Source organism: Apodemus sylvaticus, chromosome 2 (genome assembly GCF_947179515.1).
Source record: "Apodemus sylvaticus chromosome 2, mApoSyl1.1, whole genome shotgun sequence".
NCBI lineage: Eukaryota > Metazoa > Chordata > Mammalia > Rodentia > Muridae > Apodemus > Apodemus sylvaticus.
This window is the reverse complement of record NC_067473.1, coordinates 156,399,648-156,543,826: the sequence shown is the minus strand read 5'-3', so window position 1 is coordinate 156,543,826 and position 144,179 is coordinate 156,399,648. Positions and strand designations below refer to the sequence as shown.

At 38.2% G+C, this 144,179-nt stretch overlaps 1 protein-coding gene across 1 annotated transcript; it reads left to right on the top strand.

Annotated features, from left to right (window-relative positions):
- The first annotated feature begins 70,758 nt into the window (after nt 1-70,758).
- Nucleotides 70,759-129,720, top strand: LOC127677638 (vomeronasal type-2 receptor 26-like). The gene is made up of 6 exons (XM_052172677.1): nt 70,759-70,973; nt 72,140-72,437; nt 81,382-82,191; nt 90,546-90,770; nt 94,583-94,706; nt 128,828-129,720. The coding sequence occupies exons 1-6, from the start codon at nt 70,759-70,761 to the stop codon at nt 129,718-129,720; spliced, it is 2,565 nt and encodes an 854-aa protein (XP_052028637.1).
- The last annotated feature ends 14,459 nt before the right edge of the window (nt 129,721-144,179 follow it).

Sequence of the window (144,179 nt, the reverse complement as noted above, 5' to 3'; positions counted from 1 at the left end):
ACACACACACACACAAACACAAACAAACACATACCCACACACAATACAACACACTATCACCACAAACATCAAAATAAGTATTAACTATCATCCACCAAATGCACATACTATTGTGTATGTCAAGAAGTGCTTGCTGACAGGAGCCTGATATAGCTGTCTCCTGAGAGGCTCTGCCAGAGCCTGACATGGACAGAGGTGGAACCTTACAGTGAACTGCTGAATGGATCACAAGGTCTCCAATGGAGGAGTTAGCTAAAGGACTGAAGGAACTGAAGAGGATTGCAACCCCGTAGGAAGGACAATGATAAAAATCCAACCAGACCCCAAAGCTCACAGGGACAAAAACATCAAGGAAAGAATAAACATGGAGGGACTCCTTGCTCAAGCTGTACATGTAGCAGAGGACAACATTGTCTGACATCAACGGGAGAAAAGGCACTTGGTCCTGTGAAGGCATGATTCCCCAGTGTAGGGGAAAGACATGTCAGAGAGGCTGGAGTGGGTGGGTGGGTGGGGTAGCACACTCACAGAAGTGTGGGATGAGGAAATAGGTTAGGGCAGATCTGGAGAGAAATCTGGGAAAGGGGATAACATTTCAAATGTAAATACTTAAAATATAGAATAAAATGCACGCAAGATGATATTTGACCCAATATAGTGATCAGAAATAATGTTTTCTAGTGTAAGGCTTTTTCTTTTCCTTACAGAAATACTCTAACATGATGCTGATGTTAAATAATTGAGAGTCCAGCCCTTCCCCTCACAAGTCCTTTGATGCTTCCTTCACATGTTTCTTCATGATTTAATTATGTTTCCACTGGATAATCTCTCTTTACCTTGGGACCTTGAGTCTAAGCTCACAGAGTGAACACACCCCATAGAGGTGTGTTTATTTTAGAGGACTTCTTAATTGTGTGTTTTACTGCTGAGAATCAGGATTCCCAGGTGCCAAGTGAGAGGTTCCTAAGCCCTTGGAGAATCGCAGTGACTCTGTGAATGGGACATAATCTAGGGCTAAGTAGATGCAAAGCAGATTATACTCCAGGGAACTGAGGGAGTGTTTGGATACTGGTGGGCCTGAACCAGGACAAAACAATGCTTTATAACCTTGATCCACATGGACCAGCCCAACATATTTTACCAGTTTCTTGATGTATTCCCAAGGATGATTAGTTCAAGATTAACAGATATCTGGGTTTTATCAATTATTTATCAATGTTAGTATGAATTTACTCATTACTTTCTCTCTCCTGATTTTTTTTATTGTATTCCAGGAACAAATTTCTTGTTTTTCCTCAAGTATACCTGCTTCTCCTGGCTACGATCAAGATGGGGATTTTGTTATTGGAGGACTCTTTTCCCTCAGACTGACTACTAGAGTCAGTAGAATTATAGTTGGCTTTAAGAAAAAAAATGTATATACCAGACATTGTTTATGTGTAAGTGTTTGGCTTCTCTCTTTAAAGAAATTATTGTTTCAGGATTTCATACATGTAAACAACATATTTTGATCTTACCCTACTCTATTGTTTCCCTTACAATGTCTCCTGCCTTCAACTCCATGGGATCTGTCTGTCTGTATGTCTTTCTCTCTCTCAGTCTCTCTCAAATTTTAATGTATTGAGTTCATTTAGGCATGCCAGTACTGCAGGAAGATAGGGCATTATCTAGAGTCTAGGCAAGCTACTAGGGCAAACCTCCTAATGAAACTGACTGTCCCTTCCCCAGTAGCCACCAAATGCCAATAGCTTCTCAGCCATGACTCTGTGAGTCCCTCCCCTACTCATGCTGAATTCTCATAAATATGAAAGTATTTTACAGATGAAAATAATTTTTCTTTTTAGTTATTTAGTGTCTTATATTGAGAACATTTTACTTTTCCTGTTTAAATTTACTTGACACATCTTTTTTTTTTTTTTCAATTGCTATGGGTGATCAAGCACTGTGTATTTTCCTGAGGTTTATCCTATTTTTGAAGGCTGCATGAAATGCTAAGTTTTAATGTTTACTATTTCCCACATGCTTTACTCCTCCATTTAATTTCTCAGACACATTAAAAACTGAAAATTGTACATTTGATAATATGTGGTGGTGCAAAACTTTAATCCCAAATCTTGAGTAGCAGAGGCAGATGGATCTTTGTGAGCCTGAGTTTAACCTAGTTATATAATGAGTTTAAATTCAACCTGGGTTAAATAAGCAGGACTCTGTTTCAAAAAAATTCGAAACCAAAATTGTGATTTGATAACAAGTTGTAATATGAATCTTCTTTTTTATATCAAATTTCTCCACATTTTTAATATTGAATATCCTGCTTGTTTCTTGGAATAGCGTGTATTATTTTTATATGACTTACGTTGTTATAAATAAAATTTCAGAACATGAGAGGTAGCATGGGATGAGCTACACAGAGAAAACAGAGCAAGGTAAGGATGTAATTATATTTTAATTAAAAATTAATATAAAAAGAACACAGAAAATCATCTTTTCTATTTTTCCTCCTGGAGATCTCACCAAAAATTATCAGCACACCTTGGCAGTGGTTTTTGCTGTAGAAAAAATCAACAAGGACACAAATATTCTGCTCAATATGTCCCTTGGATTCAATATTTTCAATGTTGACTTTATTGAGACAAAGGCCATGGAAAGTTCTATGGCTTTGCTTTCAGGAGAGAGCCCTCCAATTCCTAACTACAGCTGCAGACCTGAGAAGACTGATAAGCTGTTTTCAGTGATAGGAGGCATTTCAACAGGAATATCAGCTCAGATCTCCCGAGTTCTAAGTCTCTACAATGTCCCACAGGTACACAAAGTATCCTGGTTCCTAGGTTAAAGATAGCAAGATAGTAATAAATGCTAATTAATCCAGTTATTATTTATTGATGAGGTATGGAACTGCTTAAAAATTTACTTCTTTTTATCATTTTAACTCTGAAGAATAATTCATTCTTAAGATCAAATAATGTTTGTAAAATAAATTTAATTTCAAAACCTTTAAAGTTGAAAAAATAAAAGTAATGACAGCTTTTACTTTTACCACTCCAAGAAAATTTCTTTTTCTGTTTACCGTTTTTAATACTCACTTTCTTTTGTATCCAATTTTTGAGTATCACAAAGCATAAGGACTGCAAAGATTCTACTCACATATGTACACAGTAACTAATATGGACATATTCCTGATTATTTTACTGTGATATCAGCTCATATTGCCACATAAGATTCATTTTTACTACAAACTATTGGTCAGAATTACTCTGGCAGGACATTTGGGCTGTTTAAAATTTTCCTGTGTTGGCAGAAAATTTTTACTTTTGTTATTTGCTTAAAAATCTTTTTGTTGATCAGTAATGATTTCTTATAAACAGTACTAAAGAGGTAGCATTTATAAATCAATTATATCTTAATTAGTAATGAACTTTGAAAGGGCCGCTTAGAAATATATTAGTTTGCAAATAAAAGTGATCCAGTGCTTAATGTTTCCTACTACCCTCAGTGAAGTAACTTAAATTTTAGTAAAATGAATTAGACTGCCATGGTGATTCATTTTTGCTATTACTTTTTACCTATTTGTTTATTTTTGAGACATATTCTCACTATGCAAACTTGCCCAGACTTGAACTTCCTATGGAGTCCAATATAGCTTTAGAGAAAACCTGATGCCCTTGCTTGCATAGGACTGAGATTAAAGTCATGCACCATCATGCCAGACTAGATTTCATTTTGATGAGTTAATATTTTAAAAATTGGTTATTTTATTTATTTACATTTAAAATGTTATTTTCTCTGCTCCTTCCCGAACTCTCCATTCCATCCTTCCTCCCCTTTGACTCTAAGAGGGCTCTTCACTACCCATCTACCCACTCTGACCTCACCCCTCTAGCAATCTCCTTTGTTTTGTCAACGAGCCTCCAACAGGATCAGGTACCTCTTCTCACTTTGGTGCCAGATAAGGCGATCCCTTGCTACATATGTAGCAGGAACTATGGAACCACCTATGTATACATTTTGGTTGGTGGTTTAGTCCATGGGAACAGTGGGTCCAGCTTATTGATATTGTTCTTCTTATGGGGTTGGAATCTCCTTCAGCACCTTCAGTCCTTCCCCTCACTCTTCCAATGGGGTTGCTAGGTTTAGTCCAGTGGTTGGCTGTATCTACATCTGTCTTTGTCAGGTGCTGGCAGAGCCTCTCAGAAGACAGACAAATTGGCTCTTATCTGCAAGCACTTTGCATCAAGAATAGTGTTGGTATTTGTTGTCTACAGATGTGATGAATCCCAAAGTGGGACAACCTCTGGATGGTTTTTCCTTCAGTCCCTGCTCCATTTTTTTTGCCCCAAGTTTCGTTTAGAGAAGAACAATTCTGTGTTAAAAATGTTGAGATGAGCAAGTGGCCCCATCCCTCAACTGGTAGTCATGCCTATGTTTTTTGGTGGTCATCTCTTCAGGTTATATCCTCTGTTGGGTATTGCAGCTAATGTCATCCCAAATAGGTTTTAGAAGCCTTTCACATCCCTGGCATTTGGGACTTTCCTGTGGTTCCTCCCACCTACTTGTTCCCTACCATGGTGTATTATGAGTTTGAGGGTTAATGTTCACTTATCAGTGAGTGTATACTGTGTACATCCTTTTTGGTTTGTGTTATCTCAGTCACGATGATATTTTCTAGTTCCATTCATTTGCCTGCAGAATTTGTGAAGTTATCATTTTTAAGAGCTGAGTAGTATTCTATTGTGTAAATGTACCACATTCTCTGTATCCATTCTTTCTTTGAGAGACATCAGCATTCTTTCCAGCTTCTGCCTATTATGAATAAGGCTGCTATGAACAGAGTAGAGCACATGTCCTTGTTATATGTTGGAGCATCTTTTGGATATATGCCCAGTAATAATATAGCTGCATCCTCAGGAATTTTATTTCTTCTTTTAAATATGTTTTTTGACATATGCTTATTATAATATTTATAATGAATATAATTGTTTACAAGAAATGTGTATATAATTGTACTTGGCTCATTTTGGTCCCAGATTTATTTACATTACAAAGATTGTTTCATGATCTCCTTTTCAGAGTTCTTAACCCTATCCCACCTACACTTTGCCTCTGAGAGTCTGCTTCTCCCACCACCCACTTCCACTCCCCATTATCCCCCTTTCCTGGGGCAACCAGTCTCTACATGATTAGGTTCAACACCTCCCATGAAGAAAAGACAAGGCAGTTCTTTGCTACATATGGTCTATGGGTCCAGAGACCAACCCATGTATGTTCTTGGGTTGGTGGCTCAGTCCCTGGGAGCTCCCAGGGATCTGGGATAATTTATATTGTTGTTCTTCCTATGGGGCTTCCATGCCCTTCAGCTTTTTCAGTACTATCCCTAACTCTTCCATAGAGTTCCTGACCTCAGTCCAATGAGTGGATGTAAGTATCTGCATCTGTTTCAGTCAGCGGCTGGTAAAGCTTTTCAGTGGACAGCCATGTCAGACTCCTGTCTGTAAGTACAAGATGGCATCACTAATAGTGCTCTGGTTTGGTGGCCAACCATGGGATGGATCCCAATTGATACAGACTCTAGATGGACTTTCCTTTACTCTCTGCTCCAGTTTTGTCCCTGAATTTCTTTTAGGAAAGAACAATTCCAGTAAAAAAAATTTAAGGGTAGTATAATGACCCCTTCTCTCCACTGGGGGCCCTTTTGGCTAATTCTAATTAAAAGTAATTTTGTACTTTATGGCTTATCAGTGAGTACATACCTTTTGAGAATATTTCTTGTTGCTGAGTTACCTCACTCAGAGTGATATTTTCTAACTCCATCCATTTGCCCACAAAATTAATGATGTATTCCTTTTTAATACCTGAAATTCAATTTTTTCTCTTCAACCTGTAGCCAGTGGGTTGTATGTGTTCACCGATATACATTGCCATCACATCAAGGTCAACCTACTCATAACCTCCTAAGACATTTTTGTCATTTCTTTTAGTAATCCCCTTGCACACTTAAGCATAAACTGTGGAGCTGGCAGTTTATGCTGTACAGTACTGTAGACCATATTCTATACATACAACCTTTTATAAGAAATATGTATCTAATTGTACTTTGCTCATTTTGGTCACAGGTCAAAGGTTGCCTGCTTACTCGTGTCCTTCTCTGAGTTCTTAGCCCAATCCTGCCTACCACTTGCCTTTGAGTGCTGCTTCCCACCTACCCCTCTTCACAACAGGACCCTATTATCCCCCTTCTCTGGGGCAATCAGTCTCTATAGGATTAGGCACATTCTCTCTGCTACATATTGGTTGTGGGTCCACAGTTCAACCCATATATTCTCTTGGGTTGGTGGCTTAGTCTCTGGGAGTTTCCAGGGATCTGGGTTAATTTATATTGCTCTTACTATGGAGCTGCCATCCCCTTCAGTTCTTTCAGTCCTATCCCTAACTCTTCTGTAAGGTTCCTGGACTTCAGTCCAATGAGTGTCTGCAAATATCTGCATCTGTTGCAGTTAGCTGCTGATAGAGCCTCTCAGTGGACAGCCATGTTAGGCTCCTGTCTACAAGTATAAAATGGCATCACTAATAGTGTTATGGTTTGGTGGCTAACCATGGGATGGATCCCAAGTTGTCTAATCATTGAATGGCCTTCACTCTATACTCTATTTTGTTCCTGTGTTCCTTTTAGAAAAGAACAATTTTCAGTCAAAAATTTTGAGGGTAGTATAATGATCCCATTAGGGACCCTGTGTTTTTGGCTAAATCTAATTAAAAACAATTTTGTACTTTTTGGCTAATATCCACTTATCAGGGAGTACATACCTTTTGAGTATGTCCACTTGGGTATTGGTAACCTTACTTAGGGTCATATTCTCTAATTCCATCCACTTGTCCACAAAATTCATGATTTCCTCCTTTTTTAATAGTTGAAATTCATTTTTCTCTTCAACCTGTGGCCAGTGGTTGCCTGTAGCCACCGAAAATTATACACATGACCTAACACAACAACTTTAAGGTACTCATAATATACTGAGATATTTTTATCATTTTTTTAGTAATTCTCTTGTACATTTCTTAAGCATGAACTATGGAGCTGGCAGAGGTGTATTGCAGACCATATTCTGTACAAGTTTCTTTTTTTTTTTTTATCATGTTGACATTTCCTTTGAATTTTTCTGTGTAGAATAAGTAAATGAACTCTAGTGTATATAAATGAATTCCTAATATACACAACTTATTCCAACTTTACCTATGACAGGTAATCCTTTCTTTACATTTCTTTTCTTTGCCAGCCTGAGTGTATCTCAGTTGAGTTTGTTCTCAACCAGTTTTGTGTATCAGGTCCTTTGTTGCTAAGTCCCACATCTTTCATTCTTGCTTCATTTTCATATTGTCCAGAGTGCATCCTTGTGTTGAAGAAAATTTGCATAGATTATTCAGTCATGACTTTTTTTTTGACTGGCATGAATTTTAATTTTCAGCATGTTGCTTGGTTGTCTTTTTTTTTGTTTCAGATTGTGCTCTTCTACAATTTCATTTTTTTTCCACCAAATGCCTGTTTGCTAAGTTCTATTTAGATTCAGAATTGATTCACTTATTTTATCTACCTGATTATATGACCTCTGCTTGTGATTGTGTTTAGTGGTCACTCTACACAACAGAGCAACTGTGGCATCTCCTCTCATGTCATTTTTTATTCTTTTTGATTTCTAGCACAGAGGAATTATGACCTTATGTAGGGGACATAGTTATTTGTTCATTTTCTCCGAGTCTTTCTCTCTCTCAATCTCTCTCCTCTTTGTCTCTCTGTCTCTGTCCCTCTATCTCTCTCTTTCAGTGTATGTGCATGTGTGTATGTGTGTCTATCTCCTAAATCCTCTCTCAACAAGCTGCCTAAACCAAGCCTCCTCCTACCTATACAGTTTCTTGCCATTGTGGACTTCCATTTTTGACCTCTTCCTAATGAGGCAGCCTTATCCAAGTCTGTTCACCAGTCTGAAGACTCTGTGAGGAGCTTTTACTTCCTAGTCTCAGACCTCCACAGTAGTTCAGTGTTAGATGATTAGTTCTCTCCCCCACTGCCCTCTGAGTCATAGGGAGTGACAAACTATAACTCTTCAGTTTTTTCAGTCCATCTCCCTTGAGGAACATAATCTTCCTGAGAGCAACACCTAGCTAGATTGGTCATCTAAAAGAATCCTGGGCTTGTCCTATCTGCAGGACAACAGGGCTCTTCATCACAAACTTATCTTTTGGATGCAATTTGTGACACTGTAAACATATTTTTTTAATGTATAGTTTAAAAGTAGCTCAAGCAGATTTTTAGATATATGTCAAATTAAAAATTTATGTTCATTATTAAACCATAATTTTAATTACGTTTTTTTCTTTTTTTTCTTTTTTTAACTTTTTTTAATTTGATATATTTTTTAATTACATTTCAAATGATTTCCCCTTTTCTAGCCCCCCACTCCCCGAAAGTCCCATAAGCCCCCTCTCTCCCCCTGTCCTCCCACCCACCCCTTCCCACTTCCCCGTTCTGGTTTTGCCGAATACTGCTTCACTGAGTCTTTCCAGAACAACGGGCCACTCCTCCTTTCTTCTTGTACCTCATTTGATGTGTGGATTATGTTCTGGGTATTCCAGTTTTCTAGGTTAGAATCCACTTATTAGTACTCACTAATAAGTGAGCATACCATGATTCACGTTTTGAGTCTGGGTTACCTCACTTAGTATGATGTTCTCTATCTCCATCCATTTGCCTAAGAATTTCATGAATTCATTGTTTCTACTGGCTGAATAGTACTCCATTGTGTAGATATACCACAATTTTTGCATCCACTCTTAGTTTCATGAGATTTGTGAACCCATTTTCAGAGTTTTTAGTATAAAAATTATTTTTATATGTCATCTCTTTAAATTGCTTACTTTTCTGCATTTCATAAATATTGAATATTTCTTTATGCTACTGTTTCCTTCCTCAAAGTATTCATGTTTACTTCATTTTGTCATTCCTTCTTTACTATCCCTTTTCATTTTCCCTAAACACTGTTCTCTCTCAATCAATTAACATGTCTTAAGTGTCTATATTCAATCATTATGATTTTGGATCCATTGAATTAAATATTCCCTAAACATTTAAATTCAGATGCCTTGGGAAAAGTCTGTGCATTGAGCCAGGGTATGAGCTGTGAATTAGGGCATGACCAAGAATGCATCTAATTTTTGGAAATTATTATTTAAGGAATTTGTGTTGAAAGGGGATCAAATCACAATTTGAGACATGGGACACAAGGATATTCTGATACCACCAATGTACAGTGAGATAAAACATTCAGTAAGGCAGATTGACAATGTTGGCCAAACCTTGAAAATGGTAACAAATTGGTATTTCTTAACAAAGTTATTCACTGTTTAATTTCTCCTAGAATAAATAAACAGAAAAAGTAAACCAAAGACTCCTGGAACTCATTAAAGAGCACATCCTAAGGAAAAGGTTTGTTTCATGCTAATATTAGATTAAGTGAAGTGAATTTGATAATTGGTCATTTGACATAGCAGTTTAGGTAATTAATGATCTAGTCCACCTTCCACCCCAGAAGTGATGCCCTAAAGAGTATAGAAATGACAGTGTAGACAACTTAATTTAACCTGGTAAGAATGATAGCAATGCAATGGGGGTGTTCAGAGGGTCCTGTTAAAAGAGAGACTTTACAATAAGCATTGAGGTAGATAGTCAGCCTTCTATCATAGGCAAGCTTATTTTAGGATTATTGACTATGGATTAAGAATTATAGAAAGACAAAAGACACAGGAACTTCACTAGTGGATTTTCCAATACTTTATAGATTCCTCTTTATTAGTATATTAGTTATGGATTTGTGACTTTAGGTAAATGGGCCTTTAGTCTTAATGTTTCTCCACTTTCATTATCAGGAAGTTGAAAATTTTGGTATGGGAAGTGACAGATTTGCAAATGCTTGTGTTTGATTGGTATTATCTGAACTGAGATCAGGAGATAGACACTCTGTAGCCCTGTTTGGTATGGTCTATAAAACTGCACACTAAAAGATACATTTCATGTACACAGTATGAAGTAAGTGACATTGGTTACAAATTGGTATTTCTTAGCAAAGTTATTTCACTGTTTAATTTCTCCTGGAAAAAATAAACAGAAAATGTAAGTCAAATCATTTGAGAGCAATCCTAATTGTCTTGTCTTAAGTGCCTTAAGTGTCTTTCTGTTAAGATCAGCTATGCTCCTTTTGACCCGAGTCTTGGGACCAAAGACCAGCTACAGTCTGCTTACCAGTTTCCTGTGCACACTGCAGCTCTGTACCAGGGAATTATTCAACTGCTGCTATACTTCACTTCAGTCTGGGTTGGCCTGGTGGTTACAGATGATAGGAGGGGAGAACTTTTCATTAAAGAAATCACAGAGGAGATGATCAACCATGGAATTTGTGTTGCATTTGCAGAAAAGAGTCCAGTATTTCCTTCTGAGGACACCATAAACTGAAAACTTTTCAAAGAAAGGATCAGATTGACACATGTTATCATTGCATTTGGTGACACACATGTTTTTCTGATGATTGTCTATTTCATAATTTACTATATTCCTTTTGGTAATGTCTGGATCACAACTTCTGATTGGGATATCACCACATTTCCCTTTGAAGAAAATCTGGTTTACACATTCTTTGGAGGAGGATTATCATTTTCAGTTCACATGCATGAAATTCTGGGATTCAAGAATTTTCTCAGAAGTCTTCAACCTAGAAAATACCCTCATGATATCTTTATCCAGGGTGTGTGGTCAGTCTTATTTGAATGCCCACATTTCTTTCAGCATGGAGTCAAGAAAGTACGTCAATGTGAGCAAAATGGCAGCCTAAGCACACGATCTCTGAATGTTTGGGATATGAACACCTCACCCTACAGCTACAAAGTTGATGCAGCAGTGTATGCCATTGCCCAGGTACTCCATGAGGAATTGTCATGCAGAGTGGAAGGAGGCTCACTTGATAAATGTGTACTCCAGGCTTCTCTCCCATGGAAGGTATCAATATCTGTTCTTATGTTTTCCTGGACTATTGGGCTCTGGCTTGTACATTCTGCATTTTGATTCATGATCTGTCATAGTGTTGTAAAAATATTTCTTATGCTAGCATATTTCTTTTCGCTACTTCCTTCACCCTCAAAGTATTCATGATTATTTCAGTAGCATAATGTAGCATAAAATAATAGAGATTGATAAAAGTGAAAAAAACACATTGTAGGGCTTAAAGTTGAGGTAATATTTTTATCAGAAAAAAATATGTGCATAATGTTGAAAAATGGTTTCCCTAATTTAAGTACATTCAAAAATATTTATCTGATGTAATCATTACATCTATTTTATTACTGCTTTTAATGTTTTGTGAAGTAAATATAGTACATAACACATAAGACTTGTACACATATAAATATGGCATATTTTAAATCGTTTTTAGGGATATTTGTTGCCAATAGCCTGTTTTGTTTTGATACACAGATCCTAGAAGAACACATAGTTTCTATAAGGCTAGACAGTATCATCCATGAATATTCTTCAGCCTATGGGAGGCTGAAGCAGAAGGATCATGAGTTTGAAGCCAGTCTGGGCTCCCCTCAGTTGCAAGATGAAATCTCTCTGATGAAAACTGAACTAGGCAATACTCTATAACTATAACAGAATATCCTTAGGAATCAGTTCTTTGACTTGCTGCTGTTGTTGTGGTCTATTGTACTTCATTCTGCCTTAGGTCTCTGAGCCACCCAGCTTCAGGTTCCTGGATATCCATGCAGTGTCTTTCATGGGTCTCCTGGAATGGCTTGAACCTCAAGTTAAATCCATCATTGCTTGGTCACTCCCATAAATTCTGAGCCACTCTTGCCCCAGCACATCTTGCAGCCAGGACAGATTGTAGGTTCAATGTTTTATGAGTGGTTTGGTGTTCCAGATGCACCACTGGGAACTTTGCCTGGTTACAGAACTGGTTATGACCAGTTCAGGTTCCATATCCTCCATTAATATGTCCTCACTAGATCACCCTCATAGGTTGCAGGAATTTCCATTCCACTAAGTTTTGACATCATTCTAAATGCCCCACTATTCCATCTCTCTCTGTGTCTGTCTGTCCATACTCTCTCCCTCTGTAGCTCCAGCCCCAAAGGTTTTACATCTCTGCACACCCTCTAGTTTACCCACAACATCTGTTCTCTCTTCCATTCCCAGGATTATTCATGTGACCTGTCCACCTCCCCACCCGTAGAACCTTCCTTGTTACTTAGCCTCTATGGAGTAGTACTCCACTATGTAAATGTCCCACATTTTCTTTATCCATTCTTCCACTGAGAAACAACTACTTTGCTTCCAGTTTCTAGCCACTTTAAATAAAGTCCCTATGAACTAACTGAGCAAGTGTCCTTGTGGTAAGATGTAGTGTCCTTTGACATATACTCAAGAGTAGTATAGGTGGGTCTTGAGGTATCTTGATTCACAATTTAATGAGGACCCATCAAAATTATTTCTATAGTGGCTGTGCAAGTTTGCACTCCTCCCATCAATGCAAGTATTTTCACTTTGTTCCATTTCCTCACCATCACGAACTGTCACTTGTGCCATTGTTCTTAGCCATTCTGACAAGTGTAAGATGGAAACTCAAAGTAGTTTTGATTTGAATTTCCTAATGATTAAGGATACTGAATATCATTTTCTCATTCCTTTTATTCCTCTATTGAGAATTCTTTGTTTAACTCTACTTTATTTTAAAAATTAGATTGGTGGTTTGTTGATGCCTTGTGCCTTCAGTTCTTCATATATTTTGTGTATTAGCTCACTGTTAGATTGAGAGTTGGTAAAGAAAATCCTTTTACATTCTGTTCATTGCAATTTTGTCCTATTGACATTGTCGTTTGCCTCACAGAAGATGTTTGGTGTCATGAGGTCCAATTTCATTGAACTGTCGGTGTTCTGTTTAGGAATTTTTCTCCTGTTCTAGTATGTGTAGAATTAAATAATTAAATAAATTTTGGCAGCACATTCCACACTACCTTCTTTCCCAAAGCTCTGGGTTTTCAAATGAAAGACAGATATTCAGCCTTTAAAATTTAATATGCCTTAAACTGCCCAATGGTTGAGTCACATCCCAACCTCTATTTGCCTAATCCACCTCCCTCTGATAATAAATACTGAGATATAATTTATTATATTATGTAATTTTTCTTGGGTACTCTGGATCCAGTTAAGGAGCACTCCTGGACTGTAGTCTCTTGGCTTCTGCATGGCAGTTTTGTCTCCCTGTCCTGAAACTTCTCAGACATAGCATCACTCCTTCTCTACTGCTCCTGGAATTAAGGATCTTTTGCTCCTTCTCCTTCCTCCCTGTTCCTAGTCAGGGAATCCTAAAATTCTCAACTCTGTCTTTCCTTCTCAGCCATTCGCTGTCAGCATCTTTATTTACCAATCAGAACTGCCTGGGTGGCAGGTTCCCAGAAGCTATTTGTGTGTAGATATTCTCTTGTAAACTGTTTCTTGTGGGAATATAAATAGCATTCATAATATAGGCAGTTATATATATTTTCAAGGCTATTTTCTATTTTTGTGAACATGAAGACATCCAGTTATACAAGCACCATTTTTTGAAAATACTTTTTTCTAGTGTGTATTTATGGCTCCTTTATAAAAAACTACGGTATCTATCCATGTGTGGATTTATGTCTGGGTTTTCAATTTGATTCCATTGCTTAACATGTTTGTTTATATGAGAATACTTTATGGTTTTTATTACTATAGCATTGTGGTACACTTTAAAATTAGGAATGGTGTTACCTCTGGAAGTTCTTTTACTGTTTACTATGTTAATTCTACTGATCCACGAGCATGGATGATCTTTCTAACTTTTGATAAGTTCCGTTATTTTCTTCAAGACGTAAACTTTTTTTAATACTAGTATTTTGTTTTCTCAATTTGGCTACCCCAAAATATTTTATATTTTCTGTGGTTATTGGAAAGAGTGTTGTGTTGTGGATAGCCCTGGGTTTGTATTTTGATGCTAATTCCACTCCTGGGAGGGGCTACAAATGAGATCTTAATCATCTATACAAGTGCCTTGGGAACCTTTTCCCCACCTTAACTTTCAAATAAAGGCTAAAGCCAATGAGTGGGCAGGAGGAAGGAGGAGGAGATAAGAGTTTGGGGGAGAAAAGGATCGATGGGGGGGGGTATGGAGGATTGACAGGAAGGGGAGGAGTTATAGAGGATCTTTGGAGAAGCTGGAGAGAAGCTCGTGTCCTGGAGAAACTGCAAGTTATATGGGATAATATAGATGGGAATAGAGTAGTGTAGTGGGTGATCCTCCCAATCTAGGCTTATAACTTGTATTGTTACTGATTGAGTTGAGATTTCTTTTGGGTTGGAAAAATATAGCAACAAAATGGCACCCAACTTATTACTTAGGACCTAAAAAACATAAGATAAATAGTTCAATGCCTCACAGTCCCCAAATACTGCTTGGGCAGCAGTGTGTATTGGAAGCATGCTAAGTCTGAGAGGCCTACAAGGAACGGCAGAGAGGCACCCTCCCTGTGAATAAATCTGGAGACACAGGTTCAAGGGGTTCTGGACGAGGTAATCCATTGATATAAGAGAGATATATAACATCTTGATACTTAAAGATGAGGAAAACAATAAATGATTTTTTGGCTTAATGTGATGATATTTTGAATCATTTCACAGGAATGGATATAGAGGAAAACGTCATATTATCATTTACAGTTATTGCAATATTTATTTTCTTGATTTACTATGTCTTCTCAAAAGGCAGGGCCCTAGACCAAAAAAAATATAATAATAATAATAATAAAATAAAATAAAATAAAATAAAATCCTTGCCTTAGAAAAGAGATTACAAGTATCACTAGAACTAAAGCCTCAGAATTTCATATGTCAAAATAAGCAACAGAAAGTGGAGAATGAAGATTGGAGACAGGACCTGGAACAGATGCTAGAAAAAGAATTTGACAATTTATAAACAGTGAGAAGATAGAGATAAAGTTTGGAAGCAAAGTCTAGAGGATAATTTTTTAAAGCTAGCAAATCAAAATGAGGCAGATACCGCACTATTAGAATTACAACATAAAGGGAAACTAAGATTATGGAAGCAGGGCTGAGAACAGAAGATATAGGAAATTATAGAGCAGCATGAACATAAGATAGAGAAATTTAAGACATGGCAATGTGGCCTAAAGGAAACACTAGAATTGAAGACCCAGGAAATTATAGAACAGAATAAGAGACAGATAAAAGAGAATGAAGGTGGTAAACAGGAGTTAGAAAATATGCTAGAACAAAGGATGCAGCAGCTCACAGATCAGACTGAGCAGCAGAGAGGAAATAATGAGGATTGCAAGCTAGACTTGGAGAATAACCACTTAAAGTTAATTCATCAAAATAAAATGGACAGCAAACTAACAGATTTGCAATATAAAGAAAAGATCACCTTGAACAGAAAATACAGGAACTCAAGCAACAGGAAAAGCAACAAAAGGAGAGATATAACTTTAAGGAAAGAATTCAAAATGTCAATTAAGGATAATACTCAGATAGAGACACAAGATAAAAGTAGAGAAAGCCAACCAAAGCTTATTAGAACACATACATTAGTCTATCTGGTCAATATATAACAAAGATCACCAGATGATGATGATCTACAGGGTCATCAAGAGTTTGAATAGCAAACTGTGGATGTGTTAAATCTGAGAAAATTTAAGAAAAGAAAGTGTCAATAATTTTGGAATGCATTTGCCATTTGTAAAGCAAATCCTGACTTCTTGGGCTATTAAAAATAGAATAATCACCCAAGACTGGAAGGATATGGCAAAACCAATACTAGAACATGCTGCTAATTTACAACGGGTCGCATAGTGGTGACATAATTTGAGGGAGATAGCATGATGAAATAGAGCCAGGGGTAGAGAGATTTATACAGGCCAACTGCTTGGTGAGGGTCACTTTGCTGAGATAGAGGTGCAGTCTATATATGACAAAGAAACTCTAGCCTTGTGTTGACTGTCAGATTTAAAGGCCTGGGACAAAGTTATAGAATCAGGGATAAGACATGAATCATTTACTCAAGTCATACATGGTCCACAAGAAAATTTCCCTTACTTTTTACAAAGAGAAACCTCAGCTGTGGAAAGGAATATATATCAGATTCTGTGGCAAGGAAGGCAATAATTGAGTCTTTAGCTTTTGAGAATGCAAATACTGAATGCAAGGAAGTAATCAGACCACTATACGCAAGGTCAGCATCAATAGATGAGTGGATTAGATATACAACTGATGTTGTATCTCACTCACCTGATATGACTATAATAGGAGAAGCTGCCACTAGACACCTAGAAATGACTCGAAATTTCAAATGTTTTAATTGTGGTGAGTGGGGTCATCTCAGAAATGACTGTAGAAAAAAAAAAGTAATACCAAAAGGGTTCCTATGCCTTTTGGAATATATCAAAGATGTTGCAAAAGCCAACATTTGACTAGGTAATGTAGAGCAGCGACAGACAAATGGGGCAACATCCTGCCAAAAAAATTCCCAAGGGGGCCTCTCACAGGACCCAATGCCAGGAAGGGAGAGTTCTCTTGCTCAAGAAATTAAGTGTTACTGCTTCAAAAACAGATGTTCTGAGAAAGGACAATGCTGAAGCAAGTTCTATAGACAATTCAGAAAGCCTCAAAGGGACCCAAAAGCAAATATTTTGGCAAACTTCTATAGAGGATCAAAGGTCAAAACTAAGAATATTAGTAAACAAGTATGAAATTGAAGGAATTGTTGACACTGGAGCAGATGTCACCATTATCTCTCCAAAATATTGGCCTATAGTTTGGCCACTTCAAGAAGTAGACAACCAATTTCAAGGAGTTGGGACCTCATCCCAAATAAAGCAAAGTTCCAGATGGCTTAAATGTATAGGACCAGAAGGTCAGGTAGGAAAATTGAGGCCATACCTGACTGATATAATAGTTAACTTATGGGAAAAAAGATCTATTACAGCAGTGGAAAACCCAAATTAATATCCCATCAGTCTTAGTATCTAGCCATGAAACTAGATAGGCTCCTAATAAAAATCTTAAATTAGTTAGAGAATGTTATCAAAGGCAGTTACAGATTGTCCAAGCTGTCCATAAACAAGATACAGCAGAGGCTGACAATTTAGCTTTACCCCATGGAGCCACTGCTGCCAAAACACCAACAGCCTTACCACTAAGGTGGTTGATTGACCAACCCATTTGGACTGATCAATGATTTATGACAAAAGAAAAACTACAGGAATTACAACAGCTGGTCCAAGAGCAGCTGGAGACTCAGCATACAAAGGAGTCTACCAACCCTTGGAATTCTCCAGTATTTGTCACTAAAAAATAAAATCTGACAAATGGAGGATATTGACAGATCTCAGAGTGATTAATAGATTATTCAGCTAATGGGTTCCTTGCAGCCTGGGATACCATTGCCTTCCTTGTTGCCTAAGGAATAGCCTATCATAGTGATTGATCTGAAATTTTTTTCGCCAATCCTGTACATGAATGTGATAAGGAAAGGTTTGCTTTCTCAGTACCTACCTTCAATAGAGGTCACCCAATAAAAAGATATCATTGGAAAGTCTTGCCACAAGGAATGTTAAATAGCCCCAGCTTGTGTCAATATTTTATACAACAACCATTGGATATGATTTGCAAACAATTTCTCCAATCCGTTATTTATAAGGACGGCATCCTATTGGCTGATCCAGATATAAATATTGTGGAAAGAATGATGAAGTAAAAAAGCCTTGCTTTCCTGGGGATTGCAAATAACCCCAGAAAAAATACAAAGAGGAGGGTTCTATTAATTATCTAGGATATAAAATAAGTCTGCAAAGGGTTAGGCCACAAATAGGGCAAATCAGAAGAAGCCAATTAAGAACACTTAATGATTTTCAGAAGCTACTGGGAGATAGCAACTGGCTGTGGTCTACAAATGGCTTGGCCACACAAGAGCTAAGCAATTTATTTCAAACCTAACATGGTGATAAGAATTTAAATAGTCCAAGGAAACTATCAGCTGAGTCTGAGAAAGAGTTAACTTTGGTAGAAAGGAAATTACAGGATACACATCTAGATGGTATTGATCCAAAGTTGGCCTGCATCTTAGTTATCTTACCTTCTACTCATTCCCGTACAGGAATTTTTATGCAGAGGGAAGATTATATCTTAGAATGGATATTTTTAGAACATAAACATAGTAAGAAATTAAAAACCTACATTGAGAAAGTCTCTGAATTGATATGTAAAGGAAAAATGAGATTTCGACAATTACTCAGAATGGATCTGGAGGCTAAAATTGTGGTAACATTTATTAATGCAGAAACTGTCTCACTATGGTCACAAGATGAACATTGGCAAAGAGCATGCAGAAACTTCTTGGGAAATATTAATAACAAATACCCTAAAAGCAAGAAGCTTCAGTTCATAAAAATAACTTATTGGAACTCCAATATCTGGAACTCCTAAATTTTACACTGATGCCAGTAAATCTGGAAAGGCCAGGAAAGGCAGAATAGACACCAGAAGACTGAAGTAAGATGGCTGAGAGTCCATATAAGTACATTCAAAAATCTGAATTATATGCAATAGTCATGGTGCTGTCAGAATTTCAAGAGTCTCTTAATATAGTAACTGATTCTTAATATACAGAAGGGTTTGTTTTACACATAGAGACAAAATGATTCCTAACTGACTGTCATTATTTATTCAGCTACAACAAATAATCAGAAATAGGGGTTATCCACTACATATAACAGACATAAAATCCCATACAGGTAGATCTGCCAGGCCCTCTGGCACAAAGTAATAATGAAATTGACCATCTACTCATAGGACATGTGCTAGAGGCTTCAGAATTCCATAAATTTCACCATGTTAACATCAAAGATTTAAAGAAAGAATTCTTATCACTTGGCAACAAGCCAAGGAAATTGTGAAATAATGTCCTACTTGCTTGTTTGTGTAACCATACTCCGCTGCCTATGGGATCTAACCCTAAGTATACCCAAAGAAATGACATTTGGCAAATAGATGTCTCTGACTTTACAGAGTTTGGCAAACTGAAATATGTGTACCATACTATAGACACAAATTCAGGATTTCAATGGGCAACGGCATTAACATCAGAAAAGGCTGATTTTGTAATTACACACTTGTTAGAAGTTATGACCATTGTAGAAATAACAGCACAAATTAAAACATACAATGGGGTGGCATATATCTCTAATAAGATGGAGCAGTTTTTTAAATATTACAATATAAAGCATGTTAAAGGAATACCACACAATCCTGCAGGACAAGCAATTGTGGAGAGAGCCAATCGAACTCTAAAGGAGATGCTTAATTAGAAAAAAGGATCAACAAGAACCCCCAAAGATAGATTACATAGTGATTTATTAACCTTAATTGTTTTAAATGCTAATGAGCAAAACACCACAGCTGCTAAAAGATATTGGATTGTGGAATAAACTATTGAACTAAACCAGCCTGTTTATGTTAAGGATATTCTAATATCAGAAAGGAGAATGGGAAATATGTTACACTGGAGGAGGGGCTATGCCTATATTACCACAGGAAAAGAAAAGCTGTGGGTTCCTTCCAAGATGATAAAAATCAGACATGACAAAGAGAGACCTCATGAAGACCTTGATGACAGAGAAGAAAAGGGAGACTAAGACAATCAACAAAATAGGTGATGTATGTGTGGTGATGTTTATGTCTCTGTATATGGAGGTAGCTCTAGAACGGAATGAGACTAAAATGTCTATACACTGGCAATAACACTTATCAAGTACATATTTATAATGACTTGTTATTACAGGCCATCCTTTACGAAGACATGTATGCAAAGTTACAATAAAGTTTGACTAGGTGATCAAGCTAACATGAGGAAAGTCAGTTATCTTTCTTTATTGATCTTCATTGACAAACCTGTGCACCCTAGATGCTCAATGTCAATATCTTTACAGAACTACATGTTGCTTTTAAGTTTTCTATACTACAGGATGAAAGTAGAGAAAGACAGCCCTGAAAAGATTCACACTCCGGGATGCTGAAATTCTGGGACCTTCCATTCCAGCTTTGCGCTTGACTCTACTTCAACTACATCAAAGCTGATCTTTTAAAGGCTTGCTTCCAGAACTTTTTTTGTCTATCCAGCCTTTCAGAATGTCATGGTCAAGATGTCAGCTGAGCAATGAAATTTTTTAACACATATTGACTGGAAGGCAAATAATGCCGACATGCTCTCTTTTGACAAGCCAATTCTTCTACTTCCTTTTGGGCCCCCAGATGGGAATCCATTGCCTCAATTCAGCTGGAAGCAGACAAAAGACTATCATCATCCCAGTTCCTTATGTGGGGTGGGTGGTTCTGATTATTTTAGGAATTATAGATATGTTGTCATTTTAGGGATACTTTACAAATATAGCTTTGGACAGAAAGGGAACTAAAGAACTTAAACTCAGGGATTTCTACCATTCCTTTCCTTTCCTCTTCTCTTCTCTGTCCTTTCTTCTTATGTAAAGAGGAAGGGGGTGGAAAAGAAAAAAAGATGGGAATATAGAAGCATCATAGAAATTATAGAACTAGACAAATAGGGACATGTTAGCCAATGTAATTTTAAGCAAAACAATACATAGCCAGATCTTACATTGGTAGAAGTCTTTATAACTGATAAGAAGTTGAGGTTATAATTTCTTATATTGGTTCAGAATTTACTTGATATACATTTAAATTTTTCATTCTGACACCCTCTTCTCCCAACTGTGGGAAGTGGACAAGGAATAGGCAAAATATACAAACATACATACATACATACATACATACATACATACATACATACATAATACATACACACATACATACATACACACACACACACACACACACACACACACACACACACACAATCAGCAAGAAAAAAAAATGATCACAGCATGGTGGTGTACATCTTTTACCCTAGCACTTGGGAAGAAGAGATACATCAATCTCTATGGAATCCATGGCCAGCCTGGTCTACATAGTGAGTTCTAGGACAGCCTAAGCTGCACATGAGACAGTGTGTGATATTTGGGCATCACCCACTTTTTTTTTATAGCTTTTTCTCATTTTATTTCCTGCTACATAGAAGACAATGCCATTGTAGAGATTACCTGCCTGAAAGCTCACCAATATACTTTTAAAAAGTAGCAAAAATTTTTTTGAGACAAAGTATTGCCATAGTGAGTATCTTAGGATAGCCTGGAACTCACTATGTAGACCAAGCTGGCCTTAACTTCACATAGGCCTGCCTGCCTGTGCCTCCCAAGTGCTGGGCTTGATGGCATTTATTATGAAGGAAGAAAATACCTAGAATCGTAGCAACTGTAAAAGAATATACCAAATTATGTCTGTTGATAAATTATGTAAAAATTCATCTGGAAAATCCAATGTAAACTGTGATAAGACAGTCGGCAATGGGATACAAATTGTAAAAGAAGTCTAAGGATTTCTATTTGCAGATGATATGATAGTATAAAATAGGATCTCCAAATATCCTCTGAGAGAACAGATACAGCTGATAAACAGCTCCAGCAAAGTGTCTGGAAACAAAGCTAATTCTAAGAAATTGGTAGCATTATATATATATACATATACAAATGATAAACAGGTTGAGAAATAAAGTAAGAAAACAACACCCTTTATAACAGACAAAAATAACATATCTTCTGTAACTCTAGCCAAGAACTTGAAAGATCTGTATGACAAGAACTTCTTGTCCCTGAAGAAAGAAATTAAAGAAGATATCAGAAGTTGGAAAGATCTCCTGTGTACCTGGAGAGGTACGATAACATAGTGAAAATGACCATCTTACCAAAAGCAATCTAATGATTCAACACAATCCCCATTAAAATTCTAAAACAATTTTTATAGACCTTTAAAGAGGAATTCTCAATTTCTTATGCAAAAACAAAACAAAGAACGAGAGAAACAAAGAAATGAACAAAAAAAAAAAAAAAAAAAAAAACCTCAGGAAATCTGAAACAATCCTAAACAATAAAAGAATTTCAGGAGAAATTACTATCTGTGATTTCAAGTTGTACTACAGAGCAATAGTGACAAAAACTCCATGGTATTGAAGTAGAAAAAAGACACCCTGATCAATAGAATTGAATCAAAGACAAAGAAATAAATCCGCACATATGTAGAAAGGTGAGTTTTGATAAAGAAGCCAAAACCACACAATGGGAAAAAAAAGCATCTTCAAATAATAACATTGCTCTAACTTGATGTTTACATGTTGAGGAATGAAAATAGATTCACATTTATCACCCTTCAAAAAACTTAAGTTCAAGTGAATGAAGGATATCCAAATAAAACTGAATACATCAAATCCCATAGAAGAAAGTGTGATATACCCTTAAAGTACTGGTACAGGAAACAATTTTCTGAGTAGAAATCTAATGGCTCCAGCTCTAAGAAACAAAATGACTTTTATAAATAAAACTACTATAAACATAGTGGAGCATGTGTTCTTATTAAAGTTGGAGAATCTTCTGGGTATAGTCCCAGGAGTGGTATAGCTGGGTCCTCTAGTAGTACTATGTCCAATTTCCTGAGGAACTGCCAAACTGATTTCCAGAGTGATTTTACCAGCTTGTAATCCCACCAGCAGTGGAGATTTTCTCTTTCTCCACATCCTTGCCAGCACTTGTTATCACCTGAGATTTTGATTTTAGCCATTCTGACTGGTGTGAGGTGGAATCTCAGGGTTGTTTTGATTTGCATTTCGCAGATGACTAAGGATGTTAAATATTTCTATTGGTGCTTCTCAGTCATTTCTTATTCCTTAGTTGAGAATTCTTTGTTTAGATCCGTACCCCATCTTTTAAAAAAGTTATTTGGTTGTCTGGAGTCTAACTTCTTGAGTGTGGAAAGCCGTGGCAGTATTCGCCATTACAAGATGGCGCTGGCTTCCACTGTGCCAGCTCCGCTTTCTTAGTAAACAAGCTATCTGCGCATGTGCAAGAGTATTTTCGCACCAAATCTCTGCCCATCCCGGGGCATTCTAATGAGATGATGAGTGAACAGTCAATTAAGTGTGTACATGCCACACCAAGGGGTATATAAGCAGCGCCCATTTTGGGCTCGGGGTCTTCCTCCACGAAAAGCTTCAATAAAAGCTTGGCTGCAGAAGGAACCTTGGCGTCCTGCGTGTGTTCTTGCTGGTGAGATGATAGCACGGGACAAATGATGCCAAAACCCGGGATAAGCCTTATCATCGCTGGCACTGAGGAGACCCTCGGTTATGGGGAAGGGTTCAAAACTGCAGTGATATATGGTAAGGCTCTAAGAGGCATGTTTGGCCTTGATCTCTCCCAACTCTCTCCTCAATTAGCTGGAGCAAATGAAGCCTTCCAGATTGTTTTCGTGACACTCATCCTTTTTCTTTTGGTTTCATATTGCTTCCACCGGCAGTGGTGTTAAATCATCATCATTAGGCACAGTCAGATGGACATAGATAAGCTGCAGTGCCAGCCCGATACATAAGCCTCTCCTGTAGATAAAGGAGCAGTATGGGGGCTTCACAGTCGGTGGTCATGGCGCTGCAGTCCCTTCTGAGACAGTGCAATCTGAAGGTCTCAACAAAAACTCTAAATTGTTTTGTCAGAGAGGTGGATCGCTTGGCACCCTGGTATGCTTGCTCCAGATTGCTAACGCTTGCTTCATGGGAGAAACTGGAGAGAGACCTAATTAGAGAACAACAGGCTGGGAAACTGAAATGGGGACGTTGCCTCTGTGGAAGCTTGTGAAATCATGTCTTGAAGATGAGAAATGCCGTTCATCCATAAAAGCAGGGCAGGAGGTTTTGGAAGAGATTCAGGACAGCATGTCAGAAGTAGAGCGGTGTAAAAGGACCGGTGTGGTCAAAAAGAAAATAGGTGCACCTAAGAAAAAAGGCCCTTCCAAGGACTCTGGATCCGCGGAAATGAGAGATCGGAGAAAGTAAGCCCCGGGGGAGAGAAGTGAAGGAGAAATAAAGGAAAGCAGGCAAGAAAGCCTGTATCCATTCAAAGAGCTGGAGGCTCTAAACTTAGACAGTTCAGACTTAGATGATCCTGACACAGATGAGCTAGGTCCCTCTGAAGAGGAGGAATTGGAGGATATTTTATATCCATTAAAAGCAGTTGGAGGATGAAGTGCAAGTCACCCGGAGAGGATACTTTGTATCCCTTTAAAGAATATAAATAGCCTTAGATCTGGCTAGCAGTGACTCTGAGCAGGAGTTGTCAGAGTCAGGAGGAGGAAGAGTTAAAAGAGGAAGCAGCTAAATATGAAGAAGATATGGGCCTGGGTGGGAAGCCACCGTCCCCCGCCCTATACAGACAAAGGAGAGTGTGGCTAGTCTCGCCCTGCAGATTAAGGCAGAGCGGGGAGGGGTGGGAGTTCATGGTGGAACAAAAGGAAAGAGGATTTACATAATAATAAACTAAAAACAAACTTCACAGTTAAGTGAGAACTACAAGAAAGTTCACAACCCTACTTTTAAAGAAGCTTTTTGCTAGCCTGCGTGATTATTTGGGAGAGCAAGAGCTTGCTTTAAGTATAGCCCTCTTAAAGGAGCTCCACAGAGAGCTGGCTCATACCTGAGGAATTTATGCAGCCTACCTGAGCTAAATTCTCTAGAGAAAAATTTATTCTTTAAAAGTCACAGACAGTTAAAATGGCCGGACTAAGAATTTCCTGGGCTCTCCTCCCCTCCTACCTCTACAAGGTCACTGTGTCTTTCCTCTGTTCTCTGGCAGAACTACCAGAAGAAAAAGAAGATAAGAAGTTAACTCTTAAACAAGAGAAAAAAAGCAGGTTTCTGAAAAGCAGTTTTTCCATGTACAGGACATTGTATTAAAAAGTATAATAATAATAATAATAATAATAATAATAATAATAATAATAATAATGGTTAAAAGCTAATTTCAAAACTCTCCAGGAAACAGAAGAAAATGGGAGATGTCCTATTTCTCTCTGAATCCTAATGGACATATTCTTAGTTCTGGTTAAGGTATTTGGATCTTTTTGGGACATTAAGTTCCATTTCTGTCTGTTGTCTATCTTTGGTGCACCAAACTTGTCTATATGTGTGTCAATTCATGTTGTCTATTGTTTGAGTGGCTGAATGATTGTTGTGTTTATGTTATGTGTTAAAAAGAAAACATAAAATGGTAAAAAAGGGCGTTATTTACTGGCACTCCTGCCAGTCTGCAAATTACACAGAAGATGATTAAAGGTGCTTCACATTCTTAACTATGAGTTAAACACAGCTGGAGAAAAAAGCTACTTTTTAAGAGGCTAGCAGTCTCAAACTTAATGGTTAATTCTCCTGAAAAAAATTCTACCATGGTGATGGTTGGGTTCAAAGTGTTTTATTCCCCTGAAATTACAGCTAGAAAAATATATATATTTGGTTTAAATTAATGAGATTTGTGTAATCACTTCATCTTTATTTCTAATTGGTCTTAAAGGTACAAATGTTTTACATGCCTTGATTATAGAGTATTGACTCATAAGCCATTGGACATGATTTAAAAGAAAATATAATAATGGTAACAAAAGGTAAAGGTAAAACTGATAATTTAGGGTTAAAGCTATCTTAAGCAACACGTGGCATGACAGAAGCCAAGAAATACAGGTTTCTAAGATATTTCTAAATTGATATAATGTTTTATGTGATTCTTATCCTAGAACTCAGACTTATAAAAAATAAGACTTAAAGTAATGTCTCTTCAATAAGTTACACTGTCATACAATCAAACACACAAGCTGATAGACAAACTTTACAATATAAAAATAATGTTTGCTATTATTTTAAAGAGAAAAAAATGTTTAAAACTGGGTTTTGCTTTTAAAAATTGCAGTTATGCTTTAATATTACAAGTTCCTTTTGTTATTTGACCTTTATACAATGGGGTCTGGTTACAGGCTATTCCTTGCAAGATTGATGGGTGTAGGTCTGGCCTTATCTTACAGGCTTCACATAGAGAGTTCTGGCCAAAAGAACATTTTTAACAGATTCATACAGATGTGGTTCAAAATAAAGTTTCAAACTTAGATCTATAAAACATTAATAAGGCTATATAGAAATTATAAAGGCATTAAAATTCGGCCTTAGATTCACACCAAATATTAACACAGGAGGTTAGAGTAGCCCTCAAAAGAATATAACAAGGCTTACAAGACACAGTATTGTTTTGCTGCAAAGAAAGAGAGAAAATTGTTTTATACATTTTGTCTACCTTTTTGCAGCCTACAGGCCTGCTTTGGCAGGAAAGTCCCCTGTTGTGGATACATCCTAGAGCCTCACCAGTAAAATCTATTGATCAGTACACTACTGTGGTTGCTAAATTGACCCTTCTAGAGATACAACAATGCCTAGAGTTTTTTGAGAAGAATCTTACATCACTGAATGTTCCCTATACTGCCTCTCAGGTGCAGATTTTGTGCGGAACAATTAATGATTGGGTCATATTGCGCTGCTGTTTTGATGGATTAATAGATAATCATTATCCCAGACATCCTTTGCTTTCATTTTTTAAAGAACATCCTGTGGTGTTTCCAAAAGTAACTGCACAAGCACCCTTGCCAGGTGCCTCCAATATATTTACAGATGGATCAAAAACAGGCTGTGGAGCTTATATGATCGAGCGCAATGAGCCCATTTTGTGCCAATATCAGCCTGGCTCCTGACAGGTGGTTAAATTACAAATTATGTTAAAAGTTTTCAAATAATGCTCCTTTCAATTTAATTTACTTTCAGATTCATCTTATGTGGTGAATGCTATTAGGTATGGTAAGTTATCTTATGAAAAAATTACAGAAAATTATCAGGTCCAGGGATTTAAAATTTTTTACACAATATATCAGAGCCCGTTCTGGTCTGCCAGGCCCGCTGAGAAAGGGCAATGACCTTGTTGATCGATGCAATAGAATGGAATGTGCCTTTCTGGCCTCATCTCTGGAAGCTGCACAAAAATTTCATCAGCAATTTCATGTTTCAGCTAGGACATTATAACAAAAATTCCATCTTTCCCGTGCAGATGCACGACAGATCATGCTGGAGTGCCAACAATGTATAGTTTTTCACCATCCCCTGGATCTAGGAGTTAATCCAAAGGGCCTATTGCACCTAAAATTATGGCAGATAGATGTGACTCATATATCTGAGTTTAGAACCTTAAAGTATGTTCATGTCTCTGTGGATACATGCTCTGGCATTATTCATGCAACTGCCATGAGTGGAGAGAAGGCTCACAATGTGATTGGACATTGCCTTAAAGCATGCGCTGCCTCGGGGCAGCCTTGTCAGTTAAAAACAGATAATGGTCCAGCTTATACTGCTCAGTCGTTCCAGTCTTTTTGCAAACAAATAAATGTATATTTAAATCATGGCCTTCCCTATAACCCCCAAGGTCAGGGCATTGTAGAATGTGCCCTACAATTGGCTATGGTCGCACCCCTAAGGAAGGCATAGCATTTGAGACAAATTTGCCTAAAGACAGCTCTCTTCTGGTGTGTCTAAAGACAGCTACAATATACTTATCTATAGTTTAATTTTTAAAAAGGTGCCTGGACAGAACCCTTTGGGACAAGACACATAAAGTGTGTATCCCAAAGAGGGTATATAGAAACATTCATATATACAAGCACATTTATTATTCATATCATCAAAAAGGAAATTGCTTAAAAAACAATTTTACATTTTTATATACATCAAATTATAAAGATTTGTTCTTGATGTACCACATAATGATGTTGATTCTAAAGGATTTAATTAACTTTTATAGATAATTGATACTCATATTTCTAATTTAAAAAATCAAAATATGTGCATATAATTCACAAATATGTGCATATGATTCATTTTGGGCATTATTTTCATAAATGGCTCTTTTGAAGGAAGAGCTAGATATCTTGCTTATAATCAACAGGTGGCTATAAAAATATATGGGCTCAGCTCAGTTAGCAGAGCTGACAATGATCAACTTATAAATTATACTTTTAATTCTTTTACAATTTGCCAAAGGGCTCATGCCCTGAGTAATCTGTCATCTAGCATTGCTCATGCAATTGATGTGCAAGTGAGCCTTTATTGTCAACTGAAAGGAGGCTTAATGTTTATAAACCAAAAAATTGATTTAGTACAAGAACAAATTGAGACCTTGAGGCAGCTAGCCCAAGTGGGATGTCAGTGGAAGTATTCTAGTTTATGCATTAGCAGCATTCAGTATGAAAATTTTACAAGAGCTGCGAATTTGTCTAAACAAATGTCTAAGTATCTTTTAGGAAATTGGACGGGTGAATTTGACGCCCTGATGGAACAACTGCGTGTGGCCATTGTGACCATGAATTCAACACAAGTTGATGCTTCTCTCGCAGAAGGACTCTCTTCCTGGATTGCTTCAGCCTTTTCTTACTTTAAGGAGTGGGTGGGAGTGAGTTTATTTGGCGCAGCCTTATGCTGTGGATGCGTGTTCATGCTTTGGTTGGTCTGCAAACTCAGATCTCAACAAAAACATGACAAGGTTGTGATTGATCAAGCACTTGCGGCTATTGAACAAGGTGCCTCACCAGAGATCTGGTTATCCATGTTAAGATAATCTTGCAAGCACTGGACTGCTCAGCTCTTGCACCCCTAGAGCCTAGACTCATTGCACAGGGACGAGTGAGTAAGTCTTTCACTCTGATGGATTGTCTGGCTAAGCACCGCATAAGGGTAGTTCAGAGTTTTGGACACTCTTAGAAGACAAGTCAAATTGCATGAGGGTTGCATGTCCAAGTGTCCCTCCCCTAGAAAAAACGTCACGAGTGCAGGTCAGGACGACCCTGGGAAAAGGAACCTAAGGATCTTGTTCTGTACATGGCGCTATTATGCATCTTACTAGGGATTCGACCTCTATCTTCATCCATTACAGAGTGACTTGCATTTTTTAATAAAACAATAAGGAAGAAATGTGGAAAGCTGTGGCAGTATTCGTCATTACAAGATGGCGCTGGCTTCCACTGTGCCAGCTCTGCTTTCTTAGTAAACAAGCTATCTGTGCATGTGCAAGACTATTTTCGCACCAAATCTCTGCCCATCCCGGGGCATTCTAATGAGGTGGTGATGAGTGAACAGCCAATGAAGTGTGTACACGCCACACCAAGGGGTACATAAACAGCACCCATTTTGGGCTCGAGGTCTCCCTCCACAGAAAGCTTCAATAAAAGCTTGGCTGCAGAAGGATCCTGGTGTCCTGCGTGCGTTCTTGCTAGCGAAACAATAGCGCAGGACACTTGAGTTCTTTGTATATATTGGATATTAGCCCTCTATATGTTGTAGGGTTGGTAAAGATATTTTCCCAATTTATTGGTTGCTGATTTGTCCTATTGACAGTGTCCTTTGCTTTTCTATTAAAAATAAAGATCACTAATTGATAAATGGGATCTCTCGAAACTTCAAATCTTCTGTAAGGCAAAGCACACTGTTAATAGAACAAAGCAGTCGTCTACAGACGGGGAAAGGATCTTCAATAAACTTATATCTGACAAAGAGCTGATGTTCAAAATTTACAAAAAATCTCGAGAAGTTAGATAACCAAAACCCAAATAACCCAATTTAAGAAATGGGGCACAGAGAGGGAAGTGTCAACAGAGGAAACTCAAATGGTCAAGAAGCACTTAAAGAAATGCTCAAATTCCTTAGTTATCAGGAAAAAGCACATTAAAACCAACTCTAAGGTTTAATATTACAGCCATCAGAATGGCTGAGATTAAGAACTCAGGAGAAACCACATGATTGTGAGGATGTGGAGCAAGGGGAACACTTCTTCATTTTTGGTGGAAGTGCAAAGTTGAATAACCACTTTACAAATCATTTGGTGGTTTCTCAGAAAAATGAGAAAAGTTCTACCTCATGACCCAACTATATCACTCCTGGCCATATACCCAAAAGGTATTTTACCATCATACAAAGATACTGGCTTAACTATGTTTATAGCAGCTTTATTTGTAATAGCCAGAAACTGGAAACAATTTAGATGTCCCTTAATTGAACACTGAATAAAGTAAATGTGGTACGTAAGCACAATGGAATACTATCCGGCAATTATACATGACGCCATCATGAATTTTGGAAGGAAATATATGAAACTTGAGGATATCATCCTATTGGTGTAATCCAGGGTAGCAGTGGAGGAGGGAGGGAATAGGATAGGGAAGGACTAAGCTCAACTCCAAATGGATCAAGGACCTCCACGTAAAACCTGACACACTGAAACTAATAGAAAAGAAACTGGGAAGACCCTTGAGGACATGGGCACAGGGGAAAAGTTCCTGAATAGAACAGCAATAGCTTACACTCTAAGATCAAGAATTGACAAATGGGACCTCATAAAACTACAGTTTCTGTAAGGCAAAGAACACTGTCAAAAGGACAAAACGTCAACCAACAGATTTGGAAAGGATCTTCACCAGCCCTAAATCCGACAGAGGCTTAATATCTAATATATACAAATAACTCAAGAAGGTAGAACCCAGAGAATCAAATAACCCCATTAAAAAGTGGGGTATGGAGCTAAACAAAGAATTTTCACATGAAGAACTTCAGAGGGCTGAGAAACACCTTAAGAAATGTTCAACATCATTAATCATTAGGGAAATGCAAATCAAAACAACCCTGAGATTTCACCTCACACCAGTCAGAATGGCTAAGGTCAAAAAATCAGGAGACAGCAGGTGTTGGCAAGAATGTGGAGAAAGAGGAACACTCCTCCACTGCTGCTGGGATTGCAAGATGGTGAAAATACTTTGGAAATCAGTCTGGTGGTTCCTCAGAAAACTGGGCATGACACTTTCTGAGGACCTTGTTATACCACTCCTGGACATATACCCAGAGGATTCTTCAGCATGCAATAAGGACATATGCTCCACTATGTTCATAGCAGCCCTATTTGTAGTAGCCAGAAGCTGGAAAGAACCCAGGTGTCCTTCAATGGAGGAATGGATACAAAAAATTTGGTACATTTACACAATGGAATACTATTCAGCCCTTAGAAACAATGAATTCATGAAATTCTTAGAGAAATGGATGAAGCTGGAGAACATCATACTAAGTGAGGTAACCCAGTCTCAAAAGACCAATCATGGTATGCACTCACTGATAAGTGGATATTAACCTAGAAACTTTGAATACCCAAGGCATAATCCACATATTAAATGATGTCCAAAAAGAATGGAGGAGTGGCCCCTGGTTCTGGAAATACTCAGTGCAAGATTATAGGGGAATTCTAGAACAGGGAAGCAGGAAGAGTTAGATGGAGGTACAGGGGGAGGAAAGAGGGCTTATGGGATTTTTGGGGAGTGGGGACCCAGAAAAGGGGAAATCATTTGAAATGTACATAAAAAATATATCAATAAAAAAGGAGAGTGAAGGAGGGAAAAAGAAACCAATAGAATTTTCTTAGACACTCATGACCCAAAATCGTGTGCAAAAGGAAATGCATAGTATATATTCACTTATAAGAGAATATTCACCATAAAATACAGGTACCCTGCTTCACTTGTCTGCATCAGAAGCTGTTTAAAGTTAGCTTCAAAGTGCAGAGATGAGGTTATCCCTAGGTTACAAAGACCCTCCTGTGTCTGTTGCCATGGAACCACCACACAGCCCCTGGGCACTCCTCACCTACAACTCTTGTGCATGGTCGTGTGCTTCATTACCTAGCATCTATGTCACAGCCCAGATAAAAGATAGAGAACGGATCCCTTGCTCTCTTTTTTGTCATCCTTGCTTCTTCCTCCTTTTAATAAAGAATGTCTTCTCCTGGGAAACTGTGCTGGACTGGTGTTCCAAATAAAAATATTTCACAGACCCAAAGATGCTCAAAAGGAAGGAAGGAACAAGAGAGGATGCTTGAGTCTCATTTAGAAAGGCAAATAAAGTAGTCATAAGGTACAGATCAGAAAGGCCTGTGGAAAGGAACAGGGTTTGATGGATAATGGTGAATTCCGGAACAGGTATGGGAAATGACTGGAGAGAAGGTTAGAGAGCCACAAAACCGAATGAAAATCTGCCACTGACAGGGATGAGAGGGTGGGGAGCATATCTAGCTGGAGACAGAAAACTGGTATAAGAAAGGTGCCCAAGAGCCGGGTGGTGGTGGCACAGGCCTTTAATCCCAGAACTTGGGAGGCAGAGGCAGGGAGATTTCTGAGTTCGAGGCCAGCCTGGTCTACAGAGTGAGTTCCAGGATAGCCAGGGCTACACAGAGAAACCCTGTCTCAAACAAAACAAAACAAACAAAACAAAACAAAAAAGACAGGTGCCCAAGCCCAAGAATCAACAGTAGTAAAGTTGGCTGTGACTAACAACACTGGGGATATGGAAACTGAAGAGGCCACCTCTGATAGCCAGGCAGGAACTCTCGTGCAATGATAGAGACACCAAGCCACCCACTAAACTTTCAATCCCTAATTTAACCTGTCTACATAAAATGCAGGCAAGGGGTATTAAGCAGAGACTGACGGAATGGCCTAACAGTAACCAGCCCAACTTGAGATCCATCCCATTGGCAAAACCTAGTCCCTAGCATTGTTGTTGATACACTTTTCTGTTTGCAGGCAAGAGTCTAGCAAGGCTATCCTCTGAGAGACATGACTTCCTATATGTGGATCATCAGTGTTTAAAAAATTCTGTCTGTTTTTCTATCCCTCCCTCCCTCCTCCCTTCCTCGGTCCCTCCTTGCATCCATCCTTCCCTCTCTCCTCCACTACTACCCTTCCCCTCTTTTGTGTATAGTGCTAGTATACACAAAAAAAAACTGTCAGAATTCATGTAGAAGAATGAAAATTAACCCACTTGTATCACCTTGTACAAAGCTCAAGTCCAAGTGGATCAAGGACCTCCACATAAAACCAGATATACTATATCTAATAGAGGAGAAAATGGGGAAGATCCTCAAACACACAGCCATGAGGGAAAATTTCCTGAACAGAACACCAATGACCCAGACTCTAAGCTCAACAATTGACAAAGGGGACCTCATGAATCTGAAACACATCTGTAAGTCAAAGGACACTGTCAATACGACAAAAAGGCAAACTAAAGATTTGGTAAAGATCTTTAGTAACACTACATCTGACAGAGAGCTTATATAAATAATATAAAAAGAACTCAGGGTGTTAGACTTCAGAAAACCAAACAACCCAATTAACAATGGGGTATAGGGCTAAACATGGAATTCTCAGCTGAGGAATCGTGAATGCCTGAGAAGTACCTAAATAAATGTTGAACATCCTTTAGTCATCAGGGAAATTCAAACCAAAACAAGTCTGAGATTACACTTTACATCAGAATTGCTATGATGAAAAATTTAGCTGACAACAGATGCTAGTGAGTATATGGAGCAAGAGGAACACTCCTTTGCTGGTGGGTTTGAAAACTGGTAGAACAATTTTGTAAATCAATCTGGCAGGTCCTCAAAAAGAAGGAAATAGTTCTACTTGAAGACCCGGGTATATACCCAAAAGATGTTTCAACATATGACAAGGACACATGCTCCTCTATGTTCAGAGCAGCAATATTTATAATAGTCAGAAGCTTAACACAACCCAGATGTTCCTTCAAAGAAGATTGGATACAGAAAATGTGGTGTATTTTCATAATGAAATACAACTCAGCTATTAAAAATGAGGCTATCAGAAATGTTTCAGACCAATATATGGAATTATAAAAAGTAGTCCTGAGTGAGGTAACCCATAACTAAAAGGACATACATGGTATATTCTAACTGAAGTGTGTGTGTGTGTTGGCCAAAATATACAGAATACCCATGATACAACTCAAAGCACATATGAAGCTTAACAGGAAGGAAGGCCCAAGTGTGGATGCTTAATGCCATTTACAAGCAGAAACAAAATAATCATAGCAGGCAGAAGTAGGGTAGGAACTTAGAGAGAGAGGGGGGAGAAAATAATAGGACAGGGCAGGTCAGGAATGGGGCAGACAGGAGAGAAGCCCAGAGGGCCAATTAATTGAACAGAAATATGCAGGACTGTGGACTGGTGAATGAGAGAAACTACTAGAATGTTCAAGATACCAGGGATGTGGGAGGCTCCCAGGAGACAACAGAGATTTCATTAACCAAAATGTCCAAAAGCAGGGAGGTAGAACCTGTTGAGATTACCTCAAGGCCACCACTTGTGGGATTGGGCTACCCACCCATCTTCAAGACTTTTAATCCAGAATTGTTGTTTTCAAAAGGAAATTCAGGGGGAAAAATGGAGGGCTTAAGGAAAGGCCAACCAGACAACATCCTACCCTGGGAACCATCCCAGGCACAGCCACCAAACCCAGGCACTATTGCTTATGCAAAAAATGTGCTTGCAGACTGAGCCTGGGATAGTTATCCTGTGAGGGACTCTAACAACAGCTGACTGAGACACAAGCAGATACTTACAGCCAACCATTAGACTGAGCCTGAGTATGCCAATGAAAGAGCTAGTAAAAGGACTGAAGGGGCTGTGTGGGATTGCAACTGTGTGGAAGAACAACAGTATCAACTAATTGGACCCCTGAGAGCTGGCAGGGACTAAACCACCAACCAAGGAGTATACCTAGTCAGGTCCATGGTCCTAGCTACATGTCTAACAAAGGACTGACTTGTTAGACATCAGTGGGAGGAGATGCACTTAATCCTGTGTATGCTTGATGCTCCTGAGAAGTTCAATGCTAGAGGAATGAGGTGGAATTAGATATGTGGAGGAGCACACTCTTAGAAACAAAAGGGACAAGGAAAAATTTGGAATCTGAGGAAAGGGGGCCTGAAAGGGGGACATTTCCTATGTAAAAACATAAAATAAGTAATAAAAATTAATCTTTATTTGTGTACACATCAGAGCTCTTTTCCCCAAGGAACGATTCATAAGGCCAACCTTGAGCCATTTTCTATTCCCTTTATATTGGGCAAAACCACAAGGTGGGAGATTCTTTCATGCAAGTCTGCTTGTAGAAACAAGACCAAGCAGTTAGGATTTTGCAAAGCAGTTAAGTAGTAGCTCTGGAGTGTTTGTTACAGAACTTTTCATGTTTAAGTGTAGGGTGCAGCTCAAATTTCCAAATAACCTTGGTTATTGTCCAGATAGTAGATCACTCTCCACAAACTTTGAAAGCAAGGCACCAGTACTGAAGACCACACTCACACAACTCATTGAACATGAAGAAGATAAGCAGGTGCCTACATGAAGCAGGATGATTTTTGACATATTCTCAAAAGGGAAAAAAATTGACACAAACCCATTAGCTTTACAGTGGTGTCTTTCCTGTATGATGTGTTAGGACAATACTGGCACAAAACTTGTTGGAGTAACTAACTAATAATGATTTGATTTAAGGTCTACTCCCCAAGATGGAACCTATGCCTAATATTGCTTGACTGAACAAGATCCTGAGACTACATGGACCAGGGGCCTAAAGGAAAAAAAATATTGGTTTAAACAAACTAGTCTTACTAATGAATGACTCCTAACAATATTCTGTTATACTTATATATCACTGCCTTGTTCAGCCATCGTCAGAGACACTTCCTCAGGAGCATATAGGAACAAACACAGAGAACCACAGTCATACATTACAAAGAATTACAGCCCTTGGTGTACTAAGCCCTAAATGAAATATCTCCATCAAATCTCTCCTTCAGAGCTCTGGAAACTGCCATGGACCACTCCAGTCTGGTATGGGGATCCATGGGATGAGTTTTCTTGATGTCCAGGTGGGTAAGGATTTGGCAATGACAATCAGAAACAGACAAAGAAGCAATTTGAATCTGAGTATATTTTGCAGCTCTCAAGCAGGGGAATTTATACATTAAACCAAACATGACACATCTCTTAGAAACCATATCCAGCAAAACAAGAATCACTTGGCACAGAAAATACAAAAATTATCTAAGCATTACAAACTTGAACTACATGTTGAGTGAACCACAAGCAGAACAGGTAAAATCATCATCAGAAATATAACAATTCTAAAAGAAAAGATTCAATAGGGCAGTCATTAAAGGCTAGGGGCATATTCCCCAAAACAGGTTACTAAATCTTTATGGTCATTGTTCTTAACTGCTGAACTAACTTTACAGCCTCTATGATTAATTATTGGTTAACATCTAATGCCTGATTTTTTATAAATCTTCAAAGCATAAATTTAAACTATTTTAATTCTTTCTAATTAAGTATTTCTTTACCATATACCAAAATCCATTTCCACTGACACATGTGTAGCCATATGAAATTTTATTGTTGGGAAAGATTTTGTCATAATAATTTTGTAAACAATTTGAAAAGTAAAGCATCGGTTTCCCTGGAGATAAGGTCATGTTAGTGACCCATCTCAAGGGTGGTTTCATACCCATTATTCTGGCTTAAGATCATTGTCTAGGCTACCAGGATTCTGTAGGTAAAAAACAGAATGAAAGAGAGCAAAAAAGAGAAATTGCCATGAGAATTACGGCTCAATTGTTTTCTCTTGCTGAGAGATCCACAACCATTTCTAGGAGACATCACTCCTTTGAAGTCTAATGCCTCAATCTGTGGAACTTGTTACACAGACTCTACTGGGGTTGATGTGGCAGGAACCTCTTCAGAAGAGGAGGTAGAAAGAATGTAAGAGTCAGAGGCGATAAAAAACACCAAAGAAACCCCAGCCCTCTAAATCAACTGATAAAAGCTGATATAAACTCAGAGATACTGATGCAGCATGCACAAGGCTTTATTGGGCTAAGTACGCATCTTCTGTTTATGTATCATGGCTTCTAGTTTAGTATTTTTATGGGATTCATGAGTATGCAAACTTGGTGTCTGATTCTTCTGCTGACGCTTGGGGTGTTTTCTTCTGCTACTTTGTCTTGTCAAATTTCATATATATTATATTTTATTAAAAATTAAAGCAAAAAAGTGATGTATACAAGAATAAGGATTAAAAATGAAAAATATAAGCCAAGCATAACCAAAGAGACAAACAAGCATTATACTACCTGTCAGCATATTTTTCATAGTGGGATGGTTTTAGAGTCCCAATCACATTGTGATGTCTTATGGAACAAGCTGTTCTGATGGGAACATGTAGTTTGTGGCTCCAGTTTCAATCTGGAAAATACAAGTCATAATTGTGCAGTGTCACAGAGAATGTAATCAAAGGGTTTGTGGTGATTTGTTGCTCAATTACCAGCAGGTGTCAGTCCTTCCTCCAGTTTGCCTGAACCTCTCATGGAATGCTTCTTTTGAAAATTTCTACCCATTCTTATTTTGAGTGTGCTGGAATTCATGAGTCTACCTCTGCCTGGGTTTCTAAGACTGAAGACAGTTATGACCACATCTATGTCCTTGCCCATGTCTATGCCTGTGACCATGCCAATGCTTAGGGTTTGCTTATTTTACTTTCTTCTGGGAAGTTTCTCTTGCTAGGACTCTGCCTACCTCTGTAGGAGTCCATTTCAACAGTTTCCACAAGTTCTTAGGCATCAGTCCTATTTATTAAGTATTGGTCCCTTTGGAGCACTCAATCCTAAATGGGTTACCTTTGTTAAACCTGTTCTCTTGAACCTCTGCAATTATGCAGGGAAGAAGCAGAATGACTGTGATAGCCAAGGTGAGGAATGATTCTGAGAAAAAAGCAATGCTTTCCAGATACAAGGGACTGGTGCCCTTACACATGAACTTACAGAGACTGTGGTAATATACACTAAAACAATACAAGTTAAAGCCAGAGAGGACACTAGCACTGAGAGGCAGAAGTAAACATTCATTCTTATCCCTTAATTGAGAAACTGATACCTAAAGGCAAAGGGAAAATAAGTTTTATTCAATGGAGCATCTAAATCCATAGATCTCCTTTTGTTTAGAGGTAGTACTTGGCTGCTATGTGACCATCTGATACACAGCACATCTATATGTGAGGCTGAATGTGGCTCTAGTTGATTCTGCTCGGTTTGGGTCCTAGTGTCCCAGGCCATGAAGTGGGGTGTGCTGACTGACAGCTCTGACTGTACAGCCTTCCTAGAAATCCTGCTGAAGGGCAGGCCTGCTGAATAAAGGATGTCCAGATTTGTTTCTTCTACTATTCTGAGACAGAAGGAGAAATCAGATTGAAAGCACTTCACTTTTTTTTCTGATACTTTACTTATCATATTCCACTACATAGCCTATAGATCTTAGAGACTGCCTATGGTAAGAACAGTTAATAACACCAAACAGCTGTAGAATATGGACAACTGTCTGACTTCCCACCTAACAAAGCTTTAAGAGAGCCTGCAAAGGTGGTGGGATAGGAAGGTGACTCTGTGTTTGCATGGCTTGTACAGGCCCTGGATCCAATCTTCAGTGCTGAAAACACAAAATGAAACAAAAAGAATTCACTGTTTAAAAAGTTATTCAGCTTCTTTTTTAGCCTACCTAGATTAGTCTCTACTATAATGAACAAAAATTGGCTCTTGTTAGGTGATAAAAGAAAATAAACACCCAAGTATGTGGTAAGAACACAGATGTGCAGGAACAGAGATGGAACAGAGATGGAGGGAATAGCCAACCAATGACTGTCCCAAACTGAGACCCATCCCATGGGCAAGAACCAATCCCTGACACTGTTAGAGATAGTCAATTATGATTGCAGGCAGGAACCTAACATAACTGTCCTCTGAGAAGCTCCAGCCAGCAACCATTTGAAAGAGATTAAGAAACCCATAGCAAAACATAAGATGGATCTTGGGGGATCTTATGGAAAAGTTGGGAGAAAGATTGAGGGATCCAAACAGAATAGGGTTTCCATAGGAAGAACATCAAAGTCAACTAACCCAGAGCATTGGAGATCTCACAGACTGAATCGCTAAGCAGAGAGAGCACTGGCTGGACCTAGGCTCCCTGCACATATGCAGCATATGAGCAGCTTCGTCTTCAACAACTAGAGCAGGGGCTGTCCCAGAGTATGCTGCCTTCCTGCCTGCCTGGTGCCCCTACTTTATGGCTTATTCTGGCCTCAGTGGAAAAGTATCTACATAGTCACATAGAAAAAGTCAGGAGAATTTGGGGGGTGTTAGCACACCAAGTATGGCATCCCCTTACTAAAAGAGAAGAAGGAAGAATGGGGAAAGGACATGAATCTAGGGCAACTGAGAGGAGAGGAGGGGCTGATATTTTGATGTAAAGTGAATAAATAAATAAATTTAATAAAAACATTTTAACTAGTTATGAACTATATACCTGATTTACTATACTTATATATACCTACATATTTATGTACTATTTGATATTAATATTAAAATTAATAGCTGCCATTTATACAAAAATGCGTAGAATTGATTAACCAACTCACAGAGATGTTATATTCTTGCTCTTGTTAACTTTCAGTGTGTGAACTCACTGAAGAGATGATGGATCTCCATCAGTGGGTGGCACACTGCCCACAAATCATCATCCAACACTCAAACTCAAGCTAGGTCTGAACCTGTGCATGTGCACATTAGACCTGCATTAAACAGGACCCCAAATAACATAAGAGCTTATATTTCACATTAATTTATTCTGAGAAAACATTCCATCTCTCAATAACAATGCTATCTATGTTAACATTTGTTAATGAATAAAAAATATTCAGAATTTATCTTCTCACAATTTCCATATAAATTTCAAGTAGACATTGAAAGGATAGAAAATAAAACAGCCTAACTCTAATGACCCCAAGAAGTCAGAAGTTTAAAATGCTATCTCGCTTTGTTAGAAACTAGGTAAAAGATCACATTCCAGAGCCCGCCCTTTGTTTAGACCTAACAGAAAGGAATAGGTGATTCTGGCCCCACAAGGTAACTGGAAATGGGCTAAGCTTATCTTGCCTCTGTAAACTGCTTACAACATTACCCCTATGCAAGAGTTCATACAGCTATAGACATTCAAGAAAATTGGAAACTAATTTGTCCACTGAGCATGGGCTCCGATAATTTAAATGGATTGGCCTAAAAACTATGGAGTGGTACAAATCAATTGGCTCGCATTTCACAGGCTCTCCATGCTAAGAAATGATTGGTTTATGATTCCTGGGCTTTGCTTAAACTTATAAAAGCTGTAAGGCTGAGTAAGAGATTAGGGAAATGACACCCTTCACAATAGCCACAAACAGTATAAAGTACCTTGGGGTGACTCTTAGCAAATATGTGAAGGATCTGTATGACGAGAACTTCAAGACTCTGAAGAAGGAAATAGAAGAAGACCTCAAAAAATGGAAAAACCTCCCATGCTCATGGATCGGCAGGATTAATATAGTTAAAATGGCCATTTTGCCAAAAGCTATATACAGATTCAACATAATACCCATTAAAATCCCAACTCAATTCTTCATAGTTAGAAAAAGCAATGCTCAAATTCATCTGGAATAACAAAAAACCCAGGATAGCTAAAACTGTTCTCAACAACAAAAGAAATTCTGGGGGAATCAGTATCCCTGCCCTCAAGCAATACTACAGAGCAATAGTGTTAAAAACTACATGGTATTGGTACAGTGGCAGGCAGGCAGATCAATGGAAAAGGATTAAAGATCCAAAAATGAACCTATACACCTATAGCCACTTGATACTTGACAAAGGGGCTGAAAACATCCAATGGAAAAAAGATAGCCTTTTCATCAAATGGTGCTGGTTCAAGTGGAGGTCAGCATGCAGAAGAATGTGAATTGATCCATTCTTGTCTCCTTGTACTAAGCTCAATTCCAAATGGATCAAGGACCTCCACATAAAGCCAGACACTCTGAAGCGAATAGAAAAGAAACTCGGGAAGACCCTTGAGGACATCGGTACAGGGAGAAAGTTCCTGAACAGAACACCAATAGCGTATGCTATAGGATCAATAATTGACAATGGGACCTCATAAAATTACAAAGTTTCTGTAAAGCAAAGGACACCATCAAAAGGACAAATCGGCAACAAACAAATTGGGAAAAGATCTTCCCAAACCCTACTTCAGATAGAGGGCTAATGTCCAATATATACAAAGAACTCAAGAAGTTAGACCCCAGAAAACCAAATAACCCTATTAAAAATGGGGTACAGAGTTAAACAAAGAATTCTCACCTGAAGAACTTTGGATGGCAGAGAAACATCTTAAAAATGCTCAACTTCATTAGTCATCAGGGAAATGCAAATCAAAACAACCCTGAGATTTCACCTTACACCAGTCAGAATGGCTAAGTCTAAAAACTCAGGAGACAACAGGTGTGGGCAAGGATGTGGAGAAAGAGGAACTCTCCTCCACTGCTGGTGGGGTTGCAAATTGGTACAACCACTCTGGAAATCAGTCTGGCAGTTCCTCAGAAAACTGGGCAAGTCACTTCCAAAAGATCCTGCTATACCACTCCTGGGCATATACCCAGAAGATTCCCCAGCATAATAATAAGGATATATACTCCACTATGTTCGTAGCAGCCCTATTTATAATAGCCAGAAGCTGGTAAGAACCCAGGTATCCCTCAACAGAAGAATGGATGCAAAAAATGTGGTATATATACACAATGGAGTACTATTCAGCCATTCGAAACTATGAATTCATGAAATTCTTCGGCAAATGGATGGAGCTGGAGAACATCAAACTAAGTGAGGTAACCCAGACTCAAAAGATTAATCATGGTATGCACTCACTAATACGCGGATATAAGCCTAGAAAACTGGAAAACCCAAAGCATAATCCAGACATCAAGTGAGGTACAAGAAGAATGGAGGAGTGGCCCCTGGTTCTGGAAAGACCCAGTGTAGCAGTATAAGGCAAAACCAGAACAGGGAAGTGGGAAGGGATGGGGAGAACAGGGGGAGGGAAGGGGGATTAAGTGACTTTCAGGGAGTGGGTGGCCAGAAAAGAGGAAATCATTTGAAATGTAAATAAAAAATATATCGAATAAAAAAATTAAGTAAATTCATTCACAGATTAAAAAAAAAAAGTGGTAGGAATTCGGCACTTGTGGCAGTCCTCTAGCCCTGCACTATGTACAGCTGTGGAACCCAGAATTCTGGAATAAAGAAATCCTCATCTTATTGCATTGAGACCATTTCTCTGAGGGATTTGGGTGTCGCCTTCAGGGGCGTGGGGTTCTGGGGCACCCTCAGTTTTGGGGGGTCTTACAACATCATGAAAACGTGGCTACCTATGTATACATACACACACAGACTCACATGCAGGAGCACACACAGACATAGATACAGATACACACACACACACACACAGACACACACACACACACACACACACACACACACAGCATTTCCCCTGTTTCTGACTTGTATGCAGTATTTGTATCCTTCCATCCCCATCTCTAAACATCTTCTTCAGCACCATATGGATGCACATGATTCTGATTCACTTTTCTGGAACTTGTTGTAATTACAGGTTATAAACTCACAAGTACAAATTCAGAGGTAAGAGAGAAAACTTGTTGCTTTGGCCTCTCTGTGATTGGCCTCTCTCTTGATTTCATTGCTCAATATAAAGTTTTCTAGTTCCATTCATTTATCTGTATTTGTTTTCTTTCTATTATCTCTTAGCTAAGCCAATTCCTCTTTGAAGTCCAGTATTTTCTGTAGTGTTCATTTGGTGGATAAAACTTCTTTCCCCTGCTTATAATGTGAAAGGCTCTTTCTCCTACTGTAGCAGACAGTTTGTTGGGTATAGTAATCTAGGTTTGCATACATGGTTTCTTTATTCAAAAATTTTATTTTCCTTTCACACAATACCTCCTGGTCACAGCTTTACCTCCCTCTACTCTTCCAAGTAATCCTCAAACATCTCCAAGATATACTCCCTGATGTGTGGTTCCTAAGAGAAGGCATCACAGGACATCAGCTCAATACAACAGAAGATGATAGAGTAAAACATACACCTCACAAAAAGGGTGGACAAGGCAACCAAGTAGGAGGAATGGGGTCTTAAGAGCAGGAAACAGAGTCAGAGACACCCCCAATCCCACAGTCAGGAGTCTCATAAGACAATATACAACAACCATATCATAAGTAGAGTAGCTAGCACAGAACCAAGCATGTTCTGTGATTGCTGCCACATTTTCTATGAGTCCTGCTTAGTTTGTACTGCAGGCAGGTTTTCCTGGTGTTCTCAACGTCCAAGTGGAGAGACCCAATGGAGACTTCTAACCTGGGTTCTCTCTCCTCCTAATGTTTGGCTGTGGGCTTTTGTATCTGCTTCTATTAGCTGCTGGAGGGAGTCTCTCAGATGAAGGCTGGGCTAGGGCACCAACATATGAGTAGAGCAGAATATCAGAGCACTTGAAGTATGTTGCTCCAGGCTCCTCTGGCTTTTAAATTTTTCATTGAGAAATCACTGTTTTGTTGACTTTTACTTTACATGTTTGTGTGTTGGGGGGTGTTTGTTGTTGTTGCCATCAGTAATCTCTTTGTTCTACACATTTGATGGTTAGCTGTAACATGCCTTGTTAAGGCTTTTCTCTGGTCCTGTTCAATGAGTTTTCTCCTTGGATCTGTATACTTTAGTATTTGGAAATTTTTCTTTTATTATCTTGTTAAATATCTTGTCTATGCTAGTGAATGGAGATTTTTCTTCCTTTTGCATATAATTCAAATATTTAAACTTTTGTTGGTGTCTCAAATTAGATACTTGTGTGTTTGTCTAAATTTCCCCTATTTTTGGCTTGAGTGGCCAAGTTTTATAGCTTACCTTCAAGTCCTGGTATTCTTTATTCACCTTTATCAATTTGACATGTAAGGCTATTACCCCAAGTTTACTAAATTAATTGTTGGGTTTTCTAATTCCATCTTTATTTAATCTTGAATAATAAGTCTATCTCTTTTCTGAGTTCAGTTTTCAAATCTGGAATTGAGTTTATCATTTGATTCAGCTGTATTTTGTGCTTCCTTGAATATAACTCAGATATTTTTTTGGTTTTTTGTTTGTTTATTTGAATTTTGGTTTTTTGTTTGTTTGTTTGTTTGTTGGCTTCTCCCTGTTTACTTGTGTTCTTTAGTATTTCTTTAGGGGAGTTATTTATGTCCTTCTTGAAGCTGTCCATGCAGCCCTCCAACAGTGTCATGATCTGTGATTTAAAATTCAAATCTTGATTTTCTGGTGTGTTGTGGGTATCCAGGACTTGCTCTTGTGGGAGAATTGGGTTCTGATGGAGTCATATTTCCTTGATTTCTGTTAGTAAAGTTCCTATGTTGGCATTTTGCCATCTGCTTATCTCTGATGTCAGTTGGACCTGCTGTCACTGGCTGGTGCTTGTACCTACTGTGTGCCTGCAAGACAATCTCAGCAACCCTGGGTGTCCTGCTTTCTGCATCTCCTGGCTGCAGGTCTGGCCCTGGCATAGTGAGTCCCAACTGATCTTACACTTGGGTGTTCTCTGCTTTCCTGAATGCAAGAGCCTGCTCTGTCACAGGAGAAAAGATGTTGGCCTCACCTCTAGTCAAAGGACTCAATGCAGTGCAGATATGTCCTAGCAGAGTAGGTGCAGAGATGGCTGTGACAACTCTGCCCACTCCTAGGTGCAGGTGGGACCCTGACGGGGTATGTCCCAATCACTCTTCTACTTGTGTGATCCCTGTGTATCTGTCTGCACCTCTACACAGTCATAGGAGCAAGATGGTGGTGCCTAACTCTAAGCGCTGAACTCCCTCTAAAGGCCTATCTGCAGGGCAGATGCCCAGCTGGCACCTGTGGTGTTGCCAAGCTCCTGGGTGCATGTGGAGTCCTGGCTTGGCTTGTCCCAAGCAATCTACTCAGGTCATCCCTGCATACCTGCCTGCCCCTCTACACAGTCACAGGAGAAAAGATGGTGGTGCCTCACTTCCCTCTAAGAGGGGGACTCCCTCTACCTCCTCCCTGCAGAGAAGATGACTCATGGCAGGGAATGTGACCCCTGGCATGGTAAGTGCCCAGTTGGAGACTGTGGTGGTGCTGCTCTCCTAGGTGCAGGTGTAGTCCTGACAGTGTGTGTCAAAGCAATCCAGGCAGTGTGTATGCAAGCAGGGATAACTCAGGTTATCCATTCATACCTGTCTGCCCCTCTACAGAGTCACAGAAGCAAAGATGGTGGACTCCTGGATTCCTTATATATATTGGATATAGGGCATCTATCCAAGGTAGGGTTGGTAAAGATCTTTTCTTGACTTGTTGGTTGCTATTTCACCATATTAACAGTGCCATTTCCCTTACAAAAGCTTTGTAATGTTTTTGAGGTCCCATTTGTTAATTCTTGATAATAGAGCATAAGCTATTGGTACTCTGTTCAGGAAATTTTCCCCTGTACTCATGTGTTTGAAGCTCTTCACCACTTTCTATGTTCATAGCAGTCTTATTTATAATAGTCAGAAGCTGGAAAGAACCAAGATGCCTCTTAACAGAGAAATGGATACAGAAAATGTGGTACATTTACACAGAGGAATACTACTTAGATATTAAAAACAATGAATTCCCAATGGAATACTACTCAGCTATTAAAAACAATGAATTCATGAAAATCTTAGGCAAATATATGGAACTAGAAAATATCCTGAGTGAGGTAACCTAATCACAAAAGAACACACATGCTATGCCCTTACTGATAAGTGGACATTAGCCCAAAAGCTCAGGATTCCCAAGATCCAATTCACAGACCAAACGAAGTTCAAGAAAAAAGAAGAACAAAGTATGGATACTTTGGTCCTTCTTAGAAGGGGGAACAAAATATCCATGGGATGAGACATGCACAGCTTGTATTCACTTATAAGTAGATATTAGTCATAAAATATAACAACTTTCTATGTTCATAGCAGTCTTATTTATAATAGCCAGAAGCTGGAAAGAACCAAGATGTCTCTTAACAGAGAAATGGATACAGAAAATGTGGTACATTTACACAGAGGAATACTACTTAGCTATTAAAAACAATGAATTCCCAATGGAATACTACTCAGCTATTAAAAACAATGAATTCATGAAAATCTTAGGCAAATATATGGAACTAGAAAATATCCTGAGTGAGGTAACCTAATCATAAAAGAACACACATGCTATGCCCTTACTGATAAGTGGACATTAGCCCAAAAGCTCAGGATTCCCAAGATACAATTCACAGACCAAACGAAGCTCAAGAAAAAAGAAGAACAAAGTATGGATACTTTGGTCCTTCTTAGAAGGGGGAACAAAATATCCATGGGATGGGACATGCACAGTTTGTATTCACTTATAAGTAGATATTAGCCATAAAATATAAGTATCATGCTACACTTGTTAGCATTAGAAGTTGTTTTCAGTTAGCCTCAGAATCAGGTATCAATGACCCTCTTGTGTCTACTGCCATGGCAACTGCCACACATTTCCTGGGCACTACTCACCCACATGACTTGTGCATGGTAGTATGCATCATTAACTGGCATCTATGTCACAGCCCAGAGACCCAGACCCCTTGATCTCTTTTTATTCTTCCTTGCTTCTCTCCTTTTTAATAAGGAATGGGAACTGTGTTGGCCTGGTGTTCCAAACAAAAATATTTCATAGACCTGAAGAAGCAAAAATTAAAGGAAGGCACAAGAAAAAATGCTTGGGTCTCATTTACAAAGATGAATAATATAGTCATAAGAGGGAGATCATCAAGGGGTATGAGAAGGAGCAGGATGTGGTAGGTAATGGGGGAGTTCATGAACAGGTATGGGGAATGACAGGAGAGAAACATTAATTGCCACAAAAATGGATGAAAACCTGTGACTGACATGGATGAGGTGTGGGAGGCGGGGAGGAGGTATTTCCAGGTGGAGACAGAGACCTGGTATAAGAAATGTTCCCACAAATCAATGGTAGTAAAGTTGACTGTGATTAACAACACTGATGATATAGAAATTGAAGAGGCTACCTCTTGTAGCCAGGCAGGAATTCCAGTGGAACAATAGAGACATCAACCCACACACACAACTTTCAACCCCTAATTTAGCTTGTCTACATAAAATGCAAGCATGAGGGATGAAGCAAAGACTGAGGGAATGGCCAAACATTACTCAGCACATGTTGGGATCCATTCTATGGGAAAAGCTCATCCCTGATATTGGTTTTATTTGTTTGTTTGTTTTTGTTTTTTTTTTATTTTTTAATTTTTTAATTTTTAGAATTAACTTTATTGGAGTTATTTTCATTGTGTGATAGTTACAGTTTTCTGAAGATAAATTCTTCAGGGTTTCATTAGCTAAAACATGACTTTGATTTAAATTTCTTTTTTTTTCTTTCTTTTTCTACATTCTTTGTTTACATTCCAAATGATTTCCCATTTCCTGGTTCCCCCCACCCCATAAGTCCCATAAGCCTTCCTGATACAATCTTGTTCTTGCAGGCTAGTGTCTAACAAGGCTATCAGCCTGAGAGACATGAAATCCTATATTGTGGGTCATCAGTGACTAAGAAAATTCTGTCTGTTTCTCTCTCCCTTTCCCCTACTTCCCTCCTTCTCACTTGCTCCCTCCCTCTCTCCCTCCCTCCCTCCTTCATTTCCCCCTTCCTCCAATACTGCTAACCTTTGCCTCTTCTGTGTATAGTGTTCTTCTAACAGGCAGTATGCATGTAGAAGAATGGAAATTGATCCAGTTTCATACCTTTGTAGAAAGCTCAACTCTAAGTGGATCAAGGACCTTCACATAAAAACAAATAGAATAGAAGAAATAAATGGGTAAGAGACTCAAATACACAGCCACAGGTTAAATTTTCTTGAACAGAACACCAATGGCTCAATCATTAAGATCAACATGGCAAAGGAGACCTCTTGGATCTGAAAAGCATCTTTAAAGCAAAGGACATGTCAATAGGACAAAAAGCAAACTACAGATTGGCAAAGATCTTTACTAACCCTACATCTGATAGAGGGGTAATATACAAAATATACAAGAGCTCAAGATGTTAGACTTCAGAAAACGAAATAACCCAATTAACAATGTGGTATAGAGCTGAACAGAGAAACCTGAACTGATGTGAATGGCTGAGTAGCATCTAAAGAAATGTTCAACATCCTTTAGTCATCAGATAAATTCAAATCAAAACAAGACTGAGATTCTGCTTTACAGCAATCAGAATTCCTAAGATCAAAAACTCAGCTGTTAACAGATGCTAGTGAGTATGTTGAGCAAGAGGAACATTCCTTTTGCTGGTAGTTTTGAAAACTGATAGAACCATTTTTTCTAAATCAATCTGGAAGTTTCTCAAAAAGTTGGAAATAGTCCTCTCTGAAGAACTAGGTATGTAACACCTGGGCATATACCGAAAAAAAAAAATGCTTCAACATATGACAAGGACACATGCCCCTCAGAATTCTTAGAAACAATATTTATAATAGGCAGAAGGGTAACAGAACCCAGATGTTCCTCAAAAGATGAGTGGATACAGAAAATATGGTATATTGACACAATGAAATACAAATTGGCTATTAAAATTGAGAACATCACAAAAGTTACAGGCCAATATGTGGAACTATAAAAATTAGTCCTGAGTGAGGTAACTCATAGCTAATAGGATATACATAGTATGTACTTAATGATAAGTGGGCATTAGCCAAAAATTACAGAATACCCATGATACAAATCAAAGACCACAAGAAGCTTGACAGGAAGGAAGACACAAGTCTGGATGCTTCAATGCCATTTACAAGGGGGAACAAAGTAATCTCAAGAAGTAGAGGGAGGGAAGGACCTTAGTAGAATGAAAAGGAGGAAACAAAATATAGGACTGGTCAGGTATGGATTGGGAGAGGGGACAGGAGAGAATCACAAATCACCAAGCGATTGAATAGAAATATGCAGGATTGTGGGCTGGGGAATGATAGAAACCACTAGAACATACCAGACACCAGGAATTAGGCAGGCTCCCAGGACCCAATGAAGATTTCCTTAGCCAAAATACTCAATGGCATAAGGATAGTACCTGTAGAGACTACATCGAGGAGATAGATATGGCTACCAGTTGAGGGATGGAGCTACCCACCCATCTTCAAGATTTTTACCCCAGAATTTTTCTTTTCTAAAGGAAATGAAGGGACAAAAAATAGAGTAGAGAATGAGGAAAGGCCAATCAGACACCACTCTACCCTGAGATCCATCCCAGCACAGAAACCAAACCCAGACACTATTGCTGATGCCAAGATATGCTTACAGACTGAGCCTGGCATGGCTGTCCTGTGAAGGGCTCTAACAGCAGCTGCCTGAACACAAGAAGATACTTACAGCTAACCATTGGACTGACCCCAGTCATCCAAATAGATGAGTTAGGGGAAGGATTGAAAGGGCTGCATGGGATTGCCACCATATGGGAAGAACAAAAGTGTCAACTAATTGGACCCCTGAGAGCTGGCAGGGAATAACCACCAACCAAGGGCTATACCATGTCAGGTTCATGGTACTCATTACATATGTAACAGAGGACTGACTTGTAAGGCCTCAGTGGGAGGGGATAAACTTAGTCCTGTGGAGGCTTGATGCCCCCGAGTAGTTGAAAGCTAGAGGGATTGCATAGGTTTGGGTGGGTATGGGAATACTCTCTTAGAGACAAAAAGGACAAGGATGATGGTCGGAGAGCTCATGAATGGGGGGAACTAGAAGGGGGACAACATATGAAATGTAAATAATGAAATAAATAATAAAAAAGAATATTTATTTGTGTAAACATCAGAGCTCTTTTCCCCAAGGAACAATTCATGAGACTAACCTTGAGACGTTTTCTACTCCCTTTATATTGGGCAAAACCACAAGGTGAGAGTTTCTTTCATGCAAGTCTGCTTACAGAGGCAAGAACAGGCAGTTAATGTTTTCTGAAGTAGTTAAGGAATATTTCTGGAGTGTTTGTTACAGAACTTTTCATATTTATAGTGTAGGCTGTAGCTCAAATTCCCCAACAACTTTGGTTATTGCCCAGATAGTAGGTACCTCTCCAAAAACTTTGACAGCAAGGCTCCAGCGCAAAAGACCATACTAACACAACTCAGTGAACAAGGAGAAGATAATAAGGTGTCCACAGGAAGCAGTACCTTATTTGGTACATTCTCAAATGGGAAACCAAACCTGCCACAAACCCATTTTCTCTACAGCTCTACAGTGGTCTGTTACCTGTAAGATATGTTAGGGCAATACCGGCACAAAACTAGTTGGAGTAACTAACTAATAAATATTTGATTTATCGTTTCCTCTCCAAGATGAAACCCATACTTAACACTGCTTGTGTGACCAATATCCTGAGACTAGATAGCCCAGGGGACTAAGGAAAAACAATACCAAATAACAGTGCTCTAAACAATCACTATTCCTTAATATGTCTTAGCATCAATGGACTCAATTCCCTAATAAAAAGACAAAGACTAACAAATTGGATACATAAACAGGATCCACCATTTTCCTGCATACATGAAATGCCCCTGAGTGACAAAGACAAATACTATCTCAGAGGAAAAGGCTGGAAAACAATATTTCCTCCAAATGCTCACAGGAAACAAGCTGGAATAGCCATTCTAATATTGGATAAAATCAACTTTCAACCAAAAGTCATCAAAAAAGACACAAGAGTACACTTCATACTCATCAAAGGAAAAATCTACCAAGAATAACTCTCAATTCTGAACATCTATGCTCCAAATGCAAGGGAACCCACATTCATAAAAGAAACTTTACTAAAGTTCAAAGCACATTGCACTTCACACAATAATTGTGAGGTACTTTCAGCACTCAACTTTCATCAATAGACAGATCAGGGAAACATAAATTAAACAGAGACACAGTGAAACTAACAGAAGTTATGGACAAAAAGGATTTAACAGATGTATAGAACATTTCAACCTAAACCTAAAGAATATGCCTTCTTCTCAGCAACTAATGGTAACTTCTCCAAAAGTGACCATGTAATTTGTCACAATACAGACCTCAAAAGATATGAGAAGAATGAAATTATTCCATGGCTCTTATCAGATAACTGCGGATTAAGGCTAGTCTTCAATAGCAACAAAAATAACAGAAAGCCCATATAAATGGAAGCTGAACAATGCTCTACTCAGTGATAAATTGGTCAAGGAAGAAATAAGGAAAGAAATTAAATACTTTTTAGAATTTAATAAAAATGAAAGAACAACATACCCAATTATGTCCAACATAAGGGACACAATGAAAACAATGATAAGAGTAAAACTTATAGCCCAGAGTGCCTCCAAAATGAAACTGGAAAGAGCATACACTAGCAGTTTAGCATCACATCTGTAAGCTTTTGAACAGAAAGAAGCTAATACAACCAAGATGAATAGACTGCAGGAAATCATGAAAATCAGGCCTGAAATCAACCAATTGGAAACAAAAAGAACTATATGAAGAATCAACAGAACCAGGAGTTGGTTCTTTGAGAAAATCACCAAGACAGCTAAAACTTTAGCCAGACAATCCAGAGCGCATAGAAACAGTATGGAAATTAGCAAAATTAGAAATGAAAAGGGAGATGTAACAACAGAAATTGAGGAAATTCAAGAAATCATCAGATCTACTACAAATGCCTATACTCAACTCAACAACGATATCTGTATTAATTGGAAAAATTTTTAGGCAGATAGCAAATAGCAAAGTTAAATCAGGATCAGATAGGCAATCTAAATTGTCCCATAACCCCTAAAGAAATAAAAACAGTCACTGAAAATCTTCTAACCAAAACACAACCCAGGATCAGATGATTTTAGTGCAGAATTCTATCAGACCTTCATAAAAGACCTAACACCAATACTCTTCAAAATATTCCACAAAATAAAAACAGAAGGAACACTACACAAGCCATTCTATCAAGACACAAATATGCTGATACCCCAAACACAAAGAACCAATAAGGAAAGCGATGTTCAGATCAATTTCTCTTATGAATATCTATGTAAAAATACCCAATATAATTCTAGCCAACAAAATCCAAGAACACATCAAAATGATTATTCATCAGAGTCAAGTAAGCTTCATGCCAGGGATGCAGGGATGGTTCTCTATATGGAAATCCATCATTGTAATCATATATATATATATATATATATATATATATATATATATATATATGTAATCATATATATAATCATATGATATATATATATATATATATATATATATATATATATATATATATATATATATATATATATATATATATATATAAACTCAAAGGAGAAAACAACATGGTCATTTCATTAGATGCTGAAAAAGCATTTGACAAAATTCAGCATCCGTTCATGTTAAAAATCTTGGAAAGATCAGGAATTCAAGCCCCATACAAAGACAGAGTAAAAGCAATATAGAGAAAACTAGTACCCAACATCAAACTAAATGGAGAGAGATTTGAAGCAATCCCACTGAAATCAGGGACTTGGCAAAGCTGCCCTCCCTCTCCATATCTATTCAATATAGTACTTGATGTTTTAGCTACAGTAAATAGGCAACAAAAGGAGGTGAAAGTGATAAAAATTGGAAAGTAAATATTCACTATATGGAGATGATAAGATAGTATACTTAAGCAACCCCAAAAAGTTCAGCAGAGAACACCATCAACTGAAAAACAACTTCAGCAAAGTGGCCAGATATTAAATTAACTGAAACAAATCAGTTGCATTCCTACACTCAAAGGATAAACAGGTTGGGGTAGAAATTAGGGAAGGAAGACTTTCAAAATATTCACAAACAATATAAAGTATTATGGTGTGACTCTAACCAAACAAGTGAAAAATCTGTATGGCAAGAACTTCAAGTCTGTGAAGAAAGAAATCAGAGAAGATCTCAGAAGATAGAAAGATCACCCATGCTCATGGATTTGCAGGATTAATATAGTAAAAATGGCCATCTTGCCAAAAGCAATCTATTTAATGCAATGCCCATGAAAATTCCAACTCAATTCTTCAAAAATTCAGGAGACAGCAGGTGTTGGAGAGAGTGTGGAGAAAGAGGAACACTCCTCCACTGCTGGTGGGGTTGCAAATTGGTACAACCACTCTGGAAATCAGTCTGGCAGTTCCTCCGAAAACTGGGCACCTCACATCCAGAAGATCCTGCTATACCACTCCTGGGCATATATCCAGAGGATTCCCCACCATGTAATAAGGATACATGCTCTACTATGTTCATAGCAGCCCTATTTATAATTGCCAGATGCTGGAAAGAACCCAGGTATCCCTCAACAGAAGAGTGGATGCAAAAAATGTGGTATATCTACACAATGGAGTACTATTCAGCCATTAGAAACAATGAATTCATGAAATTCTTAGGCAAATGGATGGAGCTAGAGAACATCATACTAAGTGAGGTAACCCAGACTCAAAAGGTGAATCATGGTATGCACTCACTAATAAGTGGTTATTAACCTAGAAAGCTGGAATACCCAAAACATAATCCACACATCAAATGAGATACAAGAAGAAAGGAGGAGTGGCCCCTGGTTCTGGAAAGACTCAGTGAAACAGTATTCGGCAAAACCAGAACGGGGAAGTGGGAAGGGGTAGGAGGGAGGACAGTGGAAGAGAAGGGGGCTTATGGGACTATCGGGGAGTGGGGGGGCTAGAAAAGGGGAAATCATTTGAAATGTAAATAAATTATATCGAATAAAAAAAAAGAAAAGAAAGAGCAATTCTCAAATATATCTGGAATAACAAAAAACCCAAGATAGTTAAAACTATTGTCAACAATAAAAGAATTTCTGGTGGAATCAGTATCCCTCACCTCAAGCAGTACTACAGAACAATAGTGAGAAAAACTCTGTTTTCGATACAGTGACAAGCAGGTAGATCAATGGAATAGAATTGAAGATCCAAGAATAAACACACACATTTATGGTCAAGTGATCTTTGACAAAGGAGCTAAATCTGTCCAGTGGAAAAAAGATAGTCTTTTCAACAAATGGTGCTGGTTCAACTGTTGATTAACATGAAAAATGCAAATTAATCCAATCTCATCTCCTTGTACAATGCTAAAGTCCAATTGGATCAAGGATCCCCAAATTAAAATAGATACACTGAAACTTATAGAAAAGAAAGTGGGGAAGGGCCTTGAGGACATGGCACAGGGTAACATTTACTGAACAAATAGCTTATGCTCTGAGATCAAGAATTGACAAATGGGACCTCATGAAATTACAAAGATTCTGTAAGGCAAAGGACACTGTCAATAGGACAGAACAGCAACCAACAAATTGTGAAAATCTCTTTTCCAATCCTATATCCAACAGAGGGTTAATATTCAGTATATACAAAGGACTCAAGAAGGTAGATTCCAGAGAACCAAAATAACACTATTAAATAATTGGGTACAACTCCTGGGCATATACCCAGAGGATTCCCCAGCATGTAATAAGGATAAATGCTCTACTATGTTCATAGCAGCCCTATTTATAATTGCCAGAAGTTAGAAATAACCAAGGTATCCTTCAACAGAAGAATGGATGCAAAAAAATGTGGTATATATACACAATGGAGTACTATTCAGCCATTAAAACAGTGAATTCATGAAATTCTTAAGCAAATGGATGGAGCTGGAGAACATCATACTAAGTGAGGTAACACAGTCTCAAAAGATCAATCATGGTATGCACTCACTAATAAGTGGATATTAACCTAGAAAACTGGAATACCCAAAACATAATCCACATATCAAATGATGTACAAGAAGAATGGAGAAGTGGCCCCTTGTTCTGGAGAGACTCAGTGTAGCAGTATAGGGCAAAACCAGAACAGGGAAGTGGGAAGGGATGGATGGGAGAACAGCGGGAGGGAAGTGGGCTTATGGGACTTTCAGGGAGTGGGGGAAAATAGTATATAATTGAAAAATGAAGTGGAGGTATTCTCTGAAAAAACTGCAGATTTTCATACAACATATGCATGATAAAATTGACAATTACATAGTGTTTTTAATAAAATTGAAGATTTATTTATTCAGAAAAACAAAAAAAATGGGTACAGAGATGAAAAACGATTTTCAGTTGAGGAATATTGAATGGCTGAGAAGCACCTAAAGAAATGTTCAACATCAATAGTCATCAGGGAAATGCAAATCAAAACAATGCTGAGATTCCATGCTCTTAGAATGGCTATGAGCAAATACTCAGAAGAGTGCAGGTGCTGGCAAGGATGTGAAGAAAGAGGAACACTCCTCCACTGCTGGTGGGATTGCAAACTGGTACAACCACTCTGGAAATCAGTTTGGCATTTCCTCAAAAATTGGGGATAATGCTACCAGAGGACCCAGCAATACCACTCCTGGGCATATAACCAAAATACTCTCCAGCATGTAATAAAGACACATGCTCCCTGGGACTAAAGCACCAAGCAAAGAGTACACATGGAGGGTCCCATGGTTCCAGATGCATATGCAGAAGAGTATGGCTTTGTCGGACCACAAACGCAGGAGAGACCCTTGGTACTGAGAAGGCTAGATGACAGAGTATAGGGGAATGCCAGGACAGGGAAGCAGGTGTGGGTGGATTGGTGTGCAGGAGAGGGGGATTGGATAGGGGATTTCTTTTGGGGGGTGAACAGTGAAGTGGCACAACATTTGAAAAATAAATAAAGAAATTATCTAATAGAAAAGATATATTATAGAGCCATTGTCACAAAAACAGCAGGGAACTCGCATAAAACTAGATGTGGAAATCAATAGAACATAATAGAAGATCCAAATATGGTCAGAGAGAACTATAGCTATATAATATTTGCCATATATATAATCAGTACTTACTGGAGAAAATTCAGTTGTCCATCAACTGGTCTTAAGAAAAGCGAATATCTTGATTGGGGAATGGGCAAAGGGAAGAGGACTTATGGGAATTATGGGGAGGGGGAACCAGGAAAGGAAAATCATTTGGAATGTAAACAAAGAATATAGAAAATAATGAAAAAAAGAAAAGTGAATGCCCATGTGTAAAAGATTTAAGCTATATACAAAGCTTTCAATCTGTAAAATTAGTTCCAAATGGATCACAGACCTCAGCTTAACACTTGAAACTTACAAAGGGCTACAGGCAAAACTAAGTAGAATTTCCAGATATAGACTGCTGTCCAAGGTTTGTGTTCACACATCTGGACCCAGGCAAACTCCTTAGAGTTGTTGTTTTCAATCATTTGTATCTAATGCTTCAAGTTTTCGGTAAGGGAAACTGTATTTTCACCACTAGATGTAAATCCCATGTATCCTTGAGGACAGACTGCTGTCTTGTGAAGCTGGGAGTTTCATCAGATAACACTTGCAACCTGTCCCAGGATTTTCCTTGCTTTGCTCTAACAGGTTACATGGTTTTCCTACTAATGTATTTAAAATGCCTTGATTTGATTCATGGTTTGGTGGTTTTCTCATTGATGTACTAATTTTCATTAAATTACTTCCCTGTAGGAAGTGATTGGATGTCTGAGGAAAAATTGAATTCATATATAAAAAGGGGGATAGATGCAAGAGAAAGGCATACACAAATATATTTAGTTTCATAAGACACAAGTTTATTCAGAAATAAATAAAGGGAAATCTATGTTTTTTCTAAGTTGAAAAAGAGGTAGATTGGGGGAACAGATCAAAAGTGTGCAATTTAGGAAATAAAGTGCAACCTACTGCTAAGAAAATAAGGGGGAACTTTTAAGGTGTGCATAATTTTCTTTCATGAGCCCTTGAAACATGAGAGTCTTGATGGGATAAGGGGGACAGGCCTCAGGGTAATGGATTTCTTTAGGGAAGAAAGGCAGGTAGAAGGCAGGCATGCTTTTGCTACTTTCTGATTTTCCAAGGTGCCACATTCATATTTTTTAATTTTTATTTTTACTTAGTCACTTTATATCCTGCTCATTGACCTCATCGTGGTCACCTCAACCCACAATCCTTCCTCTATTCTGTCTCCCCTTCTTTTTGGAAAGAGTAGGCCCTCATGGTACTTCAAGTCCCTGAGAAGCTAGGCATATCCTCTTCCACTGAGGCCAAATGAGGCAGCCCACCTAGAAGAACATATTCAAGAGACAGGGAAGAGCTTTGGGATAAGTCCCACTCCATTTGTTTGGGACCTACACAAAGCCCAATCAGCACATCTGTTAAATATGTATGGGGAAGCCTAGGACTAGACCCTGTATGTTCTTTGATTGTTGTTCAGACTCTGAGAGCAACCAAAGGTCAAGGTGAGGTGATTATGATTGTCTTCCTGTGGAGTTCCTATCCCTTTAGGTGGGTGGGCAATTTTTCATTCTATTTTTCCATGAGAGTCCCAAAGCTCCATCTATTGTTTGGTTGTGGGTGTCTGCCTCTATCTGAGTCAGGTGGTGGGCAGGTCCTCTCATAGAACAACCATGCTAGACTCCTATCTGCAAACATAAGAGTGTCATTAATATTGTCAAGGATTTGTTCTTGTCCATGTGATGGACATCAAGTTGTGTCAGTTAATGGTTGGCCATTCCCTCAGTTTCTACTCCATTAAGAATCCCTATACCACTCCTGGGCATATACCCAGAAGACTCCCCACCATGTAATAAGGATACATGCTCTACTATGTTCATAGCAGCCCTATTTATAATTGCCAGATGCTGGAAAGAACCCAGGTATCCCTCAACAGAAGAGTGGATGCAAAAAATGTGGTATATCTACACAATGGAGTACTATTCAGCCATTAGAAACAATGAATTCATGAAATTCTTAGGCAAATGGATGGAGCTAGAGAACATCATACTAAGTGAAGTAACCCAGACTCAAAAGGTGAATCATGGTATGCATTCACTAATAAGTGGTTATTAACCTAGAAAGCTGGAATACCCAAAACATAATCCACACATCAAATGAGGTACAAGAAGAAAGGAGGAGTGGCCCCTGGTTCTGGAAAGACTCAGTGAAACAGTATTCAGCAAAATCAGAACGGGGAAGAGGGAAGGGGTGGGTGGGAGGACAGGGGAAGAGAAGGGGGCTTACGGGACTTTCGGGGAGTGGGGGGGCTAGAAAAGGGGAAATCATTTGAAATGTAAATAAATTATATCGAATTAAAAAAAAAGAATCCCAGTATGTCTTGGAGACTGGCTAAATTTTTGGGTAGATATTTGCAGGTGGGTTTGTGTCCCTCTTACTCTATGAGGGTTCCTGCCTGGACCCATGAGTCAGTGTCCCCAGGCTCCATATACTTAATTCTATGAATAACAGCTAAAGACACTGCCCACTTATTCCTTGATGCCTCCCCCAACTTACGTCACATTATTTTCCTGGATACAGAACTTTTGCTACTCTCCATCTCTTATAGAATTCCATCCATTTTCATGGCTAACATGACATCCACTCTGCCCTTCCTCAAACCTGTCTCCAAACCTCTCAACTCCTCTTCATATCCCCTGTCCCACACAGTACTCTTCTGACCTCTACCTTCCAGATCTATTTAATTCCTAGTTTCTAGTGAGCCACAAGCATCCTTGCTTGTTCCCTCCTTGGGCATCATTATTTTATGGCTAATATCCACTTATAAGCAAGTACATACCAAGGGTGTCATTTTGGGACTAGGTTGCCTCATTCTATAAGATATTCTCAATATACTTCTATCTACCTACAGAATTTGTGTTGTCTTTGTTTTCCTTTTACTTTTTTAAAAATTGGATATTTTATTCATTTACATTCCAAATGTTGCCCCATTTCCCTGTTTCCCCTCTGCAAACCTGATATTCCATCCCCTCTTACCCGGCTTCTATGAAAAATGCCCCTCCCCAACTTACCCACTTCTGCATCATAGATCTAACATTCCTCTACACTGGGGCATCAGGTTTTCACAGGATTAAGGGCTCCCCTCCCATGGATGCCAGGTAAGGCTCCTTCAGTCCTTCCAATATCTCAAAATGATCATCAAAATGATTATTCACCAGAGTCACATAAGCTTCATGCCAAGGATGCATGGATGGTTCTATATATGGAAATCGATCATTGCTATCCACTGTATATTAAAAAAAAAATCAAAGAAGAAAATAGAACTCCATATGGTCATTTCATTAGATGCTGAAAAAGCATTTGAGAAAATTCAGCATCATTTCATGTTAAAAGTCTTGGAAAGATGAGGAATTCAAACCGCATACCTAGACAGAGTGAAAGCAATATACAGCAAACCAGTACCCAATATCAAACTTAATGGAGAGGCATTTGAAGCTATCCCATTAAAATCAGGGACTTGACAATGCTGCCCTCTCTCTCCATATCTATTCAATATGGTACTTGATATTTTAGCTAGAGCAATTAGGCAACAATAGGAGGTCAAAGTGATAAAAAATTAGAAAGGAAAAATTCCCTGTATGCCGATGATAAGATAGTATACTTAAAACAAAAAAAACAAACAAACAAACAAACAAACAAAAAAAAAAACACAAAGGTCCAGCCGAGAACTCAAACTGAAAAAAAAAAAAAAAAACAAAAACAAAAACAAAAACAAAAAAAAACAAAAAAACAAAAAAACTTCAGCAAAGGGGACAGACACTAAATTAACTGAAACAAATAATTTGTCTTCCTATACTCAAAGTCTATACAGACTCAGAAAGAAATTAGGGAAGCTACAGCCTTTACAATAGTCACAAACAATATAAAGAATCTTGGTTTGACTCTAACCAAACAAGTGAAAGATCTGTATGACAGGAACTTCAATTCTCTGACAAAAGAAATTGAAGAAACCTCATAAGATGGAAAGATCATCCATAGTCATGGATTGGCAAGATTAATATACTAAAAATGGCTAACTTGCCAAAATCAATCTACAGATTCAATGCAATCCCCATCAAAATTCCAACTAAATTCTTCATAGAATTAGAAACAACAATTCTCAAATTCATCTGGAATAACACAAAACCATGGAGAGGTAAAACTATTCTTAACAGTAAAAGAACTTCTGGTGGAATCGATATCCCTCACCTCAAGCAGTATTATGGAGCAATAGTGAGAAAAACTGCATGGCATTGATACAGTGACAAGAAGGTAAATCAATAGAATCATATTGAAGGTGCAGAAATGAACTCACACACTTATGGACACTTGATTTTTGACAAAGGAGCTTAAACCAACCAGTGGATGAAAGCCTTTTCAATAATTGGTGCTGGTTCCACTGGTGATTTGCATGCACAATGCAAATCGATCCTTTCTTATCTCTTTATACAAACCTCAAGTCCAAGTGGGTCAAGGACTTCCACATAAAACCAGATACACTAAAATTAATAGAAAAGAAAGTGTGGAAGAGCCTTGAGGAAATGGGCACAGGGCAACATTTCCTGAACAGAACACCAATAGCTTATGCTCTAAGATCAAGAATTGACAAATGGGACCTCACAAAATTACAAAGTTTCTTTAAGGCAAAGGAAACTGTCAATAGCACAAAACAGCAACCAACAAATTGGGAAAAGATCTTTACCAACCCTACATCTGACAGAGGGCTAATATTCAATATATACAAAGAACTGAAGAAGTTACAGGCTAGAAAAGGGGAAATCATTTGAAATGTAAATAAATTATATCGAATAATAAAAAAAAATGCAAAAAAAAAAAAAATATGGGGTACTGAGCTAAACAAAGAATTTTCAACTGAGGAATATTGTATGGCTGAGAAGCACCTAAAGAAATGTTCAACATCCTTAGTCATCGGTAAAAATGCAAATCAAAGCAATGCGGAAATTTCACCTGACATCAGTCAGAATGGCTATGATCAAATACTCACGAGACAGCAGGTGCTGGGAAGGGTGTGGAGAAAGAGGAACACTCCTCCATTGCTGGTGGGATTGCAAGCTGGTAAAACCACTCTGAAAATCAATTTCTCAGAAAATTGTGGATAATGTTATCAGAGGACCCAGCAATACTACTCCTGGGTATATTCAGAGAGTATTCTCCATGTAATAAGGACACATGCTCACCTATGTGCATAGGAGTCATATTTATGATAGCTAGAATTTGGAAAGTTCCCAGAAGTCACTCAACAGACAAATGGATACAGAAAATGTGATACATATACACAATGGAATACTGCTTAGCCATTAAAAACATTGAATTCATGAAATTCTTAAGCACATGTATGGAACTAGAAAGTATCATCCTGAGTCAGGTAACCCAGTCACAAAATAACACACTTTGCATGTACTCACTGATAAGTGATTATTATCCCAGAAGCCTGGAATACCCAAGATACAATTCACAGACCAAATGAAGCTCAAGAAGAAGGAAGAAGAAAGTATGGATACTTTGATCCTCCTAGAAATTGGAACAAAATACCCTCAGTTGGAGACACAAAGTGTGGAGCATAGCCTGAGGGGAACACCATCCAGAGACTACCCTTCCAGGGATCCATCTCATATACAGTTACAAATCTCAGATACCATAGTGTATGCCAACAACTGCTTGCTGACAGGAGCCAGATATTTCTTTCATGTGGGAGGCTCTGCTGATACATGATAAATACAAAGAGGGACACTCTCAGCCAACCATTGAACTGAGCACAGTGTCCCCAATGTAAGAACTATAGAATAGACCCAAGGAGCTGAAGGGGTTTGCCTTGCCATAGGAGGAACAACTATTTGAAAAAACCCAGTACCCCAGGAGCTCCCAGGGACTAAACTGCCAACCAAAGAGTATATATATAGGGGCCCATGGCTCAAGATGCATATGCAGCAGAGTATGGTTTGTTGGACATCAAACAAGCCTGAAAAGGCTAGATGCCAAGGTATAGGGGAATGCCAAGACAAGGAAGTAGGATTGAGTAGATTGGTGTGCAGGGGAAAGGGAATGGTTAGAGGATATTTTTTGGGGGGAGGGACCATAAAGGGGAAGAACATTTGAAATGTAAATAAAGAATACATCTTATAAAAAAAAGATGTATTATACAGCTGTAGTCACAACAGCATGGCACTGGCATAAAAATAGATAAGGAAATCAATGGAACATATTATAAGATCCAAATATGGCCATACAGATCTACAGCTATCTGATATTTGCCAGATATATAACCAATACTTACTGGAGAAAATGCAGTTGCTTTTCAACTGTTCTTAAGAAAAGTATATATCCATGTGTAGAATTAAGTTAGATACATAGCTTTCAATCTGCAAAAATTCATTTCAAATGGATCAGAGACCTCAACTTAACACTTGACAGTTTCAAACTCCTACAGGAAAAACTAAGTAGAATTCCCAGATATAGGCTGCTGTTCATGGTTATGTGTTCACACATCTGGATCCAGGCAGACTCCTTTAGTGTTGTTGTTTTCCAGTCATTTGTATCTACTGCTTCAAGTTTTATGTGAGGGAAACTCTATTTCCACTACTAGATGTAAATCTCATGGATGGATCCTTGAGGACAGATTGCTGTGAAGCTGAGAGTGTCATCAGATAACACTTGAGACCTGTCCAAGGATTGACCCTGCTTTGCTGTAACAGGTCTACATGGTTTTCCTACTAATGTATTTGAAAAATGGCTTGATTTGATTCATGGTTTGGTCTTTTTCTCATTCACATACTAATTTCCATTGAATTAATTCCATGTAGGATTTGATCGATTATATGAGGACAACCTGAATTTGTATATATAAATAGGGATATATATATAAGAGAAAGGTATTAAAAAATACATTTCGTTTCATAATACACAAGGTTATTCAGAAATAAAGAAATGGAAATCTTTGTTTTCCTTAGTCTGAAAAAGAGATAGATAGGGGGAAGGGAGTATAAATGTGCAATTTAGGAAATAACATACAACCTACTGGTAAGAAAGTAAGGGAAATTTTGAAAGCCTGTGCAGTCCTCTTTCATGGGTAGAGCGCTTGATGGGATAAGGGGAACTGGGCTCAGGGTTACAAATTCCATTAGGGAAGAAAGGCAGTTAGAAGACCAGCATGACCACCCTGCTTTTACTACTTTCTGATTTTCCAAGGTGCCACACTGGTATTTTTTACTTTTTGAATTTTTTTTTTTTAATTAATCACTTTATATCCTGCTCACTGTCCTCATCTGGTTTACCCCTCCCTCAATCTTTCCTCTATTCCTTCTCCCCTTCTTTTTTTGAAGGAGTAGGCCCTGTTAAATATGTGTGGGGAGGCCTAGTTCTCGTTCCTGTATGTTCTTCGATGGTAGTTCAGACTCTGAGAGCAACCAAAGGTCAAGGTCAGTTGATTCTGATTGTCTTCCTGTGGAGTTCCTACCACTTGAGGGAGCTTCAATCTTTCATTCTATTCTTCCACGAGAGGCCCAAAGCTCCATCTATTGTTTGTTTGTGGGTCTCTACCTCTATCTGAGTCAGGAGGTAAGTGAAGCCTATTATAGAACACCTGTGCTAGACTCCTATCTGCAAACATAATAAGAGTATCATTAATATTGTCAGGGATTTGTTCTTGTCCATGGGATAGACATCAAATTGTGTCAGTTAATGGTTGGCCATGCCCTCAGTTTCTGCTCCATCAAAATCCCTGTATGTTTGTAGACTGGATAAATTTTTGGGTAGATGTTTGTGGGTGAGTTGGTGTCCCTCTCACTCTACAAGGTTTCCTGCCTGGCCCCATGAGTCAGCATCCCCAGGCTCCATATACTTAAAGCTATGAATAAAGCTAAAGACACTGCCCACTTATTCTTTAATGCCTCTCCATACTCAGGTCACTTTTGTTTTCTGGAGATGCAACTTTTGCCTCCCTCCATCTCTTGTAGGATTTCCTTCATTTTCATGGCTAACATGACATCCACTCTGCCCCTACTCACACCTGTCTCCAAACCTCTCAACTCCTCTTCATGCCCCCTGTCCCACCCAATACTCTTCTGACCTCTGCCTTCTAGTACTATTCAATTCCTGGATCCTAGGAAGCCACAAGCATCCTTGCTTGCTCCCTCCTTGGACATCACTATTTCATGGCAAATATCAACTTATAAGTGAGTATATACCATGTATGTCATTTTGGGTCTGGGTTACCTCATTCTATATGATATTCTCAATATACATCCGTCTACCTACAGAATTTGTGATGTTTTTGTTTTCCTTTTTCTTTTTTTAATTGGATATTTTGTTTATTTACATTTCAAATGTTGTCCCATTTTCCTGTTTCCCCTCTGTGAACCTCCTATCCCATCCCCCGTTATCCTGCTTCTATAAGGAATGCCCCCAAAAAACCTACCCATTTCTGCCTTATAGTCCTAGCATACTCTACATGGAGACATCAGTTCTTCAAATAACCATGGGCATCCCCTCCCATGGATGCCAGATAAGGCCCTTCAGCTCCTTTAGTCCTTCCCCTATATCTGCTTGTCAGACTATTGACATACTTGTGCTCAGTCTGATAGTTGACTATGAGCATCTACATCTGTACTGAGAAGAATCTGGCATAGCCTTTCAGGAGAGAGTTGTATCAGACTCCTGTCAGTAAATATTTCTTGGCATCAGCAATAGTGTCTAGGTTTTATGTCTGTATGTGGGGCAATCTCTTTATGCCTTTCTTTCAGACTGCTCCAGTCTTTGTCTCTGTTTTCCTTTAGAGAGAAGAAGTTATGGATTGAAATTTTTGAAATGGGTGAATGGCCCCAACCTTCAATTGGGGCCATGCCTAACCTCTGGATATCGCCTCTACAGATTCTTTCATCCATTTTTGGGGTATTGCAACTAATGTCATCACTGTAGGTTACTAGGAAGCTCTTGCTTTCCTGGTATCTGGGACTTTCTGGTTTCAACCCCAAATTCTCTATCCTTCATTGTTAAATACCTCTCTTCAATTTCCTGATCTTCTGTCCATCTTTTCCATCTCCTCCCATATCTGATCTTCCCCTGTTTTCTCCTCTCCCTATTTACTTCATCCAAAGTCCCTCTTACCATCTACTTCCCATGATTATTTCGTTGCCCCTTCTAACTAGGACAGAAGCATCCACTCTTTGGTCTTCCTCTTAAGCTTCATGTGGTCGATGTGCTGTATCATGGCTATTCCATGCTGTTTGCCTAATATCCACTTATCAGTGGGTATATACCATGATTATTCTTTTGTGACTAAGATACCTTACTCAGGAAGATATTTTCCAGATCCATCCATTTGCTTTCGAATTTTATAAAGTCATTGTTTATAATAGCTGGGTAGTATTCCATTGTGTAAATGTACCACATGTTCTCTATCCATTACACTGTTGAGGTCCATCTGGGATGTTTCTAGCTATGGCTATTATAAATATGGCTGCTATGAACATGTGTCCTTATTACATATTGTAGTACCTTTTGTCTATATGTTTGAGTGGTATAGCTGGGTATTCAAGTAGCACTATGCCCAATTTTCTGAGGAATGGCCAGACTGATTTCCACAGTGGTTGTACCAGCCTGAAATTCTATCAGAAATGGACAAGTGTTCCTCTTTCTGTACATCTTTTCCAGCATCTTCTGTTACCTGAGTTTTTGATCTTGACTACTATGTGGTTAAGTGTGAGGTTTTTGATCTTAACCACTATGTGGTTAAGTGTGAGGTACTTCCTGTTATATTGTTGTTGCTGTTGTTGTTGTAGTTGATGTTGTTATTGTTGTTAGACATGGAATTATATTTGTGAGGCTATCTTCTTTTGAGTTCCTGTAAAACACATTTCTTTCTTGCTTTATCTAGGGTGTAGTTTCCCTTTTTGTTTAAGAGTTTTCCATTCACTATCCTTTGTAAGGCTGAATTTGTGGAAAGATATTGTGTAAATTAGTTCTGTCGTGGAGTATCTTGGTTTCTCCATGTATAGTATTTGAGAGTTTTGCTGAGTTTAGTAGCCTGAGATGACATTGATGTTCACTTAGGGTCTCTATGACATCTGCCCAGGCTCTTCTGGTTTTCATAGTCTCTGTTGAAACTTTTCATATAATTCTGATTGGTCTGTCTTTATATGTTACTTGACATTTTTCCCTTTCTGCTTTTAATATTATTTGTTTTGCTCATTTGATGTTTTGATCATTATGTGATGGGAGGAATTTCTTTTCTGGTCTAGTCTATTTGGAGTTCTGTAGGCTTCTTGTATGCTTATGGGCAACTCGTTCCTTAGGTTAGGGATATTTTCCTCTATAATTTTGTTGAAGATATTTACTGGCCATTCATGTTGGGATTCTTTGTTCTCTTCTATGCCTATAATCCATAGGTTGGTCTTCTTATTGTGTCCTTGATTTCCTTGATGTTTTTCCTTAAAAGATTTTTGCATTTTGCATTTCCTTTGACTGTTGAGTCAATGTTTACTATGGAATCTTCAGCATCAGAGATTCTTTTTTCTATCTTTTGAATTCTGGTGTTGATGCTTGTATCTATGTCTCCTGAATTCTTTCCAAAGTTTTTTATTTCCAGAGATGTCTAACTTACTAATTTCTTTATTGTTTCTTCTTCCATTTTTAGATCCTGGATAGCTTTGTTCAGTTCCTTCACTTTTCAGCACCCTTTCCTTACTTGAGACCGTGGCTTCTGCCTCATACTGTGGAGGTGCCCTCACAGACTCATCTATCCTGCATCAGCACTGAATTCTCTTTGAGCTGTGGAACATACTTAGCTGAGTCTTTGCCCTAGATGGTCTCTGGTCAATTCCCAGTCACTATACCTTTTCCAAAATTATGTTCATTGTATCTTATAGATTCTGGTACATTCCATGTACTTTCCATTTAGTTATCTTTATTGTATTCCATTTTGTGTTCTGTACTCATTTAATTATGTATTTCAGCTTCCTATTGTTTCCCTTGGTAATTTCTTTGGAAACACTCATAATCCTTCCTTAGAATTCCTGGTCTAATATTTTGTGTAAGTTATTTTTATCTTACTTGTGCTTTTGCATTGGGATTTTTATAACTAGATAGGGCCCTTTTGGCCGTCTTTCCTCTTCTAGTGGTAATGTTTACAATGTTTTTTTTTTCAATGAGAGTTATAGAGTTGAAGAATAAAGGAAAGACGTAGCATTAGGAAGGGAAATAAAACTATCCTTATTTGCAGATTGCTTTATCTCATATCAAAATACCCCAAGTTTCCACAAAAACAAAGAAATAAAGAAACAAAGAAATAAAGCCTCTTAGATCTCATAACCCATTAAGGTCTTAAATCAGCATCCACATCAGTACCTTGTCAGTTATAAGCATATTTGAGAAAGAAGTAGGGAAAACAATTTACTCACAATTGTTTCAAAATAAACATGCCAAAATTTTGTTATAAAGGCACTAGAAGCAATAAAAAATTATAGATTTTTTGTTTTCTTTAATCGATGTATTAATTATTCTACATCAATCTTCTTTTCTCCCCCCAGTTTACTCCAACCACTACCTCTATCCACTTCTCCTGCATTTTTATTAGAAAAGGGCAGGCATCGTTATCAACAAGCCATGTCATATGATGTATCGTAAGTATAGATCCCTCCTTTTCTAGTAATGGTACACAAGACTATTCAGTAGAGGGAAAGGGTCCTAGTGGTAGGCAACAGAGTCTGAGACATTTCCTGCTCCCAATGTTCGGAGTCCATGGATGACAAAGCTACACAAATGGTACATATGCAGAGAGCCTAGGTCAGTTTCGTACAGCTTGCCTAGTTATTCATTCAGTCTCTGTGAGCCTATGTTACTTGATTATGTGAGTTTTTTATTATGGTATATTTGTTCCCTCTAACTTGCCACCCTACCTTCCCATCTTTGAAGGATTCGCCAAGCTCCTTCTAGGCGTTGGATGTGGATCTCTGCACATGTTTCTATTAGTTGCAAGGTAAAACCTTTCCCATAACAACTGAGATATACAGCAATATAGATATAGATATGGATATGGATATGGATATGGATATGGATATATAGATATAAATATAGATATATAATATGTTATCATTAGAAATCATTTTATTGTCTTTGGTTTTCTTTTTTATTGGATTTGTTGTTGGGGTTTTTTTTGACGTTTATATTTGGTTTATTTGTTTGTTTGTTTTTTGCCTTGTTTTGCTTTTTGGTTTGTTTGTTTTTTTCGAGACATGGTTTCTCTGTAAAGCCCTGACTGTCCTGGAACTCACTCTTTAGACCAGGCTGGCCTCGAACTCAAAAATCTGCCTGATTCTGCCTCCCAAATGATAGGATTAAAGGTGTGAGCCACCACCACCCAGCTATATTTGTTTTTATTGTTGGTCTCTGGGCTATATAGTCTCTAGATCCTGTCTTTCTACTAAGTGTCAGGATGGGCTCCCTCTCATCCATAGGTCTTAACCTGGACCAGTTACTGGTTGGCCACTCCCATAATTTCTTTGCTTTCCTTTTCCCAGCTCATCTTTTACACAGGATAAATTGTGGTTTAAAATGATTATGACTCTGCTGCTGTTCCAATCCCTCCCATGGAAGTTTTGCCTGGTCACAGGAGAGGTCCATTTCAGGCATCATATCTCTCTTACTAGGAGTCTTAGCCAGGGTCACCCTCATTGAATCCTGGGATTTTCCACTGCTCTTGTTTTCTCGTTTGTCTCAGAGATACCCTTCTCATCATTTTTACTTTCTGTTCTACCCACTCTCTCTCTCAGTCTGCCCACCTAATGTATGGTCCTTTTTATTTCCCTTAAACAGAAAATTATTAAATCCCTTAATTAAATCCAGTAAAATAATAATAGGTGAAGGAAATTAATAAGACTTTTCAAAATCTGAAAATGGATATAAAACCAATTTAAAAAACACACACAAAATGAAAGAATCCTTGAAATGGAAAATATTATCAGCAAACAGGAATTATACATGAAATCATCACCAATAGAATTCAGCAAACCAAAGAGAGAATCAGAAGCATAGAAGATATGATTTTTTTTTAAAAAAAAATTGGTACATTGGTCAAGAAAATGTTGAACATAAAAGCTTTCTGACACAAAACTTCCAGGAAATCTGGGACAGAATGAAAAGACAAAACCTAAGAATATTACGAAAAGAAGATGGAAAGATTCCCAGATAAAATGCCCAGAAAATATTTACAATAAAATCATGAAAGAAAATTCCCCACACCTAAAGAAAGAGCTGTCTAAAAAGGTAAAAGAAGCTCACAGAACACCAAATATTTTGAGCCAGAAATTAAAATCTATCATTTATCAAAATAGTAAATATACAGACGTACCAAAGAATATTAAAAGCTGCAAATAAAAATCGTCATGTAACATATAAAAATCCAACCTATTAGAATTATACGTTTCATCATTACAGAGTCTCTAAAAGATAGAATGTCCTGCACAAATGTCATTGAGACTCTAAGAGACAACAGATGGTAGTCTAGACTCCTATACCCAGCAAAAGTTTCAATCACCATAGATGGAGAAAAGAAAATGTTTCATGAGAAATCTAAAACTAAACATCCATCCAAAAATCCATCTAAACCCAGTATACAAGAACAAAAACTCTAATCCAAGGGCATTAATTACAGGCATGAAAATGCTGGAAATAAATAATTGCATGCAAGCAAAGCCAAAAAAAGTTATGAAAGTGCACACACACACACACACACACACACACACACAAACACACAGACACACACACAAACATCACAGACACAAACACACCCCCCATACACAAACCCACACACTATCACCACATACATAAAAACAAGAATTAACAGTCACCAACTGCAGAAACTATTGTGAATACCATTAAGTTCATACTGATTGGATCCTGATATAGCTATTTCCTTGCCAGAGCCTGACATGTAAAGAGGTGGATACTCACAGCCATCCATTGAACTGATCACGGGGTCTCTAATGGAGGAGTTAGAGGAAGGACTTATGGAGCACAAGGGGTTTGCAACTGCTTAGGAAGAACAATAATAAAATCCAAGCATATTCCCCAAAACTCTCACCATCCAGCAAAGAGTACACATGGAGGGGCCCATTGTTCCAGCGGCATATATAGCAGGTGATAACATTGTCTGGCACCAATGGGAGAAAAGGCCCTTGGTCCAATGAAGGCTTGATTCCCCAGGGTAGGAGAATGAGAGGTCAGTGAGGTGGGAATGGATAGGTAAGCACATTTATAATAGAATTGTGGGGTAAGGGAATGTGACAGGAAAGATCTGCAGAGGAGTCTAGGAAAGGGCATAACATTTGAAATGTAAATACATAAAATATCCAATAAAAAGTACAAGTTGATATTTGACCCAATATAGTGATCAGAAATAATGTTTCTAATGTAACACTATTTGTTTTCCTTACAGAAATTCTCTAAAATGATACTGATGTTAAATAATTAAGAGTCTAGTGGTTGCCTAACAAACACTGAGCCCTGTGATGCCTCCTTCAGATGACTCTTCATGACTTAATTTTGTTTCCACCCGTTAGTCTCTCTTTACCTTGAGAACTGGACAAGTCTCAGCTCAGTGAGTGAACACACCCCACAGGTGTTTTAGTGAATTTCACACTTTTTCTTAATTGTGTATTTTCCTGCTGAGAGTCAGGAATCCCAGGTGCCAAGTGAGAGATTCATGAGTCCTTGGAGACTCACAGTGACTCTGTGAAGGGCTAAGAAGGTATAAAGCAGATTGGACTCCAGGGAACTGAGGGAGTGTTTAGATACTGCTGGGCCTGAACCAGGACAAAACAATGCTTTATAACCTTGATCCACAGGGTTCAAGCAGACATCTTTTACCAGTTTGTTGATGTACTCTAGCGGATGATTAGTCCAAAATTTTCAACTGAACAGATATCTGGGTTTTATCAATTATTCATCAATGTTATTATGGAATTACTCAATGCTTTCTCTCTCCTGATTGTTGTCATTGTATTCCAGGAACAAATTTCTTGTTTCTCCTTAAGTATACCTGCTTCTCCTGGCTACTATCAAGATGGGCATTGTGTTATTGGTGGAATCTTTTCCCTCAGAGTGACTGCTAGAGACAGTAGAATTAAATTTGGCTTTAATGACATAATAAATATACCAGAAGCTGTTATTATGTAAGTGTTTGGCTTCTCGCTTTAAAAAAATTCAAGATTGCATACATGTAAACAACATATGTTGATCTCACCCTACTCTACTGGTTCCCTTCCAATGTCTCTTGCCTTCAACTTAATGGTGTATCTCTGTCTGTCTGTCTTTCTCTCTCTGTTTCTCTCAAATTTTAATGGACTGAGTCCATTTAGGCATGTCAACACTGCAGTAGAATAGGGCATTATCTAGAGTCTAGGCAAGCTACTAGTGCAAACCTCATCATGAAACTGGCTGTCCCTTCCATGATAGCCACCAAATGCCAATAGCTACTCAGCCATGATTCTGTGTGCCTCTCCCCTACACATGCTGAATTCTCTTAAATATGTAAGAAATTTTAAAAAGCATTTTGCTGTCAAAATCTATTTTTCTGTTTAGTTATTTAATATATTGTATTGAGAAGATTTTAGTTTTCCTGTTTAAATGTACACCTGACAATATTTTTTTTCAGTTGCTATTGGTGATCAAGCACTTTGTATTTTCCTGAGGTTTATCTTATTCTTTGAAGACTGCATGAAAAACTAAGATTTCATGTTTCCTATTTCCCACATGCTTTACTCTTCCATTTTATTTCTCAGACACATATCATACAGAAAATATTGAAAAATGTATATTTGATAGTATATGGTGGTACAAAACTTTAATCCCAAAGCTTGAGAAGCAGAGGCAGGTGGATCATTGTGAGCCTGAGTTTAACTTAGATTACATAAGGAGTTTAAGTTAAATCTTGATTGAATAAGCAAGACAATGCCTCAAAAAATTCAAAAACAAAAATAATGGATTTAATAACAGGTTGTACTATGAATCTTATTTTTTAGCACAATTTTCTCCATATTTTCACTATTGAATAGACAGCCTGTTTCTTGGAATATCATGTATTTTTTATATGAATTTGGTTGTTGTGAATAAAAATGGACAATTTGAGTGATAGAATGGGAGGAGCTACATAGAGAAAAGAGAGGGAGGTAAAGAATGTAATTGCATTTTAATTATGATATTAAAATATATAAAATAATATAAATAATTATATTATATACATTAATATAAAAACACAAAATAATTAAAGAATTAATATAATTAATTAGTTAATATAAAAAGAACACAAAAACATGTTCTTTCCAATTTTTCCTCCCAGGAATCTCACCAAAAATTATCAGCACATTTTGGCAACAGTCTTTGCAATAGAAGAAATCAATAAGAACCCAAATATTCTATTCAATATGTCCCTGGGATTCTATCTCTTCAATGTTGACTTTTTTGAAACAAAGGCCATGGAAAGTTCTATGGCTTTGCTCTCAGGAGAAAGCCCCCCACTTCCTAACTACAGCTGCAGGCCTGGGAAGACTGATAAGCTGGTTGCAGTCATAGGAGGCATTTCAACAGGAATATCAACTCAGATCTCCCGAGTTCTAAGTCTCTACAACATACCACAGGTACACAAAGCAAGCTGCTTCTTACATTAAAGATAATAAGATAGTAATAAATGTTAATTAATCCAGTTATTGATTATTGATGAGGTATGGGACTGCTTAATTATTCACTATTTTGTTATCATTTTAACTCTGAAGAATAGTTTATTCTTAACATGAAATGATGTTTGTAAAATAAATTTAATTTAAAGCCTTTAAAATTAAAAAAAGTATAAGTCAAGGTGTTAACAACCTGTATTCTTAGCACTACAAGAAAATTTCTTTTGCTATTAACCATTTTTAATACTGTCTTTATTTTGTATGTAGTTTTAGAGCATCACAAAGCATGAGCTATAATAATTCTATGCACATATGTACACAGTAACTACTATGAACATATTCCTGATTATTTTACTGTGGTATCAGCTCATATTGCCACATAAGATTCATTTATAATAAGAGCCATGGGTCAGACTTACTCTGGCTAAACATTTATATTGTTGTTAATTTTCACCTGTTGATAGGAAAGTTTTTACTTTTGTCTTTGTTTAAAAATCTTTTTGTTTATCAGTAATGATTTCTTATGAACAGTGTTAGAGAGGTAATATTTATAAGTCAATTACATCTTAATTAGTCATAAACATGAAAAAGTTTACTTAGAAACACATTAATTGGCAAATAACAGTGATCCAGTATTCAATATATCCTACTAACCTTAGTGAAGTAACATAAATCTTAGAAAAATGAATTAGGCTGCCATACCATTTCATTTTTATTATTAATTTTCACCTATACATTTATTTTTGAGACATTCTCACTATGCAAATTTTCCCAGTCTTGAACTTCCTTTGTAGCCCAATGTAGCATTAGGGAGATCCTCATGCCTTTGCTTGCCCAGGGCTGGGATTAAAATCATGCTCCATCATGCTTGACTAGATTTTTATTTTTATAAGATTTTATGAGTTATTTTTTAAATATTTGTCATTTTATTTATTTACATTTCACCTGTTTTCTCCCTTCCCAGTTTCATCTCCCCAAACCCTCAATCCTATCCCTCTTCCCGTTTGACTCTAAGAGGGTAATTCTGCAACCACCCACCCACTCTGACCTCTCTCCTCTAGCATCCTCCTTTTACTTGGACAACAAGCCTCCACGGGATCAAGTGCCTCCCCTCGCTTTGGTGAAAGATAAGGCAGTCCTCTGATACATATGTAGTATGAGTTATAGAACCACCCATGTATACCATTTGGCTGGTAGTTTAGTCCATGGGAACTCTCCAGGGTCCAGTTAGTTGGTATTGTTCTTCATATGGGGTAGCAATTTCTTTCATTGTCTTCAGTCCTTCCCCTAACTCTTCCACTGGGGTCCCCAGGTTCAATCCAATGGTTAGCAGTGAGGTTCTGCATCTGTCTTCTCTTGGTGCTGGCAGAACCTATCAGAGGACAGCTATACTAGCTCGTCTCTGCAGTATTTGCCATCAGCCATAGTGTCGGGTTTTGTTGTCTGCAGATGTGATGGATTCCAAGGTGAGGCATTCTCTGGATGGACTTTGCTTCAGTCTCTGCTCCATTTTTGCTTTTCTGCCCCAAGTTTCATTTAGGCAGAAACAATTCTGTGTTAAATATTTTGAGATAGGTGATTGGTCCCCAGGTCCCATCCCTCAACTTTTAGCCATACCTAACTTCTGGAGGTGGTCTCCTCCGGATCAATCACCATTCTGTTGCGTATTGCGGCTAATGTCATCCCAATGAGTCTTAGGAGCCTTTTGCATCCCTGGCAATTGGGACTTTCTGGTAGTTCCTCCCACATGCCTGATCCCTACCACAAAATATTCTCAGTTTTGGGGCTAATATCTACGTATCAGTGAGTGTACACCATGTATGTCCTTTTGGGTCTCGGTTACTTCCCACAGGATGGTATTTTCTAGTTTCATCCATTTGCCTACAAATGTTTGTGAAGTTATCATTATTAAGAGCTGAGGACTAGTCCATTTTGTAAATGTCCCATAGTTTCTGTATCCATTCTTTCATTGAAAGACATTAGTTGTACCAACCCTCAGGACAGTCAACGGAGTCCCTGCACTGCATAACAGAGAATGGGAGACAAGAGATGCAAGAGATGGACAGCAAGACAGTATTCGGATCAAGCTGGCAAATTTTTTGCTTTGCACATGGCAATATAAAAGGAAGCAAGCAAGGTATAGGGAGGGGTAAAGGGGTAAGACATAGTTGTGGGGACCAATTTCAGGGGGGGCAAGCATTGTTTCTCTGGAACAGTTTCTCATGATTGTCTCTCAAAATCCCATAAAAAAAGGTGACTATTACTGCAGGAAATTGGTTCAGGAAAATGATCAAGAGGAGGTAAAGTGGAAAGGAGTTGCTGTGGTAACCTAAACACAGGTAAACTCTGTTCTATCCCATTCAGGTGAGCTCTGTATGGCTAACATGAAACCTACTATTTTTCTTTCTAAAAGCAAGCTTGAGTATGTAAGATGAAAGGAGGAGATTTTGAGATCTATGTGAGAATGACTCCTGGCGATTAGGGTACTTTCCTGCTTATGGCTATTATATATATGGCTGCTATTAACATAATGGAGAATGTCCTTCCTAATAGCAATATAGCTGTGTCTTCATAAATTTTATTTTTTCTTTTAAATATGTTATTTTGGACATATGCTTATTATGACATTTCTAATGTATGCAATTATTTATAAGAGATGTGTTTATGACTGTACTTGTATCCCTCCCAGAGTTTTTAACCCCATTCCCCCACCTTTGGCCTCTTAGATTGTGCTTCTCGATTCCTACCACCCACAATATGTGGCTCTTCATCTCCCTTCCCTCCAGCATCCAGTCTCTATAGGACTAGGCACATCCTGACCCACTGAAGCCAGAGTAAGCAGTTTTCTGCTACATGTTAGATGTGGGTCCTCAGACCAACCCATGTGTGCTCTTGGGTTGGCAGACTAGTCTCTGGGAGGTCCCAGAGATCTGTGTTAATTTATATTGTTTCTATAGGATTACCATCCCCTTCAGCTCTTTTAGTCTTATCCCTATCTCCTCAATAGGGTTACCCAACCTCAGTCCAATGGGTGGCTGTAAGTATCTGAGTCTGTCTCAGTTAGTTACTGATAGAGCCTCTCAGTGGACAGCCATGCTATATTCAAATCTGCAAGTACAAGAAAACATCGCTAATAGTGTTATGGTTTGGTGGCCAACGATGGGATGGATCCCAAGTTATCCAATCACTGAATGGCCTTTCCTTCACTCTCTGCTGCATTTTTGTCCCTGTCTTTGTTTTAGACAAGACCAATTCTTAGTCAAAAATTTTGAGGGTATTTCAGTGATGCCATCCTTCTCCTTGGGGCCCCTGTCTCTTTGGCTGATTCTAATTCAAAGTAATTCTGCACTTTTGGTTAATATCTACTTATCACTGAGTATATACATTTTGAGTCTGTCCTCTTGGGTCTGGGTTACCACAACCAGGGTGATGTTTTCCAGTTCTATCCATCTTCTTGTAAAATTCATTATATCCTCCTTTTTGAGATTCAAAATTTTCTCTTTCACCTATGGCTAGCTGGCTGCCTGAGGCTACTGAAACTTATGCACATAACCTAACAAACTTCAATATACTCACAATGTGCTGAGACATTTTTATCATTTCTTTTAGTAATCCCCCCACATGCTTCTTAAGTATGAACTGTGGAGCTGGCAGTGCTGTATTGTAGACCATATTCTATTCATGCTTCTTTTCTTTTATCAGGTTGGCATTTTTCTTAGAGTTTTTCTGTGTAAAATAAGTACAATATCCCTAGTGTATTGTAATTAATAGCAAGTATATGCAAATCATTCCAACTTTACCTGTGACAGATAATCCTTTCTTTCAATTTCTTGTCTTCTGCAGCCTAAGTGCTGTATGTCTGTTCTCAACTAGTTCTCTGTGTTAAGTCCTCTGTATGTCGAGTCTTACATCTTTCTCTTTTGATTAATTTTCACAGTTTCAGAGCACATTCTTGAGTTGAAGAAAATTTACAAAGGTTGGTCTGTGGTGGGTTTTCTTTAAATTTATTTGTATACTAATTTTTAGCAGGTTTAATTAGCTATCTGTTTTTACTTTCATTTTTTTCTCCACATTTTAGAATTTCTCCATCAAATGCCTGTCGGCTAAGTTCTATTTAGATTCAGAATTGATTCTTTTATTGTGTGTATCTGCTTATGTGAGCCTTGTTTATGATTTATTGTGAATATTGTTTACTCTATACAACATATGTAACTCATACCATTTTCTTCCTCTTTTTAATTTCTAATACTGAGGAATCATGGCCTCAAGGAGGTTCCATAGTTGTTTGTTGTGTCTCCCTGAGTCTCCCTCTCCCCCTTTCTCTCTCTATCTCAGTCTTTGTCCCTGTCTCTCCTTTTCAGTGTGTTTTTGTATGTGTGCATTAGTGTGTGCTTGTGTTTGACCGTGTGTGTGTGTGTGTGTGTGTGTGTGTGTGTGTGTGTGTGTGCATGCTCATGTGAGTGTGCATGAGTGTATGTGTTTTTGTGTGGTATGTGTGGAACATGTGATGTATGTCAGGACTATGTAGGTAGGCATGTCAGGACACCTGACATTCTTCCTTCATCATTTTATCCACTGTTGTTTTAAATCAGAGTACTGAATCAGAAGCTTGATTTTGAGCTGATTAGTCAGAAAGCTCTAGGGATTTACCTGTCTCTACCCTGTCATTTTAGGATATAAGCACACACAGCCATCTGTGACTTTTTATGGGGATGCTGAAAATTCTACTGCAGGCCCTTCTGCTTGTAGAACAAGCACTTCAAACCCAGGAAGCCACCTTTCAGCATCATGAGTATGATATTATATATATATATACATATACATATACATATATATATATATGTATATATATATATATGTAATCATACAATACATACAATATAATGGATTTTTCATAAGCTCTTCATGCGTGTATAACTTTATACATAGTTCTTTATTCTACTAAGCTCTGATTTGGCCTACTGGATACTATAGTTATAATTAGATGTTGAGGTTAGCCCCTAGACACCAAAACAGTGAACTAAACCTTCCCTCCATAAAATAAATTACAAAATTTCCCTTTTGAACATCGATGCAAAAATACTCAAGAAAATTCTTGCCAACTGAAAACAAGAACACATAAAAATGATGATTCACCATGATCAAGTTGACTTTATCCCAGGGATTCAGGGATGGTTCAATATACAGAAATCCATCAATGCAATCCACTACATAAACAAACTCAAAGAAAAAAATCCACATGGTTATTTCATTGGATGCTGAAAAAGCATTCAATAAAAAATCAGCATTCTTTAATGCTTAAAGTCTTGGAAAGAACATGAATGCAAGGCCCATACCTAAACATAGTCAAAGCAATATACAGCAAACCTGTAGCCATCATCAAACTAAATGGAGAGACACTTGAACAATCTCACTAAAATCAGGGACTAGATAGGGCTGCCCCCTTTATTTTTATCTTTTCAATATTGTACTTGAGGTACTAGCTCGGGCAATTAGACAACATAGGAGGGCAAAGGGATAGAAATTGGAAAGGAAGAAGTCAAACTATCATTATTTGTTGTTGATATAATAGTCAACCTAAGTGACCAAAAAAACTCCACTAGAAAATTCCTACAGCTGATAAACAGATTCAGCAATGTGGCAGGTTATAAAATCAACTCAAGCAAATCAGTAGCCTCCCTATACTCAAAGGATAAGCAGGCTGAGAAAGAAATTAGGGAAATGACACCCTTCACAATAGCCACAAATAGTATAAAGTACCTTGGGGTGACTCTTACCAAACATGTCAAAGATCTATAAGAGAAGAACTTCAAGACTTTGGAAAAGGAAATGGAAGAAGACCTAAAGAAATGGAAAAATCTCCGATGCTCATGGATCGGCAGGATCAATATAGTTAAAATGTCCATTTTGCCAAAAGCAATATACAGATTCATTGCTATACCCTTCAAAATCTCAACTCAGTTCTTCATAGAGTTAGAAAGAGCAATTCTCAAATTCTTCTGGAATGACAAGAAACCCAGAATAGCTAAAACTATTCTCAACAACAAAAGAAATTCTGGGGGAATCATTATCCCTGACCTCATGTAATACTACAAAGCAATAGTGTTAAAAATTACATAGTATTTGTACAGTGACAGGCTGGCAGATGAATGGAACAGGATTGAATATCCAGAAATGAACCCACACACCTATGGCACACTTGAATCTCGACAAAGGGGCTGAAAACATCCAATGGAAAAAAGATAGCCTTTTCAACAAATGGTGCTGGTTCAACTGCAGGTCAGCATGCAGAAGAATGCAAATTGATTCATCCTTATCTCCTTGTACTAAGATCAACTCCAAATGGATCAAGGACCTCAACATAAAGCCAGACACTATGAAGCTAATAGAAAAGATACTGGGTAAGACCCTTGAGAACATCGGTATGGGGGGAAAGTTCCTGAACAGAACACCAATAGTGTATGCTCTAAGATCAAGAATTGACAAATGGGACCTCATAAAATTACAAAGTTTATGTAAGGCAAAGGACACCATCAAAAGGACAAATTGGCAACCAACAAATTGGGAAAAGATCTTCACCAACCCTACATCGGATAGAGGGCTAATATCCAATATATACAAAGAACTCAAGAAGTTAGACCCCAGAAAACCAAATAACCATACTAAAAATGGGGTACAGAGCTAAACAAAGAATTTTCACGTGAAGAACTTTGGATGTTTGAGAAGTATCTTAAAAAATGCTCAAATTCATTAGTCATTAGGGAAATGCAAAACAAAACAACCCTGAGATTTCACCTTACACCAATCAGAATGGCTATGATTAAAAATTCAGGGGACATCAGGTGTTGGCCAGGATTCAGAGAAGGGGGAACACTCTTCGACTGCTGGTGGTGTTGCAAATTGGTACAACCACTCTTGAAGTCAGTCTGGCTGTTCCTCAGAAAACTGGACGCGTCACTTCCAGAGGATCCTGCTATAGCACTCCTAGGTAAATACCCAGAGGATTCCCCAGCATGTAATAAGGATACATGCTCTACTATGTTCATAGAAGCCCTATTTATGATAGCCAGAAACTGGAAAGAACCCAGGTATCCCTCAATGGAAGAATAGATGCAAAAAGTATGGTATATATACACAATGGAGTACTATTCAGCCATTAGAAACAATGAATTCATGAAATTCTTAGACAAATGGATGGAGGTGGAGAACATCATACTAAGTGAGGTAACCCAGTCTCAAAAGAACAATCATGGTATGCACTCACTAATAAGTGGATATTACCCTAGAAAATTGGAATACCCAAAATATAATCCACACATCAAATGAGGTACAAGAATAACAGAGGAGTGGACCCTGGTTCTGGAAAGACACATTGTAGTAGTATAGGACAAAACAAGAACAGGGAATTGGGAAGGGGTGGATGGGAAAGCAGGGGGAGGGAACAGGGCTTATGTGACTTTCATGGAGTGGGGGACCAGAAAAAGGGAAATCTTTTGAAATGAAAAAAAAAAAGTATATCGAATAAAAAAAGAGGTAAAAAAATAAAATTTAACATAGTTCAAATTATGTTAAATTAATTAATTTCATAGGAATCATGAACACTTTATCTGAATTTATTAATATAAAAATTGTATTGTCATGTATAATCTATTTAAATTTCTTACTTTTGTTGATTTACTTAATATTGGATATATCTTTATGCTACAGTTTCCTTCCTCAAAGTATTCATGTTTTTTTCATTTTGTGATTTCTTGTTTGTATTACTTTTTCTTCTCCCCATCCCTTTCTCCCAGTTAATTAACATATATATTGAATGCCTGTATTCATTTATCATGATGGATCCAATAAGTGAAATGTTTACTAAACATCTAAACTCAGATGCCTGGGGATAAATCAGTTCGTAGAACGAGGTCATGAACTGTGATTTTAGGGCATGACCTAGTCGGCATCTGATTTTAGGAGATTATGTTTTAGGGAATTTGTGTGGAAAGGAGACCAAGTTCCAGTCTGAGCCATAGATACCAGGATATCTCTCTACAATGATACCAGTGGAGAGAGAGATAGAAGATTCAATAAGTTAGACTGATAGAATTGGCCAATCCTGGGAAATATATTCCCAGACTAAAGAAAGAATCCTGGAACTCATAAAAGAGCACTTATTTAGGAAAGGACTGGGTTTTTTTGCCATTATTAGATTAAGGCAAGTGAGTAATTTCATATAGCAGATCAGGTAATTAATGTTCTAGCCTGTTCCCTATCCCTAAGGTGATAGTCCATAGGAATGACAGTGTAGACAACTCAAATGACATTTTCTGGTAAGAAGGATAGCAACCAATGATTGGGTCCTTTTAGAAGAAACTTTATAACAATCACTGAGGTAGAAAGTCATCCTCCTAACCTAAGCAAGCTTATTTTAAGAGAGGCGACTATGGATTAAAAGAGACAAAAGACTTAGAAACTTCTATAATGGATCTTACAATGCTCCATAGATTCTGTTTGTTTGTTTGTTTGTTTGTTTGTTTTTGTTTATTGAAATTTTTTTTTGGATTTGTGACATCAAGTAAACAGGCCTTTAGTGTTAATGTTTCTCCACTTCTATTATCATGAAGATGAAAGTTTTGAAGTGACAGATTTGCGAATGGTTGTGTTTGACTGATATTACTTGAGTTGAGATCAGGAATTGGACACTCTGTGGCCTTTTTTCATATGTTCTATAAAAGGACAAAGAAAAATTACGTTTTGTATATTCAGTGAAGAGTAACTGACATAGGTAACAAATTGTTATTACTTAGTAAAGTTATTTAACTGTTCAATTTCTCCTAGGGTGCATAAGCAGAAAAGGTAAACAAAATCATTTGAGAATAAATCTAATTCTCCTGACTCATGAGGTAACTTTCTTTTTGTTCAGATCAGCTATGCTCCTTTTGATGCTAGTCTTGGTACCAGAGTTCCACTCCAGTCTCCTTACCAGTTTCCTGTGCACACTGCAGCTCTGTACCAGGGAATTATTCAACTGCTGTTATACTTCACTTGGGTCTGGGTTGGTTTGGTGGTTCCTGATGATATGAGGGGGGAACACTTCATTAAGGAAATCACAGAGGAGATGATCAACCATGGAATTTGTGTTGCATTTGCAGAAAAGGGTTCAGTATTTCCTTCTTTTGGTGAAATAGGCTGGTACAAATTAATAGTACATCTCATATTGACACGTGTTGTTCTTGCATTTGGTGACACTCATGATTTTCTGACGCTTGTGTCTCTCATCATTTCTGGTGCTATTTTTGGTAATATCTGGATCACAACTTCTGATTGGTATACTACCATATTACCCTTTAAAGAAAATCTAATTTATACATACTTTGGTGGAGCTTTATCATTTTCTGTTCACAAGGATGAAATTCGGGGATTCAAGGATTTTCAAAGAAGTGTTCATCCTAGAAAATACCCTCATGATATCTTCATCCAGCATGTGTGGTCAAGTTTATTTGAATGTCCACATTTATATGAGCATGGAGTCAGGAAACTAAGTCAATGTGAGCAAAATAGCAGCCTGAGCACACGATCTCTGAATGTTTGGGATATGGATACCTCACCCTTGAGCTACAAAATCCATGAAGCTGTGCATGCCATTGCCCAGGCACTCCATGAGGAGCTGTCACTCAGTGCAAATGGAGACTCATTGGATCAAGGTGGACTCCAGGCTCCTCTCCCATGGAAGGTAAAATAGCTATGTTTATGCTTTCCTAGAGTATTAGGCCCTGGCTTTTAATTTCTGCATTTTGATACATGATCTGACATAGTTAGTGTTAGAAAAATCATTGCTTATGCTAGCATGCTTCTTTATGCTACTATCTCCTTCTCAAAGTATTCATGTTTATTCAGTAGCATAAAGTAGCATAAAGAAGTAGTTTGAAAAAACATGTCATAGGATTTAAAGTTGAGCTAACATTTCTATCAGAAAACAATATGTGCATGCTATTGAGAAAGTGATATTCCTAGTTTAAGCAAATTCAAACAATATCCTTTATTACTGTTTTTAATATTCTGTGAATTAATGATAATACACAACAGAGGAGATTTGTACAAGTATAATTGTGGCATATTTTATGGATTTTAGGAACATTTGATGCCTAAAGTTTGTTTTGTTTTGATAAACAGACCCTAGAAAAAGACATAGCTTTTATGAGACTAGACAATATCATCCATGACTGTTCTCCAGCCTACAGGAGGCTGAACCAGAAGGATCATGAGTTTGGAGCCAGTCTGGGCTGTACAGGCACTACTTGGTTGTAAGATGAAGTCTTTCTGATGGAAACTGGAATAGGCACTGCTCTTTGACTATAGCAGAATATCGAGAGAACTTTGTTCTTTGACTTGTTGCTGTTGTGGTCTATTGTACTTGGTTCTACCTTAGGTCTCTGAGCCACAGAGCCTCAGATTACTGAGAATCTAGGCAGTTCCTTTCATGGGATGCCTCTCAAGTCCTAAGCCTCAAGTTAAACCAGTCATTGGTTGGCCATTGCCACACATTCTGAGCCACTATTGCCACAGTACATCTTCTCAGGACAGATTGTGAGTTTAAGGTTTGTTGAATGGTTTGGTGTCCCACATGCATCACTGGAAACACTTCCTGGTTGGAGAAGATGGCCAGTTCAGGTTCCATATCCTCCATTACTAAGTTCTCACTTAGGTGATCCTCATAGGTTTCAGCAAGTTCCATTTCACTAGGTTTGACATTGACTGTAAATGCCCCAGTATTTCATCTCTCTCTGTATTTCTCTGTCCATACCTTCTCCCTGTGTACCGCCCTTCCCAAATTTTTCCTTCTTGTTCCCATCTCCATATACCCTCTCATCTACCCAACAAATCTTTTGCATTCCCAGGGATATTCATTTGACCAGTCTACCCCCAGACCCAAGAACCCAACTTGTTTCTTACCCTCTTCAAGGTAGTATTCCATTACGTAAATATACCACATTCTCTTTATCCATTCTTCCATTGAGAAACATCTACTTTGCTTCTAGTTTCCTGATATTTTAAACAAGACACTAAGAACTAATTGAGCAAGTGTCCTTGTGGTAAGATGTAGTATCATTTTTGTATATGCTCAAGAGCAGTATAGATGGGACATGAGGTAGATATATTCCAAATTTTCTGAGGATCTGTCAAAATTCTCTTTATAGATGCTGTACAAATGTGGACTCACTGCATCAATGTAATTGTGTTCCCCTTTCTCCATATTTTTGCCATCATGAGCTTTAACTTTTGTCATTGATTTTAGCCATATTGACATGTGTACAAGAGAAGCTCAAAGTAGTTTTGATTTGCATTTCTCTAATGAATAAAGATGTTTAATATTATTTTATATGTTTCTTACCCCATTAAGATTTCTCTATTGAGAATTCTGTTTAACTCCATACCTAATCTTAAAAATTAGGTTGGTGCTTTATTGATACCTTGGGTTTTCAATTCTTTATATATTTTGTGTATTATATCTCTGTCAGATTTAGAGTTGGTAAAAAAAAAAATGCTTTTTCATTCTGTTGACTGCCATTTTGTCATATTGATGATGCCCTTTGCCTCTCAGAAGCTTTTTGCTGTCATGAGGTCTTATCTGTGTTCGATTTAGAAAGTTTCTCCTGTGCTAGGATGTGTAGAATTAAATAATTTAGTAATTTTTCACAGCACATTCCACACTCCCTTCCCTAAAGCTCTGGGTTCTCAAATGAAAGACCACACTAAGCTTTTATAATTTAATAAGCTTAAAACATCTCAATGGTTGGGCCACTTCCTAATCTCCATTTGGCTAATATACCTCCTTCTGATAATCCAGAATTATTATGTTCACTACTTTTTCTTCCATCTAGGATTGGTTTCCAGCAGCTATGTGCATGTAAATTTTCTCATTTAAAGAGTTTTTTCAGGAACACAATTACCATTCATATTATAAGAATTTATAAATATTTTCAATACTAATCCTTATTTATCTTCCATAAATTTCAGTGTTCCATCAAGTGTGTTTTAATGTTGTGATTATCATCTAGCCTTAATTTTTGAGCAGGGCTAATAAGGATCTAGTAGTATTCTTCAACGCTTAGATAGCCAGTTAGATCAGCACCACTTTTGAATATGCTATCCTTTTTCTATTGTGTGTTTATGGATTCTTTATAAAAAATAAGGTGTCCATTCATGTATGGATTTATGTCAGGGTTTAAAATTCGATTCCATTGCTCACCATGTCTGTTTTTTAGAGACTACTATGTGGTATTCATTACTATAGCACTGTGGTACACTTTAAAATTAGGGATGGTGTTACTTCTGGAATTTATTTTACTGTTTATTATGTTATTCTACTGATCCATGAGCATGTGATATATTTCCGTCTTCTGATATATTCCTCGATTTCCTTCAAAGAGTTGAACTTTTTTCATACTAGTCTTTTGCTTCCTTGGTTTGACTACTCCAAAGTACTTTATATTTTATGGTTATTGTGAAGAGTGTTGTTTCCCTGATTTTTTTCCCATTCTGTCATTTGTATGTAGGAAGGCTACTAATTATTTCTTTGAGTTAATCTTTTATCCAGGCACACTGCTGAAAGTGATCTCAGCCATACAAGTTTCCTGGTAGAATTGAGGGGGATGCTTATGTATACTATCACATTATCTGTAATAATGATATCTTGAATTTTTTTTTTCTTTTTTTTTTTTTTTTTGGTCCTGAATTGTTTTTTTTTCTTTTCTTTTCTTTCTTTCTTTTCTTTTCTTTTCTTTTCTGTTCTTTCTTTCTCTCTCTCCCTTTCTTTCTATCTTTAATTCTTTCTTTCTTTCTTTCTTTTTTATTTTCTTCGTTTACTTTCCAAATAATTCTCCCTTTCCTTGTTTCCCCTCCCTCTAAGTTTCAAAGCCATCTTCTCTCTACCAGCTGAGCAATCAACTCTTCTCCCTTCTCTGTCTTGGCAATCCTCTACAATGCTACATCAAGTCTTTCCAGGACCAAGCCATCTCCTTCCTTCTTCTTGGGAATGATTTGATATGTGAGTTGTGTCTTGGGTGTTCAGAGCTTTTGGACTAATATCCACTTATCAGTGACTGCATTCCATGTGTGTTCTTTTGTGAATGAGTTACCTCACTTAGTATGGTATTTTCCAGTTCAACCATTTGCCTAAGTCTTTCATGAATTCATTATTTTTGATTGCTGAGTAGTATTCCCTTGTATAAATATACCATATTTTCTGTATCCATTCCTCCATTGAGGGGCATCTGGGTTCTTTCCTGCTTCTGGCTATTATAAATAAGGCTGCTATGAACATATTGGAGCATGTGTCCTTATTGCATGCTGGGGAATCCTCTGAGGGTATGCCTAGGAGTGTTATAGCAGGGTCCTCAGGAGGTGTCATGCCCAGTTTTCTGAAGAGCCGCCAAACTGATTTCCAGAATGGTTGTACCATCTTGCAATCCCACCAGTAGTGGAGGAGTGGTCCTCTTTCTCCATATCCTCTCTAGCACCTGTTTCTCCTGAGTTTTTAATCTTAGCCATCCTGACAGGTGTGACATGAAATCTCAGGGTTGTTTTGATTTGCATTTTCCTGATGATTAAGGATGTTGAACATTTCTTTAGGTGCTTAGCCACTCGATATTCCTTAGGTGAAAATTCTTTGTTTAGCTCTGTACCCCATATTTTAAGGGGGATATTTGGTTCTCTGGAGTCTACCTTCTTGAGTTCTTTGTATATCTTGGATATCAGCCCTCTGTCAGATGTAGTGTTGGTAAAGATCTTATCCCAATTTGCTGGTTGCTGTTTTATCCTTTTGACAGTGTCCTTTGCCTTACAGAAACTGTGTAGTTTTATGAAGTCCCATTTGTCAATTCATGATCTTAGGGCACAAGCTATTGGTGTTCTGTTGAGGAAATTTTCCCCTGTGACCATGTCCTCAAGGGTCTTCCACAGTTTCTTTTCTATTAGTTTCAGTGTGTCTGGCTTTATGTGTAGGTCCTTGATCTACTTGGAGTTGAGCATAGTACAGGGAGATAAGGATGGATCAATTTGCATTCTTCGGCATGCCGACCTCCAATTGAAACAGTGCCATTTATTAAAAAGGCTATCTTTTTTCCCCTGGACATTTTCAGCTCCTTTGTTGAAAATCAAGTGACCATAGGTGGGTGGGTTCATTTCTGGGTCTTCAATTCTATTCCATTGAGACACGTGCCTTTCACTGTACCAATACCATGCAGTTTTTAACACTATTGCTCTGTAGTCTTGTTTGAAGTCCAGGATACTGATTCCCCCAGAATTTCTTTTACTGTTGAGAATAGTTTTAGCTATCCTGGGTTTTTTATTATTCCAGATGAGTTTGAGAATTACTCTTTCTAACTCTATGAAGAACTGAGTTAGGATTTTGATGGGGATTTCATTGAATCTGCATTTTGCTTTTGGCAAGATGGCTATTTTAACTATATTAATCCTGCCAATCCATGACCATGGGAGATTTTTTCCATTTTCTGAGGTCTTCTTCAATTTCCTTCATGAAAGGAGACATGAAGTTCTTGTCATACAGATCTTTCACTTTTTTGGTTAGACTCACACCAAGATACTTTAAATAGTTTGTGGCTATTGTGAAGGGTATCATTTCGAGTTTTTATGTTCTTGTTTGGATCCTTTGATCTCCTTCAGCTGACTTACTGTGTAAGGACCAATTTATTAATAAAATCTCTTAACTCCAGTATTTATTGAGCTTTAGTCTCACTGACTCATGCATTAATGATAGTGGTATATTATAGTCTCCCACTATCCATATGTGAGATCAATGTGTGATTTGAGATTTTTTATTATTTTAATTTTTATTTTCTGTATTCTATGTTTACATTCCAAATGATTTCCCCCTTTCCAGTTCCCCCATCCCCATAAGTTCCTTAAGCCCTATTCCCTCTGCCCATTCTCCTATAAACCCCCTCCTACTTCTCTGTACTGATACTCCCGTACAATTCTGGAACGAACATTTTCAGGATCTGGGACCTCTCCTTCCTTCTTCTTGGGAGTCATTGGATGTGGGAATTGTGTCTTGGGTATTCTGAGTTTCTGAGCTAATATACACTTATCAGTGACTGTATTCCATGTGTGTTCTTTTGTGATTGGTTTACCTCACTTAGGATGATATTTTCCAGATCCAACCATTTGCCTAAGAATTTCATGAATTCATTGCGATTTGAGGTTTCTTGGTGTTCTTTTAACAGACTTGGGTTTAGATGTTTGTGATATAGTTGTTGAGAATTGGGATGTCATATTGGTGAATTTGTCATTTCATGAGTATGAATGTTCTTTCCCATCACTTTTGAGTAATTTTCATTTGAAGTCTATTTTGTCAGGTGTTAGAATATCTATTCTACCTTGACTTTTAGGTGCATTTGCTTAGAAACCTTTTCCCCAACCCTTTACTCACAGGTAACAACTATCTTGATTTTGAGATGTATTTCATATATGCTTTGAAAGATTGGATCTTGTTTTCAGATCCATTCTGTTATCCTGTGTCTTTTTATTGAGGAATTGAGTCCGTTGATATTGAGAAATATCTATGAAGCTTTTTGTTTTTATCTGGCCAGAAGTGGTGGAATGTGTGAGTATGAGTGTATGTGTGTTTGCTTTTCTGCATACTTCCCTATTTTGGTTTTTCTGCTGTGAGGTTATGTATTTCTTATGTTTTCATTGGTATATTTTACATGCTAGGGTTGGAGTTTTCATTTTAGCACCATCTGTAGAAATGAATTTGTGGACAGATATTGTTTAAATTTGTATTTATCACAGAATATCTTGTTTTCTCCATCAATGGTGATTGAAAGTTTTGCTGTGGTATCTTAGAGACTACTTTGTAATTGCCTAGACCTTTCTGGCCTTTATTGTCTCCACTGAGATATTTGTGCAAGTTGAATACGTCTACCTGTATATGTTACTCGGCCTTTTCTCCTTGAAGCATTTATTTTTCTTTCTATGTTCTATAGGTTCAGTGTTCTGATTGTTGTATAGCAAAGTGAGTTTATTTTCTGATCCAATCTATTTTGTGTTATATATACTTCTTGTACCTTTATAGGCATTTTTTAAGGAATTAGGTAATTTTTCCTTTTTTGAGTCTGTTAAATATGGACCTTTGAACTGGGATCTTCTCCTTGTTCTATACTCATTATCTTGGTTTGTATTTCTTTTATATTTGTTCTTTCTCAGCGCCCCATATTTCCTGCATGTTTTGTGTCAGGGACACTGACTCTCCCTGTGGATTTCATGTCAACTAGCACACAGTCAAGTCGGGACAGCTTTTTGTTTGTCTGGTTGAGGGTAGTGTTTTACTCTAATTTGTTTCTGTTTTAAATTCAAGCATTTAATGAACTCAGCTTAAATTCACTATTAATCTTTTTAATAATGTGTATCATGTCAGAATTTTCTTTTTCTTTTTTTTTTAATTGGGTATATTTATTTACATTTCAAGTGATTTTCCGTTTCCTGGATCCCCCTTCCACAAAAGACCAATAGGCCCTATTCCCTCCCCCTGTTCCTCAAGCCACCCCTTCCCTGTCCTGGTATTCCCCTATACTACTGCACTTAGCCTTTCCAGGACCAGGGGCCAGTCCTTTCTTTTTCTTGTTCATCATTTGATATGTGAATTGTGTCTTGGGTATTCTCAGCTTCTAGGTTAATATCTGTTTATCAGTGAGTGCATAACATGAGTGTTCTTTTGAGACTGGGTTACCTCACTTAGGATGAAGTTCTCCAGTTCCATCCATTTGTCTAAGAATTTCATGAATTCATTGTTTCTAATGGCTGAATAGTACTCCATTGTGTATATATACCACATTTTCTGTATTCATTCCTCTGTTGAGGGACATCTTGGTTCTTTCCAGCTTCCAGCTATTATAAATAAGACTTCTATTAGCATAGTGCAGCATGTATTCTTATTATAGGCTGAAGAATCCTCTGGGTATATGCCCAGAGGTGGTATAGCATGGTCCTTCTGAAGTATCATTCCCAGTTTTCTGAGGAACCGCCAGACTGATTTCCAGTGTGGTAGTACCAGCTTGCAACCCACCAGCAGTGGAGGAGTGTCTCTCTTTCTCCACATCCTCACCAGCAACTGTTTTCTCCTGAGTTTTTGATCTTAGTCATTCTAACTGGTGTGAAGGGAAATCTGAGGGTTGTTTGATTTGTTTCTGCCAGGGTGAAATGTGCCAAAAAGACAGAGAAGCAGAATAGACAGCAGGGAGAAAATTTTCACATTAATTCTAGCCTCACTGCTGTGTCCTGCAGCAAAGGTTTGTGGTGTCTTTAGCAGTAGGATCTTACCATCTGATTCTTATATGTAACCAAAGGAAATTATCATAACCTGCATTGTCTTGGTGTCTTTTGGGTGCTTTTAACTGCCACAAGGATATTTTATCTTTTTAAGTTCTTTTTAAATTGCACTTTTCTTTGTAACTAGTTTAAGTTGTAGCTATATATGACTTCTTCATAATCTTTGGGTTTGGTTAACTTACCCTACACTATTCTCTCTGACTCCCATCCACCTTTGCAGCACTCCATCACATGTTCCTATACATTTCTGTACCACAGATGTTCTTCTTTTGCTTCATTCCTTATTTACAAATTCCATATTTTAAAATCTGAAAATGTTATTTTATTTGAACTTGCTTGAATTATGTAGAGTGGTGAAAAAATGTGTTTTTTTTCTGAAAACTCTTATACAAAAGTTTAAAGCAACTCATTCAAATTGTTTTTCTTTTTAATAGTTTTTCAAATTATAATTTTCAAAATTTAAAAGCTGACTTCCAAAGTCATCACTGGGTTACTGAGAAAAGTTCAGAAATCAAGTCTGAATAGTGGTGATAGAGTTCGTGAAAAGCATATAACAATGCTAATGTCTTCATATAGCCCTATATATACTAGCCTTATGATAAATGTGTGATAAATGAAACAAAAAACAAAAGGAACAGGAACATACAGTGAGTGAAAGAGAGGGCAGTTACAGTAACCACGTTTATTTGCATCCTAGTGAGTTATACTGGAATTTCTGACAGTTATTTTCTCTTTTAGCTCCATCCATTCTTACAAAAGGGCCAACTTTGGAGAAGCATCAATGAGGAGGACATTGTGAACCAGGAAATTTCAGCAACCAAGCTTGACATCGTTAACTACCAGTCTCTGCAGAGTGGTACCAAAGCTCAAGTGAAAGTTGGCGAGTTTGTGTTTGAATCTCACAGTGTTCAGCATTTTTCCCTGAATGACAAACTTATAAATTTGGATGTTCAGGAAAATCAGGTGAGTATCTTTAAAGTCAGCACTTGTGGGAAAAATAAAAAAGAGGGGAGTGTGCAGGAGATGGTCGCAGCAGGTCTTTCATAGGAGAGCTCTGCTATTCAGATCCTGAGGGGATAGGAAAACTAGCAGGACCAAACACACTGAAGGCCCCCAGGATAGGAGTTACAGGGATAGTGGGCCTGGCTGTTCACACAGCTCTGAGTACCTGTTATGGGTGAAGCTGCTTAGCTATGAGGGGGCTCAGCTGGCTGAGAAGAGGCTGGCTTTGATCCTTTCCCATGGCAACTGTAAATGCTGAGGCTTGCTCTGTGCTTTTACAAGGAAGGTTTAATAAAAGAGAAAGTTCATAGTTTTATGTTTTATTATTAAAAATAATAAAAGTAGAAAAGGAGAAAGAGAAAATAGAAAGATGATGGATCTCCATGACCTTGTGAAATAGAAAATAAGAGAGAAAGAGAGGACAGAGAGACAGAGACAGAGTTAGAAGGGAGCACTATAAAAGACCACCAGGAGGGGCAGGAAGTATCCACTTATAGTATGCTGAGTTAACCTGGAATTTGCCAGGTAACTGAGGCACACACGGAAAGCCTGGCTGTAGCCAGGTGACTGCAGAGGTGGAGTCCAGCCAGAACACAAGGGAATGGGGCATGCCACATATGACTAATGGCCACAGGATTATGGAGTTGAATCCCCAGAGTGGCCTTGCTGAACCAAGCCACACACACCACGGTACCACAAGCACTATGCACAGTAATCATTGTGGAATTCCTCAGAGAACAGGGTTAAGGGAATGCTGAGTGCCATCAGGCTGAGAGTTCCCTTATTTTGTCCTTTCTAATGCTGAATACCACAACTTTCTGCCTATGAATCACTGTAAGAATTACTGATTCATTTTGGATTAATTCTTCTGATGGTTTCATTCTTGCAATGATCAGATACATCCATGGCTTACCTAGAAAGAAAAAAGAAAAAAGAAAAAGGAAACATCTTGGACAGCTATTTGGACAGATCATAGTGGCCAAGGCTTTAGTGGAAGTAACTGCCTTCAGAAAACAAATAAACACATGTGGATGAAAGCAGTCTCCCCAAATAAGAACTTATAAATGTAACTTTGATTTTTATGAAGTTAATTGTCATCTCTGAGGCTTACTGCCTCCATCTGCTATCCTAATCATACTTAAGGATGCTTCTAGACTCCTACAGTCTATTCTAGTTCTAGAACATTTACAGTCTTTGAGACTTAATGCTGAAGAAGCTCCCCATCTCTACCCCTTTCTGAGTTCTGGCTGGCCTGTTCAACTCATGTATTCTGACTCAATGTCTTCTTCAAGCTGACTGTTTCAATCTGACTTCTCTCAGTTTCTGATTGAATTTGCTCTGCTTTGCTTCATACTAAGATTGACAATATGTTCTAATCTTTTGCCTCCTTCTCAAGTTCTCCCGGTTCTGTCACTACCTGTATCTAGCTTGTACTCTCTACAACCTGTCACTGTACAACTGTGCAGGTAAAAATCATTGTCCCCCAACCCTCATGTACTATTCCTTTATGTTCCTAACAGAAGCCAACTAGGAAATGCTATGACAAGTGAGTAAAATTTCTGGAGATAGTCCACATTTTTGAGAGTTGTAATGGATTCTCTCTGAGAGGCAAAGACCCCAGAGACTTTGACTGAGATATTGCTCCTCTTTCCACTCTGTATTATATAGTCTAATTTCCTATGTATTTAGTCATTCTATTTGGGTACATTTACTTCAGAATCAATATGAAGACATACTTTCATGTAATAAGGCTGTTTTGATGAATTGATGATTTTCTAATTGCTGATCGTGATTTTAAATAGCTCCTAAATTGATACAAGTATTGCCAAGGGCCCTATAAAATAAAAGTTGCAAATAGAGCTCTTTATACCTTCATGTTTCTTGGATTAATTGTGCTAGGGAAAAAACAGATTGGAAAATGTAATGAGCAATGAGAAAATATTTATTCAATGATAGGTCTAAGAAGTATCGCACAGGTGTGAAAAGGCAAGGCCATAAGAAACTGTTGCTTTTAACTTATAATGAACTGTTACAATTAAACACTGCTTTGAATTTATAATATCCTTTCTGCTGTAATCCCCACTTTTTAAATATTGTGTGTATGAAGTAATATTTTTACATAGATTTTTGTATCAAAGAAGCTATAAAAAAAACTGGAAGCAATAATAAAGACTTGGAGGAGCCTCTTTCTTCTTCGTTCAATGTTTCTTTGTCTGTTCCCCTTACTTTGACTTTCTTAATCTCTTTTCTTTTCTTCCATTCATTCTTTCTTTTCTTTTCTTCCTACCTTTCTTAATTCCTTCCTTCCTCCCTTTTCCTTTTCCCTCCCTCCTTCCATCCTTCCTTCCTTCTTTCCTTCCTTCCTTAGTTCTTTTTCCTTTCTTCCTTCCCTCCCCCCTCTTCCCATCTCCCTCTGTTTGTTCTTTCTTTCTTTCATTTGTGCTTTCCTTCTTTCCTTTCTTTTGGCTAGGGAAGAGTTATACAAATTTGAGCCTCTTGCTTGCTTAGCAAGAGGTCCCTGAGTCAATGTCTAAGGAGTCCAAGTAACTAAGTTTCTTTTCGTAATCAAATCCTGCTGCAGCAAGATTTGCAAGAAGACATCAGCTTTTGGCCCAGGATAAGCAAAACCAACTTAATAGTCCAAAGCCATCAGCTTCTACCCCCAGAATAGAGAGAATTAAATAGCCAGAAGCCATCAGTTTCTGGGCCCCAGAACAGTAAGAGAGTGTTAATGGTCAAAGGTCTTCATCCTTTGTCCTTCATCTGTCACTGTGTCCTACCTCAGTAGCTGATTGTAGAAGCTAGCACCCTAGTCAATTGCTTTTCTTTGTGTCTATTCTAATGAGAGTTGGGAGTTTCCTATCTCCAACTCATTCTGTCAAATCTTTCTCTGATTTGTCACTGTACCTGCCCATCAATTGGAAGTTAATTTCAATCCTGGGTGCTTTATTCTACAAACTAACTCTACCTTCTTTGTTGGGATTAAGGATATATTCTGGGATTGAGCCACGCCACAACTAGAAATAGATTTTTCAGTAAATATCATGATCTTAGGTTTCACAGTGTGCTTAAATATCGTGTGACAGATATTTTTGTATTTCAATGTAAAATTATAGGCACACTCATAGCCTTATTGTAACTGTTCACAATGTTCATCTCTGTGATGTGATAAAAATAGGTGATATGTAGTAATGTGGAACATTATGGTCCTCAAGAGACCTGATAAGTTTTATCTAATGCAAAACACTGGGTACATCAAACACTCCAAGGCAGGTCTCATATCCAGGAATAGTTGGGCACCACAAGAAGGAAATCCACAATACATGCATACTTTTATTTGGTTACGGGTTTGTTTTTATTTCTTTTGCTTTTTGTGCTGTTGTATTTTATTTTCAAGGCTTTGATGCTTAGTTGAGTTTTGGGGACTTCAGTCTGTTCTTTTGAGAAAGAACTCAAATTTGGGCAGGTTTAGAGAGGGAGAGGACCGGGACAGAAATGGGGAAATGAAAGGACATGATCAAAATATATGAAATAAATAAAATAAAATAAATGAAAGCAAGAAAATCAATCAAACAATGAATTAAAATAAAGCAAAAGTTCAATAAGAGAATTAGAGGAAGGGCAAAACAGTCAATTTGACTTCACATTCTCTAAAAGCATGGTAATTCTTCTTTGTTACAGTACACATATGTCCTGCTGAAATTTACCATCTTGAAGCTAATACTGAATGTCGTGAGCTGTCCGCCTGATCTCCTCTCATGTCTCCTATACAGACTCCTTTTTCTTCTTGCAACCGAAGTTGTCTACTTGGATTTAGGAAACTACAAGGTGATCCGAATACATTCTGTTGTTATGATTGTGTCCCATGTCCAGCTGGAGAGATTACAAATGAAACAGGTATTTATGAAATGGTTCTGAATGTGGAAACAATGCACCACAAGATAAGGGTGATAACACAACACCTGAAGACACAGTTATATTTATGTTGCTGACTCTCAGTACTTTAAAACAAGTTAATTCTGGGTGGTAGTGTCAAATTTCTTAATGTCAACTCTCAGTATGTGGATCTCTGAGTTCCAAGCAATCCTGATCCACAGAGTGAGTGCCAGGACAGCCAGGGATAAACAGAGAAACCCTGTCTTGGAAACAAACAAAAACTTTGATCTCAACGCAGTCATTTTTGTTACTGATGGTTATCTGTTTGTTTTGTTTGCTATGCTGTGTGTATTGATATCAAACTCCTGGGATCCAGCAATTTTCCAGGCTGAGCCTTCTGGGTGACTATGACCAAAGGAGTGCTCTCCTGTATCTGGTCTAGCTTTGTCTTCTGCACTTGTGCTTTGAGTTTAAGTTTCTTTTCTTTTTATCCCTGCTTTTCACTACTGGTTCTATAATAGCTAGAGCAGTATTAATGACTAAGGTTAGCACTCTCTGTATACTGTAAACATTTAGTGTTCTCTGTATACCCTAAACTTTGAGATGCATTATAGAATATAACCTTATGTCATGCATACAATAAATATTAATATAAGCAATGGTTTTTACACAGAATTTTGACTTCCAAGAGACCATATAAATTGCTCAGGTCATAAAACCTAGAGGCAACTGAGACAAAATATAGACTTGTCAAGTGAGAGCAACTGCTAAAAATAATGTATCAGAGTGACATTGATGGCAGATACAGCAGTCCTTTTCTGGAACCCTGGGACACTGGAATACTGGGACCCAGGGAGCACTTCCTGTGGTGAATTGTAGAAACTCCATAAGTATTTTTTTATGATTAAATAAGTATTTCCTGTATGAACTAAAAGTGTCTTTTTGAAATACTTTGATTCTTTGGGGAGCTCTCATTATGCATTCCCTGGTGTGGTAAGCCAATATCAGGTCACTGTATAACCAAGTACTCATAGATCCCAGAAGATGAATTATGCTGATGCCAAATCCACATAAAGGTCCAACAAAGAAAGAGAATTTCAGACCAATTTCCCTTATAAATATCAATGCAAAAATACCCAATAAAATTCTTGCCAATGGAATCCAAGAACACATCAAAATCATCATGATCAAGTAGGCTTTATACCAGGGATGCAGGGATGGTTCAATTTAAGGAAACCCATCAATGTAATCTGCTACATAAGCAAACTCATTAAAAATAAATAAATAAATAAATAAATAAATTAAAAAACCAAGGGCATTTAATTAGATGCTGAAAAAACATTTGACAAAATTCAGTATCCTTTCATGCTAAGAGTTTTGAAAATATTCAGAATCCAAAGCCCATATCTACACAGAGTAAAAACAAAATTCAGCAAACCAATTGCCAACATCAAGTAAAATGGAGAGAAACTTGAAGCAATCCCACTAAAATCAGGGAATAGACAAGGCTGCCCTCTCTCTCCATATCTATTCAATATAGTACCTGAAGGTCTAGCTAGAGCAATTAGACAACAAAAGGAGGTCAAAGGATTACAAATAGGAAAGGAGAAAATCAAGTTTTCACTATTTGCAGCTGATATAGTATACTTAAGTAACCCAGAAAACTCCATCAGAGAATTCCTACAGCTGATAACAATTTCAGCAAAGTGGCTAGATATAAAATCAACTCAAGCAAATGAGTAGCCTTCCTATACTTAAAGGATAAATGGGGTGAGAAAGAAATTGGGAAATTGACTCCCTTCAAAATAGTCACAAACAATATAAAATTTCTAGGGGTGACTCTAACCAAACAAGTGAAAGATCTATATGACAAGAACTTCAATCTCTAAAGAAAGAAATCAAAGTAGACCCTAGGAAATGGAAAGATCTCCCATGCTTGTGTACTGGCAAGATTAATACAGTAAAAATGGCCATCTTGCCAAAAGCAGTATACAAATTCGATGCAATCCCCATCAAAATCCCGACTCAATTCTTCACAGAGTTAGAAAGAGAAATTCTCAAATACATCTTGAATAAGAAAAAGCCCAGGAGAGCAAAAACCATTCTCAACAGTAAAAGAACTTCTGGGGGAATCAATATCCCACAGCTCAATTAGTACTACGGAAAAATAGAGTTAAAAACTGCATGGTATTGGTACAGTGACAGGCAAGTAGATCAATGGAATAGAATTGAAGACCCAGAAATGAACCCACCACATACCTATGTTCTCTTGATCTTTGACAAACGAGCTAAAACCATCCAATGGAAAAATATTGCTTTTTCAACAAATGGTGCTAGCTTAACTGGAGGCTACCATGCAAAAGAATGAAAATCGATCTATTCTAATCCCCTTGTACAATGTTCAAGCCCAAGTGGATCAAGGACCTCCACATAAAACCAGAAACACTGAAACTAGCAGAAAAGAAACTGGGGACGAACCTTGAAAACATGGGCACAGGGGAAATTTTTCTAAACAGAGCAGCAATAGCTTAGGCTATAAGAAAAAGAATTGATAAATGCGGCCTCATGAAATTGCAGTTTCTGTAAGGCAAAGGATGCTGTCAATGAGACAAAATAGCAACAAACAAATTGATAAAAATCTTTACCAATCTTTGTATATATTGGATATTAACCCTCTGTTGGATGTAGGGTTGGTAAAGATCTTTCCCCAATTTGTTAGTTGCCATTTTGTCCGATTGATAATGTCTTTTGCCTTACATAAACTTTGTAATTTTATGAGGTCCCATCTGTCAATTCTTTATCTAAAGGTATAGGGTATTGGTGTTCTTTTTAGGAAATTTTCCCCTGTGATTATGTTCAAGGCTCTTCCCAAGTTTCTTTTTTTAGTTTTAACTTATCTGGTTTTACATGGAGTAACCCTTGATCCAGTTGGACTTCACCTTAGTACAAGGAGATAAGTATGTATGGATTTGAATTCTTCGTCATGTTAATCACCAGTTGAGTCTGCACCATTTGTTCATAAGATTTTTTCCACATACATGGATTCAGCTCCTTTGTCAAAAATCAAGTGACCATAGGTGTGTGGGTTCATTTCTGGGTCTTCAATTGTATTCTATTAATTTACATTCTTGTCACTGTACCAATACCATGCAGTTTTTAACAGTATTGCTCTGTATTATGGCTTGAGGTTTGGGATACTAATTCCCTCAGAATTTTCTTTACTATCAAGAGTAGTTTTCAGTATCCTCGGTTTTTTGTTATGCTAGATGACTTCATGAAGTGCTCTTTCTAACTCTATGAAGAATTGAGTTGAGATTTTGATGGGAATTGCATTGAATTTGTAGATTGCTTTTGGCAAGATCTCCATTTTTACTATATTAATCCTGCCAATCCACGAACCTGTGAGATCTTTCCTTCTTCTGAGGTCTTTGATTTGTTTCTTAAGAGACATGAAGTTCTTGTCATATAGATCTTCACTTATTTTGTTATAGTCACACCAAGATATTTTATATTGTTTGTGACTATTTTGAAGAGTATCCATTACCTAATTTCTTTCTAAGCCTGTTTATCCTTTGAGTATTGGAAGACTACTGACTTATTTGAGTTAATTTTATGTACGGCCATTTTGCTGAAATTGCTTATCAGCTATAGGACTTCTCTGGTGGAGTTTTTTGGTGGAGTCTGGTGGAGTCACTTAACAATACACTATCATATCTACAAATAATGATAATTTGACTTCTTCCTTTCTAATTTGCATCCTTTTGACCCACTTTTGTTGTCTAATTTCTCTAAATAGAACAAGTACTATATTGAATAGATAGGGAGAGAGAGGGCAGCCTTGTCTATTCCCTCATTTTAGTGGGATTGCTTCAAGTATCTCTCCATTTAAGTTGACGTTGGCTAATGGTTTGCTATATACTGTTTTTACTATGTTTAGATATGGGCCTTGGGTTCCCGAACTTTCCAAGACTTTTAGCATTAAAGGATGCTGAATTTTTTCAAATACTTTTCCAGCATTTAATGAAATGACCATGTGGTTTTCTTCTTTGAATTTGTTTATGTAGTGAATTACATTGATGGATTTCTGTTTATTGAACCACCCCCTGCATCGCTGGAATGAATACTATTTGATCGTGGTGAATGATCATTTTGCTGTGTTCTTGGATTCTGTAGGCAAGGATGTTTATTGAGTATTTTGGCACTGATATTCATAAGGAAAATTTGTCTGAAATTCTCTTTATTTTTTGGATCTTTGTGTGGTTTTGGTATCAGCATAATTGTGAATTCATAGAAAGTGTTGGTTAGTGTTCCTTCTGTTTCTATTTTGTGGAATCGTTTGAAGAGTATTGGTGTTAGGTCTTCTTTCAGGGTCTGAAAGAATTCTGCTCTAAAACCATCAGGGTGTGTGCTTTTTTATTTTTGTTGTTGTTGTTGTTGGAAAACTTTCAGTGACTACTTGTATTTCTTTAGGGGTTATGGTACTGTTTAGATGATCTATTTCATCTTCATTTAATTTTGGTATTTGGTATTTGTCTGGGAAAGTGTCCATTTCCTCCAGATTCTCCAGTTGTGTTTGGTATAGGCTTTTGTAGTAGGATCTGATGATTTTTTGAGTTTCCCCAGTTTCTGTTGTTATATCTCCCTTTTCATTTCTGATTTTGTTAATTTGCATACTGTCTCTGTGCCCTCTGGTTAGTTTGGCTAAGGGTTTATTTATCTTGTTGATTTTATCAAAGAACAAATTCCTCATTGTGTTGATTCTTTGTATGTTTCTTTTTGTTTCTACTTGGTTGATTTCAGCACTGAGATTGATAATTTTCTGCCTTCTACTCCCCTGGGGTGTATTAGCTTCTTTCTGTTCCAGAGCTTTCTGATGTGCCATTAAACTGTTAGTATATGCTCTCTCCATTTTCATTTTGGAGGCACTCAGGGCTATGAATTTTCCTCTTGGAACTGCTTTCATTGTGTGTCATGAGTTTGGGTATGTTGTGCCTTCATTTTCATTAAATTCTAAAAAGCCTTTGATTTCTGTCCTTATTTCTTCTTTGGCCAAGGTATCATTGAGTAAAGCATTGTTCAACTTCCATCTGTATGTGGGTTTTCTGTTGTTTTGTTGCTATTGAAGACTACCCTTACTCCATAGTGATCTGATAAAAGGCATGGGATTATTTCAATCTTATATCTGTTGGTGTCTCTTTGTAACCAATTATATGGTCGATTTCGGAGAAGGTACCACGAGGTGCTGAGAACAACATATATTCTTTTGATTTAGGATGAAATGCTCTATATCTGTCTCTTAAATCTATTTTGTCAAAAACTTCAATTAGTTTCACTGTGTCTCTGTTTAGCTTCTGTTTCCATGATCGTCCATTGAGGAGAGTGGAGTGTTGAAGTCACCCACAATTATTGTGTGAAGTGCAATGTGTGCTTTGAGCTTCAGTAAAGTTTCTTTTATGAATGAGGTTGCCCTTGCCTTTGGAGCATAGATGTTCCCAATTGAGAGTTCTGCTTCGTAGACTTTTTTCTTTGTTGAGTATGAAATGTCCTTCCATGTCATTTTTGATAATCATAGTTTGAAAGTTGATTTTATCTGATATTAGAATGGATACTGCAGCTTGTTTCTTGGGACCATTTGCTAGGAAAATTGTTTACCAGCCTTCAACCCTTACGTAGTGTACTGGCTAGTTTTGTGTGTCAACTTGACACAGGCTGGAGTTATCACAGAGAAAGGAGCATCGGTTGGGGAAGTGCCTCCATGAGATCCAGCTGTGGGGCATTTTCTCAATTAGTGATCAAGTGGTGAGGGCCCCTTGTGATTGGTTCCACATTTGGGCTGGTGCTATTGGGTTCTATAAGAGATCAGGCTGAGCAAGCCAGGGGAAGCAAGCCAGTAAGAAACATCCCTCCATGGCCTCTGCATCAGCTCCTGCTTCCTGACCTGTGTGAGTTCCTGTCCTGACTTCCTTTAGTGATGAACTGCAACATTGGAGTGTAAGCTCCGTAAACCCTTTCCTCCCCAACTTGCTTCTTGGTCATGATGTTTGTGCAGGAATAGAAACCCTGACTAATACAAATTGGTTCCAGCATAGTAGGGTATTACTGTGACAACCTGACCATGTTTTGGGGAGGATTGTGGAAGGACTTTGGAACTTTGAGCTAGAAAAGCTGTGGAAAGTTCTGTAGGAGCTTGGAAGACAATGTTATGAACAGTGCAGAAGATGGAGGCCTGGCTTGTGAAATTTCAGAGGGAAGATAAAAGACTCTTAAAGTGGCCATGTTTTGATTGTGAAGATTCTGTGGTTTTGATTAGCTGGGGCTGAAGAATCAGCTGTAAGTAACAAGATACCAGAACCACTAAAGCAAACCTTTGTGTTACTGGGACTATTGATGCTGGTTGGCTGGAGCTAAGAAATTAGCGGTGATTAAGAAGAGACCAGCATCACCGTGGTGAAATCTTCCTGAAAGTGTTTTCTGAGAGCACAGAAAGTGTGTTCCAGAGATAGCCACAGTTGTATTTTGTGCTGTGGTTGGACTTGGTACTGTGTAAGAGTCGCCCAGATGGTACTGGTTTTGAAGGCATGAGGGGTCATGAAGAGCAGCTGAGGCTCTTGGCAGTGAAAGGCCACAGAAGGCCATTGGTGAAGGTGCAGCCTCAGTTGCAATTGATGGCCCAAGACTTGAAGGGGTCATGCATAGGAGCAGAGGCTTGTCACCCTGATGAGAGGCTATGACAGGCTATTTGTGAAGCCTAATTACAGTAGAAGTCAACAGTGTTTTGGAGATGCCAGTACCATAGGATGACCACCAAGAACAGCAGCAACAGTGGAGTACAGGCTGCTGGAGCCTAGATGACAAGCTGTGTGCTACAAAGGGCAGGACTGAAGAAGTGACCCAAGCACTTTGAGGAGCCCAGAAGATCATGAGTTGGATCCCAGACATTGGCCATTTTGAGTTTGAGTTTTGCTTTTAGTTGTGACTGTGCCCTGATATGTTTCCCTCTTGAAGGAAGAAAGTATTTTAGTGGAGCCCAGAGTTAAAAGACTTTGAACTTTTAAAAGACTTCGAATTTTAAAGATATTGGACATTTTAAGGTGATTGAACTTTTAATATGTAAAGACTGTGGGACTTTTAAAGTAATTTAGATCTTGGGGATGAATAAGAAAGCAAGGGTTGAGGTTTAATAGTGATGTGTTTGTGTGTCAAGTTGACAAGGTGTCAATTGTACTGGCAAGTTTTGTGTGTCAACTTGACACAGGCTGGAGTTATCACAGAGAAATCATCTTCATTTGGGGAAGTGCTTCTATGAGCTCCAACTGTGGGGCATTTTCTCATTTAGTGATCAAATGGTGAGTGTCCCTTGTGGTTGATTCCACTTGGGTTCTATAAGAGAGCAGGCTGAGCAAACCAGGGGAAGCAAGCCAGTAAAGAAATATTCCTCCATGGCCTGTACATCAGCTCCTGCTTCCTGACCTGCTTGAGTTCCAGTCCTGACTTCCTTTAGTGATGAACTGCAATGTGGAAGTGTAAGCTTAATAAACTCTTTCCTCCCCAACTTGCTTCTTGGTCATGATGTTTGTGCAGGAATAGAAACCCTGACTAAGACAGGTAGTGTTTGTCTTTGTCACTGAGGTGCTTTTCCTTTATGCAGCAAAATGGTGGATCCTATTTACATATCCATTCTGTTAGTCTATGTCTTTTAATTGGTGAAATGAGTCCATTGATGTTAAGAGATATTAAGGAATAGTGATTGTTGCTTCCTGTTATTTTTTAAGTTATTTTTATGTTTGAGTGGTTATCTTCCTTTGAGTTTGTTAAAAGCAGATTACTATCTTGCCTTTTCTAGGGTGTAGTTGCCCTCCTTGTATTTGCATTTTTTTCCTTTTTTTTAAAATTCGATATATTTTTTATTTACATTTCAAATGATTTCTGCTTTTCTAGACCTCTACTTCCCGAAAGTCCTATCAGCCCCCTTCCCTCCCCCTGTTTTCCCACCCAACCCTTCCCACTTCCCTATTATGGTTTTGCCCTACACTGCTTCACTGAGTCTTTCCAGAACAAGGGGCCACTCCTCCGTTCTTCTTGTACCTCATTTGATGTGTGGATTATGTTTTGGGTATTCCAGTTTTCTAGGTTAATATCCACTTATTAGTGAGTACATACCATGATTCATCTTTTGAGTCTGGGTTACCTCACTTAGTATGATGTTCTCCAGGTCCATCCATTTGCCTAAGAATTTCATGAATTCAGGACTGGATTTGTGTAATGTTCCCTGAATTTCTATTTTGTTGAATATTTTGAAAAATATTGGTATCAGCTCTTCTTTGAAAATCTGATAGAATTCCCTACTAAACTTATCTGGTCCTGGTTTCTTTTTTGATGGGAGACTCTTAGCAGCTGCTTCTATTTCCTTGGGACTTAGGGGACTATTTAGATTGATTATCTGGTCATATATTTGAAGTAAGTTGTCCATTTCATCCAGATTTTCAAACTTTGTTGAATATAAGTTCATGTATTAGGATCTGATGAATTTTGTGAATTTCCAAAGTTTCTGTTGTTATCTCTCCCTTTTCATTAATGATTTTATTTATTTGAGTAGTGCCTCTGTGCCCCTGGTTAGTCTAGCTAATGGTTTATCTATCTTCTTAATTTTCTCAAAGAACCAGCTCCTGGTTTTGCTGATTCTCTTTTTTTTTTTTATTCGAGATATTTTTTATTTACATTTCAAATGATTTCCCCCTTTGTAGCCCCCCACTCCCCAAAAGTCCCTTAAGCCCCCTTCTCTCCCCCTGTCCTCCCACCCACCCCTTCCCACTTCCCCATTCTGGTTTTGCCAAATACTGCTTCACTGAGTCTTTCCAGAACAAGGGGCCATCTTCCTTTCTTCTTGCACCTCATTTGATGTGTGGATTATGTTTTGGGTATTCCAGTTTTCTAGGTTAATATCCACTTATTAGTGAGTGCATACTATGATTCACCTTTTGAGTCAGGGTTACCTCACTTAGTATGATGTTCTCTAGCTCCATCCATTTGCCTAAGAATTTCATGAATTCATTGTTTCTAATGGCTGAATAGTACTCCGTTGTGTAGAAATACCACATTTTTGCCATCCACTCTTCTGTTGAGGGATACCTGGGTTCTTTCCAGCATCTGGCAATTATAAATAGGGCTGCTATGAACATAGTAGAGCATGTATCCTTATTACATGGTGGGGAATCCTCTGGGTATATGCCCAGGAGTGGTATAGCAGGATCTTCTGGAAGTGAGGTGCCCAGTTTTCGGAGGAACCGCCAGACTGATTTCCAGAGTGGTTGTACCAATTTGCAACCCCACCAGCAGTGGAGGAGTGTTCCTCTTTCTCCACACTCTCTCCAAAACCTGCTGTCTCCTGAATTTTGAATCATAGCCATTCTGACTGGTGTAAGGTGAAATTTCAGGGTTGTTTTTATTTGCATTTCCCTAATGACTAATGAAGTTGAGCATTTTTTAAGATGCTTCTCCGCCATCCGAAGTTCTTCAGGTGAGAATTCTTTGTTTAACTCTGTACCCCATTTTTTAATAGGGTTGTTTGGTTTTCTGGAGTCTAACTTCTTGAGTTTTTTATATATATTGGATATTAGCCCTCTATCTGATGTAGGATTGGTGAAGATCTTTTCCCAATTGGTTGGTTGCCGATTTGTCCTCTTGAGGGTGTCCTTTGCCTTACAGAAACTTTGTAATTTTATGAGGTCCCATTTGTCAATTCTTGATCTTAGAGCATGCGCTATTGGTGTTCTGTTCAGAAACTTTCTCCCTGTACCGATGTCCTCAGGGTCTTCCCCAGTTTCTTTTCTATTAGCTTCAGTGTGTCTGGCTTTATGTGGAGGTCCTTGATCCATTTGGATTTGAGCTTAGTACAAGGAGACAAGGATGGATCAATTCGCATTCTTCTGCATGCTGACCTACAGTTGAACCAGCACCATTTGTTGAAAAGCCTATCTTTTTTCCATTGGATGTTTTCAGCCCCTTTGACGAGGATCAAGTGGCCATAGGTGTGTGGGTTCATTTCTGGATCTTCAATCCTGTTCCATTGATCCTCCTGCCTGTCACTGTACCAATACCATGCAGTTTTTAACACTATTGCTCTGTAGTATTGCTTGAGGTCAGGGATATTGATTCCCCCAGAATTTCTTTTGTTGCTGAGAATAGTTTTAGCTATCCTGGGTTTTTGTTATTCCAGATGAATTTGATAATTGCTCTTTCTAACTCTGTGAAGAATTGAGATGAGATTTTGATGGGTATTGCATTGAATCTGTATATTGCTTTTGGCAAAATGGCCATTTTAACTATATTGATTCTACCAATCCATGAGCATGGGAGGTTTTCCCATTTTTTGAGGTCTTCTTCCATTTCCTTCTTCAGAGTCTTGAATTTCTTGTCCTACAGATCTATCACATGTTTGGTAAGAGTCACCCCAAGATACTTTATACTGCCTGTGGCTATTGTAAAGGGGGTCATTTCCCTAATTTCTTTCTCAGCCTGCTTATCCTTTGAGTATAGGAAGGCCACTGATTTGCTTGAGTTGATTTTATAACCTGCCACTTTGCTGAAGTTGTTTATCAGCTGTAGGAGTTCTCTAGTGGAGTTTGTATGGGTCACTTTGGTAGACTATATGTCATCTGTAATGATAGTTTGACTTCTTCCTTTCCAATTTGTATCCCTTTGACCTCCTTATGTTGTCCAATTGCCCGAGCTAGTACCTCAAGTACAATATTGAAAAGATAAGGAGAAAGGGGGCAGCTCTGTCTAGTCTCTGATTTTAGTGGGATTGCTTCAAGTTTCTCTCCATTTAGTTTGATGCTGGCTACCGGTTTGCTGTATATTGCTTTTACTATGTTTAGGTATGGGCCTTGAATTCCTGTTCTTTCCAAGACTTTAAGCATGAAAGGATGCTGAATTTTGTCAAATGCTTTTTCAGCATCCAATGAAATGTGGTTTTTTTCCTTGAGTTTGTTTATGTAGTGGATTGCATTGATGGATTTCCATATATTGAACCAACCCTGCATTCCTGGGATAAAGCCTACTTGATCATAGTGGATGATCATTTTGATGTGTTTTTGAATTCAGTTGGCAAGAATTTTATTGAGTATATTTTCATCGATGTTCATAAGGGAAATTGGTCTGAAGTTCTCTTTCTTTGTTGGATCTTTGTGTGGTTGTGGTATCAGAGTAATTGTGGCTTCATAGAAGGAATTGGGTAGTGTTCCTTCTGTTTCTATTTTGTGGAATAGTTTGAAGAGTATTGGGGTTAACTCTTCTTTGAAGGTCTGATAGAATTCTGCACTGAAACCAGCTGGTCCTGTGCTTTTTTTGGTTGGAAGACATTCTATGACTCCTTTTTTTCTTTAGGCATAAAGGGACTGTTTAGATGATCTATTTGGTCCTGATTTAAATTTTAGTATTTGGTATCTCTCAAGGAAATTGCCCATTTCCTCCAGATTCTCCAGTTGTGTTGAGTACAGGCTCTTGTAGTAGGATCTGATAATTTTTTGGATTTCCTCAGTTTCCATTATTATATCTCCCTTTTCATTTCTAAGTTTGTTAATTTGGATACTTTCTCTGTGCCCTTTTGTCAGTCTGGCTAACGGTTTATATATCTTTTTGATTTTCTCAAAGAACCAGCTCCTGGTTTTGTTGATTCTTTGTATGGTTCTCTTTGTTTCTACTTGATTGATTTCAGCCCTGAATTTGATGATTTCCTGCCTTCTACTCCTCCTGGGTGAAATAGATTCTTTTTGTTCCAGGGCTTTCAGGGGTGTCATTAAGCTGGTAAAGTATGCTCTCTCCATTTTCTTTTTGGAGGCACTATGGGCTATGAGTTTTCCTCTTAGCACTGCTTTGTGTCCCATAGATTTGGGTATGTTGTGTCTTCATTTTCATTATGTTCTAAAAAGTCTTTAATTTCTTTCTTTATTTCTTCCTTGACCAAGGTGTCATTGAGTAGAATATTGTTCAGTTTCCATGTGTATGTGGGTTTTCTGTTGTTTTTGTTGCTATTGAAGACCACTTTTACTCCATAGTGATCTGATAGGAGGCATGAGATTAGTTCGATCTTCTTATATTTGTTGAGGTCTGTCTTGTGACCATTTATATGGTCGATTTTGGAGAAGGTACCATGAGGTGCTGAGAAAAAGGTATATTCTTTTGCTTTAGGACAGAATGTTCTATATATATATATCTGTTAAATCTAATTGGTCCAAAGCTTCAATTAGTTTCATTGTGTCCCTGTTTAGTTTCTGTTTTCCTGATTGGTCCATTGAGGAAAGTGCAGTGTTGAAGTCACCCACAATTATTGTGTTAGGTGCAATGTGTGCTTTGAGCTTTAATAATGTTTCTTTTACGAAAGAGGGTGCCCTTGCATTTGGAGCATAGATGTTCAGGATTGAGAGTTCTTCTTGTATTTTTCCTTTGACCAGCAAGAAGTGTCCCTCAGAGTCTCTTTTGTTGATTTTTTGTTGAAAGTCAATTTTATCTGATATTAAAATGGCTACTCCAGCTTGTTTCCTGAGACCATTTGCTTGTAAAATTGTCTTCCAGCCTTTTATTCTAAGGTAGTGTTTGTTTTTGACCATGAGGTGTGTTTCCTGTAAGCAGCAAAATGTAGGGTCCTGTTTACATATCCAGTCAGTTATTCTATGTCTTTTTATTGGGGCATTGAGTCCATTGATGTTAAGAGATATTAAGGAATAGTGATTGTTACTTCCTGTCATTTTTGACGTTATTTTTTAAATTTGATTGGATAACTTCTTTTGGGTTTGATGAAAGGTTACTATCTTGCTTTTTCCAGGGAAAAGTTTCCCTCCTTGTATTGGTGTTTTCCTCCTATTATCCTTTGTAGGGCTGGGTTTGTGGATAGATATTGGGGAAACTTGGTTTTGTCATGGAATATCTTAGTTTCTCCATCTATGGTGATTGAGAGTTTTGCTGGATATAGTAGTTTTGGTTGGTATTTGTGTTCTCTTAGAGTCTGCATGAGATCTGCCCAGGATCTTTTAGCCTTCATAGTCTCAGGTGAAAAGTCTGCTGTGATTCTGATAGGTCTTCCTTTATATGTTACTTAGCCTTTTTCTCTTAAGGTCTTTAATATTCTTTCTTTGTTTAGTACATTTGGTGTTTTGATTATTATGTGACGGGAAGTATTTCTGTTCTGGTCCAATCTGTTTGGAGTTCTGCAGGCTTCTTGTATATTCATGGGCATCTCTCTCTTTAGGTTAGGGAAGTTTTCTTCCATGATTTTATTGAAGATATTTGCTGGCCCTTTAAGTTCTAAATCTTCACTCTCTTCTATGCCTATAATCCTTAGGCTTGGTCTTTTCATTGTGTCCTGGATTTCCTGGATGTTTTGGGTTAAAAGCTTTTTGCATTTTACATTTTCTTTAACTGTTGAGTCCATGGTTTCTATGGTATCTTCAGCATCTGAAATTCTTTCTTCTATCTCTTGTATTCTGTTGTTGATATTTGCATCTATGTCCCCTGATTTCTTCCCAAGGCTTACTATCTCCAAAGTTGTCTCCCTTTGAGTTTTCTTAGTTGTTTCTACTTCTGAGTTTAGATCCTGGATGGTTTTGCTTAGCTCCTTCACTTGCTTGTTTGTGCTTTCCTGTAATTTTTTAAGAGATTTTTGTGTTTCCTCTTTCATTACCTCAGCCTGTTGACCAAAGTTCTCCCGTATTTCTTTAAGTGTTTTTTGCGTTTTCTCATTATTGGCTTTTGTATTCTCCTGGATTTCTTTCAATGGTTTTTGTGTTTCCCTTGCAAGGGCTTCTAACTTTTGATCCATTTCCTCCTGAATTTCGTTAAGTATGTCCTTCATGTGTTCCTGTACTAGCATCATGACCAGTGATTTTAAACCCAAATCTTGTTTTACTGGTGTGATGGAGTATCCAGGACATGCTGGTAAAGGAGAATTGGGTTCAGATGTTGGCATATTGCCTTGATTTCTGTTAGTGACGTTCCTGTGTTTGCCTTTTGCTATCTAGTTCTCACTGGTGTTAGTTGGTCTTGTCAATGCTGGACTCATCAGTGCAAGCTGCCCCTTTCCAGGTGGCCTCTGGTGCACAGCTTACCTCCTGCACTGCCTGGAGACAGGGTGCTGTTGCCCAGGCTGTTCAGATCCCGAAGCAGACACCTGAAGGCTCCCGCTGGGGCCTGCTGTATTCACCGGAGCACACTGACTTCTCCCCGCTGGCCGCCGGAAGCCCCTCTTGCCTCTTGCAGGACCTGGAGATGTGGTGTTGCCACCCAGGCTCATCTGGATCCGGAAGCAGAGAGGTCTGAGGGCTCCAGCCAGAGGCCTCGGGACTGGAACCTAAGCTCTTTTCCACAGGAACAAGCTGTGCCATGAGCTCCCAGACTGCCTCTGGGTGCACACCAGGTCTCCTGCACTTCCTGGAGACTGAGTGCTGTGGCCAAGGCTGTTCAGATCCCAAAGCAGGCACCTGAAGGCTCCTGCTGGGGCCTGCTGGATTCACCTGAGCACACTGACTTCTCCCCGCTGGATGCCCGGCGGTTTTGTTGATTCTTTATATAGTTCTTTTTGTTTCTATTTGGTTGATTTCAGCCCTGGGTTTATTTCCTGCAATCTACTCCTCATGACTGTATTTGCTTCTTTTTGTTCTAGAGCTTTCAAGTGCTCTGTCAAGCTGTTAGTGTTTCTCCATTCTCCTTTTGGAAGCACTCAGAGCTATGAGCTTTCCTCTTTTTTTTTTTTCATTCTTTTTTTTTATTCGATATAATTTATTTACATTTCAAATGATTTCCCCTTTTCTAGCCCCCCCCCACTCCCCGAAAGTCCCGTAAGCCCCCTTCTCTTCCCCTGTCCTCCCTCCCACCCCTTCCCAGTTCCCCGTTCTGGTTTTGCCAAATACTGTTTCACTGAGTCTTTCCAGAACCAGGGACCACTCCTGCTGTCTTCTTGTATCTCATTTGATGTGTGGATTATGTTTTGGGTATTCCAGTTTTCTAGGTTAATAACCAATTATTAGTGAGTGCATACCATGATTCACCTTTTGAGTCTGGGTTACCTCACTTAGTATGATGTTCTCTAGCTCCATCCATTTGCCTAAGAATTTCATGAATTCATTGTTTCTAATGGCTGAATAGTACTCCATTGTGTAGATATACCACATTTTTTGTATCCACTCTTCTGTTGAGGGATACCTGGGTTCTTTCCAGCATCTGGCAATTATAAATAGGGCTGCTATGAACATAGTAGAGCATGTATCCTTATTACATGGTGGGGAATCCTCTGGGTATATGCCCAGGAGTGGTATAGCAGGATCTTCTGGAAGTGAGGTGCCCAGTTTTCGGAGGAACCGCCAGACTGCTTTCCAGAGTGGTTGTACCAATTTGCAACCCCACCAGCAGTGGAGGAGTGTTCCTCTTTCTCTGCACCCTCTCCAACACCTGCTGTCTCCTGAATTTTTAATCTTAGCCATTCTGACTGGTGTAAGATGAAATCTTAGGGTTGTTTTGATTTGCATTTCCCTAATGACTAATGAAGTTGAGCATTTTTTAAGATGCTTCTCCGCCATCCGAAGTTCTTCAGGTGAGAATTCTTTGTTTAACTCTGTACCCCATTTTTTAATAGGGTTGTTCGGTTTTCTGGAGTCTAACTTCTTGAGTTCTTTATATATATTGGATATTAGCCCTCTATCTGATGTAGGATTGGTGAAGATCTTTTCCCAATTTGTTGGTTGCCGATCTGTCCTCTTGATGGTGTCCTTTGCCTTACAGAAACTCTGTAACCTTATGAGGTCCCATTTGTCAATTCTTGCTCTTATTCCTATACTCAAGGGATAAGCAGGCTGAGAAAGAAATTAGGGAAATGACCCCCTTCACAATAGCCACAAACAGTATAAAGTATCTTGGGGTGACTCTTACCAAACATGCGAAAGATCTGTATGACAAGAACTTCAAGACTCTGAAGAAGGAAATGGAAGAAGACCTCAAAAAATTGGGAAAACCTCCCATGCTCATGGATCGGTAGAATCAATATAGTTAAAATGGCCATTTTGCCTAAAGCACTATACAGATTCAATGCAATACCCATCAAAATCCCAACTCAATTCTTCACAGAGTTAGAAAGAGCAATTATCAAATTCATCTGGAACAACAAAAAACCCAGGATAGCTAAAACTATTCTCAGCAACAAAAGAAAATCTGGGGGAATCAGTATCCCTGACCTCAAGCAATACTACAGAGCAATAGTGTTAAAAACTGCATGGTATTGGTACAGTGACAGGCAGGAGGATCAATGGAACAGGATTGAAGATCCAGAAATGAACCCACACACCTATGGCCACTTGATCCTCGACAAAGAGGCTGAAAACAGCCAATGGAAAAAAGATAGCCTTTTCAACAAATGGTGCTGGTTCAACTGGAGGTCAGCATGCAGAAGAATGCGAATTGATCCATCCTTGTCTCCTTGTACTAAGCTCAAATCCAAATGGATCAAGGACCTCCACATAAAGCCAGACACTCTGAACCTAATAGAAAAGAAACTGGGGAAGACCCTTGAGGACATCGGTACAGGGAGAAAGTTTCTGAACAGAACACCAATGAGCTTTCCTCTTAACACTACTTTCATTGTGTCCCTTAAGTTTTGGTATGATATGTCTTCATTTTCATTAAATTTTTAAAAGTCTTTAATTTCTTTCTTTATTTCATTCTTGATCAAGGTATCACTGAGAAGAGCATTGTTCAAAGTTTACATGTATGTGTGTTTTCCATTGTTTTTCTTTTAGCTTAAGACTAGACTTAGACCATGGTTATCTGATAAGGTGCATGGAATAATTTCAATAATTCTGTATCTGTGGAGGCTTGTTTTGTTACCAATTATACAGTCAATATTTGAGAAGGTATCATGAGGTGCTGAGAAGAAGGTATATTATTTTCTTTTAGGGTGGAATATTCTATAAATATCTGTTAGATCTGCCACGGACAGTCCCAGCTGGGAAGATTCAGATTGGAGAGGGAATTTTGGATTTCAGGAGAGGAACAGGATCAGTGGTGACAAACAGAAACAACCACACACAGAGGCAGTTTGAATCTGAATGTCTTTAGGAGCTCTAAAGTAAGGATTTTTATACAAGAAGTGTTGGCATTACCTTTTCAAAAGAGGTAGTCAGTGAGGCAAGCACAATTATAACTATTTGGCACAAGGAAATGAAAAATCAATCAGGTACAATGTTTCTCATGTAACGGATTCAGAGTATCAATTTACAGATGTCATCAAACTTCCTGATTAGAATACAGAGTCACTTATAGTTGACAGCAAACCTTCAAAGAGTTTGAAGTTTCTTATACCACCTGGGTCTTAATAAGTTTTTGTGAGAAATTCTTTTTTGTTGTTGTTGTTTTTTTTTTCCCGATGTATTCTTTATTTACATTTCAAATGATTTCCCCTTTTCTGGGTCCTCACTCCCTGCCAGTCCCATAAGCCCTCTTCCCTCCCCCTGTACCTCCATCTATTCCTTCCCAATTCCCTGTTCTGGAATTCCCCTATACTGTTTCACTGAGTTTTTCCAGAACCAGGGGCCACTCCTCTGTTCTTTTTGGACATCATTTAATATGTAGATTATTTCTTGGGTATTCCAAGTTTCTAGGTTAATATCCAATTATCAGTGAGTGCATACCATTGATCTTTTGAGACTGGGTTACTGCATTTAGTATGATGTTCTCCAGCTCCATCCATTTGCCTATAAATTTCATGAATTCATTGTTTCTAATGACTGAATAGTACTCCATTGTGTAAATATACCACATTTTTTGTATCCATTCCTCTGTTGAGGGACACCTGGGTTCTTTCCAGCTTCTGGCTACTACAAATAGGGCTGCTATGAACACAGAGGAGCATGTGTCCTTATTACATGCTGGGGAATCCTCTGGGTATATGCCCAGGAGTGATATAGCAGGGTCCTCCAGAAGTGCCAAGCCCAGTTTTCTGAGGAATCTCAAGAATGATTTCCAAAGTGGTTGTACCATCTAACAATCCCACCAGCAGTGGAGGAGTATTCCTCTTTCTCCACATCCTCGCCAACTCCTGCTGTCTCCTGAGTTTTTCACGTTAGCCATTCTGACTGGTGTGAGGTGAAATCTCAGGGTTGTTTTGATTTGCATTTCCCTAATGATTAATGATGTTGAGCACTTCTTAAGGTGCCTCTTGGACATCTGAATTTCTTCAGGTGAAAATTCTTTGTTTAGATCTGTACCCCATTTTTAATAGGGTTATTTGGTTCCCTGGGGTCTAACTTCTTGAGTTCATTGTATCTATTGGATATTAGCCCTCTATCAGATGTAGGGTTGGTGAAGATCCTTTCCCAATTTGATTGTTGCTGTTTTGTCCTTTTAACAGTGTCCTTTGCCTTACAGAAACTTTGTAATTTTTTGAGGTCCCATTTGTCAATTCTTGATCTTAGAGCATAAGCTATTGGTGATCTGTTCAGGAACTTTTCCCCTGTGACCATGTCCTCAAGTGTCTTCCCCAGTTCCTTTTCTATTAGTTTCAGTGTCTCTGGTTTTACATGTAGGTCCTTGATCCACTTGGAGTGAAATTTAGTACATGGAGATAAGAATGGATCAATTTGCATTCTTCTGCATGCTGACCTCCAATTGATCCAGCACCATTTGTTGAAAAGGCTATCTTTTTTCCACTGGATGTTTTCATCTCCTTTGTCGAAGATCAAGTGACCATAGGTGTGTGGGTTCATTTCTGGATTTTCAATTCTATTCCATTGGTCCACTTGTCTGTCACTGTTCCAATACCATGCAGTTTTTAACACTATTGCTTCGTAGTATTGCTTGAAGTCAGGGATACTGATTCCCCCAGAATTTCTTTTGTTGTTGAGAATAGTTTTACCTATCCTGGGTTTTTTGATATTCCAGATGAATTTGAGAATTGATTTTTCTAACTCAGTGAAGAACTGATTTGGGATTTTGAGGGGGATTGCATTGAATCTGTAGATCGGTTTTGGCAAGATGGTCATTTTAACTATATTAATCCTGCTGATCCACAAGCATGGCAGATTTTACCATTTTCTGAGGTCGTTTTCGATTTCCTTCTTCCGAGACCTGAAGTTCTTATACTATAAATCTTTCACTTGTTTGGTTAGAGTCACACCAAGATACTTTATATTGTTTGTGGCTATTGTGAAGGGTGTCATTTTCCTAACTTGTTTCTCAGCATGCTTATCCTTTGAGTATAGGAAGGCAACTGATTTGCTTGAGTTGATTTTATAACCAGCCACTTTGCTGAAGTCGTTTATCAGCTGTAGGAGTTCTCTGGTGGCGGTTTTTGGGTCACTTAAGTAGACTATCATGTTATCTGCAAATAGTGATAATTTGACTTCTTCCTTTCCAATTTGTATCCCCTTGACCTCCTTATGTTGTCTAATTGCTCTAGCTAGAACTTCAAGTAGTATATTGAAAAGATATGGAGAGAGAGGACAGCCTTGTCTAGTCCCTGATTTTAGTGGGATTGCTTCAAGTTTCTCTCCTTTTAGTTTGATGATAGCTACCAGTTTGCTGTATATTGCTTTAACGATGTTTAGGTATGGGCCTTGAATTCCTGTTCTTTCCAAGACTTTTAGCATGAAAGGATGCTGAATTTTGTCTAATGCTTTTTCTGCATCTAATGAGATGATCAAATGTTTTTTTTCTTTGAGTTTGTTTATGTAGTGGATAGTATTGATGGATTTCCTTGTATTGAACCATCCCTGCATCCCTGGGATGAAGCCTACTTGATGATGGTGGATGATCGTTTTGATGTGTTCTTGGATTCGGTTGGCAAGAATTTTATTAGGTATTTTTGCATCAATACTCATAAGGGAAATTGACCTGAAGTTCACTTTCTTTTTTGGATCTTTGTGTGGTTTTGGTATCAGTGTAATTGTGGCTTCATAGAAAGAGTTTGGTAGAGTTCCTTCTGTTTCTATTTTGTGGAATAGTTTGAAGAGTATTGGTGTTAGTTCTTCTAAAGGTCTGATAGAATTCTGCACTGAAGCCATCTGGTCCTCTCCTTTTTTTGGTTCAGAGAATTTCTATGACCTTTTTTATTTCTTCAGGTGTTATGGGACTGTTTAGATGATCTATTTGATCCTGATTTAGTTTTCGTGTTGCATATCTGTCTAGGAAACTGTCCATTTACTCCAGATTCTCCAATTGTGTTGAGTATAGACTTTTGTAGTAGGATCAAATGATTTTTTGAATTTCCTCAGTTTCTGTTGTTATATCTCCCTTTTCATTTCTAAATTTGTAAATCTGTGTACTGTCTCTGTGCCCTTTTGTTAGTCTGGCTAAGTGTTTATCCATCTTGTTGATTTTCTCAAAGAACCAGCTCCTGGTTTTGGTGATTCTTTGTATGGTTCTCTTTGTTTCTACTTGATTGATTTCACCCCTGAGTTTGATAATTTCCTGCCTTCTGCTCCTCCTGGGTGAAATAGCTTCTTTTTGTTCCAGGGCTTTCAGGTGTGTTGTTAAGCTGTTAGTGTATGGTCTCTCCATTTTCTTTTTGGAGGCACTCAGGGCTATGAGTTTTCCTCTTATCACTGCTCTCCTGTGTCCCATAGATTTCAGTATGTTGTGTCTTCATTTTCATTAAATTCTAAAAAAGTCTTTAATTTCTTTCTTTAGTTCTTCCTTTACCAAGGTATCATTGAGAAGAATATTGTTCAGTTTCCATGTGTATGTGGGTTTTCTGTTGTTTTTGTTGCTATTGAAAACAACTTTTGCTCCACAGCGATCTGATAAAAGCAATGGGCTTATTTCGATTTTCTTATATTTGTTGAGGTCTGTTTTGTAAACAATTATATGACCAATTTTGGAGAAGGTACCATGAGGTGCTGAGAAAAAGGTATATTCTGTTGCTTTAGGATAAAAAGTTATATATATATATATATATATATATATATATATATATATATATATATATATATATATATATGTTAAATCTAATTCGTCCAAAGCTTCAGTTAGTTTCACTGTGTCCCTGTTCAGTTTCTGTTTTCCTGATCGGTCCATTGAGGAAAATGCAGTGTTGAAATCACCCACAATTTTTGTGTTAGGTGCAATATGTGCTTTGAGCTTTAGAAAAGTTTCTTTTATGAATTAGGGTGCCCTTGCATTTGGAGCTTAGATGTTCAGGATTGAGAGTTCTTCTTGTTGTATTTTTCCTTTGACCAGCAAGAAGTGTCCCTCAGAGTCTCTTTTGATGACTTTGGGTTGAAACTCAATTTTATCTGATATTGGAATGGCTACTCAAGCTTGTTTCCTGAGACCATTTGCTTGTAAAATTATCTTCCAGCCTTTAACTCTAAGGTAGTATTTGTCATTGACCATGAGGTGTGTTTCCTGTATGCTGCAAAGTGTAGGGTCCTGTTTATGTATCCAGTCAGTTAATCTATGTCTTTTTATTGGGACATTGAGCCCATTGATGTCAAGAGATATTAAGGAATAGTGATTATTACTTCCTGTCACTTTTGATGTTATTTTTTAAATGTGATTGGTTCTCTTCTTTTGGGTTTGATGAAAGAAGGTTACTGTCTTGCATTTTCCAGGGTGAAGTTTCCCTCTTTGTTTTGGTGTTTTCCTCCTATTATCCTTTGTAGGGCTGGGTTTGTGGATAGATATTGGGTAATCATGGTTTTATCATGTAATATCTTAGTTCCTCCATCAATGGTAATTGAGAGTTTTGCTGGTTATAGTAGTTTTGGCTGGCATTTGTGTTCTCTTATAATATGCATGAGATCTGCCCAGGATCTTCTAGCTTTCATAGTCTCAGGTGAGAAGTCTGGTGTGATTCTGATAGGTCTTCCTTTATGTGTTACTTGGCCTTTTTCTCTTACTGCCTTTAATATTCTTTCTTTTTTAGTACATTTGGGATTTTGATTATTATGTGACAGGAAGTATTTCTGTTCTGGTCCAGTCTGTTTGGAGTTTTGTAGGCTTCTTGTATATTCATGGGCATCTCTCTCTTTAGGTTAGGGAAGTTTTCTTCCATAATTTTATTGAAGATATTTGCTGGCCCTTTAAGTTGTAAACCTTCACTCTCTTCTATGCCTATAATCCGTAGGTTTGGTCTTTTCATTGTGTCCTGGATTTCCTGGATGTTTTGGGTTACAAGCATTTTGCATTTTACATTTTCTTTAACTGTTGAGTCCATGGTTTCTATGGTATCTTCAGCATCTGAAATTCTTTCTTCTATCTCTTGTATTCTGTTGTTGATATTTGCATCTATGTCCCCTGATTTCTTCCCAAGGCTTACTATCTCCAAAGTTGTCTCCCTTTGAGTTTTCTTAGTTGTTTCTACTTCTGATTTTAGATCCTGGATGGTTTTGCTCAGCTCCTTCACTTGCTTGTTTGTGTTTTCCTGTAAAACTTTAAGAGGATATTGTGTTTCCTCTTTCATGACCTCAGCCTGTTGACCAAAGTTCTCCTGTATTTCTTTAAGTGATGTTTGTGTTTCTTCCTTATTGACTTTTGTATTATCCTTAATTTCTTTAAATGACTTTTGTGTTTCCCTTGTAAGCGCTTCTAACTTTTGATCCATTTTCTCCTGAATTTCTTTAATTATGTCCTTCATGTGTTCCTGTACCATCATCATGACCAGTGATTTTAAATCCAAATCTTGTTTTTCTGGTGTGATGGGTTATCCAGGACATGCTGTTAAAGGAGAATTGGGTTCAGATGTTGCCATTTTTCCTTGATTTCTATTGGTGACATTCCTGTGTTTGCCTTTTGCCATCTAGTTCTCACTGGTGTTAATTGGTCTTGTTGTCAATGTTGGACTCACCAGTGCAAGCTGCCTCTTCCCAGCTGGCCTCTGGTGCACAGCTGACCTCCTGCGCTGCCTGGTGACAGGGTGCTGTGGCCCAGGCTGTTCAGATCCTGAAGCAGAGACCTGAAGGCTCCCGCCAGGGGCCTGCTGGATGCACCAGAGCATATTGACTCCTTCTAACCAGCCTCCTGGGTGCCCCTCTGGCCTCTTGCAGGGCAAGGAGATGTGGTGTTTTAGCCCAGGCTGTTCTGGATCCCCAAGCAGAGATCTGAAGGCTCCAGCCAGAGACCTCAGGACTGGAACCTAAGCTCTGTGGGCTGGACCCACTGGAGCAAGCTGTGTCCTCCCATCCTGTCTCTGGGTGTGCTGCAGGCCTCTTGCACTTCCTGGAGGGCAAGTGCTGTGGCCCAGGCTGTTCAGAACCCTAAGCAGACACCTGAAGGCTCCCTCCCTGGGCCTGCTGGACCCACCAGAGCACACTGACTCCTCCTAGCCGGCTTCCTGGGTGCCCCTCTGGCCTCTTGCAGGGCCTGGAGATGTGGTGTTGTAGCCTAGGCTGTTCTGGATCCTGAAGCAGAGATCTGAAGGCTCCTGCCAGAGGCCTCAGGACTGGAACATAAGCTCTGTGGGGCTGGACCCAGCAGAGAAAGCTGTGTCCTCCCAGCCTGCCTCCGGATGTACAACAGGCCTCTTGCACTTCCTGAAGACCGAGTGCTGTGGCCGAGGCTGTTCAGATCCCTAAGCAGATACCTGAAGGCTCCTGCCTGGGGCTTGCTGGACTCACCAGAGCACACTGACTCCCTGCAGTTTCTTTTGTATTAGTTTTAGTGTGTCAGATTTTATGTGGAGGTCCTTGATCCATTTAGAGTTGAGCTTAGTACAAGGAGATAAGAATGGACTGATTCACATTCTTCTGCATGCTGACCTCCAGTTGAACCAGCACCATATGTTGAAAAGACTATCTTTTTTTCCACTGGATGCTTTCAGCTCCTTTGTCGAAGATCAAGTGACCATAGGTGTGTGGGTTCATTTCTGTGTCTTCAATCCTATTTTATTGATCTGCTTGCCTGACATTGCACAAATATCATGCATTTTTTTATCACTATTTTTCTGTAGTAAAGTTTAAAGTCTGGGATACTGAATCCCCCTGAAGTTCTTTTACTGTTGAGAATAGTTTTAGCTATCCTGAGTTTTTTGTTATTCCAGATGAATTTGAGAATTGCTCTTTCTAGCTCTCTGAAGATCTGGGTTGGGATTTTTAAGGGGATAGCATTGAATCTATAGATTGCCTTTAGCAAGATGGCCATTTTAACTATATTAATCCTGCCAATCCACGAGCTTGGAAGATTTTTCCATTTTCTGAGATCTTCTTCGATTTCCTTCTTCAGAGATCTGAAGTTCTTGTCATATAGGTCTTTCACTTGTTTGGTTAGAGTCACCCCAAGATACTTTATGCTGTTTGTAGCTATTGTGAAGGGGGTCATTTCCCTAATTTCTTTCTCAGTCTGCTTATCCTTTGAATATAGAAAGGCTACTGATTTGCTTGCGTTGATTTTGTAGCCAGCTACATTGCTGAAGTTGTTTATCAGCTGTAGGAGTTCTCTAGTAGAGTTTTTAGGGTCACTTAAGTATACTATCATATCATCTACATATTGTGATAGTTTGACTTTTTCCTTTCCAATTTGTATTCCTTTGACTTCCTTCTGTTGTCTAATTGCTCTAGCTAGGACTTCAAGAACTATATTGAAAAGATATGGAGAGGGGGGCAGCTTTGTGTATTCCCTGATTTTAGTGGGATTGTTTTATGTTTCTCTCCATTTAGTTTGATGTTGGCTACTGGATTGCTGTTTAGATATGGGCCTTGAATTGCTGTCCTTTCCAAGACTTTTAGCAGGAAAGGATGCTGAATTTTGTCAAATGCTTTTTCAGCATCTAATGAAATGATCAAGTGGATTTTTTCTTTGAATTTGTTTATGTAGTTGATTGCATTGATGGATTTCCTTATATTGAACAATCCCTGCATCCCTTGGATAAAGCCTACTTGATCCTGGTGGATGATCGTTTTGATGTGTTCTTGGATTCGCTGGGCAAGAATTCTATTGAGTATTTTTGCATCGATATTCATAAGGGTAATTAGCCTGAAATTCTCTTTCTTAGTTGGATCTTTTTGTGGTTTTGGTATCAGCATAATTGTGGCTTTGTAGAATGAGTTGGATAGCGTTCCTTCTGTTTCAATTTGGTGGAATAGTTTGAAGAGTAGTGGTGTTAAGTCTTCTTTGAAGGTCTGATAGAGTTCTGCACTGAAACCATCTGGCCCTGTGCTTTTTTTGGTCGGAAGGCCTTCTATTTCTTTAGGAGTTATGTGTCTATTTAGATGATCTATTTGATCCTGTTGTAATTTTGGTATTTTGTATCTGTCTAAGAAAATGTCCATTCCCTCCAGATTCTCCAGTTGTATTGAGTTCAGGCTTTTGTAGTAGGATTTGATGATTTTTGAATTTCCTCAGTTTCTGTTGTTATTTCTCTCTTTTCATTTCTAAGTTTGTTAATTTGTATACTTTCTCTGTGCCCTTTGGTTAGTCTGGCTAAGGGTTTATCTTTCTTGTTGATTTTTTTCAAAGAACCAGCTCCTGGTTTTGTTGATTCTTTGTATGGTTCTCTTGGTTTCTACTTGATTGATTTAAGCCCTGAACTTGATGATTTCCTGTCTTCTCCTCCTCCTGGGTGAATTAGCTTCTTTTTGTTCCAGGCCTTTCAGTTGTTCCGTTAATCTTCTAGTGTATGGTCTCTCTAATTTCTTTTTGGAGGCACTCAAAGCTATGAATTTTCCTCTTAGCACTGCTTTCATTGTGTCCCATAGATTTGTGTATGTTTTGCCTTCATTCTTGTTAAATTCTAAAAAATCTTTGACTTATTTCTTTATTTCTTCCTTGACCAAGGTATCATTGAGTAGAGTATTGTTCAGTTTCCATGTGTATGTGGGCTTTCTGTTGTTTTCATTGTTATTAAATACCACTTTTACTCAATAGTGATCTGATAGGAGGCATAGGATTATTTCAATCTTCTTATATTTGTTGAGGTCTGTCTTGTGACCAACTATATGTTCGATTTTGGAGAAGGTACCGTGAGGTGCTCAGAAAAAGGTATATTCTTTTGCTTTGGGATGAAATGTTTTATATATATATATATATATATATATATATATATATATATATATATATATATATATATATATATATATATAATCCAATTGGTCCAAAGCTTCAATTAGTTTCACTGTCTTGCTGCTTATTTTCTGTTTTCCTGATCGGTCCATTGATGAGAGTGGAATGATGAAGTCACCCACAACTATTGTGTTAGGTGAAATATGTGCTTCTAGCTTTAGTAAGGTTTCTTTTATGAATGAGGGTACCCTTGTATTTGGAGCATAGATGTTCAGAATTAACAGTTCTTCTTGTTGGGCCAGCAACAAGTGACCTTCCATGTTTCTTTTGATGACATTAGTTTGAAAGTCAATTTTATCTGATATTAGAATGGCAACTCCTGCTTGTTTCCTGAGACCATTTGCTTGTAGAATTGTTTTCCAGCCCTTTATTCTAAGGTAGTTTTTGTATTTGACACTGAGGTCTATTTCCTGTATGCAGCAAAATGTAGGGTCCTGTTTATCTAACTAGTCTCTTAGTCTATGTCTTTTTATTGGGGAATTGAGTCCATTGATGTTAGGACATATTAAGGAGTAGTGGTTATTGCTTCCTATCATTTTTGGTGTTAATTTTCTACTTGTGTGGCTATCTTCTCGAGACCAGCAGAGGGAGGGAATCCATGTGGCCATATTCGCAGCCTGCTGGGGCAAAAGACCTTCAGTAGGTACTGTATCACCTTGAACTTTAGATCTCTGGGGGTGCAAACAGCCAGGGGTCGTCCTGTGCTCAGGATCTGAGTACATAGGCAGTTCATCTGCCAGATTTCCAGGCGTGGGGCCTGTGTCCTTCCTGGAGACCAGCAGAGAAAGAGAATCCCTGGGGCCATATTCACTGCCTGCTAGAACAGAAGATCATCACTAGGTACTGTATCACCCCGAGCTTTAGATCTCTGGGGGTGCAAACTGCCAGGGGTTTGCCTGTGCCCAAGAACTGAGCACATAGGTGGTTTGTCTGTCAGTCCTCCGGGCATGGGGCCTGTGTCCTGCCTAGAGAGCAGCAGAAGGAGAGAATCCCCACAGCCATATTCGCTGCCTGCTGGCTCAGAAGAGCATCACTAGGTACTCTAGCACCCGAGCTTTAGATCCCTGGGTGTGCAAACCCCCATGGGTCTGCCTGTACCCAAGAAGTGAACACATAGGTGGTTCATCTGCCAGACCTCCAGGCGTGGGGCCTATGTCCTGCCTGGAGACCAGCAGAGGGTGAGAATCCCCACAGCCATATTTGTTGCCAGCCAGGGCAGAAGAGCTTCACTAGGTACTGTATCACGCCAAGCTTTAGATCTCTGGGGGGTGCAAACTGCCAGGGTTCTGCCTGCACCCAGGAACTGAGCACATAGGTGGTTCATCTGCCAGTCCTCCGGGCGTGGGGCCTGTGTCCTGCCTAGAGAGCAGCAGAAGGAGAGAATCTCTGCAGCCATATTCGCTGCCTGCCAGAGCAGAAGAGCATCACTAGGTACTGTATCACCCCAAGCTTTAGATCTCTGGGGGTGCAAACCACCAGGGGTCTGCCTGCACCCAAGAACTGAGTACATAGGTGGTTTGTCTACCAGTCCACCGGGCATGGGGCCTGTGTCCTGCCTGGAGACCAGCAGAGGGAGAGAATTCCTGCAGCCATATTCACTGCCTGCTGGAGCAGAAGAGCATCACTAGGTATTGTATCACACCGAGCTTTAGATCTCTGGGGGTGCAAACTTCCAGAGGTCTGCCTGTGCCCAGGACCTGAGCACACAGGTGGTTCATCTCCCAGTGGGTAGATCGTGGGGCCTGTATCCTACACGGAGAACAGCAGAGGGAGCAATTCTCTGTGGACATCATCGTGGCCTGCAAGGGCAGAAGAACATCACTAGGTACTGTATTATCCTGAGCTTAAGATCTCTGGGGGTGCAAATCTGCAGGGGTCTGCCTGCACTCAGAACCCGAGAACATAGGCAGTTTATATGTCAGCCAGTCGGTCATGGGGCCTGTATCCTACATGAGAATCAACAGAGGGAGTGACCCCCGCACACCATCTTTGCTCCATAACAGAGCAGTCTGAGAACACCTGGTTCACCTTGACAACCCAAGTATAACATTTCTTGAAGCAAGACTGAGCAGGGCTCCAAAGGCACAAAAGAGGAAGGCAGCATATCAGTAATCTGTGCCATAGGAAACCCAGTCACCCAGTGTCCAGTGTCACAGAAATAGCCCTAAAGGTCCACAATAGGTTGCTTCCACAATAAGAAGCACCAACCAGTGACAATAAGACCATCTAACACCAGTGAGAACTACATGGCTAAAGGCAAGCCTAGGAACATTACTAACAGAAACCAAGGCATTAGGGCTGCATCTGAACTCAATTCTCCAATAATAGCAAGTCTTGGATATCCCAAAACACCAGAAAAACAAGAGTTGTATTTAAAAGCACTAGTAAGGATGCTGTTAGAGGAACAAATGAAGGACATAAATAAATATCTTAAAGAAATTCAGGAGAAAAATGGTCAAATGCTAGAAGCCTGTACAAAGGAAGCACAAAAATCACTTAAGAAATTCAGGACAATATGGGTCAGAAATTTATAGCCAATAAGGAGGAAATTCAAAAATCACTTAAAAAATACAAGAGAACTTTGATCAACAGGCAGAAATCATGAAACAGGAAACACAAAAATCTCTCAAAGAATTAGAGGAAAACACAAACAAGCAAATGACAGAACTGAGCTAAAACTTCCAGGATCTGAAATCAGAAGTAGAAACAACTAAGAAAGTACAAAGGGAGAGAAATTTGGAGATAGAAAACTTTGGGAAGAAATCAGGGAAAATAGATGCAAATATCAACAACAGAATACAAGAGATAGAAGAAAGAATTTCAGATGCTGAAGATACCATAGAAACCATGGACTCAACAGTTAAAGAAAATGTAAAATGCAAAAAGCTTGTAACCCAAAACATCCAGGAAATCCAGGACACAATGAGAAAGCCAAATCTAAGGATTATAGGCATTGATGAGAGTGAAGATTTAGAACTTAAAGGGCCAGCAAATATCTTCAAAAAAATTATGGAAGAAAACTTCCCTAACCTAAAGAGAGAGATGCTCGTGAATATACAAGAAGCCTATAGAACTCCAAACAGACTGGATCAGAACAGAACCACCTCCCTTCACATAATAATCAAAACCCCAAATGTACTAATCAAAGAGAAAATACTTAGGGCAGTAAGAGAAAAAGGGCAAGAAATATATAAAGGAAGACCTATCAGAATTACACCAGACTTCTTACCAGAGGCCATGAAAGCTAGAAGATCCTGGGTGGAGCTCATGCAGATTCTAAGAGAACACAAATGCCAGCCAAGACTACTATAATACCCAGCGAAACTCTCAATCAATATAGATGGAGAAACCAAGATATTCCATGGCAAAACCAGATTTACACAATATCTTTCCACAAATCCAGCCCTACAAAGGATAATAGGGGGAAACCACCATTTCAACGAGGGAAACTATACCCTGGAAAAAGCAGGATATTAAGCTTTTTTCATCAAACCCAAAAGAGAAATTCTTACCTAACATTTAACTTTTACCTTGTAAAACTTCTTGACTTAATCAATGCTTTGCATACCACAGTGTAATAGCCACCCTCATCTACATACACATAGCCATATAAACCAGCATGCTGTTGTGAGGTTGTAATTATGTAAATGACTATGAGGCAAAGCTTTGCAAATCTTAAAAAAGAATTTGCAGTCAGTGAGTCTATGTCAAAGAACAGATAATCAGGTGAGCCATTAGGATACCCTTGTGAAGAGAGAAAAAAAGGAAATTTCGAGAAACCTGATTTTTAAGAACTACGGCTTAGAAGTATCCTCCAATCTGTAGAGTTCCTCAGTCTCTCTAGGAGACTTTCCAGTCCTCTGAGTCAAATGCCTCAGCCTGTGCAACTTTTTTGTCATACAGGAATTACTGGGGTTGGTGTGGCATAGATCCATTTGGTCCATAACTTCAGTTAGTTTCAATGTATCTCTGTTTAGTTTCTATTTCCATGATTTGTCCATTTGTGAGAGTGAGGTGTTGAAATCTATCACTATTATTGTGTGGGGTGCAATGTGTGATTTGAGCTTTAGTTAAGTTTCTTTTATGAATGTGAGTGCTCTTGCATTGGGAGCATAGATGTTCAGAATTGAGAGTTTATTTTTGGTAGTCTTTTCCTTTGACCAGTATCATGTGTTCCCCCCCACCTTATCTTTTTTGACAATTTTTGGTTGATAGTCAATTTTTTCTGATATAGTAATGGCCACTCCAGCTTTTTCCTTGGGACCATTTGCTTGGAAAATTCTTTTCCAATATTTGACTCTGAAGTAGTGTCTTTGCCACTGAGGTGGGTTTCTTCTATGCAGCAAAATGTTGGGTCCTGGTTACTTATCCAGTTTGTTTGCCTATGTCTTTTTATTTGGGAATTGAGTCCATTGATATTAAGAGAAATTAAGGAATAGCGATTGCTGCTTCCTGTTATTTTTGATGCTATTTTTATGTTAGGGTTGTCATTTTCTTTTGGGTTTGTTGAAAGGGGATTACTTTCCTGCTTTTCCTAGGGTGTAGTTGCTCTTCTTATATTGGCATTTTCCATCTGTTATCCTTTGTCAGGCTGGATTTGTGAAAAGTCATGGTGCATATTTGGTTTTATCGTGGAATATCTTGGTTTCTCCATCAATGGTGATTGAGAGTTTTGCTGGGCATAGAAGTCTGGGCTGGCTCTTGTGTTCTCCTAGAGTCTGTATGAGATCTGTCCAGAATCTTGTAGTTTTCATGGTCTCTTGTGAGAAGTCTGGTGTAATTCTGATAGGTTTTCCTTTATATGCATCTTGGCCTTTTCTTTTAATGCTTTTAATATTCATTCTGTGTTTAGTACTTTTGGTGTTTTGATAATTATGTGACAGGAGGTATTTCTGTTCTTGCCTAATCTTTTTGGAGTTCTGTAGGCTTCTTGTACATTCATGGGCATCTCTTTTTTAGGTTAGGGAATTTTTCTTCTATAATTTTGTTGAAGATATTTACTAGCCCTTTAAGTTGTAAATCTTCACTCTTCTGTACCTACAAACCTTAGGTTTGATCTTCTCATTTGTGTCCTGGATTTCCTGGATGTTTTTGGATACAAGCTTTTGCATTTTGCACTTTCTTTGACTCTTGAGTCAATGTTTTCTTTGTGATCTTCAGCATCTGAGATTCTTTCTACTATCTCTTGTATTCTGTTGTTGATGTTTGCATCTATGACAACTGATTTCTTTCCAAGGTTTTGTATCTCCAAAATTGTCTCCTTTTCTCATTTCTTAGTTGGTTCTACTTCCCTTTTTAGATCCTGGATGGTTTTGCTCAGTTTATTCACTTGTTGGTTTGTGTTTTCCTGTAATTCTTTAAGGGATTTTTCTGTTTTATCTCTCAAGATTTCTGCCTGTTGGCCCTTGTTCTCCTGTATTTTTTAAGTGATTTTTGTGCTTCCTCTTTATAGGCTTCTATCTGTTGGTCCATGTTTTCCTGTACTTATTTAAGTGATTTTTGTGTTTTTATAAGGGCTTCTATCTGTTGACTCATGTTCTCCTGTACTTCTTTAAGGGAGTTCTTTATGTCCTTCTTAAAATCCACTATCAGCATCAAGAGATGTGCTTTTAAATCCAGGTCTTGCTTTTCTGGTGTGTTGGGGTATTCAGGACATGCTGTTGCTGGAGAACTTGGTTCAGGTGATGCCATGTTGCCTTGGTTTCTGTTGGAGATGTTCTTGCATTTGTGTTTTGTCATCTAGTTATTTCTTGTGATAGCTGGGGTTGCTATCTGTGACTGTGACTTATCTGTGCTCCTGGGTGACCCATTCTCCCTGTGTACACCAGTGTGTAAGTATTACTGTGAGACACACCCTATTGTGGTTGTATTTAGGTATATAGCTCTGTGGCCCCGATCAACTCTGGGTGTAGGTGGTACTCAGAAGACTCCTGTCCCAGGCTGTCCCTAGGCTCTTGTGTCCTCAGGGCTTCAGGCTCTTTGCTCTGAGCTGCAGGGGTGATCCTACCTGTGCTGCTTGGCCTCTCTGCACTCTTGAGTGGTTAGCTACCTCCATGTGTCACTTGGATAGGGTACATGGTGACAGAGGGTTGTTCCAATCATAGAAGGAAACCAGAGAGTTTCCACCAGAAGGTTTTGGGTGTGATCCTCTAGTGAGAGTGGTTCTACTTGTGCAAGCAGACCCCTCTACACTACTGGGTGGATAGCTAGCTTCCTGGACACTTGGTGATGTCAAGCTTTGACACAGGATAGTCCCAAGCAAGAAACAGAAACTGGAAGGCTTCTGTCAGGGGATCCTGGATAGTAAACTCTAAGCTGCAAAGCAGGTTTTACCTGTGCTGACTGTCCGCTCTGCACCACTGTGTGGGTAACTACCTTCCTGTGCCACTTGGAAATGGTGTACTGTGGCAGAGGATGGTCTCAAGCCAGAGACAGACACTGGAAGGCTCTGCCAGAGAGTTCAGGACAGGATCCTCTGAGCTGCAAGGCAAGTCTCACCTGTGCTGACTGACTGTCCGTTCTGCCTAAAATCTAAAATTTTTGACTATTTTTATTTAAGTTTTAGATACATAAACCCAGTAAATATTTTTCCTGTCCTTGCACCTACATTAAATTATTAGTTCCCTTTTCATGACTTTGTTTAATTGTTTTACAACTTCATAAATTGTGTTCTAAGTTGTAGATGTCTGCTTTCTACCTCAGAATCAATTTATTGGTGACAGTTGAAGACTCTCAGAATTTTCATTGTAGTTTTAATATCAGAGAGGACTTAATAGTAGTCCTATATTATGGAGCATAATAATTAGTAAAATTGTAGGGATTCTTACCAGATCATTATTATACAATAAGAAACCACCTATTTCTCCACTTAGAATCACTGCAAGAAAGTAAATCTTCATTTGTCTGTGTAGCTCTCCCCCAAAGGGCTAATTTATGGTGAAGTGTGTGTGTGTGTGTGTGTGTGTGTGTGTGTCTTTCTGTTTGTATCTGGGTGTCTCTGTGTTTTTGTGTGTATGTATGAGTGTGTGTCTCTGAGTCTCTGGTTGTGTGTATGCATAATAACAGGAAGAACATCTTAATAGGAGAGATATTTCCTCTTATGTAATTCCTTCAGCCTTGCCTAGAAGGGCAAATCAATGTTGACTTTACAGTCTACAGTGAAAACATCTCTGAAGGTCACCTACTAGTTCTTAGCTTCTCCTAGAGGTTTCCTGGCACCTTCCATAATAAAAACCAATAGCTCTTAGGGATTAGAGTGTCATGATAGAGAAGGCAGAATGGTCATAAGAGCCACAGAGAGAAGATCTGTAGGGAAGCATTATTTGTCAGAAATGACAAGGTCCTAAAGCACATAAACTCACTGAGGCATGTACCAGATCAAGCCAGATGAAGCTAGATAAATACCACCATGGCTGGGGGACAAGATCATAAACTTTCACTTCTAGCTAGAAGCTATTGCTAGTGAATGGCTGCTGGAGTGAAAGAGTGAGGTCTGTCTGTCAGTTTGTTTGTTTGTTTTTTTCAGATATATAGTTCTACCCATGTTATAGTAGATTGCCTTATATTGATATGCATACAGGTAGCATGAAGTGAACTCAGTGCGAAAAACAAAACAAAATAAAGTTGAGAGAAAAAATTGTTGGAGGGACAGAGAGAAGGAGTTGCAGGGTAAAGAAATTGGTGATATGCTTTATCAAAACACATGATATTCATATATGATATTCTCACACAATAACAATATTTAATAAACAAATGGAATAGAAAGATGAAGAGTAAAAATTTCAAAATGAACTTTTTCTTTCATAAGTAGTCTTGTTTCATTTTCATATTGTCTTATTTGCTCTCACCATCATTTCCACATTTCTCATTTTCTCATATTGTTCAAGTCTACTCAATTTTTAAATATATATGAATACAGTGTATCCATATTTTTTCTCCCAGAAAAAAATAACTTATTCATTTATTGTTTTTCAGTATCATGGTTCAGTGAATATGTCCCCTGACATTTACTTGAGAATTAAATAGTTTCTCTCTGCAAGGTGTAGGTCTCATAGTTACATCTGGAGATTTATGAGTTGAATGTAATAAAACAATCTCCCTCATTTCAGATATGGATCAATGCTTCAAGTGTCCTGAAGATCAGTATCCAAATAAGCAGAGGAATCAGTGTCTCCCTAAAATTATGGCATTTTTGTCCCATAAAGATACTCTGGGAGCTGCTTTGATATCGGTGGCCATTACTTTATCTGCCCTGTCAGCCATGATTTTAGGATTATTTATCCACTATCGGGACACACCCATTGTCAGAGCAAATAACAGAAATCTCAGTTTTGTCCTCCTTGTTTCTTTAATGCTCTGTTTCTTTTGCTCATTGATATTCATTGGCCAACTTAGAACAATCACTTGTGTCTTGAGACAAATGATTTTTGGGGTTGTATTTTCTGTTGCTGTTTCTGCTATCTTGGCAAAGACCTTCATTGTGGTCATGGCCTTCAAAACCATCAAACCAGGAAGCACCTTACAAATGTGGATGGTTACCCGACTCTCAAATGCTATAGTCTGCTGTGGTTCCATCATTCAAGTGTGCATCTGTGCAGTCTGGCTGGGAACATATCCTCCCTTCCCTGATGTTGACATGCAGTCAGAGTATGGGCAAATCATCCTCTTGTGTGATGAGGGTTCCACCCTTGCTTTCTATTGTGTTCTGGGGTACTTGGGCTTTCTGGCCAGTCTCAGCTTGCTTATTGCTTTTCTGGCTAGAAAGCTACCTGACACCTTCAATGAGGCTAAAACAATCACATTCAGCATGATAGTTTTCTGTAGTGTGTGGATTTCTTTTATACCCACGTACCTGAGCTCCACAGGCAAAACTATGGTGGCTGTGGAAATCTTTTCAATTCTGGCCTCCAGTGCTGGTTTACTGGGATGTATGTTTCTTCCCAAATGCTATGTGATCCTACTGAGGTCTGGCGGCCATTCCAGAAAGAAGTTACTTAAATGACTTCTTTAAGACAATGGAATTTTTTGTGATTTGTGTAAAGTGAATCATGTCAGAATATTCAAAAGGGTGGTGTGAAGCCAAGGCATTTCAACAAAGAATGGCATCTGCAATTTAATCACCTGTCCTTGAAATTCTTGGAGCCAACTAGACACAATGAACCCAGCCATCAAAGGTTAAATAGTTGCCTACTAGAAGTGACTTTAGGTGTATCTACTAGATGTTTCTTTAAATCACTGTGGGTTTTTGTTTGTTTGTTTGTTTGTTTGTTTGTTTTTCATTTTTGTACAATTTAACAGGACTGGTAAAGATTAAGTTTAAAATTGAGAGCATATCATTTGTGTGGAAACAAAAGTAACAGATGTTTTAAAATGTGTTTCTTCTCTGTTAGTCAGATGCAGGGATTTTATATACAATACAAAGTAATTTCAATGTAATCATGAGTTCTGTAATGGTACTTTCTAGGTTGTTGTTTCTCACTTCTGATGGGCCTGAAAAACAGATGATTTATTGTGTACATTTCACAGTCTTGGGAAGCTTTTGTGCTAGTCTCTATGCTAATGTGAAAGAACATGGATGCAAGTTTAGAAAAAGACACAGGGGAAACAAAGATAGGTTTACCCTGAGGATATTCAACAGATCAGTGGCTAGAGTCTCCTGAGAGAGCAAACATGCTCCATGGGAAGTGCCTTTCAGTACTAGAGTTTGGAGTTTCACATTGTCTTCACAAAGTGAAAGCTGATATCATTTACAACTATTGGAATGTACTCTCAAGGAAAGACAGTATCTGATGGTAGATGTGGACATGGAGAAGAGGTATAAGGCCAGGGATTCAACAGGACATGAAGAATCATAAAATTTTATATCCTAGACCTTCAGGTTTTCAGGTATTTTCTTTTATGTAACTAAGGACTTGTTTTAAACATGATTGACAGATCAGGCCCAGGTCGAAATAAAGTTGGACTTTGCAACATTGGGAGGAATTATTGCTCAACCATTGTCAAAAACCTGCAGAGAAATGGCTACTTGACCAAAGTAGTATTCATTATGTTTTAGAACAAGACTTATTTATGTCTTCCTTAGTTTTTAAATCAAGAGTGTGATTGCGCACTGTAATATTGGATATGATACCATCTTAAGATCAAGAAACATTTAGCATATTTCAAATGTGCCTTGTCTCTCAGTTATTGAATATCTTTCACTTATATAATTTTTTGTCATGTTAGACTGAGTTGCTTTTATTTGGCCATAATAGCAGCACAGAAGATCCCATTGGAATCTCCTTAGATACAGGTATTGTAAAGTTTGTTCCAAAGATATTACCGGATGGACATAGAAATACCCGTGTTCAATGTGTCTGAAACTGTGCACTCATGTGCTTTTACTCCATTAAAGAGGAAGACTTCCCACTCTGAAAATCTGCGAGGCAGATGGGCTCTATGAGTATAAAGAAATTCATATTTCCTCGCACCAGTTTATTTCTTGAAGCCATGAACCATAGTGTTTCAAACCAAGCACAGCACTGGGGCAGTTCCAAGTGGGTGGCAGGAAGCTCACATCCTGGTTGGAGTTATTTAAAAAGATATGCAACTGTTCATCAAATATATATGTCTAACTAATCCTTTAGACATTCAAGTGTGTCATAAGTGGTTACATTGTGTCAATCACTGTATGGTTAATAGAGACTACTCATTATCTAGTAATTTCTTAAAACCTATACAAATTTACTAATTGATTTTGACTTATAAGTACATGGAAGAATACTGTCTTAAAATATCATATATTCTTAGAGAATTTCCATTATATAAACAATCATTATGCACCACTTTCCTTAGGAATTATTGTAATGGTTTAAGCCTATGTTTCCCTTCTTCAAGCATGTTCCCTTTGTTGTAGTTTTCCAGAGGGAAGCCTCAATGTAAGCTTGTGTTGATTTCTTTGCTGTGCCTTAAGCAGTTGCATGCATGCCTAAGTTATGCTATGTACAATTCTCAGGTTTCATTTTATTTTAATGTGGCATACTTTAGTTATTCTCTGATTTATAGATTTTTAAGACAGATTTAGAAGTTTACACATGTAATGGTCTATAATATTGTGATGTTCAACCTTTTTCACTGATGAGTATTAAATCTCTGTAGATAAAATTATTTCAATAGGCTCCAGATTCTGTTCTTCATAGAAATTGGAACTTTAATTATTTTCCTATCACAAGTAAAGTTTCTTCTATTTCAAGATTAGTCTATTGGTATATACCCATACAGATTATCTAGAATTTTCCTTTGTAATTATGGCTGTAGTGAGAATTTTTAATTGTTATCAACTACCAAATTATTTTCTAAATTGTATTTGAATAATTGGATAATCCACAATAAAGTCTTTAAAAGATGCAAACTGTACTTACTCATTGTTACAGTTAACTTCCTTCACAATGTGATTTTAAAATGATATTAAATTTTGTTTTAATTTACACTGATACGGTACATAATCAGATTGCAATTTATACCTTTTGAGAAATTCTACATTGGTACAATGATATAAAAATAGTTTTCTTTATTCATCACATCTAGGATTTTCTGGGCTTCTTCATCTCAAATAGTGTTCTCGTTCATGGCTCTTCTCTAGCTTCATTCTTCAACATTTTTTTGCTTTCTCTCTATCTGCTACTTCACAGGATGGAACAGTAAATAGCATTTTTCAATGCTTAATGTCTCTTAAATTATACTTTATATTTTATTTGAGGGCAAGAGCATATGATTATATCTATGAATAATGTTATCCTTCTAGTTTCTTAACACAGTTGTATATTGAGTCCTAATGAAAGCGTTTGTAAAATATGACTTGGTGTTTTTAAACATCATCTTCTATTTTAGTAGGAAGCCTTATGAATTTAAGTTGGACAGCAAGTACTGGGCACAGTTGTTCTGTATTTCCATTGTTCCTTAACTCTGAATTAGAGTCAGGGGCCATTGCATCCCTTGTGATTTTAAGACATGTTCATATAAGTACCTACTCCATGTTGAACCCATCTTACCTTCTCCTCCGAACAATCCTTTAGTTTTTCTGGCCAGATTTGACTCTACTTTCACCATTTAGGTCTTAACATTACCAAACTATTAATTTATATACCATACTAATTCCTATCCTTTAATATTAATTTTATTTTAATGCTGCTTGTTCTAATGGTGTGAAGGATGTCACTGAAATTTGTATTGGATTATACTGAATGTGTATATGTCTTTTGCTACAATAATTTTTATAATAGTATTTCCTCTAATACATGAGTATAAGAGGACTTTCCATATTCTTGTGCCTTCTTTAGTTTTACTTTTTTTCAATGCTTTAAAGTACTTATTATTGAAGTCCTTCACTTTCTTCGTTAGGTTCAGTCCAAGATATGTATTGTTAGGAATTTATTTTTTAGGAATGTTTTCCTAACTTTTTTCAATATAGTTGTTATTGGTTATAGGGAATATCAATTGTTTAATATCATATTTTTATCTTGATACTTTACTAGACTTTTTGGAAAATCTAAATGAGGTGGAGTTTTAGGACCTGGCATTCAGAGAAGCACATCAGGTGCAAGGAAGGACATGCTGGCCTAGACCTTACTTGTCTCTATTCTTTTGTTACTTTCTCTTGTCTTATTAATAAATCTCTATATTCATTGGGATTAGAGAAGACAGAAACCCTTTTTTATTCCTTATTTTATGAGAAAGGTTTGAAGTTCCTCTCATTCAGTATGATGGATAGATGATTGGCTTTGTGTTTGTTTATTATTCTTAGTCTTTACTTGTTGAGAATTTTGCCTCTCTTTTGAGTATCTTAAGATTTTTTACCTTGAAGGAGTATTGGATTTTATCAGTATCCTTTTTTGATCTATTTATTTGATTATGGGATTTCTGTACTAAAATTTATTTACTCAAGTTCCTGAGGATCTGACACCCTCTTCTCTCCTCTGTGTGAGCTGGACAAGGGATAGGCAAAACACACACACACACACACAGAGAGAGAGAGAGAGAGAGAGAGAGAGAGAGACAGACAGACAGACAGACAGACAGGACAGGCAGACAGACAGGTAGGCTGGCAGACAGATAGGCAGACAGACTCTAAAATGAATTAATATAGGCAAGAAAAAATATCAATGTATGGTGGTGCATATCTTTTGCCCCAGTACTTGGAAAGAAGATATACATCAATCTCTATGAATTTGAGTCCAACCTTGTTTAAATAGTGAATTCTAGGACAGCCAAATATGCACATGAGACAGTGTGTGATATTTGGGCATCACCTACATTTTTTCAAAGCTTTTCTCAGTTTATTCCCTGCTACATAACAAACAATGCCAGTATGGAGACTGCTTGCTTGAAAGGTCATCAGTGTAGTTTTTAAAAGGAGAAAAAACATTTCAGACAATATATTGCCATAGTGAGTATATTTGGCTAGCCTGGAACTCACTATGTAGAACAAGCTGGCCTTAAACTCACAGATACCTTCCTTCCTATGCCTGCCTGGTACTGGGATTGAAGGCATTTATTATGAAGAAAGAAAAGGCAAAGAAGCTTTAAATAATGCTTTAAATATCTAATAAAACAGAATGAAATGAAAATATCATAGAAATACCTAAAAACCTAGTAATTGCAAAAGGAGATACAGAAATATGTCTGTTGCTAAATTATATAAAAATTCATCTGGAGCATTCCAAAATAAAGTGTGATAAGACAATCAACAATGGGATACAAATTAAAAAAAAAAGTCAAGCATCTCTATTTTCTCTTGATAGGATAGATTCAGGTTTATCACCTTTCACAAAACTGAAGTCCAAGTGAATGAAGGATCTCCAAATAAAATTAGATACATAAAACCCTGTAGAAGAAGTGACATACCTTTAAAGCATTGGTACAGGAGACAATTTTCTGAGTAGAACACTAATGACTGTAGCTCTAAGGTCATCAATTGACTATTATAAAGAAGGTTGCTATGAACATAATGAAAGATGTGTTCTAACTATGTGTTGGAGCATCTTCTGGGCATATGCACTGGAGTGGTATAGCTGGTTCTTCTGGTAGTAGTATGTCTAATTTTCTGGGAACAGCAAAACTGACTTCCAGAGCACTTTTCCCAGCTTGCAATACCACCAGCAGTGGAGGAGTGTTCCTCTTTCTCCACATCCTCACCAGCATATCTTTGACCTGAGTTTTTATCTTAGTCATTCGGACTGGTATGAGGTAGAATCTCAGGGTTGTTTTGATTTCCATTTTCCAGATGACAAATGATGTTAAACATTTCATTAGGTGCTTCCCTGCCATTATTTGTAACAAATAGTCTCTTTATTAACTCTTTGTTAACCTCCTTGCCACATTTTATATACGGTTATTTGGTTCTCTAGTGTCAAACTTCTTGTATTCTTTATATATACTGAATATTAGCCCTCTATTGGAGGTAGTGTTGGTAAGATCTTTTCCCAATTTTTTGGTTGCTGTTTTGTCCTATTGACAGTGTCATTTGCGTTAAAGAAGCTTTGGATTTTTTTGAAGTCCCATCTTGATTTTAGAACATAAGCTATTGGTATTCTGTTCAGGAAATTTTCCCCTGTGCCCATGTACATGAAGCTCTTTGACATTTTCTATGTTCATAGCAGCCTTATTTATGATAACCAGAAGCTGCCAAGAACACAGATGTCCTTCAAAAGAGAAACAGATCCAGAAAACATGGTACATCTACACAATGGAATGCTATTCCATTATTAAAAACATTGAATTGACAATGGAACACTACTCAGCTATTAAAAACAATGAATTCATGAAATTCTTAGGTAAATATATGGAACTAGAAAATATCATTCTGAGTGAAGTAACCCGATCACAAGGGAAGACACAGGGTATGTACTCCCTGATAAGTGAACATTAGCCCAGAAGCTCTGAAATGTCAAGATACAATTCAGAGACCAAAGGAAGCTCAAGAAGAAGGAAGACTAAAGTATGGATACTTTGGTCCTCCTTAGAAGGGGGAACAAATTACCCATGGTAGTAGATTAGAGACAAAGTGTGGAAGCACAGACTGAAGGATAGACCATCTAGAGACTGCCTCAGCTGGGGATCCAACCCACATACAGTCCCAAACCCAGACTCTATGTTGGATGCAAACTAGTCTTGGTGACAAGAGCCTGATATAGGTGTCTCCTGAGAGGCTTTGCCAATACCTGACAAATACACAGGTGGGTTCTCTCACCAACCATTGGACTGAGCACCATGTTCCCAATGGAGGAACTCGAGAAAGGACACAGGAGTATAGGAGTAACAGCCATATGAAAGAACCAGTGTCCACTCAGCTCTCAGGGGACAATAACACCAATCAAAAAATACATATGGAATGACTCATGGCCGTAGCTGCATATGTAACAGAGGACACCTTGTTGGTCATCAGTGGTAGGAGAGGTCCTTGGTCCTATAAAGGCTCAATGCTCCAGTTTAAGAGAATTCCAGGACAGGGTAGTAAGAGTGGGTGAATTGGTGAGCAGGGGAAGGGGGGATGAGATAAAGTGTTTTCAGAGGAGAAAACAGGAAATAGGATAACATTTGCAATGTGAATCATGAAAATATCTAATAAAAATCACCAATTGATAAATGAGTTCCCTTGAAACTGCAAATTTTCTGTAAGGCAAAAGACACTGTTAATAGAATAAAAGAGCAGACTCCAGACTGGGAAAGAGTCTTCACCAAACCAATACCTGACAGAGAGCTAATGTCCAAAATTTACAAAGAACTCAAGAAGGTAGATAGCAATAACCCAAATAACAAAATATAAAAAATGGGGCAGAAAGTTAAACAGAGACCTCTCCAAAGAGGAATCCTAAATGGTCTAGAGGCACTTAAAGCAATGTTGAATTCCTCAATTATCCTGGAAATGTAAATTAAAACCAACTTTATGATTTAAAATTACACCCATCAGCATGGCTAAGTTCAAAAACTCTGGATATACCACGTGATTGTGAGGATTTGGAGCAAGGGAAACACTTCTTCATTGCTGGTGTAAGTACAAAGTTGAAAACCACTTCACAAATTATTTGGTGGTTTCCCAGAAAACTGAGAAAAGTTCTACCTCATGACCCAATTATACGATTCCTGGCCATATAGCCAAAAGATATTCCATCAACATACAAAGATACTGGCTTAACTATGTTTGTAGCAGCTTTGTTTGTAATAGTTGGAAGTGGAATTAATTTAGATGTCCCTCAACTGAAGCATGCATAAAGAAAATTTGGTACATATACACAGTGGAATACTAATCAGCTATTACACCAGGCCATCATGAATGTTGCAAGGAAATGGATGAAACTTGAAGATATCAACCTAGTAAGGTAACCCAGTCCAAAAATGACATGCACAGTGTGAATTCATTTATAAGTAGATATTAGCCATAAAATACAGTTACCATGCTATAATTATTGGAATCAGAAGCTATTTACTCTTAGCCTCAGAATCAGGTGACAATGACCCTCCTGTGTCTGTTGCCATGAAAACAGCCACACATTCCCTGGGCACTACTTACCCATATCATGTGTACATGGTAGTGTGCATCATTACCTGGCATCTATGTCACAGCTCAGGTAAAACACAGAGACATCGACCCCTTGCTCTGTTTTTACGTGACCTTGCTTCTACCCTTTTTAATAAAGAATGGGAAATGTGCTGGCCTGGTGTTCCAACTAAAAATATTTGATAGACCTGAATAAGCTAAAATGGAAGGAAGACACAAGGGAAGATGCTTGAGTGTCATTTAGAAAGGTGAATAATATAGTCATAAGAGGCAGATCATGAAGGCCTATGTATGGAAAGGGGCAGAAGGTGGTGGATAATGTGGGAGTTTAGGAACAGGTATGGGAAATAGCAGGAGAGAAAGAAAATGGCTACAAAACTGAAAATCTGTGACTGACATGGATGAGGTGGTGGGGGAAATTTCCAGGTGTAGTCAGAAACCTAGTATAAGAAAGGTGCCCAATAAACAGTGGTAGAGATGTTGACTATGATTAACAACACTGAGGATATGGAAACTGAAGAGGCCACCTGTTGTAGACAGGGAGGAATTCCAGTGGAACAATAGAGATACCATCAAATCCACAAAACTTTCAACCCCTAATTTAGCCTGTCTATATGAAATGCAGGCATGGGGGATGAAGCAAAGACTGAGGGAATGGTCAAACATTAATCAGTCCAACTTGAGATCCATCCTATGCGGAAAATTATTATTATACCTCACATTATTAATGATACTCTTTTGGACTTGCAGGTAAGAGTCTAGAAGTCTATCCTATGAGAGACATGACATCCTATATTGTGGGTAATCAGTGTCTAAGAGAATTCTGTCTGTTTCTCTCTCTCTTCCTCCTCCTTCCCTCCATCTCTGCTTTGCTCCCTTCCTCTATTACTCTCTAACTCCTTACTTCCCTTATTCCCTCCCTCCCTTTTCTAATGCTCACCTTACTGTCTTATGTGTATAGTGCTGGTCTAACTGGAAGTATGCATGTGGAAGAATGGAAATTATTCCATTTTTTACCATTGTAGAAAGCTCAAGACCAAGTGGATCAAGGACCTTCACATAAAAACAAATATACAGAATTTAACAGAAGAAAAAAATGAGTAAGAGCCTCAAACACACAGTCATAGGTGTTATTTCCTGAACAGAAGAACAATGGCTCAGGATTTAAGATCAAATTATGACAAAAGGGACCTCTTGAATCTGAAAAGCATCTTTAAGGCAAAGGACACTGTCAATAGGACAAAAAGGCAAACTACAGATTGGGCAAAGATCTTTACTAACCTACATTTGAGAGAAGGGTAATGTCCAAAATATACAAGAATTCAAGACATTAGACCTCAGAAAACAAAATAACCCAATTAACAATGGGGTATAGAACTAAACAGAGAAATCTCAACTTTTGAACTGTGAATGACCGAGTAGCACCTAAAACAGTGTTCAACATCCTTTAGTCATCAGGGAAATTCAAATCAAAACAAGACTGAGATTCCAATTTACACCAATCAGAATTGCTAAGATCAAAAACACAGTTGTAAACAGATGCTAGAGAGTATGAGGAGCAAGAGGAACATATCTCCTTTGATTTGGGTTTGAAAACTGGTAGAACCATTTTGTGAATCAATCTGGCAGTTTCTCAGAAAGTTGGAAATAATTTTATCTGAAGATTTAGGTGTGTAACACCTGGGCATATACCCAAAATGTGATACAACATGACAAGGACACATACTACCCTATATTATTAGCAGCAATATTTATAATAGGCAGAACCTGTACAGAAATCAGATGTTTCTCCAAAGAAAATTGGATGCAGAAAATGTGATACATTGACACAATGAAATACCACCCAGCTATTCAAAATGAGGGCATAACAAAGGTTGCAGGCCAATAGGTGGAACTATAAAAATAGTCCTGAGTGAGGTAACCCATAACTAATAGGACTTATGTGGTATGTACTTACTGATAAGAGGGTATTAGTCAAAAAGAACAGAATACCCATGATCCAAATCCAAGACCACATGAAGATTAACAGGAAGGAAGCCCCATGTCTGCATGATTTATTGTCATTTATATGGGGGATCAAAATAATCATAAGAGGCCAAGGGAGAGAAGGATCTTAGTGGGAGGGAGAGGAGGAAGTAAAAGAACAGGACAGGTCAGGTACGGAGTGGGGTTTGGGGAAGACAGGAGAGAATCCCAGACTTCTAAGAGAATGAAAAGAAATAAGTAGGACTGTGGGCTGGGAAATGAGAGAAAGCACTAAACATACCAGACATAAGAATGAGGGAGACTACCAGGACCCAATAGAGATTTCCTTAGCTAAAATGATCATCAATAGGAAGATAGTACCTGTAGAGACTACTTCCAGTAGACAGACATGGCTACCCATTGAGGGAGGGGGCTACCCACCCATTTTCAAGATTTTTAAGCCAGAATTGTTCTTTTCTAAAGGAAATGCAGGGACAAAAAATGGAGGAGAGTCTGAAGGAAAGGCCAACCAGATACTACTCTACCCTACGATCCATCCTAGCACAGACACCAAATCCAGGCACTATTGCTGATGCCAAGATGTGCTTGCATACTGAGACTGACAAGGCTGTCCTGTGAGGGGCTCTAACAGTTGCTGCCTGAGATATAAGAAGAGACTTACAGCTAACCATTGGACTGACCCCAGTCATCCCAATAGATGAGTTAGGGGAAGGACTGAAAGGGCTGCATGGGATTGTAAGCATATAGGAAGGACAAAACTATCAACTCATTGGGCCCTGGAAAGCTACAGAGACTAACCCACCAACCAAGGTACATACCTGGTCAGGATTGTGGTCCCCATTATATGTAACAGAAGACTAACTTAACAGGTCTCAGAGGGAGGAGATACACTTAGTCCTGTGGAGGCTTGATGCCTCAGAGAAGTTGAATGCTAGAGGGATGAGGTAGGATTGGGTAGGTGGGGGAAAAGCCTCTTAGCAACAAAATGGAAGAGGGAGTAGGTGGGAAGTCTCATGAATAGGGGAAACTAGGAGTGGGACAATATTTGCAATGTAAATCAATAAAATAAATAATATAAAAAGTATCTTTATTTGCAAACACATCAGAGCTGTATTTCCCAAGGAATAATTAATTCATGAGTCCACCTTTGAGCCATTTTCTATTCCCTTTTTTTAATATTTTTATTTTCTATATTCTTTGTTTACATTCCAAATGATTTCCCCTTTCCCAGATCCCCCCTCCCCATTTGTCCCACACACCTTCTTCTCTCCATCCATTCTCCAATCACCTCCCTCCTTTTTCTCTGTCCTTATATTCCCCTCCAATTCTAGGTCAAACCTTTCCTGGATCAGGACCTTCTCGATACTTCTTCCTGGGAGTCATTTGTTATGTGATTTGTGCCTTGGGTATTCAGGGCTTCTGGTCTAATTAATATCCACTTATCAGAGATTGCATTCCATGTGTATTCTTTTGTGACTGGGTTACCTCACTTAGGATGATATTTTTCAGATCAAACCATTTGCCTAAAAATTTTGTGAATTCATTGTTTCTAATTGCTGAGTAGTATTCCATTGTGTAAATATACCACATTTTCTGTATCCATACCTCTTTTGAGAGGCATGTGGGTTCTTTGCAGCTTCTGGCTATTATAAATAAGGCTGCTATAAACACAATGTAGCATGTGTCTTTATTGCATATCGGGGAATCCTTTGGGTATATGCCCAGTAGAGGTATAGCAGGGTCCTCAGTAAGTGTCATGTCCAGTTTTTTGAGGAACCGCCAGACTGATTTCCAAAGTGAGCCATTTTCTATTCCCTTTTTATTGGGCAAAACCACAATGTCCTTTCATGTAAGTCTGCTTACAAATGCAAGACCAGGCACTTAGGATTTTATAAAGCAGTTAAGGAATATTTCTGGAGTGTTTGTTACAAAACTTTTCATGTTTACAGTATAGGGTGCAGCTCACATTCCGAAACAACCTTGGTTAATGCCCAGGCAGTAGGTAGCTCTCCAAAATCTTTGACAGCAAGGACACAGCACAGAAGACCATACTCACACAACTCATTAAACATGGAGCAGATAATCACGTGCCTACATGAAGCAATAACCTATTTGGCACATTCTCAAAAGGGAAACCAAGCTGGCAACAAACCCATATGCTCTACAGTGGTGTCTTACATGTAAGATATGTTAGGGCAATACTGGCACAAAACTTCTTGGAGTAACTAACTATTAAGATTTGATTTAAGGTCTGCTCCTGAAATGGAACCCATATGTTAAACTGATTACCTGACCAAGATCCTGAGACTAGATGGTCTAGGGGACTCAGGAAAAGCAAAACCAAATAACAGTGCTCTAAAGGAACAGGAGGCAACAATCACTATTCCTTAATATCTCTTAACATCAATGAACTCAATTTCCCAATATAAAGACAGAGACTCACAGTCTGGATACATAAACAGGATCCACCATTTTACTGCTTACAGGAGAATCCCCTTAGTGTCAAAGATAAACCCTACCTCGGAATAAAATTCTGGGAAACAGTTTTCCATGCAAATGGTCACAGGAAACAAGGTGGAGTAGCCAATCTAATATCAGATAAAATCACCTTTCGACGAAAAGTCATCAAAAAAGACATGGGAGGGCATTTCATTCTAATCAAAGAAAAATTTACCAAGAATAACTCTCAATTCTAAACTTCTATGCTCCAAATGCAAGGGCAACCACATTCCTAAAGAAACTTTACTAAAGCTCAGAGCACATTGCCCTTTACACAGTGGGGACTTCAATACTCCACTTTCATCAATGGTCTGATCAGGGAAACACAAATGAAACAGAGACACAGTGAAACAAACAGAAGTTATAGACCAAATGGACTTAACATATATCTATAGAATATTTGAACCTAAATCACAAAATTATACCTTCTTCTCAGCATCTCAAGGTATCTTCTCCAAAACTGACCATATTGTTGGTCACAAAACAGACCTCAACAGATATGAGAAGACTGAAGTAATCCCATGCCTCCTATCAGAAAACTACAGATTAAGGCTGAACTTCAATAGCAACAAAAATAACAGATAGACCATATAAACATGGAAGATGAACAATGCTTTACTCAATGATAACTTGGTCAAGGAAGAAGTAAGGAGAGAAATCAAAGACTTTTTAGAATTTAATGAAAATGAAGACACAACATACACAAACTTATGGCACAAAATGAAATCAGTGCTAAGATGAAAACTCATAGCCCTGAGTGCCTCCAAAAAAGAACTCAACAGTGTATTTACTAACAGCTTAACAGCACATCTGTAAGCTCTATAACAGAAAGAAGCTAATACAACCAAGAGGAGTAGACTTCAGGAAATCAAACTCAGGGCTGAAATCAACCAACTGCAAACTAAAAGAACTATACTCCAAATAAAACTGGATACATCAAATTCCATAAAAGAAAGTGTGACATACCCTTAAAGCACTGATACAGGAGACAGTTATCTGAGTAGAACACTAACATCTGGCTCTAAGATCACTAATTGACTATTATAAGGCTGCTATGAACATAGTGGAGCATGTGTCCTTATTACATGTTGGAGAATCTTCTGGGTGTATGTCTAGGAGTGTTATAGTTGGGTCCTCTGATAGTACTATGTCCAATATTATGAGGAACTGCCAAACTGATTTCTAGAGTGGTATTACCATCTTGCACTCCCACCAGAAATTGAAGAGTGTCCTTCTTTCTCCAAATCCTCACCTGTTACCTGAATTTTTGATTTTAGCCATTCTGACTGGTGTTAGGTAGAATCTCAAGGTTCTTTTGATTTGTATTTTCCAGTGACTTAGAATGTTGAACATTTCTTTAGGTTATTCTCAGCCATTTGGTATTGCTCAGGTGAGAATTTTGTGTTTATCTCTGCACCTATTTTGTAATAGGGTTATTTGGTTCTCTGGAGACTAACTTTTTGAGTTCTTTGTATATATCAGATAGTAGCCTTCTATACGATGTAGGGTTGATACAGATCTTTTCCTAATTGGTAGTTTGCTGTTTTGTCTTATCAACAGTGTCCTTTGCCTTACGGAAACTTTTGAATTTTATGGGGTCCCATTTGTCAATACTTGATCTTAGAGCATAAGATATTGTTGTTCTGTTCAGGTAATTTTCCCCTGTGCTAATGTGTTTGAGGCTCTTCCCCATTTTCTATATTCATAACAGCCATATTTATAATAGTTAGAAGCTGGAAAGCACCCAGATGTTACTCAACAGAGAAATGGATGCAGAAAATGTGGTACATTTATGTGATGGAATTCTACTCAGCTATTAAAACAATGAATTCATGAAATTCTAAGGCAAATAGATGGAGCTAGAAAATATCATCCTGAGTGAAATAACCCAATCACATCAGAACACACATGGTATGCCCTCACTGATATGTGGACATTATCCCAGATGCTCAGAATACCCATGATACAATTCACAGACCAAACAAAGCTGAAGAAGAAGGAAGACCAAAGAATAGATACTTTGGTGCTTTGTAGAAGATGGAACAAAGTACCCACAGGAGGAGATACAGAGACAAAATGTGGAGCTGAGACTGAAGGAAAGACCATGCAGAGATTGCTCCACCTGGGGATCTATTACATATACTACCCCCAAACACAGTCACTATTGTGGATGCCATCAAGCACTTGCTGACAAGAGCCTGATAAAGCTGTTTCCTGAAAGGCTTGACCAGTGCCAGAAAATACACAGGTGGGTGCTCTCAACCAAACATTAGACTGAGCACAAGGTCCAAAATGAGAGAGCTAGAGACAGGACCCAAAGAGCTGAAGGACCTTACAACCCAATAGGATGAACAACAATATGACACAACAAGCATATCCTGAGCTGCCATGGAACTAAAGCACCAACCAAAGTATATCTATGGCTCAAGCTGCATATTTAG

Excerpts from the sequence above, each read along its gene's own strand:
- LOC127677638 (XM_052172677.1), top strand. The coding sequence starts at position 70,759 with ATGGAATTACTCAATGCTTTCTCTCTCCTGATTGTTGTCATTGTATTC. Across the intron at positions 72,438-81,381 it reads GTCTCTACAACATACCACAG|ATCAGCTATGCTCCTTTTGA; the intron begins GTACACAAAGCA and ends CTTTTTGTTCAG. Across the intron at positions 94,707-128,827 it reads AGAGATTACAAATGAAACAG|ATATGGATCAATGCTTCAAG; the intron begins GTATTTATGAAA and ends CCCTCATTTCAG.